This window comes from Callospermophilus lateralis, chromosome X (genome assembly GCF_048772815.1).
Source record: "Callospermophilus lateralis isolate mCalLat2 chromosome X, mCalLat2.hap1, whole genome shotgun sequence".
NCBI classification, from domain to species: domain Eukaryota; kingdom Metazoa; phylum Chordata; class Mammalia; order Rodentia; family Sciuridae; genus Callospermophilus; species Callospermophilus lateralis.
The window spans coordinates 97,080,316-97,224,494 of NC_135325.1; the positions used below are offsets into that span (position 1 = coordinate 97,080,316).

General features: G+C 38.7%; 2 protein-coding genes and 1 non-coding gene across 7 annotated transcripts; 1 reads left to right on the forward strand and 2 right to left on the reverse strand.

The window, feature by feature from the left end:
* Positions 1-29,910: 29,910 nt before the first annotated feature.
* Positions 29,911-39,037, forward strand: Zbtb33 (zinc finger and BTB domain containing 33). 2 transcript variants are annotated; one of them, XM_077107015.1, is made up of 2 exons: positions 29,911-30,263; positions 34,155-39,037. In XM_077107015.1, the coding sequence occupies exon 2, from the start codon at positions 34,157-34,159 to the stop codon at positions 36,173-36,175; it is 2,019 nt and encodes a 672-aa protein (XP_076963130.1). In that variant the 5' UTR covers positions 29,911-30,263; positions 34,155-34,156; the 3' UTR covers positions 36,176-39,037. The 2 variants fall into 2 exon arrangements, with proteins under 2 accessions (XP_076963130.1, XP_076963131.1); XM_077107016.1 differs by lacking the exon at positions 29,911-30,263 and adding an exon at positions 30,426-30,496.
* A 2,678-nt stretch (positions 39,038-41,715) lies between these two features.
* Positions 41,716-97,801, reverse strand: Tmem255a (transmembrane protein 255A). 4 transcript variants are annotated; one of them, XM_077107017.1, is made up of 10 exons: positions 97,718-97,801; positions 91,058-91,200; positions 82,358-82,420; positions 80,068-80,157; positions 74,979-75,047; positions 73,432-73,503; positions 72,958-73,046; positions 58,032-58,194; positions 49,972-50,115; positions 41,716-41,874 (listed from the first exon to the last, which is right to left on the reverse strand). In XM_077107017.1, exons 1-10 carry the CDS (start codon positions 97,773-97,775, stop codon positions 41,716-41,718), a joined length of 1,050 nt encoding a protein of 349 aa, XP_076963132.1. In that variant the 5' UTR covers positions 97,776-97,801. The 4 variants fall into 4 exon arrangements, with proteins under 4 accessions (XP_076963132.1, XP_076963134.1, XP_076963133.1 ...); XM_077107019.1 differs by lacking the exon at positions 74,979-75,047; XM_077107018.1 differs by lacking the exon at positions 73,432-73,503.
* Positions 97,802-115,269: 17,468 nt separating this feature from the next.
* Trnaa-ugc (transfer RNA alanine (anticodon UGC)) lies at positions 115,270-115,342 on the reverse strand. Its single transcript has one exon. It is a non-coding gene; the product is annotated as a tRNA-Ala (tRNA).
* Between the last annotated feature and the right edge of the window lie 28,837 nt (positions 115,343-144,179).

Genomic DNA, 144,179 nt, shown 5'->3' on the forward strand with positions numbered 1-144,179 from the left:
ACTCTATGATGTTGATGTTATTAGCTCAGAGTAGTTTAGTGACTTACTTGCTTCCATATAGCAAACAGACATAAGTGGAAAAGAACCCAGAACTACAGTTCCTAGGTGAATATACATTTAGGAGACTGCTAGCTAGGAGGATGGGAAAAAGAAAGGGGGTATAAAGTGTGGATTGTGCAGGTGAGCAGATTCCAGATCTTTGATTCTCAGGGAGATGATTATCTGGGGGTGGGAGAGTGAGAGTAAGTAAGATACATATTCAATATTTACATTAGTTGAAAAATATCTTTTGTTTTCATAATACAGATTGCTCTCCGACTCTTCTTGCTAGGAAAGATAACAGAAAATGTAACACTTCTTCTCTGAGGGCAGATTTTTCTTTTGGTTTATCTTAAGGAAGCAATTTAAAAGGTGACTGGAAACTGCACTCGGGATTTCTGTGATTTGCCTGAGCAGGGCATAGGGCTGCAGGTGTAGGTGTCATGGGTTGTGCCAGGACCATGCTCACATAGGGAAAAATATGACTTAGTGACATGGCAACCTAGAAGCTGCACATTCCCACCTTGCAGACTGCACAGCCTCCTTCCCCAACTGCTCATGACCCATCATCACACCAGACTTCTCTTTACACACAAATCTGTCTCTACATTACCTGTCAGTCTCCACAAACACCTCATGACAGCTCCCCCAAGCTTCCCTTCACCGCACATCATCCCTAGGCCTCATGAGACCCATGCCACCCGCAAAATGTCAAGAAATGGTCATTTGTTGAAAACAAATATGAAGGACCTGGATTGTGGCTCAGTGGTAGAGCACTTTCCTAGCACGTGTGAGGCACCGGGTTTGATTCTCAGCACCACATAGAAATAAATAATAAAGGTCTATCCGCAGCTGGGGGAAAAAAAAAGAAAATATGGAAGATGTGGCGACAGGGGGAAGAGTTCGTGGCAGCCAGGAAGATCCTTGGGCAGAGGTGGCATTACGACAACTCAACAGCAGAGGGCGCCCGAGGACATCGCCTCTCGTGGCACACAGGGACAGGAGTTCTGGCAGGTGCCGCCTTCCTGTCTGGGTTAATTCTTTTGACAGGTAGTGAGCCAAACCAGTCAGTCACTGTCTTTTTAAAAAGAAACTACTCTTTCTTCTTCATCTCCTCTGCTTGGCCTTGAGTTCATTATACTTGTCTGTGAGAACATTTAAAATGGCCCTATGGACGCCTGTAAAATAAAGGCGAGTCATCTTCATTATTATCATTAATCAAGTATGTAGGTAACAGATGATTTTAAGAATGAAGAAGGGTGGATGGAGACTGAATCGTTAGCTTTTTTTATTTTTTTGTGGGGTATCATGTTTCAACATATTTTATTTGTCCGTTTGTTAATATATCAGGTAGAAATTGTCTTTCGGGGGAAGGGCACTTACTTTTCCAGAGTGATTTGATACGTTTCGGGTGAAACACATTAATTTTCCCTTCTAAAAAGATTGATGGGAAGGGAATAATGGGAACAACAAGTTCATATGCCAAAGAACACAGATAAGACATGAAGAGGCCATTTATCAACATTTAAATCCCCATATGCCATTTATTCTTTTCTTTTAAAACTTCACTACAAATGAGATTCATGAGGTCAAAGAATATTAGAGCTGAAAGGAACCTTTGAAGTTAAATCAACTGCTTGTTATATATGTAGAACTGGAGGCCCAGAGAGGATAAATGACTTGTCAAAGGTCAAAGAGCATTTGAGTGCAGTCAGGGCTGATTTCCAGTCTGCATCTTAAGAGGGAAGCATTTTAAAGATCTTATTCTATTCCTTTCCCCATGATTATTGTGGGAAAAATTGGAAAAAGTTAATGTTTTACATTACCTAGGGTCTCATTACCACAAGATGATAGTTATTAGTATTTTTTTGCTATACAATTTTCCAGACTTTTAATGTACATGAATACTAGAAAATTGAATTTACTAAAATGAGTTGCACAGCCATATTTTTTTGTAATATGATTCCTAACAGATGCATAACAATTCCAGTGAATAGATGTATCAGGTTAATCAATCTCTTATTGATAGACATATAAATTTTACAAATGTTAAAAAATTCGCTGTAATAAACATTCTTATTTATACATCTTTTGTTGAAGCAGCATCCACGTACTGATCAGTGTGAATTTTTGTAGGAATGTAATGCAATGGTATAGGCTGAGTTTGAACTCTGGTTCTGAAACTTACTGTTTGTCTTTATATAAGTCACAACTTTTCTGGGCTCCAATTTCCTTATCTCCAAGTGGAAGTGTCATACTTCCAATCACTTAGGGATGTTGAGAGGATTTAATAAGGTAATACATGTAAAATAATTGTTTAGTGTCTAGCACATAGCAGATTCTAAATATATATTATGTATTATTATTATTGCCACAACCCCTGAAGAACATTGGCTTTTCAAATGAACACCCATAATTATCTATTACTCTTTTAAAATATTTTCCATATTTTTGTCAATGCATTAGAGTTGTACATAGTGGTGGAATTCATTGTTACATATGCATACATGCATAAAACATAACAATATGTATGTAATAATATCATTCTCTATTACTCTTCAAAAGAGAATAACCAAAATTTTATGAAGATGTTTTTAGGTGCAAAATTTTAGTAGCTAAATTAGTATTTCCTTTTTTCTAACAATTTATCTAGAGGAAACATAGTAAATTTAAACTAGGTATAAGCTGTTTAATTACTTACCATGTTCTGGTTATAATTTAGTGACAGTCAAAACAAGAAGAATATAGTATTTCATTGAAGGTTTTTAAGTAAAAATCAACTTTTGGTGATGAAGCCTTTTCTGATTCTTTCCACTTTAGAAAATGCTCAATGAGTTAGGTGCTATGGGACACACCTCTAATCCCAGTGGCTCGGGAGGCTGAGGCAGGAGGATTGTGCATTCAAAACCAGTTTCAACAACTTAGTGAGTCTCTAAGCAACTTAGGGAGACCCTGTCCCTAAATAAAATACAAAAAAGGGCTTGGGGTGTGATTCAGTGGTTAAGCATCCCTGGGTTCAATTCCTGATTAAAAAAAAAAAAAAAAAACAAAAAACAAAAAAACAAAAACCTCAATGCACAGCTTATGCCATAAAATCAGCAAAATATCTTTGCATTCCCCCATCAAGCTTCCTAGTACCTTCAAGATGTTCTCCCATGTTTCTCTTGTGTCCCTGAGACCTATCACTATTTCATATTCCTAATAGGTGTGGCTAGCACAGAGGCAGAGATTTTGACTCTGAAACTTTGCTTTTAATCTAGGAAGATACCAGGCGTCACACTGGGATGAATTTCAGGTTCATATTCCCATCTGAAGCTTTGGAAACTAATTACTGTTCCTACCAAAGCCTATACAGTTAACCCAACTTATGTGTCACTCTTATTTCTCCCAAGGTTGTAAAAACAATAAGGAATACCATCTTCTTTGTAAAGGTGGGTGGAAGGTTCAGCTTTTGATGGCCTATCTCAGAAGTCAGAGGTAAGTGACCAAAGATCATAGTGACCAGAAGCTTCCCCAAATCCTGCTAGTAACTGTCCTATTTTTCTGCTGCTCCACTGAATATTGTGGATATAGTCACTCAGCAGGATTTTGGGGGTGGATATAACTAGTTAAATGGGTCCTTCCTGGACACAGCTTTGGTTGATTTTGAGCACCAAACAATGGGAAGTCTTTGTCTATAACTGATGTACAGAATGACCTGCATGTGTTTTTTGCCATGGTAGGTCATCCTTTCCATCAATAGTGACCAGTTACGTTTTACCATGTCTCACATCTGTTATGGTGGCTTTGCCAACTTAGCTAAACTAGGTGTCTCAAGATTGCCTTCCTTATATAATTCTGAGTTAGGATTGACCAGAAGAATTTGTGCAAGATTTGGGAGGTAGAAGTGAAGAAATGGAGAAACAGACACCTTTGGGGAGGATGCTGGAAATGGAATTCAAAGGTGCTTTACCACTGAGCTATATTCTCAGCCCTTTTTTATTTTTTGAGACAGAATCTCTCTAAGTTGCCCAGGCTGGCCTTGAACTTGTGATCCTCCTGCCTCAGCCTCTGAACTTATGGGATTACAGGAAATGTGCTACTATACCTGACTAGAAATGGGCATTTCTAATATTGGGTGTAAAACTAGGCACTATTACTACTTGTATACAGTGGCACACTTTGGTGATATGGGGCAGCAGTGGGGCCTGCAATAACTTCAACTCCAAGATGTCTTTCCTCAAATTTTCTATGTACTGGGTTGGACATAAGGGCAACTCCATGTCAAAGGACACTGCCAGCTCCTTTGCCAGGCTGGTGGTAGTAAGAGACAGATGCAGGTTCCCATAAGTTTTCATAGATTTTAGCTTGTCCCTTGTGAATCCTCCCAGGTTCTAGATCATCTTTACTTTCCCCCATGTCACATACATCTTTCTTCCCAACCATGGGCCCTAAGTATATCTACAGGGACTTCAGGGACTTCAGGGTACCATCAAATGCAAAGGCACTAGCCTTCCATTGATGTCTTTTCCAGCTCCCACAATTGCACAAGGTCTAATTCCTAGAGTAATCATATTGCTTTTCACTTTCCTTCTCTGATCAACCCTACAGATGAGCTCAGGTGATTCTCATTTTACACCCAAATTTGCAATTCAGATACAAGATTATACATACTATAAAAGAATTTTTTTATTTTGCAAAAACGTCTTGTACATGAAACTTAAGTAACCATTTATTACCCTTGCTTTCTTTTCTTTTTGATGTCAAACTTCTTGTATTAGAAACTTATTGTCAACTTATTTCTCTTCTTCTCATTTTCTCTGAAATCTATTGGATATGACTTCTGCCTTACAAAACACTCTTTCAATTCTTCAGGGACTTAAAAAACACTAAATAGAAGTCTCAGTATACTTTATTATATCTTTGGGAGGTAGGTACTGGAGATGGAACCCAGGAATGCTTTACCTCTGACCTAGTCCTTTTTATTTTTATTTTGAGATAGCGTCTTGCTAAGTTGTTTAGGGCTTTGCTGAGTTGCTGGGGCTGCTTCTGAACTTGTGATCCTCCTGCCTCAGCCTCCCAAGTCACTGGGATTACAGGTGTGCACCACCAGGCCTGGCTATTTCTTCATACTCTTAACATTTTTGCACCCTTCCTCTTTTTTCGAATTTCTCTCTTCTTTTGGTTTCCTGTACTCTTTGAGATTGTCTCCTATCTCTCTGTTCCCTCTCTGTCTGATTTGCCAGCTTCTCTTTTCTCCACCTGCAAAGTATAGAAGTACGTTACCCAAACTTTGTTGCCCCAAATCCAGTTCTTGGCACTTTTGAATCCTCACTCTATTTTCTCTACCTTTATGATTCTCTCTACTCTCATTGATTCAACCACTATCCCTTTACACTAGTGACTTACAGATCTATGCCTTTATCTTTGCTCTCTCTCCTGAATCCCAGGGTCCTATTATAAACAGTTCATTGACTCACACATGATTCTCAAATTCAACATGCATAAACTGAATGATTTGTTTACCACAATGTCCCATGTTCCCTAACTTGGATAATGGCATTACCACTCAGGTATTCACACTCCAAACTTCAGTTATTCAGCACTTTTCCTTATAACCAGTCTCTAGATCCTTGAATTCTCTGTTTTTCCCTTTTTATCAAATTTACATTGCAAGATTGTCATTCAGTTGTATTGCTATTGAACTATTCCAACAAATTCCTACTTGATTCCTAATTTTAGCTTCCACCTCTCTTCTTCCCTACCCCCTGCAGCCAGCATTACCTTCCCAAAATATGAATGGGCTTATGTAACTCCTTTGCTCAAAATATCTCTTGGTTCCCCAGATATACAGTTTTGTACAGCATGGTCATATTTTGATTACCTTTTCAACCTTACTTTCAACTATAATTTCCTTTTCATCACACACACAATCTATGAATCCCTTTTACCCTCCATTTCTTGAATAACTCAATCCTTTCTGCTTGAGCTCTGTACTACACTGAATTCCTAATCAATCCCCCTATCCAGGCTCATTTCTCATTCCTAACTGAAAGATTTAGGTAAGAGTCTCTGACTTAGAGATAATTTCCATCAATAACATGAGAGTAACAATGCATATTATAGCTCATGTGGATCAAGCACTTACTCTGCCAGGCACAGTTAATTAATGACAAAAAATGATTAATATTTTCCAGGATGAAAGAAGCTAAGAGATGATTTGATCAAATTTCCTTGTTCTCCCAAAGCAGGTTTTATGACACAACAAGCCTGGATTCTGTCTATGCACTCTTACCTTTCTATTCCAACTTGCTATGGAAAAGGGGCCATATCCTCTTAAGTTCAGTGAGTGGAACTGTTTCATCCATCAAGGCAAGAAATGACTTGTCTATGAGTGAGGTAGAGCCATTCCACCCTGGTTTAATTTATTTATCATGAGGATGATGACAAGGGTTGTTGTGAAGGTAAAAATAGGATGAATCATGTACAGTGTTAAGAATAGTTCATAGGGTTAGAAATTAATTTCAATATTCAGAAGATTAACACATTCTTGGCATTTTGAGGAAACCCAGTGTTTGAAAACTGGCTACCAAGGGTGGAAAATGGCAAGAGACTGAAGGAAGAGGTGGACGAATCCAGGATAGTGGAGAATACAATTTGGCACAGGACCAAGTGTTGGTCTTGTAGAGCCAGCATGCCAGGCCGCTAACTGTTCCATGGATCATTGTCAGGGCTTTGCTCACTTTCCAGAATGGCCTGGAGGAGATCAAAGATGGCAGAATAGAGGAGGTCATATTCCTGGATGCTCTGTGGCATTAAGCCAAGAAAACAGCTAGGCAGCTTCTCCACAAGTGAGGTACTAGAAATCTTCAGGGACATTATAAGTCTATAGATTCATACTGTTAGATGGGTAGACACACAAACAACATGAAAAAGCAAGGGAACAAAGCACCCCAAGCAAACCAAGAAATTCCAATAAGAAAATCCATCCACACCACAGTGGAAGAAATGTCAGAGAAGGATTTAGAATGTACATAGTTAAACTGATCTGCAATGTAAAGGATAATGTGAGAAAGCAAATATAGGTAGCAAAAGATCACTTCAATAAAGAGATAGAGATTTTGAAAACAAACAAACAAACAGAAATCCTTGAAATGAAGGAAACAATAAACCAAATTAAAAATTCAGTAGAAACCATCACCAACAGACTAGACCTCTTGGAAGACAGAACTTCAGGCAATGAAAATAACATATATACTCTTGAAAATAGAGTTGACCATGGAGAGAAGATTTCAAGAAACCATGAACAGAACTTCCAAGAATTATGGGATAACATGAAAAGACTAAATTTAAGATTTATTGGGATAGATGAAGGCTCAGAGATGCAAACCAAAGGAATGAATGATCTTTTTTTTAAATTAATTTTTTATTATTATTTATTTTTACGTGGTACTGAGGATTGAACCCAGGGCCTCGCCCATGCTAGGCAAGCACTCTACTGGTGAGCCACAACCCCAGCCCTGCATGATCTTTTCAATGAAATAATATCAGAAAATTTCCCAAATCTAAAGAATGAAATGGAAAATCAAATACAAGAGGCTTACAGGACCCCAAATGTGAAAAATTACATCAGATTCACATCTAGACACATTTTGAAAATGCCTATCATACAGAATAAGGATAAAATTTAAAAGGCTGTGAGAGACTATCAGATTACATATAGGGGGAAACCAATTTGGATCTCAGCTGATTTCTCAACCCAGACCCTAAAAGCTAGGAAGTCCTGGAATAACATATACCAAGTTCTGAAAGAAAATGGGTACCAAAAAGGAATCCTATGTCCAGCAAAATTAAGCTTCAGATTGTAAGATGAAATAAAAACCTTCTATGATAAACAAAAATTAAAAGAATTCATGGGCTGGGGTTCTGGCTCAGTGGTAGAGTGCTTGTCTGGCATATGTGAGGCACTGGATTCGATCCTTAGCACCACATATAAATAAATAAAAATAAAAGCTTATTAACAACTTAAAAAATTAAAAAAGAATTCATAACCAGAAAGCCTGCACTTCAGAATATTCTCAACAAACTATTCCATGAAGGTGAAATGAAAAAAAAAGTGAAAACCAGCAAAGGGGGGAACTACACTAAAAGATTAGTCAATCAAAGGAGAAACTAATTCAAATCAAAAGCTAGAAATAAACCAAAATGACTAAGAACACAAATCATATCTCAATAATAATCTTGAACATGAGTGGCCTAAGCTCATCAATCAAAAGACACAAGCTGGCAAATTGGATTAAAAAACAAGATCCTACAATATGCTGTCTCTAGGTGAAAGGATCAGAAAAAATATATCACTCACATGGATTGTGTAAACAAGCAGGGTTTGTTATGTAAGTTATGTAAGCTATAAAATTGTAATTATACAATTGTAACATTACCTTAATACATTTTTAGCGTCTGTATGGTTGTTTTGATAGCTCCCACAGGGAGCTATTGATATTTTTTCTTGATTAGACTTGTTAGATTTTTATTAACTTTTAGCTGTATTATTTCTTTTCTATTTCACATATTTGTGCTCCTACTTTGTTTTTTTTTCCTTGCTCCTAGATATTATATTTGGAAATAATTTGAAAATAATTTGGGCTGGGGATGTGGCTCAAGTGGTAGCACTCTCGCCTGGCATGCGTGCGGCCCGGGTTCGATCCTCAGCACCACATACAAACGAAGATGTTGTGTCCGCCGAGAACTAAAAAATAAATATTAAAATTCTCTCTCTCTTTAAAAAAAAGAAAAGAAAAAGAAAATAATTTAATTGGTAATCTATCTTCTTTCTGATACAAATACTTTAAGTTATAAATATTCATCTGAGTGGCATTTTGTCCCAGAGATTCCGCTATTTTAAGATTTTATTATCACTTAGTTCAAAGCACTTTGTATTTACTTTTCTTGTGCTTTCTTCTTTGATCTGTGAGATATTTATAAGTGTGCCATTTAATTTTGAAGTAGTTGTGATATGGGGGTGGGGTTCTATATATCTTAAGGTAATTGATTGAATTCTTACTTTCTTTTCTTTTTTTTTTTTTTTGGTGCTGGGGATTGAACACAGGGCCTTGTGCATTTGAGGGAAGCACTCTACTAACTGAGCTATATCCCCTAAGGTGATTGATTTATAATCTAAAAAATAATGCAGGAAACAATCTGCATAACTTCAAATTTTAAAAATATCGCAAAGCTTGTTTTATGATAGAATATAGTCTATCCTTATTAATTTTCTACTTGTCATTTTTGTGTATAGTTCTCTATAAATAACAAGTAGGTCAAGGTGGCTGATAATGTTAAGCCTTTTATATCATTACTCCTTCCAGCAAACTGAGGGTGCTTAAAAATCTCCAAAATGATTGTGGATTTGTCTTTCTAGTTTTATTAATTTTTACTTCATGTATGTTGAAATTTTGTTATTAGATACATACACATTTAGGATTGTTATACTTTGTTGAAGAAGTTACCCTATTATGGTTATGAAATATTCCCCTTTATCTTCGAAAGTACTTTTTCTTGAAATTTATTTTAGATTAATAGCTCTACTTCAGATTTCTCATGCTTATTTTCCCCTTCTTTTGCTTTTATTCTATTGGTGTATTGATATTTAAATTGTGACATATGTATACAGCATATAATCATTGTTTGCTTTTTACACATCACATGTTGAACCTTTTAATTACAATATCTGGTTCATTTATGTTTAAATTAATTATTGATATTGTTGAAAAAAAGAGCACCTTCCATGAAGGTCAGTGAAAAATTGGGTAAATGATAGGTTTGATGATGCAGTATTTTGAAAAACAGGTTTAATAGTCTTGCTGTTAGGTTCAGAGAGAAGATTGTTGGAATGCTTTTGTTGCAATTGTTCATTCTCTCATTTATCATATGGTATACAGCAACAGATTTATTTTATTATTTGTTAACACTTTTTATTTTTCAAATAAAAAATAATATGTACATATATGCATATATATGTATGTATGTGTGTGGGTATACACACACACACACACACACACACACACACACACACACACATTACCATAGGAAATCTCTTAGGTATCCCTCATGGATTTAATGTGAAATTCTCTAACAACAAATAATGCTGGGGTATTTTTTCATGTGCTTATTTGCCATTTGATTATCCTCTTCAATGAAATACCTGTTTATGTGTTTTGTTAATTTTTAATTGTATTACTTGCTGATTATCGAGTTTTCCAGTCTTTGTACATTTTGTAAACAAATATGCAAATGTTTATTCACCGACTATGTATTGCTCCTTTATAAATGATTTGTTGACTAAAAATAAAATAATAATTTTAAAAGAGTGCAATTTATTAGGAACTTACACACAGATGCAAGTGTTGAGCAGCAGCAAGACAGGAGGATCCTTGCACCTTGAGGCAGAAAGAAGGGGTTTATAAACTAATGCAGACAAACAAACATGGCCTGCAGCCAAGTGGAATGTATCTGGGCTTTCTCCAATAACAACAACAACAACAAAACAACTTTAATGTCAAATGTCAACTAAGAAGCAATCTGGGTGTTTGTGGCTGGTACAAAATCTTGCCTGTCAAACTTAACTTCACTTTTCCTATAGGAATGTGTGCCAGGGTTACCTGGCAGGCAAAATGGTGGTTATGATCAAGATGGATGTAGTCATGTCAAGTTGTAAAACATGTCTTGTAGAACCTTAGAGCCCTCACCCTAGGAAGATTTGACTGCTGGTACATTTGAATCCCCCTAACGTGAGCTCTACTCATTGGCCTTCTTTAAATTATATATTCATACAAAGGATCTTAAATCCTAAAACAAGAGAGTGAAAGCAAGGAATAAGACAGGGAGAAGAGGTTCATAATGTCACAATTTGCATTTTGGGGACTTCCTAAAAGATTAAATATAATGTAAATCCCATAACTAGGTTGCTAAGTGGACAGTAAAGTCTAATTATGGGGTTCTTTTCTTTTGTTTTTAAGTGTCAGGCATTTAAGGAAAAGCCTTGTCTGTTGTTGATCTTGTACTAAAATGCCTAGTTCCCCTTTCTTCCCTTAGGAATTGGGGATGTGATAAAAGTGGGATCTCCTAGTTGAGGAGTAGTTTGGCAAGATCTAGGGTTCCCTGCCACACTGGGCAATATCAGCTTCTATCCAGAATTCTGAATACAGCTACAAAAGTGATAGCTGACAGTGTCCTAAACCCAGGAAAATTTGGAGCATGTGACATATTAAAGCATGCAGAACTGATAGTGGTATGCCTCTCTCTCTTCAAATCATTGTGCAGAATTTTGAGTTTTAATGAATTTGAATTCAGTTGAAGTACACTTTCCATAGCATTATTGGGTAATATCATGGCAGGATCCAGAGCTTTAGGAACTATTATATCTCAGCAAGACCAGCCATAACCCCCACACTGGCCCCATGGCCAGGCATAAGTCTCAAGAGGATTCAGAGAATAAATTATCCTTTAATTGTGGTTTAAGGAAACCTGTCTAAAAAGTCAACATGCTCACATTGATTAGTTAATTCAGATTAAAGATGGACTTTTCAAATGCAGAGCTTTTTATTTAAAAAAATTTTAGAACCTTTATTTTGTTTATTTAGTTTTTTTATGTGGTGCTGAGGACTGAACCCAGTGCCTCACGTATGCTAGGCAAGTGCTCTAGTACACAACCCCACCCTCTTATTTTTTAAAATTTTTTTTAAAGAGAGAGAAAGAGAGGAGGGAGAGAGAGAGAGAGAGAGAGAGAGAGAGAGAGAGAGAGAGAGAGAATTTTTTAATATTTATTTTTCAGTTTTTGGTGGACACAACATCTTTATTTTATTTTTATGTGGTGCTGAGGATCAAACCCAGTGCCCCACACATGCCAGGCGAGGGCCTTACTGCTTGAGCCACATCCCCAGCCCCTATTTTTAAAAATTTTTTAAAAATATTTTTTAGTTGTAAATGGACACGATACTTTTATTTTATTTTTATTTATTTTTATATGGTGTTAAGGATTGAACCCAATGCCTCATGTGTATTAGACAAGTTGAGCCACAACCCAAGCCCCCCCTTTTAAAAATACTTCTTTTTTAGTTGTAGTTGGACACAAAAAAATACCTTTACTTTATTTATTTATTTATTTTATGTAGTGCTAAGGTTCAAACCCAGGACCTCGAACATGCTAGGTGAGCACCCCACTGCTGAGCCACAACCCGAGCCCCAAATAGGGGACTTTCAAAGGAAAAAAAAATTTTCCACTATTCTCGCAGTTAATACAATAGTCAACATAGAACACTTTAAAACTTTTTTTTAGTTGTCAATGGACCTTTATTTTTATTTATTTGTATGTAGTGTTGTTATGCTCGAATTCGGGACCCCCAAAAGACAACCAGAGACCAAGATCGATGTAAGCAGCAAAGAAGTGTTTATTGCGAGCTAGCTCGGTCCTCCGCACACACACAGCAACTGGTGACACTGAGAGGCCCCGAGCCCAGGGTTTGCACTCTTTGGGGAAGGCAGGGACTTCACATACATCATAGCATTTCTTAGCAAATCATTCCATACCGCGGGAAAGTCAAACAACAACTCTTAACATTGATTAGCACATTCACTGGTGGGAACAAGTTGGGTAGGGGTGATTGGTTACTACAAGAGGGGGATTCCTTTGAACTGATTGGTTTAAGCCACGAAGGGTGTATATGCTAAACTACATGGTTTCCCAACATGTCCCTGTCTCATGCTGATTGGTGGTTGCTAGGGGTTGCTATGGCTCCTCACCTAGCCTGACTAAATCAGGGACACCTGGCGCAGTAGATCTCTCCAGTTATTTGTAGATGAACAACTCAGCAGGGAGGGTATGTGCCTAGGAGCGCTCTGTGGGTCTTTCCAAGGGCAAGGGTCACGCCCCCTTCTTTGGACAGGCTTTGCTCTGAGGTAGAGGCTGGTTTTTCAGTGTTGAGAATCGAACCCAGAGCCTCACACATGCTAGGCATGCGCTCTACTACTGAGCTACAACCCCAGCTCCACAGAGCACTTTTGATACCAGATTCTTCAGCAGACAGTACCAACTGGGAGCCCTATTATTTAATTCAATTCTGACGCTTTCTATCTAGAAATAGCAACAGGTCTCATGGGACTGCTCCACACGTCAGATGCCAGTCACAAGTTCTAGTTTGTCATCTAAACTTCTGATTGACAAGTTATAAATTGGGAGTTCCTACAACCTCCTCCTTGAGTTCAATTAATTTGCTAGAGCAGCTCAGAGGACTTAAGAAAAACAATTTACCAATGTATTATTGCCGGGTTTCTGTTCTTGTGACTAAGAGGCTCAGTCAGGGTTTACTCCAGTTGAACTGGGCTGACTGGGCTGCGCAAAATAACCACACAAGAGACACAAATACCTTTTTCTTCGGGGTCCCTGTGACGGCTCCTCTGACCTTAAGGGTCCGCAGGAAGAGAGAGCGCGAGAGTACGTGCTGACCCCTTTTATTGAGGAGAAGATATTCAAAAGAGGCAAGGGGTCAGATTTCAGGGGGCTGAGTCTATCTTCATGATGTCCACTGTCAGCATCATGGGTAGGCCACATCCAAGGACACAGTGAAAGAAGGGGACACACACAAGGCACTTCCATGGAAGATTCTATCCTAAACAGGGCAAGGGGTTATATTACAAAGGAACAGGTGAGCTTAGCTTCACCCATGGGGCTGTAGCAAGACACACCCATGCACGAGACACCCACCCTAGAACCCAAGAAGGGTGGGGAAAGTTCTGCCACATTTCTGTGGCTGAGTGCCTCAGCACCCAGCCAGGGAGTGTGACTCAGTCAAGTGCAAGGTTGGTCTCCCACATATTATAAAGAATATTATAAGGGATACGGATGAACAGCAAATGGAAGAGGTGCATATGGCCAGATACAGCAGAGGGGGCATGAAGATTATTTGCTTTCTTTAGGAATATCACCTTCCATGCACTTCCATGTGTATAGCCATCTGGAAGCTCATCAAATCTTGTTATTCAAGAATTTTTATAGTTTATTCTCTAGCTTCAGCACCCCCTTTCCTGGAGGTTGATAGGTAAGGTTGAAAGTTCCAATCTTCCAATCCCCTATTGCTTATTCTTTCAGCTGACCAGCCCCATCTTTGGCTATTGAGGGGCCTGGACCTAAGTTGCTTTGTTAGTATAAGCTCAGGTGTGATTAAAAGGGGCTCATTATGAGTAACAAAACATATTCTAATCACTCAGGAAATTCCAAGCATTTTAGGAGTTCTCTGATGAGAATGGGGATGAAAACCAAGTGTTTCTTATTAGACTGCAAGGATATTTCCTTCGATATGACTTTTCATAATGGTCAGCTTCCCCCAAGACCAGAGTAACACTATTCCTAGTAATGAGGAGGTAGAGGAGCTGGACAGCTTATGGTCAGTGTTTTAGTCAGTTTCTGAGTTTCTGTGACCAAAATACCTGACAAGAACAATGTAGAGGAGGAAAAGTTTATTTGGGGCTCACAGTTTCAGAACTCTCAGTCCATAGAGGGCTGACTCTATTGCTCTGGGCCACTTGGCAGCACATCATGGGGGAAAGGCCCAGGAGAGGAAAACTTCTCAGTTCATGGAGGGGGCATCAGGAATCAGAGGGAGGCCTCAGGGAAGACACATCCTTTCAGGGCATGCCTACAGTGACCCACCTCCTCCACCTATGCCCCATATGCATACAACTACCCAGTCCATTCAAACTAGTATGAACTGATTAGGTTACAACTCTCACAATTCAAACATTTTACATTCCTGAATTCATACAGGAATTTTGGCAGGATACCTCATATCCAAACCATAACATTCCACCCCTGTCCCTAAGGCTCATGTCCAACTCATAGTGCAAAATGCATTTAGTCCATCTCTAAGAGTTCCATAGTTTTTACAGTTCTAGGATTGCCCAAGTCCAAGTCCAAAATCTCACCTGATACTCAAGGCAAACTGCTGGCTGTGAGCCCCTATAAAAATAAAAAAGAAAGTTACATATATTCAATATATAGTTGCACATAGTAAACATTCCCATCCCAAAAGGGAGGAATAGGGGAACAGAAAGAAGGGATGGGTCCAAAATGAGACCAAAACCCAGCTAGGCAAACAAGTCCCATAACTTCACATAGAGCATCTAGGACACTTGGCTGTGAGATGTTATTTCCAAAGTGCTTGGGCAGCCTTCCCCTTTGGTCTTGTTGGTTGCAGTGCACATGGGCTCTCTTTCAGCCTGGCTCTCTCTGTAGCCAGCAGTTTTTCTTGTCAGAAAGTTCACATTACTGGCAACTCTCAATTCCTGGGGTCTCCATTCCAGCTTCAGTTTCACCTTCACAGCTTCATGCATTGCCTTCTCAGAGGCAGCCTGCAGGGACTGTGACCCTGCTACACTTTGCCTGTCCTCCCAGGCCTTCCTTTGAAATCTCTGTGGAAGCTTCCATGATCCCTTATCTTGAGCATCCTGTGTTCCTTCAGAACCAGCACCATATGGATGATGCCAAGGTTTGCTGCCAGCTCACTCAACACCTGGGCCTCTTGAAATCACAGCAGTAGAGCTGGGGTTGTGGCTCAGTGGTAGAGCACTTGCCTAGCACAGGTGAGGCACTAGGTTCGGTCTCCAGTACTGTATAAAAAAAAAAACAAAACAATTAAATAAACACAATAAAGGTATTGTGTCCATCTACAACTAAAAGAAACTTTAAAAAAAAAAAAAGAAATCATAGCAGTAGTGGCCTCTGAGTGCCTACACAGCTCAGCATGGTGAAACAACTTCCTTCCCTCCCACCCCCATACAAACAGGGCACCCCCATGATCATCTCTTCTCAAAGGAATTTTCCCTTCTACATTTTGGAGCCTGCAGTGGGTGTGGTTGTACTAATTCCTGAGATGTCCTGGAGGTCTCTTTCCTATTGTCTTTATGTCTCTTTAGGACCTGTAATCTCTTCAATAAGCACATCTTTCTTGGTCCTAGTTTTACATGCACTTCTCTGGCCAAACTGTAAGTTTTTAAATGCTTCAGCATGGATTTCTGCTTCCATTCTCACTATACACCTGGCTAAAAGCTTTCAGCAATATCCCTGTCACTGACTGACTACTGTGTTTCCTTGAAATTTTCTCCACAGATTATTAGTCCATCACCTTTAGATTTAGCTTCACATAAAGTTTTAGGACATGGGCAAAACATGCCCAAGTTCTTTCCCAGAATATAACATGAGTGGCCTCCAGTCCAATTCTCAATAGAGTCCTCATTTCCCTCTGAAACCTCATGAGCATAGTCCACATTTCTATTGGCAACAGACAGCTGACTTGACTGCTCTGAGCCAAAGGTGAGGCAGCATATCATGGAGGAAGGGGCCAGTGGAGGAAAACTCCTCAGTTCATGGTCATATAGGGAGGTAGGAGTAGGGGTTGCAGGAAGAAGAACCCTTCCAGGGCATGGCGCCAGTGATCCATCTCTTCCAGCCATGGTCCATCTGCCCACAGTTTCCACCTATCCATTCAAACTAGGGATGGACTGATTAGATCACAGCTCTCACAATCCAATCATTTCACATTCCTGCATCAATACAGGAGCTTTTGTGGGACACTTCACATCTAAACTATAACAGTCAGCTTTCAGGACACTAACATTTACTTATCCTGTTACCAGGCATGGTATAGACTTCAAGGACATGCACAGTGCAGTTCATTAGCTAGATTTGCATCCAAAGACCTGGGAAAAATGAAAGAATGGGGATGGGGTTATGGCTCAGTGGTAAAGCACTTGCCTAGCATGTGTGAGGCACTGAGTTCGATTCTTAGCACCACATAAAAAAATAAAGAAAATAAAAACATTGATTGTGGCCATCCATAACTAATAAAATATTTAAAAATGAAAGAATGGTGAAAGTGTGAGGATAGAAATAAAGCCATAAGCCTAGTCCAAAGCTGGATAAACAGTTCTTCCTCACTAAGGGTGAGCTAAAGGGGGTTCTGCAGTATTAACTTTCCTAAGATATTTTAACAAAAAAAAAAAAAAAAAGAATAGAAAGAAAAGAAAAAAAATAGCTTCTTCCATAGCTTCCATAGCTTCTTCTGAATAGCTTCATGTGGTTTAAAATTTCAGTAGCATATAAAATTGCATGTTGTATTTTTCTATTAAGAAATTAACTATTCAGGGCTGTGGTTTTGGTTACTGGTAGAGTGCTTGCCTAGCATGTGTGAGGCACTCCATTCGATCCTCAGCACCAAATAAAAATAAATATAAATAAAATGGGGATATTGTGTCTATCTACAATTAAAAATTTTTTAAAAAATAAATGAACTATTCAATATAGTAAACCAATCATTTTTCTCATTGATGGTTTAATTTAAGATCAAGTTGAAGAGTTGTCAGAAGGCTTCAGTTTTCTGAAATATGCAACCCACTGTCATGGGTCATCTTGTTGTCATAATCTTGGATGGGCCCTATAATGCCATCATTTTTCTAGAACTTGATTGTAATTGGGTTCTGGTATACTGTATCCCAGAAATCTAGATTACCCATGCTGTCCTTGCCTTTTCAGTTCTTGCTTTCTCTACCTGTGCCTTCCTTTGCCTTGGCTTTGTTTGGCCTGGCATGGGCCCCTGTCATTGCTGTTCATTTTGTAGACTCCATTTTCTAGGGTCTGCTTTTATGACAATTTTTCCTAAGTGTTTTTCTGCCAGATTCAAATTCTGCATAGCACATCATCAAGAGTAATTTACCAAATATCTGTTAAATGAATAAACAAAAAAGTCAGTTCATTTATTTTATAGGGCACATTTTACATTTTCAATAAAGATGTAAATTTTCTATATATTTGTGTTTTTGTGCCAAATGGGTTATGCATAAAAATTTCTAAGGAAAAGTCATTCAAACAGAATTGCTAGGAAGCCTCATTTCATGAGGTGACATTCCTGAGTCACCATCTCTGCACATCTCAGATACATACATGTGCAAAATGGGACAGCGAAGTACCTTGCAAGAGAATAAAGTATTTCAAGATATGGTCCATCTTCATTTATGCTTAGGAGCTCAAATACAATTCTATAGACTCTAATGGAATCTGATATGAATTCCTATTCATAGGGATATATGAGGAGGTGGTGGCCAAATATCCATCTGGTATGTTCTCACCTCTGTTCATTGTCCTCCCATTTTGTGGAGGACATAGGGGAATAGGAGCAATTCTGGTTCAGAGGTCCTGTTGCTTTAAAGGAAACAGAAGAAACTCCATCAAAACCAGAGTAAGGCTCTTCTTCCTTTTTCCCTCCAGTCCCAGCCCCAGCCCAGGGAAACATATTATTACACCTACAGCCCATCTAAGGAACTGATAATTATACATTCAGATGTATTTTGACTTATTCAACCTCTTTGAGAGGACATTGATGATTAAACACTAAAAAGGAGGATTTTGGTTTAGTGGTACTGAAAACGAGAAGATAATCCCTCAATTAATATTGCAATGATTAATCAATTGTTAAAAAGAAGCTGTCAGTCCTTGGCTTTCTTTACACTGTCTTCCTCATGGGAAACTTCCAGGCTAGAAAACAACAAAAATAGAAAATGAAGTGTGATCAAAACTGAGGAATTTTTAGATATGATAATGGCATGGTGATTATGCTTTCAAAAAAGAATGTCTATCTTGTAGAGAAATATGCTGAATTGTTTAGAAATGAAATAATACATAGAATTAGTTTCAAAGTAATTCGGGGGGAGGGTGGTAACTTCTATGAGTTGATAACTGGGTACTCTGTACATGGGGATCCTTATCCAGTTTCTATTTTTATATACATTTAATTTTTTATAATAAAATTTAAAGAAAAAAAGGCTGGCCATCTGCATTTTTCTTTGCTTTTTCTTGGCTTTCTTCTGTCTTTTTTAAAATCTTCATTTGACATATTTTAATTGAGAAATATTACCCCTAAAACCTAACCTTAAGTAGATTTTTGCTGTCCCATTCATCGTTATAGGGAGATTAATTCATTCAAATATTTATTGCTACTTGTCAAGAACTGTGTTAGGCACTAGGGACATAGAAATGAAAATCACACTAGATATTAGATGATATGGGGAATTATTTAGTGAGTTATGGTATTTAAGTAAGAAAATGTCCTTTCTTAAAGAGATGCATATGAAATATTTAGCACTGAAGTATGATGACATTTGTAATTCACTTTGACTATCCCAGTAAAAAAACATATTTGAAGTAAATATGTCACAATTCTAACAACTCTAGTGATAAGTTTATGTTTTTTTTTTTGTTGTTGTTGTTGTTGTACTTTGGATTGAATCTAGGGGCACTTGGCCACTGGGTTATACCCCAGTTTTTTGGTTTTTTTGTTTTTCCTTCTGAGATAGGGTCTCACTAAGTTGCTGAGGCTATCCTTGTACTTGCCATCCTCCTGCCTCAGCCTCCAAAGTTGTTGAGATTACAGGCAAGTGCCACCATGCATGGCAATTATATAGTATTAATTGCACTATTTTCTTTTCTAAAAAACTGAAACTTTCACAATAAAAAGGAAAAAAAACTGTATGTGGCAGAAGAGGGCAATGGTTTTCTAGGAGCTGAATGTAATGAAGGAGACAGGTAAAGGGATAAATATAATTCAGAGTGACAAAGGGAAGCTTGGGGTACTATGGGCATACAGAGAAGTCTCAAAATTAGACTGATTTTGGGAAGGTGGTTGAAAAATGGTTGACTAGGAAAAGATGATTCTTAAGGTAGTTCTTTTTAAAATCAGTTTATTACAATGGTTGCAATGAGTGAGTGAAGCTAGATGCAGAAACAGACTGGCACTGTAGGCAAAGGGCCTCTCTGTAGTAAATGTCAGAGTCAAGAGAAAGAACATGGGATACTGAGGAGATAGTAGTTCTCAAGCTACAGACAGTGGTGCAAGAGAGGGTGACAGGGCATATGTGACTAGAGAGGGATCAATCAGGGTCTGAACTTTACCCTGAAGGCTAGGGAGATGTACTGAAGGATTTTCAGTAGGAGACTGACATGCTCAGATTTGTGTTTTTAGATAGTTCATGCTGGGCATGGTGGCATATGCCTCTAATCCCAGTGACACTGGAGGTTGAATCAGGAGGATTATAAGTTTGAGGCCAGCTTCAAGAATTTAGTTAAGCCCTGTATCAAAATTTTAAAATGAAATAAAAAGGGCTGGGGATATAACTCAGATATCTCAGTATTAAAGCACCCTTGGGTTTAATTCCTAGTACCAAAAAAAAAAAAAAAAAAAAGACAGTTTGATCTTCCAGCAATGAGGATAAAGAGTGCCAATGGGATAAAGAGTGCCAATGGGGATTAAGAATCCCAGGTGAAAAAAAAAAAAAAGAATCCCAGGTGAAATCAGAGGAAGAGGCACCTTTGTGTAATGTGTCAACCATAAAGGAAGCACCTCTGGTCAATCATCAGCCAGAACAGGGCACAAAAAAAAAAAAAAAAAAAAAAAAAATGGCTTTCTTACCCCTGGAGTCCAATTCAGAATCAGAGTCACTATCATTATCTTCAAAATACTTCTTGTGTTTTAGATGATTTTTTTTCTTTCTCCTTTTCTTGGACCTTCTGAAGGACTAGACTTCTTCTTTTCATCTGTACAAAGTACAAGTAAAAAACAAAAACCCTAACTTCTAAAGAAGTATTTCTGAACATCAATTTTAGTGTATTTATTTGCAATTTGAGGAAAAGCCAAGTCTAATATTTAACTATTTATAAATTTGTTTTTAAATCCTCAGTTAAAAAAGCTTTGTATCTTAAAAATACCTTGTGAACAAGATATTGAAATTGTATTTTTCTTTGGCTCTTCATCCTCTATTGATGCTCGTTCATCAGGAATGACTTTAAATAAAATGGTTGTAAAAATTAGGAAAGTGACAAAATGGACCACAGAGTATTAAAATATGGACTTAAATTTTTTCAGTAACAGCATTGATTGTCCAAGAACCATTAAAAGCAAGCACTGGAACACTTTTGTAAAAATATAATTCAAGAGACTTCTACCTTCATAATAATAGAATACTTTACATTTACATAAAGCTCTAGAGTTTACAAAGAGCTATTCAAACAAAGCAGCATGTAAGATTTATGTTTGCAGAAGAAATCACAAGGCAAAAGCAGAGAAAACAGGAACCATGATGAAAGATGAAAGAAACTGGAGATAAGGCTGAGGGGAAGACTTCATGAATTTATTCCAAGTGCATAAGGACATGTTGTAGAGCAAAAATTGTCCTGTTTTCCAGAGCAAGAAGAACCTAACAAACTACAGTCTAAAAAAGATTTCATTCTGGGCTGGGGCTGTGGCTCAGTGGTACAGCGCTCACCTGGCACATTTGAGGCACTGAGTTCTATCCTCAACACCACATAAAAACAAAATAAAGGTACTGTATCCACCCACAACTAAAAAAAAAAATACTTATTAAAAAAGATTTCATTCTGTTGTAGAGAATTTGAGAAATGAGTATTATTAAAATTCTATAATGATTTAGAAAGGGATTTTCCATATTAAATAATCTTTTTCTTTCAAGATTACATCTGTGATAATTTGGGTATTGCCTCAAAAACCATTTTGAGAATTTCTTCCAACTGTAATTCTATTATTTCAAGCCCCTTGATGATTTTCCAAAGGTATTTACTTATTTAAAAACATTTTTTTAGTTGTACATAGTCACAATATCTTTATTTTGTTTATTTATTTTCATGTGGTGCTAAGGATCAAACCTAGTGCCTCACATGTGTGAGGCAAGCACTCTGCCACTGAGCCACATCCTCAGCCCTCCAAAGGAATTTATAAGAACAAATTTCAGATGATAGTGCTTAATCACCTTGTCATAAGTTACAGGTTTATCTGTCAAGCACATTGTCTCAATTCAACCTAATGTGGACCCAGAAATAGGAGAAGAAAAAGAAACTTATAAAATAACACTGAGAAGAAATAGGCAAAAAAATCAAAATACTAATCTTTTGTTAGTATTGGATGTAGGAAAATTAACTTAAAAAACATACTGTATTTCAAAAAAATCCCTTTGTAATACTATTATCAGATATGCAATCTGCTACTGGGTTACTTAAGACAAAATTTCAAGATATTATAAAAGTACTTTTGGTTTTATCACCAAACCCTTCTATTAACAAGCAGTTAGCACCATACACATTAAAATTTAAAAATAACAGCTGGGCATAGTGGCAGGTTCAGTTAAAAAAGCTCTGTATCTTAAAAATACCTTCTGAACATGATATTGAAATCGTACTTTTCTTTGGCTATTGGGAGGCTGAAGCAGTAGAAATGCCAGCCTCAGCAATTAAGAGAGGCCCTAAAAAAATTTAGTGAGACCCTGTCTCAAAATAATAAAAAGAACTGTGGATGGCTGATGTATCCCCAGTGGTAAAGTGCCCTGGGTTCAATCCCCAGTACCAAAAAAAAAAAAAAAAAAAAAAAAAAAAAAGAAAGAAAGAAAAGAAAAAGAAAACAACCAGCATGCTACAAATGACCAGCACAGCAACGCCCCCTCCACCCTTTGTACTGGGGATTTAGCTCAGAGGTGCTCTACTACTGAACTATATCCTCCACCCTTTTTTGTTTTATTTTGAGACAGGTCTTGTTAAATTGCTGAGGTTGGCCTAGAACTTGGAATCTTCCTGCTTTTGCCTCTGGAGTTGCTGGGATTATGGGCATATACCACCATGCCTGGCCTATGTTTTTAGAATTCAAGGAGCAGAAAAAGAAAGAAAGAAAGAAAAAGAAAACGGAAAAAAAAGTGAAATGTACTTAATTAAAATCCTTCACTTAATAAAAATTGGACTTGGGTGTTACTCACTGGGCTTGGACAGCCCCCCTCCTTCCTTATTTGTCAAAAGATCATCACATTGAAATCCTTTGAAGCCTCCTTGTATAAATAAAGAAAATAGAGGGCTCCTTGCTCTTTCTCCTTCCAGTGTGGAAGCAGGACCCCTAAGGTCACAGAACCATCCCGCCCTTGTTTTTCAAAATTATTTCTATGTCGTGTGATTTTTTTGCCATATTTCTTAGCCAGCACATTTCACGCAAAGGAAACCCAAATTTCATAGCCCGCGCGGGACACAGGAGAGAAGTGTAAGAATCGAGAACAAAAAGATAAAAAAGAGAAAAAATAGGTGCCTGCTATTTCACCAACTACAGTTTAAAAAAATTAAAATAAAGGTATTGTTTCCATCTACAACTAAAAATATTTAAAATTAAAAAAAATGTTTATTTAGTTGTAGATGAACACATAGTACCTTTATTTATATTTATGTGGTGCCGAGGATTGAACTCAGTGCATCACACATATGAGGCAAGCACTTTACCACTGAGCTACAGCCTCAGCCCCTACAACTAAAAATATTTAAAAAATTTTTTTTTAGTTGTAGAGGGACACAACACCTTTGTTGACTTACTTTTAAGTGGTGCTGAAGATTGAACCCAGTATGTCACACATGCTAGGCAAGCACTCTACTGCTGAGCTACAACCCCAGCCCTGCCAATTACAGCTTTAATTGCACTCTAGTCTGCCCTTGCTGTAGATATGATTTGTTGAAATGCTCAGTCACACAATTGCCCCTGCATCTGAATTAGAGTAAACTTCTGCTTCCTGAGACGCTCCTTCAAATTGCCCAAATCCTCTAATAGGTTCTTTCTAACATCCTCCTATTGAGACACTCCACAGTTTCCTGTAGTGTGTGTTTGCCCTCCCTACAAAGAGTTATAAACTCAACCTGTCCACTATGGGTATGGTGTTTAGTTGAAGGGCATTGGAGTGTTCCACTTCCTAGAATGCTCTTTCCCAGATATTTTCCTGGCCCTTTCCCTTAGTTCATATCCTTCTTTGCTCATGCATCATCTTTTCAGAAAGGCTAACCCCTGACCATAATATCACTCTTATCATTCTCCATTCTTTTATTTTTTCCCTGTTTATTTTTTCTTCATGAAACTTATTACTGTCTGATATTATACTGTATAATATATATATAAATTATATATACACATGTATTTAAATTATATATATTGTCTCCCCTATTAGAATGCAATTTTCATGAAGACTGGGATTTTGATATGAGGATGACTTTATACATCCAGTACCCAGCCCAGAGTAGTTATTAAATGATATGTGTTTATATGTATTGAACAAATAAATGGATGGATTTTTATTGTGTCAGGACTTATCCATTGCATTCCATCATGTAGTCATAATCCTGTTGTTTGGTCTTAGTTGTCCTCTGTTATGGTTTGGATATGAGGTGCCCCTCTCAAAAGCTCATATGATAATGCAATAATGTTCAGGGGTGAAATGATTAAATTGTGATCACCATAATCTAATCAGTGAATTAATCCATTTGTTGGGTTAATAATTTGAACTGAGTACTGGGTGGTAACTGTAGGCAGGTGGGGATGAGGTAGGTAACTGGGGGTGTGCCCCTGAGGATTATATATATATATATCTTGTCCTCTCCTCTCTCTTTTTGCTTCCTGGCTGCCATGCCCTTCTGCTATGATATTCTGCTTCACCTCAGGCCCAGAACAATGGAGTCAGCCAACCTCTGAAACCATGAGTCCATAATAAATTTTATTTCTTTAACTTATTCTTGTCAGGTATTTGTTTTAGTTATAGTTGGACACAATACCTTTATTCCATTCATTTATTTTTATGTGGTCTGAGGATTGAGCCAAGGCCCCATGCATGCTAGGCAAGTGCTCTACCATTGAGCCACAATCCCAGCCCTCTTGTCAGATATTTTGTTCACAGCAACAAAAAACTTATTAACAGAGGCTGGGGTTGTGGCTCAGTGGTAGAGTGCTTGCCTAGCATGTGTGAGAAACAGGGTTTGATTCTCAGCACTGCGTGTAAATACATAAAGATCCATTGACAACTAAAATTTTTTTTAAAAAAGCTTACTAACACATCCTTCTTTTAAATATATAGGCTCACTGTAAAATCTCCATTCTTAATTATTTGACTCATTTCTTATTTGACTTGATTATTTGACTGCATACTGCCAAGTAATTTTTCACAAATGACTCCTGGATAGTATATTCCCTCATATTTTCCTATGTTTGTAATAAGATGTCTATTGTTTTTGTAAAGTGCATTATTACTCCCTTTTCCACAGAAGGATTATTTATCTCTATCCAGTTGACTTTAGAATGTTTTTAAGAAGAAAAGAGCAATTAGCAGCATTAAACAGGTAACTTAAAGAGAGATTTGTGGGATTAAGCAGAACAGTGGGTAGTGATGAGAAAGCAAATGTATTCTTAGCACTTGCTTGGGTCCACATACTCACTTGTTCAACATTAAGTAAGCATATCTAGCTACTATTTATTGGGCTAAGGCAGGCTTCACAAATTAATGCCTGAATTTGGTCCTTATGGAGGACCAGGCAGCTGGGTGCACTGGTGCATGCCTGTAATCCCAGTGACTTGGGAATCGGAGGCAGGAGGATCACAAGTACAAAAGCAGCCTCTGAAATTTAGTGAGGTGAGATCCTGTCTCAAAATAAATTAAAAGAAAAAACATAAAGAGGGCTGGGGATATGACTCAGTGGTTAAGCACCCCTGGGTTCAATCCTTGGTACAAAAACAAACAAACAAAAAAACAAAAAACCCCAAACCAAAACCAAACAAACAACAGGTAATTGCCAGACAATAGAAGACGCAAGGTGTAGCTGTGTAGATAAAAGGGGAATGACTAATCCAGGCTCAGGGTTCCAGACACACACTTGGAAGCAGTGAGCAGCATAGCATATTCTGGAAACTGTAAGTAAGCAGTTTGACACTATGCATTGTTAATTCATTTAAACCTCAAAACAGGGCTGGGGATGCAGCTCAGTGGCAAAGCACTTGCCTAGCATGGGTGAGACCATAGATTTGATCCCCAGCACTGCAAATGAAACAAAACAGGAAAAAAGCCCCAAGCCCTCAAAACAATTTTGTGGGGAGGTATTATTATCTGTATTTTACAGATGAAGAATTATACTGAAGATCTTCTTGTGTAATGACCTTACTAAATCTGATTCTAAATATAACTCAGAGGAAGGGCTCTGGGATGGAATGAACATCACTTTTTCGATTTTTTATTGCTATCAATGAATATATATTAATCATCTACAAGATTCTTGGCATTTCAGCAGAGAATAGGATAGGACAGTTACTGCACTCATGAAATTCACAATCAAAGACAAGGCAAATAAACACTGATAATGTGGTTATAAAACCTAAATTGTCCATAATCAACCAATTGAAAACCTTTCTAGAATGTAAAATAATTGATACCTTCATATCCATTTGATACAGGTTCTTCTCTTTAAAATCTCCTGGGTTTGGGCTGGGGTTGTGGATCAGCAGTAGAACCCTTGCCTAGCACATGCGAGGCCCTGGGTTCGATCCTCAGCACCACATAAAAATAAATAAATAAAATAAAGGTATTGTGTCCAAGTACAACTAAAAATAAATATTTTTTAAAAATATTGCTTAGTTGTAGATGAACACAATATCTTTATTTATTTTCATGTGGTGCTTAGGATCAAACCCAGTGCCTCACATGTGTGAGACAAATGCTCCACCACTGAGCTATAGCCCCAGCCCTAAAAAATAAATATTTTTTAAAAAATTCCTTGGTTGTCTGAAGTGGGGTTAAGCTCTCAGATATAAGGAAAGTAAAAGGTGAAATAATACAGAAACAGAAAACTAATGAAATTTCCCAATAAGCTTGCCCTAAAGGCAATTATTTATTTATTAGTTTTCGGGGGACACAACATCTTTGTTTGTATGTGGTGCTGAGGATCGAACCCGGGCCACACACATGCCAGGCAAGCGCGCTTGAGCCACATCCCCAGCTCCCTAAAGACAATTATTAAGGCCAGTAAAGTTTCTTGAACTGCTCTGCTTTCCTACAAACAAAATTCCTTTCCTGATTTTCTTCGATTATAGGTAGCTTTTAAACTTTAGTTCAGTTTTTTTTTCTGGGTAGCAGTTTGAGGGCATGGGCAGAAGGGAAGAGATTTCTTGTGCTTTAGAATGAACAACTTTTTTTTTTGAGAGTCACACCACCAATACCTTAATTTTTTTATTTGTTCTAATTAGTTATACATGACAATAGAATGCATTTTGATACATCATACATAATGGAGTATAACTTGTCATTCTTATGGTTGTACATGATGTAGAGTTACACCAGTTGTGTAATCATATATGCACTTATAGTAATAATGTCCTAATTCATTCTATTATCATTCCTATTCCCATACCTCCTCCCCTCTGTCTAATCCAAAGTACCTCTACTCTTCCGTATCCCCTATTCCCCTTACTGTGAATTAGCATCTGCATATCAGAGAAAACATTGGGTCTTTGGTTCTTTGGAATTGGCTTATTTCACTTAACACAATATTCTCCAGTTTCATCCATTTATCATAGAATGAACAGCTTTTCACCATGCCTCAGTTGGGTCTCAACACTTTGGAAGCCCTTCAAAGAAAGAGACAAGTTTATTCTGTGGTAGCCTTGGTGATGTTAATCTGGTGCAAAAGAAATTATATTGTGCCTTTCAGTTACTGAAAGGTAATCAACAAACATGAAGAGTAGCCTCTACTGCCATTATAATCTGTATTTCAAGGATATATTGCATTTTAGTTTCAATGAATCTAATGAAAGATAAATAGATTTTAAATTACTTTGTCCTATTTCCTAAGGAGTTTTTTTTTTTTTTTTTTTTTTTTTGCTACTACATTTTTGGGGAGTGTAACTCAGAAAAATGGTCATCAATCTGCTAACTAGTTTTTCCAAGTGTTCAATTGCTAGGAAAATATTAATCTATCTTAGTTTATTTTACAACAGCACACTCCTATTTTCTGTGAAATGTGTTTATATTAAACAGTAAAAATTTCATAATTTTAAGTCCTGAAGCAAAAATCAATAATGCAAATAGTAAAGACAGTGGAAAGAATCTGACACAACTTTCCTATGTACATAATATGAATACACCACAGTGAATCCCACCATCATATATATTCACAAGACTGGAACCCTAATTAGGATAAGATATATTCCATGCATGTATAATTTTATTAAAATTGATTCTATTTCATGTATAACTAAAAATAACCAAAAAAAGAAAAGATTAAAAATAAAACATCTGGGGTTAGTATTATTTTTGTTATTCCTGATTAGTGAGTAAAGCCACTAAATCTTCGATTTAATCATACAAATCAAACTAATTAAAAAATAAATAATGCAATGATTTCCACAATACAGAGTCTTGGAGAAGAATTTAAGAAATTTTATATTTTTAAGTGAAAATAAAGCTGTTGCACCACTTCGATGTTTTATTAGTGGCTTTGCTTTATTGAAGAGAATATTGAATACATTAGGGATTAATTTTCCTATTGAAGAAGATTAGATATAGTTAATTCTGTTATCACACTGGAATATCCCAATGTACATTTTCAACAGGATTTTTGTAGAAAGAAGCACAGGAATTCAAACTAAGAGGTAAACAGGCACACATTCAAGCTTTTGGGAACTAGATTGATCATTATCATCCTACACATGTTTTTATTTCATTTGCAGCACTGGGGATTGAACTCAGGGCTTCACACATGTTAGGGAATGCCGCATCACAGGATACGCCATATCACAGGAGCTCTTTAGGAATTCCCTCAGAGCCCAATTGCCACCACCGGCTCTCCCGGCCAGCTTCTCAACGCTCTTGAGTCCGATTGGTTGGGTTGTGTGGGTGGAGCCAAAAGAGTCCCCCAATGAGCAGCTCCATGGTCTGAAAGGGCGGGGAAATAGCCCAATGAGCTTCACTACAGAGGAGCCAATCAGCTGGAAGTTTGCTGGGGTCACAGTGAGCCAATCAGCTGGAAGTTTGCTGGGGCCCCTTCGGCTGAGGCTCTCAACAAGGGAAGAACGTTACCACTGAGGTACATCCCCAGCCTTATCCCATACAGATCTCTAAGAAACAAAATGAAGGTAGTGAATGGCCTTAATTGCCACAGAAAAGTTACTCCTTGTTTCCCTAGTTGAATATGATCAATAATCAGCCTGAAGGGAAATATTTTGCTTTCCAAACACCCATCCTGTTATTTGTTTCATAATGGTTACTTAGGAGGGTATTACCAGAGCATTTTTTAAAATTATGTAATTCACAACTTAATTTATTCATTAAATAATTACTGACTGCTTAATCTGTGTCAGACCCTAAAGGATGAAATGCTACGGAAATAATAATAAATCGACAATACAAATGTTAATATTATTCACCTTTCAAGATACAGCTCAAATGTCAATATTCAGTTGGTTATTCCCTTCTCTGTGCTTCTATACCTTGTACAAATTTTTTCAATGCTTGTGTGCCTATCTACTTTCTCTATCTGAAAAGGTAGAGACCCGTGGCTTTCCTTTTTTTTTTTTTTTTGTATTCCACAGAGCCTTGCACATGCTACAGATCAAAGAGGTGGTCAATAAATGTTAGTCGAAATGAAAAATTTAGCATTAGATTAAGACAGTACCTGTCCAAACGCTAGATTCCTTCCTTAAAAATAGTAACTGTAATTTACTGTTATCCTAAAACTTGTATTATCATGAGTTGATGAATTTTATTTATTCAGATTATATTTCATGGTGGCTCATCAAGATGGTCTATCAGGATAATACAGAATAGAATTCAAACTTGCAAAAGAAAGGAAACCCATATTATAGTCTCTAATGGTTTTTATGCCCTACGAGCTTATACTGAATTTCGACGAATGCGAGTAGCACCCTTTCCGCTCCCCACTGCTAGTGGCAGCGTTACTTGATCTCTCCCTTTCCTTTTCCCACCCTTTTGCCCTCCGGAAAGAGCTTCAAGAACTTCGCAGTCTTCCTCCGCCCCTTTGCGGAAAGAGCCGAAGGCTGAGTAGGGTGCCGAAGCGGAGTCGCGTAGAGCTCGGGGCCTTCCGGAAACCCTCGGGCTGCACTCGGAAGAGGAGGGCGCCTCTGACTTCAGAGCTTCGCCCCCGCGCCGTGCCCTCTGTCGGTGGCGTGGGGCAGCTGTAGCAGCCGTGGCGGCAGGAGGCGGTAGCCGCGTCGACGTCGACCAAGACTGGAGCGACGTTTAAAGAAGCAGCAGAATCGCCCAGGAGTCCGGCTTCTTGTTGTTGGAGGACTCCCACCCTTCCGCGGCCGAGGAGCAGCGGCGGCGCCAGTAAGCAGGTGAGGACCCGGCCCCAATCCGGGAGGGGGCGAAGGAGCGCCTGCCTCCTCGGTCCCTGGGCCGCGCCTGCGTTTGCTTTCGCCTCACTTGAACCAGGAAGCGGCGGAGTCTTAGGCTCTGCTCCTCCGGCTCTTTCTTTGTGTGGGTCGGGGAGCGAAGGAGGGGAAGAATCCGGAGGGCCGCGGCGTGGTCCCTTTCGCCGTCAGGGGCTGAAGGGTTGCCGGTGCCCTAGGTAGGCCCCGGGGCGTGGGGACCCCACCAAAGAAACCCACTTGGCTTTACCTCGCCCCGCTGCCTTCCTTTCTGGGCCTCTTTTTCTCCGCCTAGTCCCTGGTTTGATTTGGAGCTTTCCTGCCTGGCCCATCCTCCCCTTCCGTCCCCTTCCTGGGGCATAACAATGCCGCCTGTTTAGCCTCGCCCCCCCACCCCAACACCGCACCCTACTGTTCGCCACCTTCTACTTTCCCCGGCACCCCTTACTCCTCCCGCCCTCACTCCACTGTTTGTACCTCCATCTATCTGTATTTGCAAGGAGCTGGGTTTCCACGTGAAATGGGGTTAAAAAACCTCAGTTGCAGCTGGTAGGGTGCAAATGGAGAAGAGGGAGGCGGAGGAAAGGAGATGGGGGTTCAGCTGCTGCAGGGAGCCGCGTGTCGGTTTGTTTCACTCCCTCGCGGATGGCTTTTCTCTCTTTTCCGCTTTAACCAGCCCCACTGAACCTGCCCTCGATCAAGGATTTGTCACACAGTGATGTGAAATGGCTTTTCCACAGTCAGTTTGCCAATCTTGGGGGAGGAAGGGTGCAGACCAACTTGTGTTGACCTGGGCCCACCCTGACGGGCAGGAAAGGGCCACAAGTCAAATGAAACCAAGTCCCAGTGTCACCTAGACACGTACATTTGACGCATTCCCACATGGGGAAAATTATTTGCAAGCGACAAAAATCGTGGGAGTGTAGTGAGACAACCCATATCTCCACTTAAAAGTGACTTCTGACGAAATCCCCATATTTCGGAAGCCCTGGTTGTTGGCACTCCAAAGGTCACCCTTTCTGATGAATGCCTTTGGTAACCTAGAATTCCTTGGTACTGTTAACCAGGCAACACCTAACAGATGATGTTTTATATCCTTGATTTTTAGGCTTTTTGTTTTTTTTTTTTTTTGTGTGCTTAAAGCTATAATGTTGAAAAATGAATTTGAGATGTTCTGCCTTTCAAGTGTGTTAACTGTGATAGTGATACTCTGGGTAACTTCAAAGGGAAAGAATATTAACAATAAAAATATATCTTTACTAAAGGTATTTCTCAATAATGGCTGATATCCCCATACACACACACACACACACACACACACACACACACACGTGTGTGTGTTGGGAATTTTTTTATTTTTTACAACTTTGGCATCATTGTTACTGGAGATGTCTTTTGTTAAGTGCCCAAAAAAAAGGTGCTTTGGAGATGGTACACAGCAGTGTGATTTAATGGCATGCCCCATACTCTAATGTCTCCTCTGTTCCAATAAGTTAATGTTTTCTTTTTTTTTGGTGGTGGTGCTGGGGATTGAACTCAGTGCCTCACACTTGCTAGGCAAGCACTTTACCACTGAGCCACATCCCCAGCCCCCAATGTTTTCATTTTTGCTAACTCATTTGGCAAGAAAAAAGTTTTCATACCAGTGCAGGATTTTTTCCCCCAGAGTACTGGGGATTGGAACCAGGGGCAATCTACCACTGAGCCACATTCCCAGCCCTTTATTTATTTATTTACTTATTTATTATTTTGACAGGGTCTTGCAGAGTTGCTGAGGGTCTCATTAAATTACTAAGGCTGGCCTTGAACTTGCCATCCTCCTGTCTCAACATCCTGAGTTACTGGGATTACAGGTGTGCACCACTGTGCGTGGCCAGTGAACATAATATGTTTATTTATTTTTGCAAGTACGGCCTTGTGCATGCTAGGCAAGCACTCTACCACTGAGCTGCACCCCCAGCATGTTTCCTTTTATTTTATTTTGAGACTGGGTCTTGCTAAGTTGCCCAGGCTGGCCTTAAACTTGCAATCCTCCTGCCTCCCCCTCCTGAGTAGCTGGGATTATAGGCGTGTGCACTCACTTCTTAACCAACAAAGTGAAATGTTTCTGTTTTTCATACAAATACAAATAAGCATTAAGAAATGATATGCTTTCCTTTTACATTATCTGTTTGTTTTTTTTCCATGATAGCATTTGTTAATGGACTTCACTCAGCACTCTGTTTTTTGTTTTTTTCTTTTTCTTTTTTTTTTTTTTGGTACCGGGGATTGAACTCGGGGGGACTTGACCACTGAGTCACATCCTAAACCCATTTTTGTATTTTACTTAGAGACAGGGTCTCACTGAGTTGCTAAGCGCCTGGCTTTTGCTAAGGCTAGCTTTGAACTCACAATCCTCCTGTCTCAGCCCTCCGAGCCTCTGGGATTATGGGCATGCTCCACCCCTGTGGAGACAATCTATTTTTAACATTCCACTTCTGGAGATTGTAAAGTAGAGGTGAGGTGGATGGGCAAGGGGATGAAAAAAGAGAAAGGGACAAAAAAGTATTTACTAGTTCATCAAGATGAGGCACCCCAATTTAAATAAGAACAAAAAAGTAATTGAGTTGTGAGATAATAATTGTCAGCCTTTGTAGTGTCCTTGGCTGTGGAGAGTAGCTTTTTAATATAATTCTAAAAATAGTTAAAATTTAGATGTCTAACCGATGTGATTCTGTAATCTGTATACGGGGTAAAAATGGGAGTTCATAACCCACTTGAATCAAATGTATGAAATATGATATGTCAAGAACTATGTAATGTTTTGAACAACTAATAATAAAAATTAAAAAGAAAAAAAATTTGGGAAGAGTATGTATTTCAGACTCAGTATTGAATACTGACACTTAAATCATTCATTACAGATGAAATAACTATTATGCATTTATGGTGAGGATTTTCCTGAAAACAATTTTTTTAAATATTTATTTTTAAGTTGTAAATAAAATAAAATACCTTTATTTTATTTATTTTTATGTGGTGCTGAGGATAGAAACCAGGGCCTCACATGTGCTGGGCGAATGCTCCACTCCACCGCTAAAACCCAGCCCCTCCTTAAAACAATTTTAAGACAGCCAAATTAACCCTTGCCTGGTACGGTGGCTCACACCTGGAACCCCAGCACTTGCAAGGCTGAGAGGCAGGATTACATGTTCTAGGTGAACCTTCATGACTTAGCGACACCATCTCAAAATTTAATTAAAATGGTGAGGTGGGGGGCTGGGGTTGTGGCAAGAGTGCTCGCCTAGCACATGCAAGGCCCTGGGTTCGATCCTCAGCACCACATAAAAATAAATAAATAAAGATATTATGTCCAACTATAACTAAAAAAATAAACATTAAATAAAAGGTGAGGTGGGGGCTGGGGATATCTGTTGCCCAGTGGTAGAGAGCCTCTGGCTTAAATCCCCGGTACTCTTAACAAACAAACAAAAGCAAAAAAATAACCCTCTTAGCTCTTCTTGAGGAGGAAACCCCAAATTGGGACTAAGTAAATGAATTCTAATCTTTAAAAACTCCTAGTGGAGATGCATGTATCAGATTCAAAGGAAGGTGACTATGGAGATTACTGTTCAAATCTGTCTAGCAATTTAAAACTTGCTTGACTCTTTTCAGGAAGAAGTCATGAGATTTGATACATCGTCCAAATGCCGGTCTGTATGAACAGTTTATGAAAAAGCCAAAAAGTTATGCCAAACTTCTGTTAAAACTTGATAAACTATTTAACGATTCCATGGCTTAAATACTGAATGATGAAGTACTTTTGTTTTTTTTCTCCCTAATCCTTCCTTGTCCCCTCCCCCTCCCTTTCACTTATAGGCATGGAGAGTAGAAAACTGATTTCTGCTACTGACATTCAGTACTCTGGCAGTCTGCTGAACTCCTTGAATGAGCAACGAGGCCATGGACTCTTTTGTGACGTTACTGTTATTGTGGAAGACCGAAAATTCCGGGCCCACAGGAATATTCTTTCAGCTTCTAGTACATACTTCCATCAGCTCTTCTCAGTTGCTGGGCAAGTTGTTGAACTGAGCTTTATAAGAGCAGAGATCTTTGCAGAAATCCTCAATTATATCTATAGTTCTAAAATTGTCCGTGTTAGAGCAGATTTACTTGATGAGTTAATTAAATCAGGGCAGTTATTGGGAGTGAAATTTATAGCAGAGCTTGGTGTCCCATTATCACAGGTTAAAAGCATCTCAGGTACACCTCAGGATGGTAGTGCTGAAACCTTGCCTCCTGATTCTAGTGACAAAAACCTTGTAATACAAAAATCAAAAGATGAAACCCAAGATAATGGGGCGACTATAATGCCTATCATAACAGAGTCATTTTCATTATCTGCTGAAGATTATGAAATGAAAAAGATCATTGTTACTGATTCTGATGATGATGATGATGATGATGTCATTTTCTGCTCTGAGATTTTGCCTGCAAAGGAGAGTTTGCCAAATAACAATGCAGTGACACAGGTCCAGCCTAACACAGGCCCTGTTGCTATTTCAGATGTTGCACCTTGTGCTAGCAATAACTCTCCCCCTTTAACAAATATCACACCTACTCAGAAACTTCCTATTCCTGTGAATCAGGCAACTCTGAGCCAGACACAAGGAAGTGAAAAATTGCTGGTATCTTCGGCTCCAACACATCTGACTCCCAATATTATTTTGTTAAATCAGGCACCACTTACTACACCACCAAATGTCAGTTCTTCACTTCCAAATCATATGTCTTCTTCAATCAATTTACTTATGCAGAATCAGCAGACACCAAATAGTGCTGTTTTAACAGGAAACAAAGCCAGTGAAGAGGAGGAGGAGGAAATTATAGATGATGATGATGACACTATTAGCTCCAGTCCAGACTCGGCAGTCAGTAATACATCTTTGGTCCCACAGGCTGATACGTCCCAAAATACCACTTTTGATGGATCATTGATACAGAAGATGCAGATTCCTACACTTCTGCAAGAACCACTTTCCAGTTCTTTAAAAATTTCAGATATAATTACTAGAAACACTAATGATCCAGGTTTAGGATCAAAACACCTAATGGAGGGTCAGAAGATCATTACTTTAGACACAGCTACTGAAATTGAAGGCTTGTCGACTGGTTGCAAGGTTTATGCAAATATCGGTGAAGATACTTATGACATAGTGATCCCTGTCAAAGATGACCCTGATGAAGGGGAAGCCAGACTTGAGAATGAAATACCAAAAACGTCTGGCAATGAGTCGGCAAGCAAACGCATGAAAGTAAAACATGATGATCACTATGAGTTAATAGTAGATGGAAGGGTCTATTATATCTGCATTGTATGCAAAAGGTCATATGTCTGTCTGACAAGCTTGCGGAGACATTTTAACATTCATTCTTGGGAGAAGAAGTATCCATGCCGTTACTGCGAGAAGGTATTTCCTCTTGCAGAATATCGTACAAAGCATGAAATTCATCACACAGGGGAGCGAAGGTATCAATGTTTGGCATGTGGCAAATCTTTCATCAACTATCAGTTTATGTCTTCACATATAAAGTCGGTTCATAGTCAAGATCCTTCTGGGGACTCGAAGCTTTACCGTTTACATCCATGCAAATCTTTACAGATCAGACAATATGCATACCTTTCTGATAGGTCAAGCACTGTGCCTGTAATGAAGGATGATGGTATTGGGTATAAGGTTGATGCTGGAAAGGAACCTCCAGTAGGGACCACATCTACTCAGAACAAGCCAATGACCTGGGAAGATATCTTTATTCAACAGGAAAATGATTCAATTTTTAAACAGAATGTAACAGATGGCAGTACCGAGTTTGAGTTTATAATACCAGAATCTTACTGAACTCCTTCGAAATATCAGGAAGTTTCGGTTTGGGTTAAGGGACAGGGATTTCAGAAGACCTGTAAAACCAATTAAGGTGAAAATAAGTTAATTTGATCTGCCATATCATCTGAAAGTAGTCTAGTTGGATTATTGTTGATGAATTTTAGAAGCAAATTTCTCTTAAAAAGTTTCAGTAGAGGTTGAGAAGTTCCCCTCTCAGTATGTTTATATAGTTAGCTTTCAGCTCATTTAAAAGAGGCAAGAATGAAAAAGCATGGAGGGATAGTTTTCTGACTAGAATTTGAAGCAGTCTGAATGTTTTTTGAAAATAACTGGAGTTACTAGCATACCCTAGTACATCATACAACCTTCCCCTTCCATGTTAGCACTTTACTGCTGAATTCTCGGTTTTCTTACATTGAGACTAAATGTGTGTTGTCTTGTATATGACATAAAAAACTTCTGAAACTGGTCTAGAATATTTCATAACAAGTCTCCACTTGATTGTGTATTCTGCTAGTCCAAATGGATAGCAACCTCCTGCCTCCCCTTATGAAAATAGCCATGCAGATGAGTCTTGTATGAAGAATGACTTAGTTTTTAGTTAATTAGAATTAATCCTTACCTTTATTGCCATTGTCTATGAAAGATTTTGGGGGCTAGGCCATACTCTCTACCTTTGTAATGTGATCTGTTTAGGCAGAAAACTAGTGGAAAAACAAATCTTCATAATGCAGACAGGAGACACAAAAGTTCTGTCACACTTTTTTAAATTCTCTGCTCTTACATAAGAGAGAATGGAATCAAGTGTAGATTTCCTTTTTGTTCGATATGGTTAATATTCTCATAAAATGTTAGAAATTTTGAATCTGAAAGCCACCAAATTAATTTTTATGCATAATCTAATTATGTATAAATCTTTGTAAATGATAGATTTCATAGATGAAACTCATGTATTTTGGGCGGAGGCTATTGGCATATATTTTTAAATATTCATATTTCTTAGATCCTCTATAGGAAGTTTTCATTTGAAATAGTTGAAGCTGTGATCTAGTATGTTCCTTTCAGCAAGATCTTACTTTTACCCCTTCTAAAGTAAGTGCCATTCCATCTGCAAATTACCACAATATAGCAATCAGAAACTACACGTGGAATGGTATATAGGTTTGTCAATTCCCATTAATCTTGACAACAATAAATACCAGCTTTCTTCCTTTTAAAATGACATATTTAAACAGTTAGAAAGTAAAGTTAAAACTTAAGTGCTAGTAATAAAAGGAAGTGGGTTGGCACAAATATATAGCCTAGCATTTATAACAATTAACTTGTTGAACTGTAAATGGTTTTGTTTTTTTTTTTGCAAAGGAAAAAAATAATAGATACTGAAAAAGATTGTTGTGCATAGTTATTAGTCATTCATAAACTTGCTTAAGTATTTCTTAGTTCAACATAGATATTTTCTTTCTCCTTACCATGTATTTAAAAAAAATAGTCTATTTCTTAACTTTGAACTTAAAGCTTTAATCATAACTTCTCATATATACATCATTCAGTGTATCTTAAGTTGGTAACTGAGGGTATTTGGCATCAGTATTTGCAATAATACAAGGAAAAGGAAGAATTATCCTTTGTTTACCAAGTGGTGGAGTGATGTGCATTTATCTGTTTTCTGTTCTGTGAGTCTAGGCCTTCAAACCATTTTATCAACTAAACCTAGAAAATTTGAAATCATCTTATAACTTAAGACTCTGATCTCTGAAATCACCATATCTGTTTCTTTTCTTTGTAGATATAACATTACTCTCTGATTATAAAGTGTTCTCAGTGGAAATTTGAGTTTCATTAATGTTATTTCAGCAGTTAGTCATAATTACTTATGCCATTGTAAATGATACTGATGCCAGCAGAGCTTCCAGGTCTTTCGGACTCAACTGTAGATAAATTAGTTTGTCATAATAAAACTTGGTCATTTCTACAAGCCTATTATGACAAACCAGGAATTAATTCTATAATTGAAAACTATCAGTTCTGAGTAATATTGGTATAATTATTTGCTGCTGCTGTGCTAATTCTGAATATGAAAATTTAAAAATCTGTGCATTCTTAAAGGTATCTTCTGGAGTTTTTTGGGAGGTGGAAAACTGGAAAATTAAATTTCAATTTTGCCAGAAAACTCTTGCATGTGTCTCAGGATCTTCAGTTTTTCTAGAAGTTTCCTTCTTCAAAGTTCAAGAGTTCATGTAGAATACTCCTTTTGGACAAAAACTCTTCACTCCCAGTCTTTACTGTATTGGAAATTTATAGCAAGCTGCTGTTTAAAACTTACTATGGGTTTTTTCTATTTTATACTTGGCTTTACGGCTATTGAACTTCCTTTATTCTTTCAGGCAGGCATCAAATTTGTTCTTATGTGAAATTACCTGTAAATATTCTGGACAGTAACTATTCAAAGTAGAAATTTGTTACTCAAATGCTCAGACTAAGCAGAGATTTTAAAATGCTTTAACAGTCTTGCAGGATTAAACATTGTAATTGATTATTATCATCTGGGTGGTAATGATCCCCTATGTACAACCACTATGAGGGAATAATGCCACATTTTTTCCACTGTACTAAGAAGATAAAACAATCGGTAGACATTGATCAAGGCATTTTGTATCGTCAAGGCATGCATATTCTAAGTAATTAAGTGCTAATTCAGCAGCACTGGCTTCTTCACCTTTGTCAGTCATATGAAACCCTGTTCATTTCCCCTAATACTGTAATGTTCATACTTGTACAATCCTCCCTGTCATGACTTTAAGTTCTACTTTTCATTAACCATCACCTGATATTAGTTCATAGAGCTTCTTATGGCAAAATAAAATGTTTTAATTCTAACTTCTGAGTGTGTTTCTTATTAAGAGTATATATAAGAAATTATATAGGAGTTTATATTCTATTGTTTTTCAATTTTTGTAGCAGGGAACTGGAGCTGTGTTTCTGATGACCGCATGGCAAAATATTACATTAGTTTTTTATTTTGTTTTATTTTATTATTACTTATTATTATTATTTGGTACCAGGGATTGAACCCAGAGGGGCCTAACCACTGGGTCACATCCCCAGCCCATTTTTTTTTTGAATTTTTTTATTTTGAGACAGGGTCTCACTAAGTTGCTTAGGGCCTCAGCCTCCGAAGTTGCTGAGATTTCAGGCGTGCGCCACCACACTTGGACCCATTAGATTTTATATATTGGTTAATCATGTTTCATTGTTTCTTGAACCATAATAGTCCAAATGAGTTAGTTACTTTAGAGCATTTGCTAAACTTTTATAGATACCATAAGGACACCTGTAAATGGATAAGGAGGAGGATAGTTTTATTAATTTGAATCATCACAAAAGCAGTCTGGGTTTTCAACATGGCAGTGATACAGATCTTAAGCAACATCCAGTTTATACAGGTTCTGGATTAGTATTTAATGTTTCATGCCCCGTTCAATACTCTAAAGCAGAATTAGGAATAAAGCGGTAAATATTACAAAATGCAGTCAAGATACATATTGGAAATACAAATTCCTTCATTACAGCAAATGTTTTGCAAAAGAGTAAAGCAGCAAATATTTTTCTAAGGTAACATGCACTTTATATAATTCAATGTAATAAAAAAGAAGCTGCTGAAATTAAGTGTTACAAAATCTATACTGTTTCAAGTTATTTTGTAAAGTAAGAAAAATACATAGAAATGAGTCATAGAATCTTAACACTTTAAGAAATGTAGGATATACTATGTAATGGTGCCTTTAAAAATATACACGTTCACTAAAGCAAAAGGTAAAGTGTAAATGGCAAAAAATTCATTTTGAGTATTACAAGTTGACATTTGTATAGTAAGTCAATTGGTTATTAGTCCCTTTTTGAAATCCAATAGAGTTTTAATCCGCTCAGAACTGTAAAAAATAATAGGGATTTTGTATAACGCATAGGATTATAGATTTTTAGATTTGAAATCTGGATAAGACATGACGCTAAAAATTAAATGATATTTTGCAAACATTTACTGTGAACAATGAGTGCACTAGTTGTGCCTTGATGATTCTTAATGGTCAGGTGTCTACAAGGTAGATGGGAGCACCAGCATTTGTCTGCTACCTCTAATCCATCAAGTCAGGAGGTAGCAAAATTGGCTGGAAAATTTTCCAGTATATGTTCCATGTTTGCAGAACTGTCTAATTAGGTACCCTCCTGTAGCCCTGTATTTTTACATTATACAAGTGTAGGATTAACAATCTGTCTTTAAACCAATCAATTCTCAGGTTAACACAAGATCCCAATGAAAGTGTTCATTCTGAAGTGAAGGCATGGATGCCAAAGTGTCTTAAACTCATCAGGTTGATGGTTTAAAGCTATGTATAATTAAAAGAACTGTACAAATACCACAATGTGCCAGATGGATTTTAAATCTACCGTAACACTTAAGAATTTTTCAAGTTGGCTACATTTGAGGTTTTGCAGACTTAAAGCGGCATTGTAACACTCATAATCTTGAATTGAATGCTGTCATGATTGGTCTCAACAGAAAAAGGACCAATAAGAGCAGTGGCATTAAAATACAGATGATTCTTTTAGGGTGGGGTGCAGGATACGTGCGGTTTGCTGGGGTTGAAGCACAATATTTGAAGATTAAATAGTCACAAAGATTAGTAACAATTCATATTACAACCCAACCTAATCTAGCATTTTTAAACTCTGAATTTCAACTGTAAGATTTGTATCTCCTGTAGCAAATGCATTTTGCAATGATGCAACATGTAGTAAAACCACAGTCTCCTAAATTATCAGATGTATTACCGAGATCTACTTAGAACAGCTTACATGTTGCTCTGTATTTCAGTGCTTCCAGATCAATCCTGTTTCCCACTACTCGAGAAGAGGGAATATTGCACTTTTCCCTTTAGGAGGTACCAATAACAAAAGCTGAGCTAAATGATCACAACAGCCACTTTTACAATACAGAGAAGAAAGGAGTGAGATATGGGCAGCATTTTTCAACATCCAAATGAGCAAACAAAATCTTAGCCAGAACTCTTTGTATTGGAACTACTGTGTAGCTCCATCAGCTGGGAAATTTCCTTAAGGACTGACAGTAGTAGTAGGGAAAGATAGGGCCTATAAGCTGGGCGCTTCAACCAGGGTGCTAGGGTGGCAATCTGCCAAGAGCCTGAAGACAACACTCCTTTACATAAAGTGAAACAGATGGCAACCATGCTTTTGCTGAATACAGAGGTGGAGCATAGGGTAATGCAGGTCCAAACATGACAAGCTTCTTGCTGGGTTGGTTCCCCAGCCTCACTTAAAAGTGTGAGCTGCCCTTCTTGGGAGTGCTGGGTTCAGCTTAGCCACCCCTGCTCTGCACTGATAACAAATAAGCTTCATCCCTATCTCTCCCTAGCCTGGCAGGGTATGGCAAAACTTTATGCATAAGAGTCACACTTAAAATTTTGTACCCTACACACTTCCACTAAAGCAGAAATACAAAAGCCACAAAAATCTCAATAGCCAGCAGGCATTCATCTTTAGGGACTGTAAGGTGGTGGCTTTTCAAAAGGTGGATAGTAGGGTGGAGAGTAACGGGGTGGTGCACTCGAGGACCACATGTAGCTGGGCGAGGGAGAAGCAGACTGGGGCTCATCAGAGAGTCCAGAGGGAGGGGAGGATGGAAAGACACTGGAATGCTGTGTAATGAAAAGAAAACATCAGCTTAGTGAGTTTGAGTTTGTAATTTCATGAATAATCATTACTACATAAAAATAAATATGCAGATTTATTTCAAAGAGCTTCTAAACCTTACAAAGTTGATGAGGGTTGTGAAACAGGTGGTCCCATGTTCTCTTACTCATTCAGGCTGCAAGCCTCACGTGATCCTCTGCTCCTTGCCCTTGAACCCTGCATCTAGTCATCCACTGGATCCTGTTGCTTCTAATGTGTTGTCTCTGAATACACCTCTCCCTTTATTGCATCTAAAACCCAGGCCGTCAGACTTATTGTCTCCCTTGAGCTATGCAACTACATCTCAACTAGTCTTAAAAAAAGGTGTTTTGGGCCTTAAGAATGTTTAATGAGGTAAAGTTATTAGTCCCTGGGAAAGTTTTCGCTCCACGAATCTATCGCAGAGAAGTAGTACAGTGGTCAGGAGCCCATCTCATAGACAAAAACAAACAAACAAAAACAAAGCCAGAGAAATTAAATGGCTTTCTTGGCTCTGGAATCTTCCAACTCTGAGTCCATCATTTTCTATTCCATCTGAACTACCACTGCATCAACCCCCAGGTTTAGGGTAGGTTGGAAAGCAAAGAGTAACACAGGCTTGGTGGTGAGAATACCAATGGTAAGAAGGAGGAGCAGTATGTCAGGTTGTAGAGACCAAGGATTCAATTTTACTTTGTGTTGTCTATCTTTGGGAAAGGAGCAGATCCAAATTCTAAAAATATCCAGTGAACTGGCAGGTTAAGAGTCATTTCCCCTCTCTTTCCCTGGCCCATGTCCATGCTTAATCCTAATGCTCTTTGTGCTCAAGGAGAGTTGACTTGTTTTGCTCAGTGCCATATCCTCCAGAGTTCAGAACAGTGCTTGCTAAGTAGTAGGTGTTCAATAAGTCCTGAATGAGTGAATATATCTTCACGTGTATAGAAGATGAGCTTGGCATGCTTTTAAAAAATAAAATCTATTTTCAAAGAATACTGTCACAGCTTGGGGGTAGTGTTTTCTTGTTCCAGTGGTAGAACAAGACTGGAGTGAGGTCTGAAGACTGGAGGGAACTATGGGGATGGTGAGAGGCAGGAAAAACAGTTTTGGGGTCTCAGGAAGAGCAAACATAAATTGACAAACAGAATGGAAGAACTGCAAATATTCTGTTCTGTCTTAGCTCTAGGAATATATCTATATATTTATCTATCTATATATATTGATATCACTATGTATCTATAGATATATAGATATGCATTGATATATATAATCTTTGATATTTATATGTGCATTTGTGCACGTGTGTGTGTATGTGTGTGTGTGTGTGTGTGTATGTTTTGTTTTGGTACAAGGGATTGAACCTAGGAGCACTTCAACACTGAGCCACATCCCCAGCCCTTTTTATTTTTTTTATTTTGAGTTCTATTATATTTTCAGACAGGGTCTTGCTAGTTTGCATACAACCTCACTAATTTGCTGCGAGTGGCTTCAAACCTATGATCCTCCTGCCTCAGCCTCCCCAGCCACTGGGTTTATGGGTGTGTGCTACTGCACCTGGCTGGTACATATTTTTTTGTGGGGGTACTAGGAATTAAACTCAGGGGCACTTGATCACTGAGTCATATCTCTAGTCCTATTTTATATTTTATTTAGAGGCAGGGTCTCACTGAGTTGCTTAGCACCTCTCTAAATTGCTGAGGTTGGCTTTGAACTCAAGATCCTCCTGCCTCAGCCTCCCGAGCTACTGGGATTACAAGCATGCGCCACCGTGCCCGGCATGGCTTGTACATATTTTTAAAAGCTACTTATACCAAATTTTCTGAAGAGTTTAAATGCTATTGGGAGAGGGTGTGAAGCGGTCACTGTGACTTTATGCTGCTAACCAGAGTTTGAGTGGATCATGTCAATTTTCTAGGCCTATAGCAATCTAAGGTCCACCTTGATATGAGGTGTCTGGAGCCTCTGACCAGCTGTCTTATTCTCTGTATACCCAGTCCTAACCTCTGCATTCTTGGGAATGAGGTATTCAGGTTTCTGGGTCTTGCTTAAGATACTGAAATATCTGTCCTTTACTACATAATGGGTAATGATAATAGGACTGAGAAGAGACTGTAGCTGCCATCCTCCTTGTCCTCCTCTATTCCATCCATAATTTCACTGAGTAAAGGAATGACAGAGTCACCGAACCTGGAGAGCCTTTAAAGGCAGAACAGTTTGAGGCACTGGACTCATGATAAGCCAAATTCCTTCCTAAAAACTCAGTCTTTCTCCTCCCTCCTCCTAAAATACCCTTTGTTAAAACCTCAGTACAGGGATGTGTCACTCAGCATCAGGAGTATGTTCAGAGAAATGCATCATTAGGCAATTTCATCACTGTGCAAACAGAGTCTATTTGTACAAACTAAGATGGCTATAATGTTACTAGGTGATATAATTTTATGAGACCACTGCTGTATGTGCATTCTGTCATTGACAAAAACATTATGGAGCACATGACTATATTGTGATTTCCTAATTTTCCACTCTGCATTCCATCACATTCTTCCTTTCTCTTTCTTTCCTCAATTAAGAACTCTCTCCTCCTAACCAGAGAGGAAAGCAATGCCCCTAGGGGCCAAGAAACCCAGTGTCCAGGCATGTGGCACTCTGCCCTTCTAAATCCCTTTAGAGGGATGGGGAAAGGCAACAGGCCAGTTTTAGGTGTTCCCAACCACAGAAGGGAGGAACAAGTTTCCTGCAGTACAGCTAAAGAGAGTTCTGTTCTGAGAGGTATTAAAAGGCTTCTGTGGGCAGCAGCTGCCATGGGTGGCAGTTGTACACGTTGATAATAAATGGGGGGTAGAACAACGGCCCTTGGGTTTTCATTTCTCAGTTTCATGGTTGGGAAGTATTATGGGAGAAACCAGGGGAGGTGATTCTCACTTCCCTTTGAAGATAAAATTGGGAGTCTTAAGGATAAAATTGAAGGGTTTCTGGCAAAGCTAGAGAGCTAACTGGCTATGGTCCACACACCCTTGAGGTTCGGGGGGGGGGCACAGTACCAGTGAGTAGTTTCCTAGCAACAGGCAGGCACCTTGGGAAAGAGCTGGCTTTGTTGTAGCTAGGGAGCTGGCCTGGCGTTTTGGTTCCTGCCTGAGAGTCTGACATTAGAGCTTTGAATCCTCACACACCATGGAACATGAGGAGCATCTAAGTAGCTCACTGCTGGGCAGTCACCTCTAGCTTTCTAAGTCACCTCTAGCTTTCTCAGTCACTTCTTGGAAGCCTGGATGACCTATAGGCTGATGGTGCTAAGAGAGTGTCCCCTTCAGGGACATGCATGGCTCTCCTCTCCCACCTCTTCCACCATAGCCTGCCTCCTCTCTGCTCAATGGCTGGCCCATGTTTTTCAGGATCAATGTACATTTCTGTCAAGGCATGTGTCTCTCTTTAGGAGCAAAATAGAGCTGTGACTCCAAAAAGAGCCCTGGAGCTGGCCGGTGACAATCACTAGCGAGGGAAGTTGCCCCAAGGATAAAATCCAGGATTCATTAGTTCTTTACATCCCCTCTCTGTTTTGCCCCAGAAAGCAAAGCTGGGGAGATAGAGAGAAGGGTGGATGAAAGGAAGGTGAAGCAAATGGAGGAGAAGAGCAAGGGAAAAAGAGAAGAAGAAAGGAAAATCTTGGCAGGGAGGGGGAAAATGAAAAAGGTGAGTGACAGTATCAACAGCCTTCTGAGGCACTCAGCAACCTGTGCCATAAACTGCCTCCCCCAGGATTAAAGCAATCCTTTTATTAAATGGGCCCAATTTATAATGAGTCATTTTGAGTGGTTTAGGTGAAACATAATGTACCTGCATGTGCTTAATAAAGAGCTTAAATAGAGGCTCTTGCATTCTGCATAGGCTAGCTTTTAAGTTTCAACTTGCCAACTCATCAAATGGAAGGGACTAGTCCATGGTTAATGTCAGGGAACTGGTCCAGTATGCCAGACTGGAAAGTATGACTGGGAACTTGCAGGGGTTTATATAAAGTCACACTGGGTTTAATTTCCCAGAGGAAATAGAAACTGATGCTTAATACACTATACATACATTGGACTACCTGACTAAAGCTGAAGGGATAGTGGGGAAATGAGTGCCAGGGAAATGAGCAGGGAGGTAAAAGTAGTCTCAGCTTATGTCCTTCTTGCTTTGGAGTAAGGGGAGTTCATGAGAAGCAAGGACACTGTGGAGTACAATGGAAATGGAAATGGAAAAGTTCCATTTCTCCATACTCAGTACTTGAAACTGCTTCAGGGTCAGCTGATCAAAACCAAGTCTTTGCTCAGGTCTGACCACAAGAAATGTTTCCCAAGCTCCCTAACTGGACAGCTATGCAATAAGGGCATGACTTTCCTCATCCTTCTACTGGCCTCAGAGTAAAAAGGAAATAGAAATCATCAAACCCAAAGTCACAGAAATAGTTCTATTTGGAAATTTCAAAAATGGGGAAGTCATTCAGAATAAAATCGAGGAAGATCAATTTTCTGGCAAGATCTTGGGTCATTTTTCAATCAGAGAAGAACATGGGGGAGCTCTGGACTTTTGAGGGCAAGTTTGTGTTTCTGGTGGTTTTATCATCAGAGCTGGGGTGCATTTGCTGACTGCTTTTTATTAATCTGAGAACATAAGCAGATGTTCCCTGGCATGTTTGCTTTCTTAGATAAAAGCTGGCCTTTCCTCCCATGAACTTATAATATAATGGACCTTGATGAGCAAAAGAAACTTCTACTCAAATACTAAGTTCTAAAAGGGAGACAAATTACTTAAAAGCATTTCCCTTGGAGGAAATGCAGAATGAATTTTAAGAACACTATATGCATGTATAAATATACCATAGGGGATTTCATCTTTATGTATAAATAGAACCAATCAAAAATAAATAAATGATCAAAAAGAAGATCAGTAGAGTGAAGGAAACAGAATGCTGGGAGGGAGGAGAGGAGGGAAGAGGAGGGACATGAACTGAAATTGAATTGCATGCATACATGACTTTGTTGAGAAAAACACAACTACTATAACTCTAATACTCTAAAAAACATCCTTGGGGGATAGGAAAGGCAGTAAAATGAATAGGACATAACTTTCCTATGTTCGTATTTGAATACACAACCAGCAAAACTCCACATCATGTACAATTGCAAGAATGGTATCCTAATTAGAATAAGTTATATTCCATGTATGTATAATATGTCAAAATACACTTGATTGTCATGTGTATCTAAAAAGAACAAATAGAGCTGGGGTTTTAGCTCAGTGGTAGAGTGCTTGCCTAGCATGTGTGAGGTGCTGGGTTCAATTCTCAGCACCACATTTAAATAAATAAAATAAAGGTCCATCAACAACAACAAATCCCCCTCAAGACCAACACCATATAACTATAAAGTCTCCAAAGAGAAAATACAAAAGACAGCTTGAGCTTAGGGCAAGAATTGGAAGTTGGGGAATGCATGAAGGAAGGGAACCCCTTTTCAGCGGAGACCAATTTAATGATTTAATAAGGAAGAGTCAAGAGACCCTTTCTGGGATCATAAATGACATGCAGTCATCGCATCATGCGATGACATATATTAAATTCTTAAATATAATGCTTGGAACATAGTAAATGCTCAAAGAATAGTAGCTGTTACTAAAAAGTAGAGGCTTCGGGCTGGGGTTGTGGCTCAGCAGTAGAGCGCTTGCCTAGCATGCGTGAGGCACTGGGTCTGATCCTCAGCACCACATAAAAATAAAATAAAGGTATTGTGTCTACCTACAATTAAAAAATAAATGCTTTAAAAAAAGTAGAGGTTTCTACAGTCCCTTTAGTTCCTGTTATAAACCCAGAGTGTAGGTTTGTACTAGGTGGCTAAATCTGGATCCCTTCTCTGGATTAGGTACCCTGTTTCTATAGCATTTTGAGTAATAATTTATTTATTTTTTAGTCACCACTGCTATCCCCACTCCCAAGTCCCTAGACAGATCTCTTAATGCAGGGACTGTTATTCAACCATCATATCCACAGCTCCTAGCATGGTTCCCGGTACATGGGAACATAGAGTAAGTGTTGATCGAACTGCAACCCAATGCCAAAGTCATTGTTGACACTGTCAATCTCATTTCATTCCTGGGATAGGGTTTGAGTGACAAATGACTGATGGAGTCATGGCTCTATACCCCAAAGAGGTTTTTCCTATCTTGGAGCTTCTGAGAACCATCACTAGAGATATTACTGTCCCTACTTAAGGGGCTCATTATAAAGTGTAAATCCCTAAAAATCAATGTGATTTACTTTGATATAAAATGAAAGTGGCCCCCAATCCCCAAATGGTTTCATTATAGGGACCCCAAGAGAATGGTGATCCTCCTTGTGTTAGCCTAATATGCCTGAGTTTTTTAAAGGATAACTTCCTGCATCTATCAGTACTGAACTTATCTGTTCCTTCTTGAGCATATTTGCATTTTCCAGCCTATATTTGGATAACAAGATACCTGAGGTTTCTATCTCAGTATATAGTAGGCTTTAAAACAAATTCTAACATCATTTTTCTAAGCTTTAATAGATACCTTCTTGTACTAATACTATCTTTTATAGGAGTGAACAAGTCCATGTTCATACTTATATGTATTATTATTGCATTATAAGGCCTCAGACCTCTCCAAACAGTGTCTAAATCAAATGCAATCATACTTTATTCTACTGAATAGGTTCTTTAAGTTTTAATTATTTTGTTCAACTGAATCTGAAATTAGGTTGCCCAAGGGCTTTGTATTGCCAAATTGGCTCATTAACTGGACGTACCCCCCAAACAATCATGTTTTTATGTCACCATGGAGCATTCATGGGCTCTTACTCAACAGAAGCAAATTCATTATTTCTTTCCCTTAAAAGGTTTTTCCTATGGTCCTTGAATTTTGAATTAACCAGATTTTAGTATAACCCCACTTTTCTATGGTTGAAAGCTTATAATTTCTGCTCTGATTTGGAAGGGTCTCCCAAAGCCCGTGTATTGAAGACTTGGTTCCCAGCCTGTGGTGCTCCTGGGATATGGTGGAAAACTTAGGAGATGGGGCCTAGTGGAAGGAAGTTAGGTAAGTGGGACAGTTGTGGGACCCTGGCCCCTTCCTGTCTCTCTATTTGCTTCTTGGTCACCATGAGATAAATAGGCCTCTTTCATCACACAATCTTGCCATGATGTTTGGTGCTGCCAGAGACCCAAAGCAACAGGGCCAAATGGCCATGGATTGTAACCTCTGAAATTGTGAATCAAAAGAAACTTTTTCTCCTCTTATGTTGTTTACCTCAGCTATTTTTTCATAGTGAAGGAAAGCTGACTAACACAGTCTCTGGACATGTCTAAAGGACCACTTCATTTGTTTCCATAAAGTGCCCAGTTCAGTGCTCTGCACACAATTAATCCTTTTAATTAAGTGCCTTTTGGGGGTTGTTTTTCTGCACTTAGTCTCACTCAAAAGGAAAAAGGGAAAGTGCAAATTTAGTACACTATTTCTGACCTATGTGATAATACAGCAGTAAAGGGGAGGGGTGTTATAAAAATATTTTCTCTATGTTGTCTTAGGAAGTCTGAAGATAAAGGGACTTCCTCATTGCAGGTTTGATTCAAATGCTTGTGTGTCTCAGAGGGTCCTTGTGCTAAAGAGCAGGGATAGGCCTTTTCCCATGGCAAATGAATGGAAAAAAAGCCACTGCTGTATAGGGGTCCTTGATAATGTACTAATGAGCTGCCATTTTCCAGTCAATTTATCTTCTTGTTGGTATAGTTCAAGACAATTTGGGACACCTTGGTCCTATCCTCTTTCTCTTCCTTTTTCTTCCATCTCTGTTTCTTCCCCTCTTGTGCTACTTCCACCCTCTCATCTCTGCCATTTCTCATTTCCTGCCCACTAGTCCTTATCCTAGTCACTGGTACCCATAGGATGCTAAAGGCAATAAGGATAGAGAGCCTGGCTACCTCGTATATGTTATGAAGACAATGGGAAGGTTCTATAAATGAATTGAGGGAAAGAACAAGATAGCTTGAGCAAGAACAAGGGAAATAGAGAGTTACTTTTCTCTCCAAACATACCTGAAAGTCATAAGCAGAATAAGGTGGCAGGTGGGGAGGGCTATGGTAGTAGGTATTGTATGATGCCACCTGGGGACGAGCATAGTAAGAAACAGTCGGATGGGCATTTTCAACAGAACAGTTCAGTGCTGGGAGAGTAGGATTCTGTAGAAAAACAAATTAGAAACAACATAAATGTTCATCATCAGGAAAATGGTTAAATAAACTGTGATACATCTATACCATGGAATTCCATGTAACTCTTGATAGACAATGAGACCTATATTTAGTGACAGAGAAAAATTTCCAAAGCATATTGTTGATTTTTAATGCCACTATGATACATTAATATAGAATGATTCCAGTTTATGTTTAAAAAGGTTGAAATAATTGTATATGTATGCATATTTATTAATGCAAAGAAACCTGGAAAGCTTCACAACAAACCATTGATTCTCTGGGGAGGGGACTAATATTAGGAGAATAGGGGCTCTTAACTTTCCACCAATGCCAATGTTTTTACAACTAATATGTACTGTGTCATTTTCCCCAAAACATTTTTTTTGCAGTGCTGGGTATCAAACTCAGGGCTTCCCACGTGCTAGATAAGCACTCTACTGCTGAGCTACATCCCCAACCCTTTCCTGCAACTTTTTTGAAATTTTCATGCCTATATAAATATTGAAATTATTTATGTCATTTTTAAAAACAAGGACTAAAAAAGAAAAAAAAAGACTCAAAATGCTAAATGTCAAATGGACAAGTCTGAACAGGCTACTGCTCTTGGTATAACAGAATGCATTCAATCATAAAGAGCTTGTATAAGTTGCAAAGATTCTTGTAAATTCCAACCTTACTAAGGAGCTCTCCTGTAGACATGAAGGGTATTAATTTCTCTTCAGTACTGCATGGCTAGCAGTGCACAGAAGCTATGAAAGTCCAAGCAGAGTATATTGATCCTTTTTTTTTTTGCAAACAAAACAGCACAGAAAAAAAATTATCATTTTTACAAGCTGATGGTATATGTAGCACTTCAAGTCTTCAAGGGTTTAAACTAAAGATGTCTAACATGGAGTTCCTGCTCTCAATAGGGCCACAGAATGTCTAAAGGAAGTTACTACTGCTCATTATTTTCCAGGTACATCTGTGCTTTGTACCACATGGGTCAAGATGTGGGGTAAATGATTTTTCTCTTTTCTCCACCATTGACTCCTTCTCCATTTATGTGGATAATCGAGAGTTATCTCAAAAGATCAATGTGTCTTCTTTCTGGAATATGTCTACAACACTTTAGCAGAAAGCAGAAGCTTCCATTCAAGTAGTGAAAATATGTGGGTAGGCTTTGGCAGTGGCACAGGCAACTGTGAGGGTGTTGGCAGGGGAAACTCCCTTAGAGCAAGTTTCAACACAGCTCTACTGCTCTCTTCCTCCCAGTGAGTTACTGTTTACATCTCTAGGAGGTCTGAAGAGCTGCAAACCTCAGTCATTACAATGCAGCTCACAGACAACCTGAGAAATGTTTGTCAGACTCTTTAGTGTGTGTGATCTTGACCATTTCAAGGGTTGGCTTGCTTTTTACAGAAAGAGCCCTTAGAAATGCCCTTACCTCTCCACCAGAATTCTAAGAAGAAAATTCTACCCATGGGGAAGTACCAGAAAACATGTTCCCTTGATCTTCTGTCTGTTATAAACACCCTATCTCTTATAGAATGAAACCAGCTCTTTTATCCAAATAAACTAAGCCCAACTATGGAAAAACAATCCCACAACATCAGCTATATCTATAAAAGTGTTTGTGTGTTCAGTGAGGCTAAGGGTCAAGACCATATTTGAAAGGACACTTACAGAGAAAGAAATACAAAAGGAAAATGGAACAAGCATTGGAAAGCTACTTAGAGAAAAGAGTCAGGGATAGAAGATGCAGAGAAAATGGACAGGGTAACAAGAGAGAAAGAAGAGGGAGTGAGACGAAGGGGGACATGAAGAATTGGGCAGGTATGAGGCAAAAGAGATGGTCCAAAATAACAGTTTGGCTATATTTTAAATCAGTAATTTTGATTTTACAGCAGATTTAGGCTCTGTCTCTATTTGTGTGCACATAAGAACCTCTGTGAGTGTGTGCGCATTTGTTAAAATTCTTGGGCTTAAGTTGTGAGACCCCCATTTTGAGCTCCAGTAAAACAAAAGGTTACTAGGTAGCACAGGGAATGGTGAAAGCAATCTTGCCTAGACAAAACTGAGTCAATTCTGAGACAATTATTGTGGACTTTGGAAAGACTGCTACTTTTATTCATCTTTAGTTTACTCCAAACCAGAGACACCAGTTAGGAGAAAAATGGCAATATATATTCACTTTTTAAAGATTCATCTTAAGTCTGCAGATATTTAGTCAACTTATACTTCATCAAACATTTGTTTGTGATCCTTTTCACCAAGCACCTCTGGTCAGGGAATGAAGACATCCTTTTTCTTTTCAGGATCCCACAATTCTGGAAATGGTGGCTCCTAGCAGCTTCTATTGAAGGCTGCCAGCTCACAGACTTTGGCTTCTGTCCTCACTCCCTGGAAATGACTTCCATCATCCAGCACCTCTGGACCTCCTTGGAGACCCCAGGGCACTCTAGTCAGGGAGGAGACACAGTCACTAATGACATTGGGACCTAGGCCAAGGATTTTATTTAGGCTCACCTGATTAGTGTTCCAGGACTTTGTACCTCATGCTTTTGTTTTAATAAAGTGATCTAAGTCCCTCCTCGGTAACCCCATCTCACATGCTCATGTTGTGGATCAAGTATCGTCTCCCCTGATATTTACCTTCACCTTTCATTGTCCATACTGGTCCTTGACAGAGTTTGTAGGTTTGACATTTGATAGGTACTTGGTATTTCCCTCCCTCTCTACCCTTACTGTTAAAGAAGCTCCCAACAGTTGGAAAAAAAACTCACTTTATTTTTTTTAAAATTAAAGCAACTAAACAAAGGAGGTAATGTCTGTTACAACACTTGTAGAACCAGAAAGGACTAACCAAATGTTAGGGGCAGCGGGAATGGAGTAGAAAGTGCAAAGTCTCTGGCATTTGAAAGATCTGGGCTCCAGTCCCAGTTCTGCTATTTAGCTCTGGGAAAGTGATTTGACCCTTCTTGGAACATTTCCTCAACTGTTAAATGGGGACAGTAATACTTACCTCATGAGAGTAATAATGAAGATCAAAAAAAGTAAATGTGCAAGTATGCTTTTAGAAAGTTTAGAGCTACTACTGCATTTATCAGGATGGACTATCAACAAACTTATTTTTCCTCTCTAGGTCAAAGATAACAGTGAAATTAAGAATTTGGTGATGAACCTATATATCTGAGATTAACTGCTTTTTGACAAGGGGGCTAAGACCTAAAATGGGGGAAAGAACAGTCTTTTGAACAAATGTGCTGGGACAACTGGATATCCACATGCAAGAGAATGAAATTGAACCCCTTACCTCATACCAGATACAAAAAATAAATTAAAAAAATCTACATGTAACTCATACATTGCTGGTGGGACTGCAAATTGGTGCAACCACTCTGGAAAGCAGTATGGAGATTCCTCAGAAAACTTGAAATGGAACCACCATTTGACTCAGCTATCCCACTCCTTGGTCTATACTCAAAGGACTTGAAATCAGCATACTACAGTGATGAAGCCACATCAATGTTTATAGCAGCTCAATTCACAATAGCTAAACTATGGAACCAACCTAGGTGCCCTTCAACAGATGAATGGGTAAAGAAATTGTGGTACATATACACAATGGAATATTACCCAGCCATAAAGAATAATGAAATTATGGCATTTGCTGGTAAATGGATGGAACTGGAGACTATCAAACTAAGTGGAATAACCCAATCCAAAAAAAAAAAAAAAAAAAAAAACCAAAGGCTGAATGTTCTTGCTGATATGTGGATGCTAAAACACAATAAGGGGGCAGGAGAGAGGGAAGAATAGAAGTTCATTGCATTAGACAAAGGGGACTGAAGGGAAGGGGGGTTAGGATTAAGAAAGACAGTAGAATGAATTGGACAGAACTTTCTCATGTTCATATATGAATACATGACCAGTGTAACTCCACATCATGTATAATCACAAGAATGGGCTCCTAATTAGAATAAGTTATACTCCTTGTATGTATACTATGTCAAAATATACTCTACTGTTATGCACATCTAAAAAGAATAAAAAAATTTAAAAATCTACATGTAAGCGCTAACGCTATAAAATTCATAGAAGAAAACAGGAAATTCTTCTTGTTCTTGGATTTTAAAATGGATTCTTACATATGACAACAAAAGCACAAGCAACAACAAAAATAGATAAAATTTAAAAATGTTTGAGCATCAAAGGACATTACTGATAAAATGAAAAGAGAACCCTTAGAATGGGAGAACATATTTTAAAATCACATATCTAAAGAGTTCTAATATCCACAATATACAAAGAACTTTTACAACTCAATAACAAAAAGACAAATGCTCAATTTAAAAAATGGGCAAATAACTTAAATAGGTATTTCTCCAAAGAAGGTTTCAAATTGCCCACAAACACATAGGATACCCAACATCATTGGCCATTAGGGAAAAGCAAATCAAATCTACAATGAGGTACCACTTTGCACTCACCAGAATGGCTACAATTAAGAAGAAAGTATCAGTGAGGATGTGGAGAAATTGGAACCCTTATACACTGTAGGTAGGAATATAAAATGATACAGCTGCTGAGGGAAACAGTTTGGCTGTTCCTCTAAAAGTTAAATATAAACTTACTGTACAATCAAGCAGTTCCAGCTCTAGGTTTATGCCAAAAAGAACTGGAAACATATATTCCAACCAACACTTTTATATGAATGTTAATAACGGCATATTCCCAATAGCCAAAAGGTAGAAACAATCCAAATGTCCAACAACAGATAAAAAGAAACAAAATGTGGTATACCCATAAATGGAATTATCATTCAATCATAAAAAGAAATGAAACACTGATATATGCTGCAAGGTAGATGAATTTTAAAAATTATAAGTGAATGGAGCCAGACACAGAAATTCACACATTTTATGACTCAATATTTATGAAACACAGAGAATAGGGCTGGGCATGGTGGCATATGCCTGTAATTCCAGCGACTCAGGAGACTGAGACAAGAAGATCACAAGTTGTGTTGGCCTGGGCAACTTAGTGAGACCCTGTCTCAAGAAAATAAAAAAGGGCAGGGAATGTAGTTTAGTGGTAGAATGCTTGGCTAGCATGTGTGAGGCCCGCAGTTTAATCCCTAGTACCATACACACAAAAAAAAGAAAGATAGATCCAGAATAGGTGAATCCCTAGGCACAGAAAGCAGATTCGTAGTATCTGGGTCTCAGGAAAAAGGAAATAGGGAGTAACTGTTTAATGGATACAGGTTTCAGGTAATGAAAAAGTTCTGGAACTAAACAGATGTGACAATTGCATGACATGACATTACATTGTGAATATACTGCCACTAAATTATACTTCAAAATGGTTGACTTTATGTTTGTAACTTCCTCCTGCATTTTAAGGGGGCACAATAAGGAAAAACAGGTCTGAAGGACAAAAGCTAGGCAGAGCTATATTTTTTATTGCACCACCTTCTCAATCCTTTCTTCTTTCTAACTTCCAGAAATTTCTTGAAGAAAAGATGTCTTCCCCAGGTACCCTTTGCCTTCAAATTGCAACCCCTTCTATCACCATGGAAAAGGATTTTATCCAATATTTCACACAGAAAGGGTAGTAGCACAAGCTATTAACATGTCTGTGGCATATTAGCCTTTTTCCTTTTTAAAATATATGCATTTTGAAAGTGGACAAGGAGAAAGAGGACAATGCCCATCTTCCAAAAATGGTGGAATTTTCAGCACTATTACTTTTAAAGTGTAAAACTGGAAAGAGGGGACATCTTGCAGGAACACTATAGAGCCTACCAAGTAGCCACCACCTACTCCATTTGTGCATCAAGATGGCTCTGCCACCCACACCAGAAAGCATTAGGAACAATCAGGGAACTCCTACCAGTCCTGAGGTCCTTATCTCCTCAACAACCAACTAGGAAGCTTATTTTCCAGTCCTTCCATTTGCCCATGGGAGAAAGTCTCCATGAACAAAGGGAATTCTTTTTCTCTAAAGAAGCCCCAATCCAGAAAGAGATTTCCTGCAGCTCTCTCACCTGAAAGCTCCCTCACAAGAAATCCTTTTCCATCCTAAGGCCCCACCTATGTTAGTGCTTCCCCTACTCCTTAGAGCTTCAGATTTCTGTAGGGAGGAGATAAGGTGAATAAGAAATGTGTATATAAGAGAGGGAAAAAAGAGAAAGACTGAGGGTGGGCAGAGATTGATTTCTTTTGACATAGGATCACCAGCAGGGATGCTCAGTATTTCCTGTCAGTCCAGTTCTGCTGGGGACTTGCTGTTCAAACGTAGAGGTTTTTTCCCCCTTATCCAACCCCACCTTTCATTTTCCATCACCCATCCTTTTGACAGTCTGGGATCAAGTTACAAACTGCCTTTCAAGTTCCAGTTCCTTGGGGAACCTGAAACAGGGCCAAAAAACAGGCACAGGCCTAGCTCTGCTATAAGGTCCTTGTTTAGCATCTGGACAGCCATCTTAAGTGAAAGACCATTTTAAGAAAAATTTCACTTTCCTGCCCAAGGACGTATCACTACTCCCCCATACCAACCACACCTGTAACCACCCGCATTAGGACCCATCCGGCTCTAATCCCTGAGCCTGCCCCATAAAAGTCCCGAACCTCAAGCCTATGTTGCTTTCTCCATAGGGAGAGATGGCCTTTATTTGTCAGTTCTTACAAATAAACTCTCCTGTGTATCTCTGCCTGGTCTATTGTCTTTCATTTCTCCTTTGCCTGATTCCTGATTCTTCACTTTCGTTTCACTGCCTATTCTCCTTTCTGGGGCCAAAGCAAACCCCTTTTAGGCACAAAATAATTCTCTAAGCACATTCCTTTGAAGAAGTGGTGCTCAACCATGGCTACAGATCAGAATTACCTGGGGAGCTTTTAAAACAATCATTGATGCCTAGGCTTCAGTGTAAACCAGTTAAATCATAATCTCTGGAGAAGTGGCCCAGGCATCTGGGCTTTTCTGTTTGAGGTTTTTCTTTTTATGCACATTGGGTGATTCTAATATAAAGCCAGGTTGATAATTGTAGCTCAAAATTATCATCCCCATAATTAAAGATGAAAGCTTATCAAATTAGCAAATAAATGCTTAGAAGTGCTTTAAAAGCAAAGAAAGGAAGAAACCTACTGTTAAAGAGTGCATACTATGTGCTGAATCCTGGCATACCTTTGCAGACACACACAAATATATGGAGAAGATTTGGAAGAGAGAAAAGGGAATGTGGGTAGGCTGAGGTTGAGGTTGAGGTTAAGACTGAAAGTAAGACCTGGCAAGCATCGTAGCCTGGGGCGGGCTCTTCAAATGCAAAAAGAAAAGAGCCTAGATGCTTTTTCTGGAGAAATTCCAGGGTGAAATTCCTGGAGAGGGGGAGACTAGTATTAATCCTTCTTTCCTTCCTTCTCTACTAAAAGCTTTTAAGGGAAAAAGTAACCAAGCTTTCTATTGAAAATGTCAGGGAGAGGTATGACAGACTGTTTACATAACTTGTATAAATGGGAGAACAGAAAACACCCCACCCTCCTCCCGTCCCATCCTCAAGATATGCCTCAAGAGCACAGGTAATTCATTTTAACAAGAAATATTTGCAGACTGATGACACTGCTTCAACTTGAGATGTTTGAAGGCAGCTACACCCTTGAAACAATTACTTCTGATTGCTCCCTTCAAAATATGGGTCTCAGGCTGGGGTCATGGCTTAGTGGTTAGCACATGTGAGGCACTGGGTTCAATCCTCAGCACTTCATAAAAATGAATAAATAAAATAAAGGTATTGTGTTCATCTACAACTAAAAAATACACATTAAAAAAAATGGGTCTCCATTTCCTCCAGTTACCTAGCCTTGCTCCCTACACCCAACAGGAACCACTGGGAAATGGAAAGTCACTTCCTTCCTTACCATGTCCTTAAAGCCTCCGAGGACCGCAGCAGTGATGATGCCTAGGAACAAGCCGACAATATTGAGGATGGTGGCAGACCAGAGCAGGTGGTAGAGGTGGATGATATCCTGGCAGCTGCTGACATCGATGTATTCATAGTACCCACCAGTGATCTCCACCCTGCTACAAAGGGAGGAACACATTATAGTTAGTATTCTGGAGACAGGCTAACCCCCCAGGGATTTGGCTACCATGTAGCTCAGCAAAGATACAAGTGGGCAGGTAGGGAGCTGTTGTAAGGGTCATCATAGTAGTGTATTTGGGGAGCAAGACACTACAATAAATAAAGTATGATTGCTGTTTATCTAAACAATCAAGCAAAAACAAAACAAAAACAAACCAAAAAAAAACCCTCTTATCTGCCAGAGAAATACTTGTAACCATCACTAACAGTATCCTAGACGGCATTTATTGATACTTGCTATATACAAGGTACAGTGTTGTTTTACATGTGTGGATTAATTAAATTTGTGTTTTCCAATATTGTAGCCACTAGCCACATGTGTCTATTTAAATGCAAATTAAGTCAAATTTAGAGTTCAGTTGCTCAGTCTCATTAGCTACGTTTCAAATACTCCATAGCCACATGTGGCTAGTGGTTCCTGTACTGGAGAGAACAGATTTCAGAACATTTCCATCATCACAGAAAGGTCTATTAGACAGTGCTGCAAATCCTTATGGTATTCTGCGAGGTAGGTACTGTTACCCTTCCCATTTTGTGGATGAAGAATATGAAGCATACAGAGGTTAAGGAATTTGCCCAAGTCATAAGTGGTAAAGCTGGGATTCAACTGAGGCTTCAAAGACTCCAGTGTCTCCCTTCTCAAAACAAAACAACAATAGAAGTCCCACCAAACAAACAAAACAATGTTCCAGCAAAGAACCAAAAATGAGTTGCTGTACCAAACCCTGAATATCACCTCCTTGGAAAGGCTTCCCCTATCTACTCTTTCCAAAGACACCCCATCATCCACCCCTCTCTTGTTTACATTGCCTGCTATGGACCAAATTCATATGTTGAAGCCCTTGCATTAAGTATGACTGTACAGTTAATATAGGTCCTGCATGTGCAGATTCAACCAACCACAGATTGAAATATTTTAAAATGGGGATCTGGAGCAAGATGGCTGCTGAATAAGATCCCCCTGTGATCTCTCTCCATAGACAAGTCAAGCAGCTATTCATGCACTACACTTCCAGCACAAGAGATATAGAAATCAGGTGAAAGATCATAGTGCCTGCTTTTAGTATGACAAAAAGAGAAGATGCATGGAAGAAGACAGGAAGGGAAGAGGTGCCTGTATCATCCCTCCCCAACTCCAATCCCCCAGCATGGGGAGACATACCTGTGACCACAAAAGCCACCAAGCTTTATCACACCGTGAGCCTACAGGCCACCAAGACCAACAACACTTGTGTGGGACCAAGTTCCACACTTCCATGGATTGCCTATTGCTATAGCAACCAGCCAAAGGTGATACTGGCTGGAATAGAATTTCAGTAATTTAGGGCCACGTGTCTTCCCCTGATACTGGAGTTTTTCCAGAGGCTCCATCCACAGGCAGAGATGGGGATGGGACCATTAGTATCTTCTCAGTGTTAGGTTTTACCTGCTTAGTAGAAAATTCCAGGGCAAAGTCATGTGCTTAGTACTGTGTCCTGTCCTGGGAAAATGAGGTCTTGAACCACACTATGCTGCCTGAGGTTATGGTAGTGTTGATGAAAGCAGGCCCTTGGGTGAGGGTCATCACCTGAGGTGATGCTAAGTTGGGGTGTGCCTGAGTCTTATAGCTGCAAGGATCTTCACAGTCTCAGGGGTACACTGAAGGCCACACTAAAGATGGCAGTGATGCAGGCTAAAACAGAAATATGTCCCACTAGGGCATAGGTCTCTGCCTGGTGCCAGGGCAATTCTAGAGCCTCATCTGTGAGCACTGGCCTGGCAATAGTTGTGTTGCCTGAGGTTGGGGGATGGGTGTCGGAGACAGACTTTTGGCCACTAAGGCTTGTGTTAAGCTGGGCCAAACCTGACTCTCAGCCACAGAGGTCTGCATAGTCTTGTGAGGAGGGAGGTGTTCCTCAAGCCCACTCTAAGGGTGGAACTGAGGCAACAGAAACTTGGGTCTGTCCAGCTAGTGCACAGGTCTCTGCCAGATGACAGAGCTGAACTACAGCTCCTTGTCTGGGTTCTGGCCTGTGATCTGTGGCCTGCATAAGGGGCCTTCAGTTTCTATTGGGTGCTTGTCTTATCCCAGTGGGTCTAACAAAGGGCTGTGAGACAAATTCCTTAACTAGCTTTTGTGCCCTATTCCCCAGAGGGTAAAATTCTGCTCTCTGGTGTGTCTCCCATGGTTAGGAAAGGGATGATGGAGGCAGTTCCTGCTACCTGGCTTAACACAAATCCAAAGCCTCAGTTCATGAGTATTGGCTTGGCAGTAGGGGGTCGTGGGGCTGCTCCATCCATGGTAACTGCCTAGATCTGAGCAGAATACTACAGTGTCTGACCACAGGCAACTTCTCTGGGTAAGGCATCTGGGCCTACTATGGCACCAGGGAGAGGTTTGCGGGGATGGACTACTCTCTCTAGGTACTCTTCTATTTCTTTCTGAACAATAAACCCATCGAATATTTGGGACAAACCTGGGCTTGGACTGACCTTTAGTATTGAAACAGTGACAATGCACCAATAGTGGACCTGGAATATCTGGACTTGGGTATAATGTAGTGTTGAAATGGTGAAAATAACTACAAGCTCAAAGAAAAGCAGTCTGCCCTAGAATTTCTCAAAAGAGAGGCACAAACTGGATTGTGAAAATTGAAGTAAATACCTGATGATGAAACATGCATTTTTAAGCATCAAGAGCTGTTAGGAAACCATGACCTCACTTATGACTCAAAAATAAAGTGCCAGAAACTTTCCAGGCAGTAATCAGTATAGAGACAGTCTCAAGAGAATTTTAAACAGCTGTTTTAATGAAACTCAATGAGCTTGAAGAAAACAGAGAAACTGAGCAAAAAGATGGACTCAATTAAAAATTTCAAATAGAAATTCTTTTTCTAAAAAATATTTTTAGTTGTAGATGACAAAATACTTATTTATTTTTTAAATTTTTATCTGGTGCTAAGGATCGAATCCAGTGTCTCAGACATGTTAGGGAAGGACTCTCCCACTGAGCCACAACTCCAGCCCTCAAGCAGAAATTCTTGATCTGAAAAATATACTCAGCAAAATTAAAAATACAATAGAAGACAATGAAGCAGGATAGATCAAACAGAAGAAAGAATTAGCGAGCTCAAAGGCAGGCTATTTGAAAATACACAGCTGGAGGAGAAAAAAGAATGAAGAGAAATGAAGAAAGCTTATGGGAACTTTGGGACAATATTAAAAGAGAAAATATTCAAGTTACTGGAGTTCAAGAATGACTTGAGAAGTCCAAAGGGGTAGAAAGGTTATTCAAAGAAATAATACAGGGGCTGGGATGTAGCTCAGTGGTAGAGTGCTTGCCTAGTATGCATATGGCTCTGGGTAGCACTGCAAAGAATGAAAAAAAAATAATGGAAAAATTCCCTAACCTAAAAAGGAGACAAATATCCAGGCATCTAGGTTCAAGAAGATCAAAGGTCACCAGTCAAATCTAATTCAATCATATCTAGACACCTGAAAATTAAGGTCCTCTCACAGGTGAAAGGTAAAGAGAACATTCTCAAAGCTGTTAGAGAGAGAGAGAACAACAACAACAACAACAAAAAAAAAAAAACAACAACAAAAAACAGGGTGCCACAACTCTCCTGACTGCAAACTGCTCAGCCAAAACCTTAAAGGCCAGAAGAGAGTGGTATGAGATTTTTTTCACAGTGCTGAAGAAAAAAACTATCAACCAAGAACAATGTACTCAGTGAAGCTATCCTTTAGAAAGAAAGGAGGGTTTTATAAAGACTTTCCCAGAAAACAAAAGCTGAGAAAATATATCTCCACCAGACCTGTCCTACAAGAAATGCTAAAGGAAGTTCTTCAATCTTAAAGAGACATTAATGATTAAGAAGAAAACATAGGAATGTATAAAACTTATGGTAAGAGTAAGTATACAAATTCAGAATGCTCTAATATTTTAAGCATGGTACATAAGATATGTTTAACATGTATACTAAAAACTAAAACAATTAAAATGATAATTACATTAATATGTTAAGTGATAGACAATATAGACAGAAGTAAAATGGGATATCAAAAATTCAAAATGTGGGGAGGAATGAAACAAAACTGGAGTTTTCTTATGAGTACATTTTATCTTTTTTGTTCACTTATTTGATTCTGTTCTTATCCTTAAGTTGCTAACATTTCAAAATAGCTTATTATAAGCAAAGATGTTTTTGTCTCATGATAACCACAAAACAAAATTCTATTGTAGACAAATTAAAAATCATAAGCAAGAAATTAAAACACACTACTATAGTAATTTACTTAACCACTAAGAAAGACTGTAAGGGAGAGAGAATAAGAGGAACTAAAATAAAACTATAAAATACGTTACATAATGGCTATGTTAAGCCCTTACATATCAATAATTACCCTGAATATAAATGGATTAATTCTCCAATTAAAAGACACAGAATGAATGGATAAAAAAACAAGCTATAACTTTATGTTGCTTATAAGAAACTCACTTCACCTCTAAGGACACTCATAGACTGAAAAGTGAAGGGATGGAACAAGATATTCCATACAAATGAAAACCAAAAGAAAGCAAGAATAACCATACTAACATCAGATAAAGTAGACCTTAAATTAAACTTTGTGAAAACAGACAAGAAACATCATTATATTAATGACAAAGGGATCCATTTGGCAAGAGGAAATATCACACACACATGCACACACACACACACACACACACACAGACAAGCAGAAACACATGCATGCGAGCACACATGCCTAATATTGGAGCACCCAAATATATAAAACAAGTATCAAAATAAACACCCCACTTTCAGTAATGGATATATCATCCAGATAGAAGATCAACAGCAGAGTTAAATGGCACCTTATACCAAATAGATCTAATAGACACCTGTGAACGTTCTACACAACAGCTGCTGAATACACACTTTTTTTCATCAGCATGTGGTACATTCTCCAGCACTGATTATATGATAGGCCACAAAACAAGTCTTAATAATTTTAAAAAATTGAAATAATGTTGTTTTTTCTGAACATAATACAATAATGCCAGAAACTGATAATAAAAAGAGTTTTAAAAAATATACAAGTACACAGAAATTAAACAACCTTCTTTTGAACAACCAATGGATCAAGGAAGAAATCAAAAAGGAAATTTTAAAATTTCTTGAAACAAATGAGAATGAAAACACAACATGCCAAAACCTGTTGAATATAGCAAAAACAGTACTAAGAGGGAAGTTCATAGCAATCAATGCCTACATCAAAAAAGTAGAAAATTCTCAGATGAACAATCTTCTACTGCATCTCAAAGAACTTAAAAACAAGAACACACATGGGGCTGGGGTTGTGGCTCACAGGTAGAGTGCTCGCCTAGCATGTGTGAGGCACTGGGTTCGATCATCAGCACCACATAAAAATAAAGATATTGTATCCACCTATATATAATTAAAAAATAAATTTAAAAAAAACAAGAACACACAACACAAACTAAACCAAAATTAGTAAAAGGAAATAAATAATACAGATCAGAGAAGAGATAAATGAAATGTCTAGAAAAGTAATGAAACAAACAGCTGGTTCTTCCAAAAGATACACAAACCTTTAGCTAGACTAACAAAAGGAGAGAGATTACTAAAATAAAATCGATGAAATGGGAGACATTACAACTAACACCACAAAAATACAAAAAGATCATTGGAGATTATTATGAACAACTATATACCAACAAATTTGATGATTTAGAAAAATGGACAAATTCCTAGACACATACACTTTACCAAGACAGAATTAGGAAGAAATAGCAAACCCCAAAAGACCAATCACAAACAACAATATTGAATCAGTAATAAAAAGCCTTCCATCAAAGAAAAGCCCCAAATCAGATGATTTTACTGCTGAATTCTACCAAACATTTAAAGAACTAATACCAATTGTCCTTAAACTATTCCAATAAAAAAAAATAGAAGAGAAAGAAATTCTTCCAGATACATTCTATGAACTCAGTATTATCCTCATACCAAAACCAAACAAGGACACAACAAAATATAAAGAAACTATAGACCAATATCCTTGATGAACATAGACATATCTGTAACAAAATACTAGCAAACCAAATCAAATAGTATATTAAAAAGATTATTCATTGCTTGGGGATGTAACTTATATGAAACCACAAAAAATATTTTTTAGGGGGCTGGGGTTGTGGCTCAGTGGCAGAGAGCTTGCCTCTCACATGTGAGGCACCAGGTTTGAATCCTCAGCACCACATAAAAATAAATAAACAAAATAAATATTAAAAATATTTTTTTTAGAAATGCCAAAGCCAAATTGGCCAAAAAGAACAAAGCAAGAGATATTTATGCTATCTGACTTCAAAACATACTACAAAGCTGTAATAATCAAAACAAGATGGTATTGATATAAAAACAGACACATAAACTAATGGAACAGAATAGAGAGCCTAGAAGCAAATCCACACATCTACAGCCAAGTGATTTTCAACAAAGGCACTTAGAACATGTACTTGAAAAAAGACAATCTTTTCAATAAATGGTGCTGGGAAAATTTGATATCTGAATGCAGAAGAATGAAGCTAGACCCCTATCAACTCAAAATGTATCAAAGACTTAAGTGTAACACCTAAAACTATGAAAGTTCTAGAAGAAAACATAGGAGAACTTCTTCAGGACTTGGAATGTGCAAGGATTATTTTTTTTTGGGGGGACAAGACCTCAAAATCACAGGAATTGAAAGCAAAAATAGACAATTGTGATAACAACAAAGTAAAAAGTTTCTGCACAACTAAGAAAACAATTGACGAGTGAAAATACAATGCATGAATGGGAGAAAATATTTGCAATGTATACATCTGGAAAGGGTTCATATCCAGAATATATAAGAAACTCCAAAAACTCAAACTACAAAATAACCCCATTTAAAATGGGCAATAGATCTAAATAAACATTTCTCAAAAAAGACATACACATGGCCAATGGGCACATGGAAAAGAACTCAACATCATTGATCATTGGGGAAATGTGAATCAAAACCACAATCAGGGCTGGGGATGTGGCTCAAGTGGTAGCACGTTCAGCTGGCATGCACGGGGCACTGGGTTCGATCCTCAGCACCACATAAAAATAAAATAAAGATGTTGTGTCCACTGAAAACTGAAAAATAAATATTAAAAAATTATCTCTCTCTCGTTAAAAACCACAATCAGATACCACCTTACCATATTTAAAATGGCTAATATCAAAAAGATTCAAGATAACAAGTGCTAGTGAGGATGTGGAGAAAAAGGAACCCTTGCACACTGCTGATAGGATATGGAGGTTCCTCAAAAAATTAAAAATAAAACTACCATATGATCCAACAACTCCACTGCTGTGTATATATTGAAAGGAAATGAAATCAGTATGTCAAAGACACATTGCACTCCTGTGCTCATCTTAGCACTAGTCACAATAGCCAAGAAATGGAAATGACCTACGTGTCCATCAACTGATAAATGGATCAAAGAAAATATGGTTCATATACGTAATGTAATCATATTCAGCCTCAAAAGAGCAAAATCTCTTGTCATTTACAGCAAAATGGGTAGAACTAGAGAACATAAAGACAGAAAGACAAGTACCTCATGATGTCACTCACATGTAGAATCTAAAATAAGTTGAGTGCTGCAATAAACATGGGAGTGAACATGTCTCTTCAATCCATACTGATGATTTAGTTTATTATAAGTAATGTAGAGATGATTTAAAGTATACAGAGGGCTTTTTTGCAAATATTATACCATTTTATATAAGGTACTTCAGCATCTACTGATTTTTGGTAACAGGAAGGGGAAGGGGGATAGAACAAATCCTCCCTCAATACCAAGGGTACTGAAAATGAATCTGAAACATGTAGTTTTTAAAATCAAACTCACAACCAAATGACCCAGCATCAAGATGGCTACTGCATGTGACTTTCCTAATATAAGAATACCAAAAATGAGAAAAAATAAAACTCCAAGTTTAATCTCAAAAATGAACCAGGGAGAAATTATTCATATAAGAAATGTTTTAAACTTTATAGATGAATTTATATTAATATTCTTTAAAATCAGCTTCTCTGATGAAGTGAAATCAGTGTGGATACAGGACAGACTACATCAGAATCATCAGTGTTTGTGCCCATGCATATCTGCTTGTGTGTGTCAGTGTGTTATTTGTACATGCCTATGACAGTCTGTGTATGTAAATGTGCTTGTGTGCATATGTCTTGTAGAGAGACATGGTTAACCATGCAGATTCCTAGGCCCAGCCCCTGTCCTACTGCATCTGGAAGAACTTCTGACAGTAGAGCTGTGTTAGCAAGCCCATCAATGTTGGAGACCCACTGTTTTCAAGTTATGAGCTTCCACAGAACTTTAAGGGTGTTGTGATTCATCAGAATTTGAATTGGATTCCAATATTTTCAGGAACGTGTCTCAAGAGCCCATTCATAAACGTAACTTGAGTGTTTCCTGTAAGTTAGCACTGTACTCAGACTTCGGAATGGGATCAGGTGGGTATACAGATTACTTATTGTCCCCAAAGGCACAGCTAAACAAGGACTATCCCCTGAAATGAGCAGGCATATGTATAAAGGTAAGTGTGGAATTGTAGAGGTTAGGGGTCAGCTTTTGACATCCTTCAAATTTTCTTTGCCTGTCTCCTCAAACACAAAGTGTGGGCTGGTAGTATACATAGACAGGCAGTATGCCACCAAAAACTCTGGAATCGGGCTGAATTTGAATCCCTATTTATTGTCTGACCTTGGGCAACTTTCTTAACCTCTCTGAGCCTGGGGGATTTAATGAAAACATGCATGAAAGCAGTACTGCAGCACATAATAAGAGACCCCACAAAAACACATGGTTACATTTTGTCCCTTCTAAGAGCCACCCTCTGGCAACACAATTCAAATCTTTGGATGCTGTGCCTAAAGTCATTAATGCTTTAAAAGCACAGATATGAACATGAACACAGTTGAGGAGTTAGTTCATTTTAAAGTATTCAGTAATTTGGGGCTGGGGATGTGGTTCAGTTATAAAGCACTTGCCTAACATGCACAAGGCCCTGGGTTTGATCTCCAGCATCACAGAAAAAAGTAGTCAATAATTTTATAGAAGATATGTTTGGTTTCAATTAAGTGAGTTCAACAACTTTTTAAAATTTTAAACTGAACCATGAAGTGAAATAATAAAAATACCTAGATGTGGTTCAGGTTTTGGAAAATTAATGTGGTTTGCTTCTGTTTTGAGATTTGTGATTCCATCTGGTCCAGTCTCTGAGCAGAGCTTCCTCTGGAATTGCACATTTTCCATTGCCACTGCCTCTACCCTCATGCCTCCAAGACTGTAAGCCCCTCCTACTGGTTCCTATGTTGCCTGATTGCTCATCCTAAAACACTTTTTAAACTATGTCATTTGCTTAATCAAAACCTTTTCGGGCTGGGACTGTGGCTCTGAGGAAGAGCATTCGACTTGCATGCGTAAGGCACCAGGTTCAATTCTCAGCACCACATAAAGATAAAAAAATAAAGATATTGTGTCCACCTATAATTAAAAATAAATTTTAAAAAAAACCTTTTCATAGCTCCCCATTACCTTCAGAAAAAGTGTCCAAATTCCTCAGTCTGCCACAGTCTGGCCCCAAAATGGTGACCACATTCCAGTTAGGCTGAAGTTCTCCAAAACTCCAAACTGGCTATGCTGGATATTTATTCAAACCTTTACTCAGATTTCTCCTCTTCCATGGGAGATACTGCCTTCTGTTCTCTACCTGTTGTAATCTCTCCCACTGCTCAAAACTTCAAAATAGTGCCCTTCTTTGAGGACTTCAGAGCCCATTCCTTATCTTTTCTCCTGGACTCTCACAGCCTCAAATTGTCTATTCCTTTTAGTTTAGATGAATTGTTCAGTTATTCATCTAATCCAAAATATATCGAGACCCAACTCAGTACTGAATACTGTACTACAACAAAGTTTGAGGTTACCATGGTGACTGTTGAAATCGTAACCTCTTGAGGGCAAGGGTCATCTCTTACACTTCTTTGTGTCTCCCTCACTACCTATCACAGTGGTAGAAATGTGACAGATTATGGTTAAATACTTGGTGAATGAGTAACTGTGCGACTGATCACTGCACTTATCATGAGATTGACTATCCCCATATAAGTGACTTGCTCCCACTTGCTCTCAAATTGCTGGGTGGGTCTGGAAACAGATTACCTCTCTGTATTTCAGTCTTCACTTAACAAAGGAGAAGGGATTATATCTTGGATAAGGCAGGAGGGCATCCTTCTGCTCTTCAACAGGGATCTGAAACCACTCAGCAATTGTGGGTGGGCAGGCAGTGGCAAGGCATTGCCTCTGTGCATCTCTGTCTCTGCATGTATTATATACATTCTTTAAGTCTCCTTCCCTACAACCCCCCTGGTAAAGTCAGTTCCTTAAAGGCAATACCATGCCTTGATACCTATTTTTTGGGAGCGGTACCCAGGAGTGAACCCAGGGGGGCTTAACCATTAAGCCAGCCACATCCCCAGCCCTTTTTTTAAAAAATATTGCACTTAGTGATGAGTCTCGTCTTGCTGTGTTGCTTACTGCCTAAGTTTCTGAGTCTGGCTTTGAACTTGCGATCCTCCTGCCTCAGCCTCCCAAGCCACTGGGATTACAGGCCTGAGCCACTGTACCCGGCTTGATACCTATTCTTATAGAACATTATATGGCACATAGTAGGAGCTCCATAAAAGTCTGTCAAAGGAAGTAATGAATAGAAGTAAGCTATCTTCTTTCATTTTATTGCCAGCTGAAGCAATTCACGAACCACTCCATTTCCTTTCATTTCCTTTGGGTTACACACTGAAAACCAGTGATATTGACTTGACCTCTCCAAAGATAGGTGAGTAGATGAAAACCAGAGGTTCTCTGAAAGGCAGCTGCTGAGGAGCTGTGTCCTAGAGAAAGCCACCTCCTGCACAAGGCTAAATGGAATAATCTATGTTTGGTATTAAAACCTCACCACCCCTGACGTCAAAGAAGGTCTGTGGGTTCGAGGGGACAGTAGAATTTCTGTTTCTGTAGCACTGTACAAATGACTGCCTGATGTTTTTGTTCCCACTTTTTTTTTCTTGGCCTCCTTTCCAGGAAATGGACTGGAGGAGCTGGCAATTGATTAAAAATAGGCTTCGTGTAAGGAAAACAAATACGCATTGGGCAAAATTAAAATCTCCAAGCCTCAGAACGCTTGTTTGCTAGCTATATTTAGGCTTTGAGTTTAGGTCTCATTGGTTTTGGCTGAAAAAAGCCCTGGGTCAAAAAAAATTTTTCCCTCAACGTTGGGACCATCCCCTCTTCAGTCTCATGGCCTAGATTTATGACCTGATGAAAAGTTAAGCATGTCCTTTTCTACTGGCTTTGCCCCTGAAATCTTGGCATTATGACCTTGGAAAAGGGCATTGCAAGATGCCTGGGACTCACCTCTGGGCACCAAGTAGATAAAAATCATTTCCAGGCTTGAAGATCTTTAGGACTAGTGCTCCCATGACCCCTGTCAGTTGCCTAATCTAATATTTTATGTTCCTGTTGAAAAGGAAATTCTTTTGTTCCTTTTCAGCAAATGTCACTTGCTTTTCATCAGCTCTTTACTTATATCCCTCCCTGTGCTGAAGTCAGGGGATAATGAGATTAAGTCATGTCCCTTGCCCTTTGGGAGCCCACAATTTAACATAGCTCCTCATAAAGTTCCTTGATTAAGGACAACACTAGTATAACTTGCTTTAAGAAACTAAGTCAGTTATTACGTTCAGATTGACAGGAAGATAAATTACATTTGAGCCTTCAGTTTCAAAAAAAAAAAAAAGAATAGAAAATATTCACCTGAGGGCTCAGCTAAATGGAATTTAAAAGACAGATTTTATGTATTCAATCTTTTTTCAGAAACACCCATTTCAGAAAGAAAGGTGTGTCTGCAAGAAATCATTTCTCAGCCCTCTCTGTGGGCCTCTCCTTCTCCAGATCTCAAGCCCAGTTCCAGCCAGCTCCCAGCCCCCACCTCAGGAGGCCATGAAATGGAAAAGGAGAGAGAGTCAGGCCAGAGGAGAACAGTGAAAAGGAGAAGGGAGGTGGTAAGAGGAGGGACAGAGAAGGGAGGAGGTAAAAAACAGGCAAAGATGGAGCACAAGAGGGAGGTGTAAGGAGAGGCAAGAGAAGATAAAAAAACAACCTCAATTTCTTTAAGACCTCTTTTATATTCCTTTGATCATTTTTGGAAGGATGGGCTCAGGAAGTGTAATTATAGTCAGCTCTCAATCATTGCTGCTAAGGAGGGAAGTCCTTTACAAGTGTTAGCTATTATTACTATATGAATAATTGAACCCTCCAGATAATCCCTAAGCTTCATCTGAATGTCTTCCTCTTCTGCCAGAGCTTTCAACAAAATGAGACTGATTTTAGCAAAGTAGGTAAAGGGCTGATGTTGAGTTCTCCTTTTCCTTCCTACTTCCAGCCTGTCAGGTTTTAATCCTCAAACCAGAGAAAAGGACCCTCTATACCAAGAGTGGGGAATGTGCATGATGAGGAGGTTGCATCTCTCTGAAGCCTCTGGATCTACTTCTTTCCAGTTCCTATCTGCCAGTTCTTCCTTTACTCCCTCCCCTCGCCCTCACCTCCCCTGCACTAAGTCTGAAAAAACATGTGTGCATGGGCAGGCATTGGCCGAAAACACCTTGCATGGAGAGGTGTCCGCTCATGTTCCATCACCTATTCTGCCTTTCTGTCTATTACACCTTCTAGATTGCTCTTAAAACTATATCCTGCTTTCTATTATCCCCAAGCCAACTTAACCTGGGCTTCATTCTCTGTAGCCTGCATTATTACAAAGGTCTCGTAGCTGCCTCCATTCCACCATTCAAGTGTATCTTCCATACTGAACTCTTCAGTAGCTCCCAGTTGCCCATATTGTCAAGTCCAAAGTCATTCTTAAAGCCAATGAACTCTCTGCCATCTGACTTCTGGCGACAGCCCTGCCCTCACCTCCTATCAGGCCTTCTGTAACTTCCTCTACTCCTTGCCTCCTGAAGACTGTCAGAAATACCCTCTCCAATTCTATGGCCTTTTTGGTTTGTCTTCTAACTTTCTACTTACCCTTTAAGTCTCAGGTCCCACATTACCTCCTCTTTGATACTAACATCCCTCTGAAAACTCTGATTTTCATTCATTTAGGTCACCAGAGTCCCTATTATATCTTTGGACCCCCACAGCACTTTTACTACATTGCAATCGATTACTCACATCTGTCTGTGGGTTCCCCAATGGCAATTTATAATCTTATCACCTATATATGTTTTAAAAGAAAGAATAAGTGATATTGTGGCAATTAGAAGGCAGAGAGCCAGAGCAGTTACAGCAGAACTAGCACCAACTCTGCTTCCACATCAGGGCCTTTGCACTTGCTGTTCCCTCTGAAATACTCTTTCTGTCTGCTTCAAGTGCCTTCTCATTTCATTCAAGTCTCTGCACAGATGTCACTGTTATGGTTGGGATATGAGGTGTCCCCCAAAAGCTCCTGCTAATGCAGGAATATTCAGAGATGAAATGATTGAATTGTGAGTGCTGTAACCTAACCAGTCCATTCTAGTTTGAATGGACTGACTGTATAGTAACCGTAGGCAGGTGGGGTGTGGCTGGAGGAGGTGGGTCACTGGGTGGGGAGGTTGTGCCCTCAAAGGATGTGGCTCCTCCCTCCCTCCCTTTGACACTAACATCCCCCTGTATCTTCCATGCTGTACTCTTCGATAGCTCCCAGTTGCTCCCAGTTGGGGATCTGGTTCCAGATCCCCAAAGACCTGAACAGCTTTCCTCCACTGGGCCTTCTCCCATATGTGCTGCCTTACCTCAGATCCAGGGCCATGAAGTTGGCCATTTGTGGACTGGGACCCCTGAAACCATGAGCCCCAACTAAACTTTCCCTCCTGTTAAATAGTTTTTGTCATGTATTTTGATCACAGTGACACAAAGGCTGACTAAAATACTTTTTCAAAGAGGCCTTCTCTGGCTATTCTAACATAGCATGTGTGCATGCATGCACACACATGTGCACACACACATGCGTCATCAAGACCTTTCTACCTCTCCTACTTTATTTTTCTTTGGAGCTGATCACCAAACTTGCATTATATCACATATTTGTATGATTATTGACTGTCTCCCCACCAGAATAGAAGCTCCATGGGGCAAGGACTTTTGCTTTGTTTGCTGCTGAATCTTCAGTGTCCAGAACAAGTCCAGACACAATGAAGGTGCTTAACTATTTGTTGAATGGTGTTGAACTTGGACACAGACAGAGTTGGATTCAACTCCTACTTCTATAGTTTTCAATTTTGTTGTGAACTTGGGCTAGTTGTTGCTTTCCTCTAAGCTTTGCAGGGCATGTGCCTTCCCCAACAGCAAAATGGAGACAATTCTACATAACTCATGGGTAAGAATTAAATGAGGTCAAGTACATGAAAATACCTAACACAATGCTTGGCACAGAGAAGACCGTTAGCTGAAACCTTTTGACAGACCAATGTCTTCTACTTCTCTGATCCCTACCACACACCCATTGCCACCCTTGGCTTTTCTAGTGCCTATTTAGATCAAACTGTTATTCATGTGCTGGAGGCTCAACACTTACTTGCCACAGTTGTAGAGGTCACAGCAGAAGCAGGTGTTACCCCGAATGCGAGGTGTGCAGAATCCACGGCTGAGGTGAGGGCAGTTCACCTGAGGATACATAGCAATGAAGACATGAGCTAGCATTGCACAAGAAGAAGGACCCTCTGAGATTGGAAATGCAAATTAGTGACTGATGGAGATGGTAAGGATGACTGTGAAATGAACACACCCACGCATGAGAGGGATGGGGTTGGGTGGGGAGGTGGCTAGACTTGTGCATGAAGCAAGTCACTTGTAGCTGGGCTTGTGCTCAACCTCATCCATAGCCCTCAGTGCCCCATCCCTGAATGTCATGGAGAGGAGAAAGGATGGATGGAAGGACAGACAGAGGAATGGACAGGAGGGAAGGGAAAATTAGGGTATTGGAGGAAAGAGGACCATGTGGGAAAGAAGACAGAGGGGCCATCACATGCACTCTGAAGTACAATAGTACCTCTCTAGCTGCCTGGGTAAGGTTCCTCATAACCCTCGCGGAAGGAGAATTTTTGGTTGAGGAACTTATGACCTTACATAGGAAAAATAGGGTTAGGGGGACCAGGGTTACAAGTGAACCTATGGAAGTCATTATTAATATTTTTACAGTTACCAAAGTAACACAAGAAAGCCATTACAGTGAAATCAAGAAAATAGCAAAGACATTGCATACATTTTGAGTTTGCAAAACATTTTTTTGAAACTGAAAAATGTATTTTCCTTTACCACCTCTTGTTTGCAAGAAAATTTCCAGATTCTCTCTTTTTATAGAGGCAATGAAGTACCTGTAAATTTGTTTTTCTTTGTTATGGAAAATATTCACAGTAAATAGGCACTCTTTTCTATAGTGGGTCTCTCATCCAACATCTCACTGCCTTTCTGAGAAACTATTAGCACATACACATTTCTATTCCTCCCTTCTAACCCAAGAATAGTTAGAAAACAATGATAAATTTGTGGTTGGTAAAAGAAAAAGGAGGTAAGTGGATGGCAGAATCATAATAAAAATATTTGCCATGATGTCTTGGAGACAGGTCTGTCACTCTGCCTAACTTCCAGGGCACCATTTACATTGTTTTTTTTTTTTTTTATGTAAAATGGCTTTCCCTGAATTTGTGCAATCCAGTAGCCATTTTGCCTTCACTTGCCTCCCTCTTCTCTTCCCAATCACTAATTTATCATTTTTATAAGTATTCTTTGAGGGACTGGCTTTCAAGTTGAGTATAATAGAGTACCAAACTGTCAACAGTCCTGAAAACATAAGTAGAATTTCATACAAAGCGATCCCTGAGTTGGAGAGGGATTATGGTGTACTGAAATGAAAGCTCTCCAAAAATGACCTGTGGCTACCACCATTGCCTATAGTTCTGTGTGAGGCGTCATGGAATACAAGGAGGGATTCATGATGCAGGAGAGATGCTCTCATGTGCCTACTCAAGCATTTTGAGAGTCTCTTGGGGGTGTTATGAGAGGGATCAGGCTAATAGTCTGGACCTCTCTAGAGACTCAAGATAAACCATGTTGCTCAGTTACCACTACTTGGCCTCCAGGCCTTTTCTATGTGTAAGGCTCAGGCTCTGCCTGCTTAGTCCAGGCCTTGTGCTTTGGTGGGATTCCTGCCTTTCTTCCAGCTGGGCACCAAATCCAGGTAACTGAATCATCATTCACAGAGACCGGGGAGGAGCATGCTCTGTGGCCTCATCTGTCTCATGTGTACTCATCTGTGCCTCTTGGGATCAAAGCCACATACTGACAGGCTGATGGCTGGGGTCATAGGGGCAGCCTGTGGCCACAGAACAAAGTAAATCTGATTAGGCCTCATAAGGTTCCAACCTATAACCATGACCATGGCCTCATTAGCACTGTGCTCTGACCAACTGATCGAATTAGCAAAAGACACCTAGCAGGACACCGTAGGCCTGTGAAAATGAGTTAAAGAGAGGGGGTTTCAGGCAAAATAGAAGACTTTCCCAGGAAGTAAAGACACACATCCTCATTCTGGCTCACCTCCTCAGCTTCCTTCTGGGATGTCTTGGGGACATAGTGGCACCGGTTAGCGTAGAGTGGTTTCAGATCCTGGAAAGGGAAACAGCAAACCAAAGGGGTTTTGGCTTTGGAAAATAAAAAATCAGGAGTTCTGCTTGGTAATAAAAGATTTACAAACACACACACACACACAAACACACACACACACACACACACACACAGAGACACACACACACCATAGGAGGCAGTTGATTGCGTTAATTACTGAAATCTCCCATCTAGGGAGTCTGAGAATGTAAGGGTCAGACAAAAATGTTCTAATAACTGCTTGCTATTGGGGTACTTGGTTAATGAGAAATTAGGAAATTGATTGAGAAATGAGTTTCTTGAAATTTCCTCTCTGGTTTTCTGTTATTAGTCTTTGTCTTTTTGGAGGCAATCCCCAGGGAACAAGATTCAAAACTCCAGGTTACTGCGACATACACTCCCATACTGAGAGAGCACAGCTCCGACAATGAGGTCTCATTATCACCTGCAGATGGGTCTAGGGCTGGCTGACTTGTACTACCTGCTGTCATTTCCACAGCTTTTTCAGAAGGAAGAGCTTAGGAAAGCAAGCCCCTGAAGGATGGGCAGCTACTGAGACTGCTGTAGATTTTAACTCAACTGAACTCTGAACCATTTTTCACTCACCTACACAGATTAAATAAAGCCAGTTAACTTCAAAAATACTGCTAAAGCTCAGAAAACTAACAAGGGGCTCAAGGACAGTTGATTTAACTGCTGGCCTGGCCAGCTTCCTGGTGTGGGAGCTCTCAGGTGTTGGGGGTAGGGAAGAACACACATATCCAGGGCTGTCTGGAACCCTGCAGCCTTGGGATGCTGTTCACCAACATCCCTGAGCAGTAGAGGGCTTCTGCCAAAGGCAGGTTAGGACAGGATAATAGTTTACGCAAACTGACCCTAGAGGTATTGTCCAAGTGCCCAGGGAGAGGGAATTTATCTTTTGTCATTCTCCCTTCTGCCCCCACTTCTCTTGCCATTTCCAATCTGGTGGCTGCTTATTCCCACACACATGATTTAGAATCTTCTATTCGAGGTACCCAGTGCCTCCTGCCTCCTAGCCAGCACCCTCATGAAAGAGCTAGGGCTTTCCACCAGCTGATTCTAAATGAATATCCTGGCCATTCAGTGCTCTGAAAGTACATTGCCCTAGCTCAGCCTGGAGTCAGGCTGGAAAGAAATAAGGGTTCTCATGTTCATAGCTGTCAGGGTTTATTTTCCATGTTTGGGTAATGGCAAAATCATTATGATTATGCTGCAAAAGAGGCTTAATATACTGGTCATAACCTCCCTGACCTTCTGGTTTTGTGCATTCAGCCACCAAGGGCCTTAAATGAAAACAGGTATGCATGGCCACTACCCATTTGCTGACTCTGGCTGCTATTCTTTGAATCGAGGCCTCAGGAGAAAAACAAGAACAGGCAATTAGGAGGTGAGAAAAGGTCACTCAGCCAGGGCTTGCAAACTCTGTAACCTGCAGGTCTAGCAACTTAGGCAGGAAAGCATGGAAAGGGAAATTGCTTTATGTTGAATGTCTACTCTATGCCAGAATCTTTTAGGGAATATTCACACTCATTGCTTACTTTCATCCTTGTGCTCACCCTGAAAGGAAGGCTACCATTATATAAATTTGGAAGAGAAAGAAACTGTGATACAGGAAAGTAAAGCAACTTTCCCAGCGAGTTAATGGCCATAGCAGGGAGATGGAAAAGGAAGGAAATATGAGACCAGAGAGAGAAGTCACAGGGGGATTGTGAGAAGGTATGCCTTGAGAGGATGTTCAGATTCACCCAAGCCAAAGGAATAGGGCAAGATGAGGCTAAACGGCTTCAATAACAGGACACACTGACTCTAACCCACCTAAGCTGTGCTAGGGTCCAATGCCTTTCATTTAAGTTGGCTGAAATATTACCATAGATTAATAAAGACTCCTATCTCAAAACTCTTGGATGTCAATAAGGACTCCCAGATGTCTTAGGGCAGGTGCAGTGTAAATAGAAACATTTTCTTATCTAGCCTTATCCAAAATCTCTGAATCAAATGCAAAAGTACAATTCACTAACTGCAGGATGTACAGAGGGCCTAGACTCAGAGGCAAGTAGTTGATCATTACAGGAAACTTCCAATAGATAGAATTTGGATTTTTACCTATTGCCTTTCACTGAAGTCAACAGTCAAAAGCATTTAGGCGTATCAGGGAAATACAAATCAAAATGATAATGAGATACTGTTTCATACTCACTAGGACAGTTAGAATCCAAAAGTCAGATAATAATGAGAGTAGGCGAGGATTTAGAGAATTTAAGAATCCTCATAGACTGCTGGTGAGAATGTCAAATATTGCAGCCACTTTGGAAATCAGTCTGGCATTTCCTCGAACTATTAAACATAGTTATCATATTACCTAACAATTCCACTCCTAGGTGGAAAGGAAATCAAAACAAAACATACGCCAATGCAGAAACTTGTACATAAATGTTTATATTAGCATTAACACAAATGTTTATAGCAGCATCATCCACAATAGCAAAAAAGATGGAAACAATCCAAATATCCATCAGTTGGTGACTGAATAGATAAAATGTAGTACATCCATACAATGGAACATTATTAGGTCATAAAAAGACATGAAGCACTGATACTTGCTATAAGTTGGATGGACCCTGAAAACTACTAAGTGAAAGAAGTCAATCACAAAAGGCCACATATTATAGGATTCCATTAATATGAAAGGTGTAGAATACGGATGTATATATAGAAAAAGAAAGTGGATTGTTGGTTACTTAGGGACAGGGAGGAATGTAGGGATAAGAAGGAGACAGATAAAAGGCATGTGGTTTCTTTTTTAGATAATAAAAATCCTTTTAAATTGACTGTAGTGATGATTATACATAACCATGGATATACTAAAAACCATTGAATTATACTCTCTTTAAATGGGTAAGTTACACAGAATATGAACTATCTCTCAATAGAGCTGTTTAAAAAAATTAGGAATGAAAGAAGGTGGGAAAAGAAGGAAGCCATTTTAACTCATGATGCCATCAAAATCTACTGCAGGCTTCCTAGCTTCTAGGCCTGTGTTGCCATGGAGACTGCCTCAGAGTGAATACTGCTTGTCAAATGGGGATAATAATGCCTGCCCTACATATCTCACAGGATTGCTGTGGGTCTCAAATGAGATAATAGATGTGAAGGCACATTGAAAAGCTAAATGCACTACACAAAAACAAGGAATTAGTGTTATTAAGATGGCTTCTGTTGAATACAAAATAGCATGCATGCTATGATTGACTGAAACCATGCTACAAAAATAGGTATATATATTCAGATGGTAAAATGCAAAAACAATAAGAATTACTACACTGTGGTGGTAGAATTATGGATGTTAAGAGTTACTGATGTGTCATTTGTCTTTTTAAGAGGAAAAATAAAGAAAAAGATGACTGTTCCTAGCTAAAATCTGAAGGGATGGGTCTGATAGAGGTGCTTGTATTATATTCCTGGCCTTGAAAGAAAATCAGGCTGAGGTTGTTCTCTCTCATCCCATATTTCCCTCCTTCTCAGAAATTATGTCCTGAGATGCCATTTCAGAGACTGCTTGGTAACAGAATTGACCATATAAATTTCTTTAATCTTGACAAATGAGGGGCTGACTCTTCTGTCTGAGAGAAGGGTCCAAGAAGAAGTTGGAGTTGAAATGGTGATGTCTCAAATTGTCTTAACCCAGACCTAAACATACACATGACACTCCCTCAGATGACCTGAACAATTATCCAGTCACTAAAAATGGAATTTTAAAAATTCTGATAGTATAATTTTGCTCTGATTCAATTGTTTTAGAAAACATAATTTTCAATAGTTCATGTGATATTTTCATTTTCAATGTTGATTTAGTTGGGAAAAAAAGGACTCTGAGTTTGTTGTGAGGGCTCAGTAAGTTGCTGTGGCTCACACTTGGTTTTGGTTTGTGACATACTTTATGATTTCCTAAGGCTTAGGTCCTTTTGCCTTTTTGAGCTCCTTTCTCCATTAAAATATTTAAAAATCATATTTTCCTTGTTAAAAATGTGCTACATTTTATGACTGCATTGGTACAAAAACAAATATATGTAAAAAATATATATGAAAAATATAATATATATATATATATATAAAAGTTCATCATTTTTCTTTTTATTTGAAATGAAATAACAATATTTTTGTGGGACTCTTAAAGTACTATGGGTCCTAAGCCCTGTGCTTACTCTGCTTAATGGAGAAACTTTCCTTGTGCCAGAAATCTGCTATATTGTGAAGCAGAAAGTACTGAAAGAGGGGCAAGGACTCTGATAGAAAGCTAAATGGGAATATCCTTAGAGCCAGACCTCTCCAGAGAAGAAGCACAGGTTTGGGACTCAGGAGTAAAATGGTTCTTACTCAAGGCAAAGCTTCTCCAGAGCAGGAAGCGTTTGGCACCTGAACTGTGGTACTGGGATCTGACTGGAGGCTTTTGGCTCTGGGCTTTCTCCAGATCCCCAATTACATCACCACTCTCTGACCACTGTTGTAGGAACATCAGAGTTCAAGTGCCTGAGAAAAGATGACTGTGTCCTCATCATCTGCTCTTGCTATTACAAGGGAGGCCATCCATGAAAACTTTCAATGCTTTCAGGAAGTTTTGTAGTTTCCCGCTTTCTCTTCCTACCCACAATACTAGTTTCCAAGCCATTCCTCCAACCCCAAGCCCCATGTGTCTTCCTTTCCAAATCATACAGTCAAAGGTCTAGATCTAGCCCTACTACTACTGGGCAGCCTTCCCTAACAGTCCAAGATAAGCCACTGTGGCTTTCGGAGTTTATACCCCTGGCTAAGACCTGATTCTCTAGAGGCTTATGTGTCCTTTGGTGTTCTCATCCTAATTGTCAGCTCTTGAGGAAAGAGACCCTGCCTTCTACGTCATGTGTACTCTTCAAAGCACTTAGCACAGCACTCAATGTCCAGCATACATTCAACGGAACCTTGCTGTACTACACATTCACTTCAACACAGGACTAATAATACTCACAATGTGTCTGGCAGCAAAGACCCCATCAACTATGGCACAACAAAAAGCTGCAATCACACCAAAGCTGATAAACACGATAGAAGCCACCAGCTGCAAGGGGGGAACAAAACAAAAGTATCTGTTAGCCTTCTACAGTTGCTGTTTCTGGAGATGGGGTGATCCCCAAGAGACTGCCAGCCAAAGCACAACTCTAGCCTGCCACCCCATGGAGATGCTCTTTTTTGTCATGCAGGGTGAATGGGAGAGGGGCTAAGTGGGGAGAGAGAGAGAAGGGGCAAATGAAGCACTTTTTTTTTTTATATTTTCAGGGAAAGGTAAGAGATTCACTCTCTGAGCACCAAATGGAGAGGAGGTTTGCTGGTATCAAGCATGCTGTCCTTGGAGGAATTTGACTTGTGAAACCCTTCCATCCTCAGACTCAGAAAAATGTTGGACCACTGACATCATGTCTTCTAACCCTCTATTTTATTTATGTGGAAATGAAGGCACAGTGAGGCAAGTGGTGTGCCCATGGTCTCCACGTAGTCTATGGATAAACCTGGTGTCTACCAATTCCTACTGCATTGCTATCTGTACCCCCTCACACTGCTACTGGACAGCATAGTGAATCCTGATGAACACAAAGGTGATTCTGAGGTCCTGCACAGCCCTACGTGCCCTTCTCCTTCACTGAAGAAAAACAACATTCAACTTACTAAAAATTAAATGTCAGGGACATTTTACAAAGGCTGAAGTCTCTGAAACTGAACAATTCTGTGTGTTATATATGGAAACGTTCAAATAAGAAAAAATGTTTGCTCAAACCAGACTGCCCTATTCTCTAATGATGTTAGGTAACACAAATTTTCCTAATAACTGTGTTCTATTATAAAGATAATACTACAACCCAATATGTCAGTACAGAGGTGTTTGAAGGTGTTTCCAGGGGCAGGTCTTTCCTACATGCTACCTAGGTCTACCATCTGCCTTTGTTGACTCTCAGAACTAGATAAAATCCTCATTTTTTTCTTTCTTGAGGTTTTTGAGGGTAAAGATAAGGAAATAGCATGGCATCAAGCTACTCTCCAAGGAGAAGGAAAAAAATCAAAGTCAAGGCCACCTTAGGGTTCTCCCTACTTCAACAGGCTAGAAGGAAATACTTATCTCCTTTGGGAGTTGTTGAGAAACCTCTCTCCATAAATCTCAATTCACAGCACTACAGAGAATTGGTAAATAATGGATGAACAATGTCATGAAATTGGCATTATTAGCTGTGCCATGATCAGCTATACAATTAAAACTTGCCCATTATTTTGAATAATTTAAAACCAAAGTGCAAACACAACTGGATGGGGGAGAGTCCAGTAAAATGGAAAAAAGAAAACTATTAGAACTCCCCCAAGGGTGATTCTCCATATTGCTAGGGGAAAACATATGGTTAGAGTTCTGTGTCCCTGGAGCCATTACATTATCTGATTAAACTTGCTGTTAAATAGACCCCATTATCAAAATTTCAATGCCACAGAGACTTGTGCAGGGGGAGTCTCATCAGTCCAACCTCTGACCACTCACTAAGTTCTTTGATTTACAAGTCTATAAAACAGCAATATACTTTCAATTCACTCTGTATCTTCTTTTCTTGTCCTGGAGAAAGCTTTCTTACACTGAACCAGGGAACAACAGCTTGCACTTAGGGGTTAGTATTAGGGTATTAGGACCTTAAACTTTCCAAGCTTCACCTTCTGTTATATACTCATCCTTCCTTTCCACCTTATGACATACTTTGAACTATGGGTAATGGAGATGTTTGGGTTGGCTTCACAATTTTAGTTTGTCTTTTTTGTGCACCAAGTACACTAGTTTTCTTAATCAGAGTAATCTCCTAAAAGTCAGGAACCCTCTGTGAAAACTTTCCCAAAAGATTATGTGTCAGAAAAGAAGATGTGAGGGTCACTAATAATTCAGGCAGAAATCACAAAAGCAAAGGTATTTCAGGCAAGGATGACAGCCTGACTGGACAGGCTGGAGCACTCCTTTGAGAGTGAGGAGGAAAGCAAAGGACAGGATCCAGAATATTCTATCCCCATGGCTTAAGGAGACTACTAGCTAGGCCACTGAGGAAGCATTAGGCAAAATGAGAACAAGTCCCATACCACAGGCTCACTGTAAAACAAATTCCCTAGAGGCTTAGGAAAAAAGACGAAGTAGTAATTTCTTTTGTGGCCAAATTTGTGCCAACTTAAGAGATATGTTACTTATCCACATAAATGTTGAACCTTTTCAGAAGAATTCTATAGGGATAAAAACTTACCATCTGCCGCTTGTTCTCAACAAGGTTTGATCCGATGATTCCGAGGAATGATCCAAAGCCGAGCTGAAAAGCAACATGGTATACATAGTCTGTGGGAAGACAGCTTCACCACACAGTCATGCTGGCTCCTGGATATGATTCAGGATGATGGAAAAAAAACTGGAGTGTAACTGCTAAAGCCACATGCAGTTACTTACACAAATAAAGCATGTGCAATAAAAGTATTTTCTCTCCTACCATTTGTCAATTTTCCCTTGTCACAATGAATCACACCTAAAAAGAACTTATGTGCCCCCAACTAAAAGTAAAGGTCAACTATAGCTTTTCAGAGCCTGCCTATTTCAATTTCAATATCCATTACCTAGCATGTGACTGGTGAGTCAGTATGAGACATATAATGATGAAAAGCACACATTACATTCTGATCTTTATCTGTTTTTGAAAAGGACCTTCCACTTTGATGCACGGGTTATAGTATAAAGGTTTGCAATAGCAATTTTTGATGCATCTGGCATACTAATCAAACTCAGGAAGTACTTTAAAAATCAGCAAGCACCTTAACCCACACTAAAAAAATAAAAATAAAAAAGAATTTTTTTTGAAAGCCTATATTTGTGGTTGACCCACTGCAATTTATGTTAGCACTTATTCACCTCTTCTTCCATCTCTGCTTCATTTATGGATAGAAAGCATTCATTAAAGGGTGAATAGAAATGGCAGTGTAAAACCCTGAAAAACAATTTCCCTGTCTAAGTGGCTTGGATTATGGCTCAGTGAAGCAGATCCCACTGCCCTCTCAGCTTTGCCATTAGTGGACTGAGTCTGCCAGTACCAGCCGAAAATGATCACTAACCAATAGCTATTGATGAAGATGAAAATGGAAGAAGTAAAAAGTGGTGAGAATGGACCAATAAATCTTAACACAAATTCAGCAATGTAGTTACATTTCTCTTTAGCCTCACTAATGGTCTGGGTTTCCATCTGCAGCTTCACCTTGGCTCACAGGAGCATCTATTTCAGTCTGAGGCCCTGAAGCCTTACACTGATGCCTGGAAACTTAATGAACCCAAGGGCTGGGCTTGGTGGGGTGCTGCAGGGGAACTAAGTGGTTGTCTCAGGACCCTGAGAACAAAAGAAAATGAAGGGCAAGAATGGATGCAAATTTCCAAGGACTCCTGTTGAGTCACTCAGTGAGCAATCATTTTTTTTTTCTTTTTGGTACTGCAGGATTGAATCCAGGAATACTCAACCAGTGAGCCACACACCCCAGGCCCTTTTAATTTTTTTATTATTTTTTATTTTGAGATAGGGCCTTGCTAAGTTGCTGAGGCTGGCATCCAACTTGTGATCCTCAAGCCTCAGCATCCCAAGCAAGCAATCACTCTTAGAAAACAGAAGCTGAAGGGTATAAAGGCATTTTCCATGCCACCCAAGACTCTACTGAGAAGATTCTCATTCAGCACTTAATCTATGCCTGTCTCCCACCTAGTCTTGTTTCAAATACAATTAAAATGTGCTGTCATAAAGCATACTAATTAAAACCTGGATATGACATTAGCCTGGCTTGCCACTCGAGCTCTTCTACTTAGACCCGCACAACCACTAGCAAACTGATTAACCTCTCTAAACCTGTTTCCTTATCTGTAAAATAGGAACCATAATAAGTGGCTACCTCATAGGGACTGTGTGAGGATTAACCAAAATGACACATTCAAAGAACTTTGCATAGTGCCTGGCACCACAGTAAATACCAAGTAAATATTATTTTGCTCTAGAGGTTATTATTACTATTTTTAAAGTCCTTTAACTTTTGAGCCACTCTAACCTGATATGAGCTGGAAAATCCTATCATTATTTGCTTTATTTCATGATAAGAGACTTTCCCTGTTCTATCTTATCTTCCCCTCCAATATGTTCCACAGCTTTTATTTTTTTAGAAGAAATTCCATGGATAGTCTGTGCTTGTGGCACTCTGGATCACTTGTGGAGATGGAAAGAAATTTGGATGCAGCTTCTTACAGGAAACATAAGTCCTTTTCCCAAACAGTTCATCAGCTTCTACAGATATTCATAAAATGTCTCCTGAACCTCAAAAACAATCTTTTGCCTAAGAGAGGAAGCAAATAAACTGATTATTCCTGAAACTCAAAAAACTCTCCAATGGCAGTGACCAGAAGAAGTGGGCCCAGTCCTTGAGGAACCGACTAGACACTTCAGAACTGGAAATCCTCAGCCAGCCAGTCATTTCATCTAGTTCCCCGACCTCCTTTATATTCCATTCTATTCCACTCCAAACCATTCAGTCTTCTAACATTTACTGAGTACCTCTGAATCAAATGTGTAAGAAGGCATGGTCCCTGTCTTTTAAGAGGGCACAGTCTTGTAAGGAACAGACAAACAATGGGTTAAGGACCACAGGGGAGGTAAAAAGAAAGATCTATAGGAACAGAGAAGAATTCTGTATTTTATCCCTGGCTCTGCTATTTGTAAACTGTGTGACCTTGTGCCAGTCCCTTAACTACCCTGTGCTTTGGTTTCCTCATCTATAAAATGGGAATCATAATAGTATCTACCACACAGGGATTAACTAAGATAACATATGTAACATACTTGCATAAGTTAGGCTACTAAATAAATGGTAGCTCTAAGATTTCACAGAGAAGGAGACATTTTATATGGGTTCAAAGTATAGACAGAGTTCGGTAGGCAGAATTAATAACCTACTGAGTCATGTCTGGAAGAATTCACTTACCTGGAATGATAGGTTGAGGAAATCATCAATGTCACTAAAAAGACCTTACATTTAAAGCATTTTAAGTTAAAAAAAGGACTTACCCTTTATTTTGGTCACAGGAATGCTATGGAGTTTGGCAGAGCTGGTATCATTCCCATTTGACAGATGAGAAAATGGAGGACTAGAGAACAGTGAGAACTTGTCTACTCTTAGAGCAAGTTAACAACAGGCCTAGGATTAGTCATCTGGTCCCTGACTAACATCCAATGTTCTTTTTGCCACAACTTGCTGGATTTGTGACCAGTGTTAGTAGAATAGTGACCTCCAAGTAACAAGGGACTCTTTGTTGCCCCCTAGGGAGGAAGTTCTCTGATAAGAAGGAGTGAGAAGTCTTATTTGAGGAAAAGTTGGAGAGCTGAAAATAAAGAACTGAGCAAGCATAGTTGTGCACACCTGTAACCCTAGCTACTCATAAGGCTGAGGCAGGAAGATTGCAAGTCTGAGGCTACTACCTTCAGCAACTTAGTGAGATGAGACCCTGTCTCAAAATATTTTTTAATAAGGACTCGGGATGTAGCTCAGTGGTAAAGTACTTGCCTAGCATGTACAGGCCCCGTGTTCCATCCCCAGTGCTGGAAAGAAGAAGGAGAAGGAGAAGATGAAGGGGAAGAAGAAGAACAACAACAACAAAACTGAATCAACAGAGTTTCCTGAAAATGGGCAGCTACTTCTAATAAAGTGCTTGCTCTCTTCAGACCTCAGAAAGGTAAGCTGTGTGGTCCCCCATCAAGAGCTTCATGGAATCATGTAATGTTCAGACCTTTGGACCTCCATCTTGATTCCCCACTACCTGAACAAATAATTAGTTTGTTTTGTTTTTGGCTGCCCTCCATATTTGGAAGAAAAAAGATAAATCATTAGAAATCAAAGTCAGAATCAAGGGCTCTGTTTGGACTACACCTCCTCACCTATGCCTATTCCCATCCACTGCCCCAGACACAGAGGGTTGAGGCTCAGAAGGATTAGTCATTTAGTAAATATTATTGGAAATCTACTCTGTAGCAAGCACTGTGTTTGATCTGTGATTTAAAAGTTAGGAGTTGGGAAGGGGTACAATACCCAGACCAATGAAATTCAGGCTTAAGGAGCTCAAACTATAGTTAGGTAAACCAGTGCACAATCCCTTTCTGTAATCTTGAAATCCACAAAGCTCTTAAAACAAAAAGGGTTCTCTGGTAACTAACTTGGTAGCAAAGTCTGACCTTGAGCTAATATGAGATTATTTTATAATCTTTATCCCACTAAATGTAAAAATTCCTATGTTGTTATAGAAATGTGAAGACATTTGATTATGGTACTTGATACTTCTCAAAGCCTTGCTGGAGTGCTAGGTAATATATGGCACTTGCACTGTATAATTTTTCTAAAATAAAAAATAGTCTAAATTTGGAATCACACCTGGCTGAAGTGTTCAGATAAGAAATAATGGACTCATATAAATAAACCTAATAAAATATAGCCCAACAGATGCCACAGAGCAACATATGAGTATTTTCCAGGAATCACAAGTAGGAGGAATCCATAGTAGAGTTTAAAGATGGTAGATACCACTGTGGACTCCAATAACTGAGAAATGTTCCTGCTATGTCTATAAGTTGGGACGGGACAGAACATTTAGATAGATAGCAGAGAGGACATTTGGGGAAAATGTGAGCAACTGCACCAAGGCAGAAAGATCCAAATCTTGTTCATGGGACTATGACAATCTTGGCAAAAGAGAAGTAATGGGAGACTAGGCTGAGAGCATCTGTGGAAAGCTTCAAATGGAATGTGAAGGAGGCAAAAGACAGTCAATGAATTGTGCCATTATAAAACTCTTATCCAGAAAAATCAGGATTTAAGTCTCATTTTAAAATATACTTCCAATTAGGGATTTATATTTTAGAATAAACTTAGATTTTAGAAACATTTTCAATAAAAGATGGAAAAAGTTTCTGCCTAATTCACACTAAACCACAAAAACTAATATCCAGAGCTTCTTATATTTCCTGAGTATTCAAGTTAATTTAAAAAATTGGTATTGTCAAAAGAATCTTCACAAGTGAAGCTGAAGTCACATTGGTCTACAAGTTTTAGACTACTGGCTGTTTTGAATGATTCCTGTTGTCCCTGTCTCCTAATACTTCACTGTAACTCTGATGTGATTGTCAATCAACTGACCCCCACCTTCCAGGAAATGGAGCAGAAACACCTGTTTTTTTCTCCTGAAAGAAAACAGGAAAGTAGGGACCTAATAGTACAACAACTGGAGAGAAGTTACCGAAATGAAAGCCTTTCCCTACTGCTCAGTGGGCCGACTCCATGTTGTGGGTTGCTTGAGAAACATATTGAGAAACTTCATTCTCTTGGATCTGAGGTAAAAGGATTAGAGGGAAGGAGAGACCTCTCTCACCTGCTGTTTTCTGCTAGAACCCAATCAAGGGTCTTCAATTTTTAGGTCTTCAAAGTAGAAAGCTCACCAGAACTCTTCTGGAATGAAATATGTCTTCAAAACATTCAAAAAAAGTGAAAGCCTTAGTTAGCCAGTTTATCTTTGCCAATTTTAAAACCTTACTGTTCATCCTGTAAGGTTGTGTCTTTAAATGTGTTTAAAATGTGTTTATGTGTCTTAGAACAATGATACTACTTTCCAGCTCAGGTAGAGAAGCTAACACACTGTTATAATGTACCTCACCATACAGTGGCATCTGGTTGGCAAAATGAAAATGCCCCTGAATAGTCTGACATGACTTGACAATTATGTAAATTGAATTATATTTTAAATGCCAGAGATATCAATATTTAAATGAACTGTATGCTGTATGGTAAGTTTCTTTTAATCTAATAATTTTTCCCTAATTTGTCTGTTTTGAAATTTTAAATTCTCATATATTGTTAACACATTTAACCAGACTCCAAAATAGCCTGGTTCAGAGTTACTTGACATTTTCAAAAAATTCTATACAATGGTGATTTATATTAAAAGTAACCAATTTGACAGTGCAGAATCTTAAAATGTCATATTATACTTCTGGTTTTCTTGCTAAGCACATTTTATTATGTTCTATTTCTCCATGTGGTTGCTGGTCCACCAAAATTAGACTCCCCTGGGGTGCTCATTAAAATGTAGATTAAACATGCATTACTTTTTCAATCAAAGGTTAGCTTATGAAAAGCTCCTGAAATGCACGTTTGTAGGCCCCACCCAGAATCAGAATCTCTTGTGGGAGGGAGGAAAGATCTTTATTTTTCACAGTTTCACCAGTTTTGTGGGTGGGGAAAACCACTGATCTAGGGTTTACATAGTAACTCCCCCTAATAACTAAAATATTCAATTAGTGAAAGCTTCTCATTCCCAGACGAATCTGGATTCTCAGGTGTTTACTGTTTTAGAGGTAGGAGTCCTGATTTGTATTTGTTATAACATGATCTGACTTATAAACTCAAATGGATTTTTTGATTTTTCAAGCTGTTATCTTCTCCCCTTCATTTTAATTTTCTGTAATGAAAACCCATTTTAAAGGAACAATCTACAGGAACTATGAGAGCAAAATTTTAAAGGTTAAAACGTGGGGACACACTGTCCAGTAGGATGGCTCTTGTATTAACACTTCCACGTTAACTTTTAGTGAAACCCACACCTACACAGACACTTGCCCCCACTGCTTCAACTTGCAATTTTAGCTGAACATCAGGTACTTGAATAACAACAATCACGTTCCCTCCTTCCTTTGTTAATATATTCCAACCTAGCCACCCACAGTCAGATATTCTACAGGGAAGGTTTATAGCCTCTGTTCATGAATAGTAGTTTGTACTCTTAAATGACAGGGAAAATACCTTCCCCTCACCCACCGTGACTGTGAATCTTGGCTTGAGCATTTGCTCATCAGTCAGAAATATTTTACTAATGCAGCTACCTGAAACACACAAAGTCACACAGACCCTATAAATTGCTTTTCCAAGCCACCAAAATGCTCTCTTACCCCCTCCTTTCCTCCCCCTCACTTTGCTTGTGTTTAAAAATAAAACCCAATTCTGCTGACGACTGCTTTTCTTGCTTCACCACAGGAAGTAGACTGGGTGAGTTCTCACATCATGTGTTTAACAGAGGGTACAGAACACCAACCAGTGTCTGTTAGACACCTGCCCTCTGCTGGGGCTGGGGGTAGCCCTGCCTGCCCCAAAGCTTCAAAGGAACTTTCCCTGGCAGCCTTTAGCTGGAGGGAGATGCAGCTCACATCAGGCCCCACATCAGGCCCCAGCCTCACAAGGACTATTGAGGAAGCTGACTGTGGGATGGAATCGGTGACCTAGGCAACAGGCTCCAGGCTTGGTCAGTCACAGCACTGGCTTGTCAAAGGCATCATCTTTAATCCTTTCTCCACCCTTTGCTTCTCTCTCCACAGGGGGTGAAGTGGGGTGCAAAGAGATACATGTGTGTGCCCACATGTGTGCATGAGGACAACTAACAACAACAACAAAACATATCTGACCTCTTTGTCTTCCTAAAATAAAAATAAACTGTCCTAAAGTTCTTTCTTGTTCTCTAGCAATTACAATCAGGGAGCTATTTGATATTTAAAATATGATCCAACCTCCAGAGTTAGGTTTTTGGGTTCAACAGCAGTGTCCACAGAGCTGAATGAAGATTTTTTGTTTTTATATTTGAGACAGGGTCTTCCTACATTGCCCAGGCTGGCAAATGAAAATTTTTAAGTGCAATGAATTTGACTTTCTTCAAAGTGGATTGGATGTCCTTTGAATGTGGGTAAAACAATCCACTGGAATACGGAAAGTAACCATTAGAACTCCTGTTTCCTATTTATTATTTGTCTAAAATAAGAAGAAAGAAATTAAGTGTTACTAATAGTCAATAAATGGACTGTCACTGGCACCGTCCATAGGTGTGAATGTCAGATGATCAGGTGAGCCATCCTTCTCAAAGAGGGCAAGTTCCAAGCAGCAAAAGGTTGATGGTGGGGTGATTTATGTATCCCAGATTGTATTATCTAGTTTTAGTTAAGGTAATTCCAACAAGATGGACAAGAAATTTGGAAAGACTGTTGAGAAATCACAAATTGAAGATGATCCTAATAATATAAGCACAAATGAGCAACAAGAAAATGGCAGAGTTGATATTTCTAATTCCCAGGGAGAGTTCTTCGTCAGCCACATTGTGAGGTCAATAAAAATCAGTGACCTAATAAGATTAGGGTTAATCATACCTGATAAGAAGTCAGTCAAAAACATCTACAATTATCTAGCAGGGTTATTTGAAATAAGGATTTATAGCCACTATCTTTACTGACAAACTTCACACTAAGCACATATTTATCCTGTGACATTTTAGTTAATGTTTATATGAAGATATTAAAAATCATTTATTTCATTTTCATCTAATTTTTGAATTTCCATGTTTGTATAACTTTAATGAACATGTACATACCTTATAAGTGAATAAACACACATACAACTCCTGCATCTTTTTCCTGATAGGAGTTCAGGGTCATTTTGAAGAATAGTGCTGTTGGTCATAGTGTGTCAAGTTGCCAAGGTCTTCAGATTTCTGGTAAGGTCAGATGACCTCTAATATATATAGGAAAGCAGATGTCCAGAGAAAGGATCTTAGCTAAAGGTTAACACTGCTAATTAGGAACATTTCCTAAACTAGAAAACAGAGGTCTTAAAAAGTAAGGTGATCTGCTCAGGATCACACTCATAGTTAGGGATAGCACTGGGATTCTTCCGAGTTTTAGTCTACAGCTTTTAACAGGGTTAGAGTTGCCTCTCTGTATACAGAAGGATATAAAGAGAAAATCTGAACAAACACTAGAAACTCAAACAGAATTGAAAACCATCAAAGTAGAGTAGGAATCTCTGTAGCCAGCAAGCTATGGAGACCTACCTATGCTTTCTATACTTACAATGACTCCTGGGTAATAACCTCCAACGGTCACATTCTGGGTCCTGGTGGTTGCAGCAAGGCCCACCGTAAGAATTAACACGGATACTATAAGCAAAGTCACGGTGACATAGATGGAGTTTCGTTTCCTCCGATTGAAGGCTCCTGAAAACATATAGAGAAACTGAAATTGCTCATTTCAGCCAGGAAAAGGAGTGACTTAAAGAAAAAATTTACTAGTTTTTTTCATACTCCTACTGGTAACTGGGGTTATCTCTGGGGAGTGGGATTATGGGGAAGAGATGGAGCTTTCGTTTTTGTGGTCATTGGGTGCCACTTTATAATAAAAAAATACATTTCCAGCTTGGAAATAAACAACAGAAGAAAATTCACCAGTTACATAAAAACAAAACAAATTTTGTACTTTTGGCATTCTATAGAAGATGTGTCATACCCACTTAGCAGAGTGTTTTTTTAGGCCAAATTATAAGGCATATGATGAATGAGAAGTGTTTGTGTGGAGATATTAAATGAAAATATTTTAAAGCCAATATGAAACTAAGGAGGTTTTTTTTATAAGCTAGAGATATGAAATTTCATTTTCAGTGTAAATATCAGAACCAAGCCAGGTACTGGGATTCTTTTTCATTTATTTCTGACATTTGCCACCTCATGTATAAACTTTAAAATGGTGTGTTCGCAAGATTTGTCACATAACAAATGTGTGTAATAAAGTAAGTGTTTGGAGGCTATTAGTCCACAAAGATATCTATTGGGGGGAGGTAGATGGGAAGGATTATAACTTATACACATTTAGGCTTATGTGAGGATGACATAAATATAAATGATGAGAAACCCATTCTCCTAGTCAGGGCTTATCAGACCTGATAGCACAAACCAATATATTTTTTTTTCAAGAACAGGCTTATTAAGTCAGATAGAAAAATGGTATCTAGGCTCAATTTTCAATTTAATTTTTTTTAAAGGAACCAAGCATTGCTTCACACTTTGCAGGTATTTCTCTGGCATGGAAAGGAGGTCCTCAAAAGGAATTGCCAGGGGGGAGTTACTATATAGGAGTTGGGGGTGGCTGTAATAATCAAATGGGAATGCTAAATGCTGAGAGTCTGGTTATCTAATGGAAGCATGGAAGGTAGGGAGAATGAAGCAGTGGTGAGTCTTATGATGGGGTTGCCTGCCCCAGGTGGCTTAAGTGTCATTTGAAGCCTGAAAGAAATCCCTGGGACAGCTCCTAAGACCCGGTCATTCTGGGAAGCCTCACTGCAGCCTCTAGAAGCAGTGATAGAGAGATGCTGCCTAGACTGCACCATAAGGAGGGAGGAGAGAGAAAAGGGGGAAGGGGAAAGAAAAATCAGGAGGGCCTTGGTGGTGAAAGCGGGGGGTGGGTGCCGTGTTGGGCCTTGCAGCCTCCTGCACACATCCTTCCACCCCCAGTATGGAAGAAAAGCCTCAGTAGTGCCACCCTGGGTTAGCCCCACCATCTATCTTGTCTTCCCTGTGCAAGCCACCGGAGGTGGGAGGGGCTGGCAGTCTCCCCTGACGTCAGCCTCAAAAGTGAGGGATGTGACTCATCAGGGTCATTTTTGATATAGTACTGTGCTTTGACCATTTTACATCAAAATTTAGAAGTGGTTTGAGCCTTTATAAGCACCCATATAGTAATGTGCCAATCACACCCTGGGAAGAGAGGTTACAATTGGGAAATGTGGTTCCTCTCCAGTGAGACCTGAATCCAGGAAAAACATAAAGGCCCAGAGACACCTGTAACATCAGGGGTTTTTGTGTGAGATGGCTATTAGGGATGCAAATGGCAAACTGATGAGCAGTAAGCATGATGAGCAAAGTAAGCCATTCAGACAGCCTGGTGCTGGGAAGAAAATAGAAGAGGGGCGGGGTGGGTGGGATGAATAGGATTTATTTCTTCTGTTTATCTGAAGATTAGTTATCCTTCCTCTCTAAAGCAAGGCCACTAAGTCTATTTGATGATAGATACTTAGTGAGTCTATAAGTTGGTTCTAGGGAAGGACTGTAATGTAAACTTAGCAACCCCACCTCCCATTCTTGTAAGCCTTCCATTCTCCTTTGTCACCCCCACAGGATCTCTAGCCCCCCCCCCCTCAAATTGGCAAAAGAGAGTTAAGGGAACATCTGGATAGATACAAGGTATCTTACACGGAAATCATGTAACCTTACAGATAAACTGGAGGAGTGTGTGTGTATGCATGGTCTTGCTAATTTGTTTGTTTCACCAGCCTGTCCCTTCTCCAACTGACCTTTAATTTTCACGGCTCCTGAGTCTTCTTTGCAAATATCACTCTAACTCTTAAAAGCACAGGAGCCAGGTCAGAAAAGTGACTCAGCAAACCACATGGTGTCATTCGAAAATCTATTTCCCCCCTCTGCTTTAGAATTGAAAATTCAGTCAGTTGAGAAACCCAAAGATACTACAACCCCACAGGGTTCTTACCTCCAGATAGGATTTGCTTTGGATAAAATTGCTAAGAAAATGCTCCCCTCGTTATGCTGGATTATCTGTTCTTGGTCCCTCCCTGCTCCCCCATCAACCCTTATTTTACACTATAAGGACCACAGTCGTGTAAAATTATTTTTTTTCTAGTTGCACTGGGGGAGTTGACTACTTGGTGAAGCTCCTGGGTGAATCTTTTCAAAATGAAGAATCACCCCTCAATTAAACTTCACTGTCAATTTGACTTAATACAATCGACATCTACTTACAGCAAGACATGTGGATAGTATGTTCTATGAAGATGTGGCCAGGGATCTTAAAAGGTGGCTTATTATGTTTGCTTAAAACATTTTCCTGGTGATTGTTTAATTTTAGAAGGAAAAGAATCTTATTCTAATTAAGGTACAATTTGGGGTTTGCCTTCAATTTTTTTTTCTGTGAACCTAGCATTGTTTTGTTCCTGTTTTGCTTAGTAAACTAGCACATCATAAACTAAGACACTATGAGCTAATTAAAAACAGCAGCAGGTACTTGAAAACAGTGCCTATCACAGTGTTTAGTATCTAGTGAGCAGTCGGTACTTGTTGAATAAACAAGGGGCAACATCTCAAAATTATCTCCCTTCTAATTAAAAAGGCTTGGGAAGAATTGTGTAAATAAATATTGGTTAGGTTCATAGAACTGATTTTTTAAAAATAGGGTACAACTGAGGGCTCCCCAGAACTGAAGGCCTTCTGGACATCTGTGTCACAATACCAGTATCTCCCACTAACCCATCCCTTTGGTGCCCAGTATATTTATGCTTAAACAACAACTGCTAAAACCAACAGCAGCAAGAGTCTGAAATCTCCTCACCGGCATTGCCTCCCCCCACCCAGCAGCCTCCCTGCAGAACTACTGCAGCCCTCCCTCTCTGCAGTGCCCCACCTCCATCCCAGAATCCCAAGGACAGGATGCTCAGCTCTAGAGGCACCCAATTATTTGCTATCTCCACTCTTCCAAATACAGCCAGCTTCTCCCTCCTCTGGGTTTTCCTCCTGATCAGAGCCCCCACCTGCATTGCGGTCTTTGATTCCCAGTCCCTCCCTTCATTTGAAACCTGCTCAAAATTCACCTCCTCCAACTTTTTCTTGATCAAGCTCTTTCTGCTCCATTCACTCATTATTTCCTGTCCCTAAATTCCTAGAGACCATACTCAGTATTTTAACTGGAACTGCTACAATTACAATTGTAACTGTGGGTCTGGTCCACAGCCCACCAGTTCCAGGACTATGTATCTGACATGAGACAAGGTGTGGGCTGCTTAAAGCACAGGATGTTGTCTCTGTCAACTTGTGTTTTACCTTGTACATGTTCTTGATTACCCCCTCCCAAGAAAGTAGATAAGGTGTGTAATCTTTATTGGAGCGCAGCAAAGATGGAGGCTCAGTATCCTGTCCTGTATGCTGTGATATTGACGATTGGCTTATTCTCAGGGCTGATCTTTTGAAACGAACCCATTAGGATTTGCTTACCTGAATCTGCTTTGCCACACAGGTCATGGATGGATCCCAGGAAGTCCCCCGCTTTGAGAGTCCGTGCAAACAGGTGGCTGCCCACACAAGAGCTTCAAAGCTCTGCCAGCCTCCCAAACATATCTTTAAAGGTGCTGAAATCCACCACCTCTACCCTCTTAGTCAATTCTTTGAAAGGAAACAGCCAAGGCCTCCCGGTGAATTATAAATGTGTTATTTGGGAAGGAAGGAATGCCCTGCTGTAATAGAGATGCCTTAGCGCCTGGGGGCAGTGTTGCCAAAATGGAGAAGGGGGTTTCTAGAAGGAATGGAGGGGCGCAGGAGTCAAATTACCGGCTTTATAATTTTCAAGCGCATGCTCCGCTCTGAGTCTTGCTCATCCCCAGGCAGCCAGCAAACATAGAGTGCAGGCACCTTGATGCACTGTGTGTCTGTGTGTTTAAATTTTTATTGTTTTGGCTGCGGTTGTGTCTTGACTGTAAAGGGACTCCCCTCAGAAATGCTGCCCATAGAGGCTGAAACACTAACCCACCCACTCACTCCCGCTCCCCTCCTGCAAGGCAAGTGTGGCATTGCCAGAGCTAAGTGGGAGTAGCTCCTAAGTAGCCTAGACGCTGATTCAGGCCTGGACTGTGTGGGACCAGTGCCAGGGGACTCCGGGGAGACTCCCATGTTCAAAACTGTTGGAAACCCAGGGTTACCACTCAGCTCAGGAATTTGCTCATGCCGTAGGTCTGCGGACTTTAAAAAGCGGAATGCGTGGCACCGGTTCCGCGTCCGTATGAAATCTATTCTTTTCCCACAGTGTTGAGAATGGGCAAAGCCCACTTAAGTTTCTTGTTGTGCAGACCTTCTGAGAAACACAACACGGGCTGAGGGCCCTTGGGAGTCCAAGAAAGAACTTTCTTAGTCTTCTTCCCCCAACCCACAATGCAGTGTGTTAAGTAGCAACCCTTTATGCCTTGATCTTCCAATATGCCCACTGAGTCAGATGCGCCAGGGCGATGAGGCTTGATTTGCAGGTGGTTGCCCGCTGCGGGAATGGTCGCTGAGGAACCCTTGCCCTCCTCCACCCAACCCTTCCTGGAGCAACAGCTAGGCGTCGGGGAACCAGGGCTGTGCTGGCGCCACAGCTGGCCAAGGTAAGGAGTACATTCTGTGTGCGTGCGTGTGCGTGTGTGTGTGTGCGTGCATGCTGGAGAAACAGCAAGAGAACCCTGGGGTTAAGGCGGGGGCGGGGGAGTCTGGTACTGCTGGGCTCTAGATTCGACTCTGGTCTCCTTTGTGCCCCGTTGCAAAACAACTACGTCCTAAAAAATGAAAAGAGCAAATTCTTATGCTGAATATGCAAAACCATTGAAAATATGGATCTTTCTCCTATCCCGTAGATAACAGTTTCTGGGGACCCTTCTGTGAACGAATTTTGTTGAGATGGTGTCTTTTGCAGGCAGTAGGGAGTTGGCATAAGAGATTCAATCTTCTCCCCGCCCCCTCCCCTTGAGATGTTCCAGCAAATTCATCATAGAAAACCTGAGCAGAGTGAACAGCAGGAATCCGGGTCGGAGGGATTTTGCAGGGTATAAAGTAAGTTGGAAAGAGCGAATTCGATTTGGTTGAAGTGTATCCGCGGCGAATTTTAAGATTAGGTGGGATCAGGGTTTGACAATCCCCTCCTGCTCTCCTGGGCTCCAAATTAATTTCTCCGCCCAGTGAAATCATAGGGCTTGGGAAGGTGTCTAACAGTTGAGGGGGCTGGGTTTGTTTTTGTTGTTGTTGTTTGTTTGTAACTACCAAATAACAGCTTTGAGGACAGCCAAGTTGGTGCCCAAAGGTAGCGGTTCCCCAGTTTCCAGGAGAAAAGGTGTTGAAAGGGGCCCCTCCCCCTCCAACCACCGTGAGAGGAAAAGCGCGACTTCAGAAGATGCGCGGGCTCGCGCTTGGTCTTCTTTCTCGCACTCTCACTTGTCCACCCCACCCCCTTCCCGTGTTTTTCACACTCACGCACATTCCGTGCATTTGGAACAGAATAGGAATCAAATTCAAGGAATGTTGATCCTGCGCTGCAGACGGCAGGGCTGGGCTGTCTTGAGTGATTCCTTAGGAATTCCCCTCCCGCCAGTCCCCCCTCCTCCTCCCCCCGCCCATCCCCCAGGGTTGCGCAAACCCGGGTTAGAGAGGTGCAAATCAGCACCCCCCATCATCTCTGCAGCTCTGAATTTTAAGGCAGCTTCAAGAGAGTTGGGAGGGGGCGAAGATCCTGCTTCTTCTAATTATCCTTAGTCGTGAGCTCTTAGAAGTGACGAGGACTTTGCAAAGAGGGAGCGTCGAATGGAAAGCGAAGGCGCAGGTTGAAGGGAAATGTTTTGATCCCCAGACAGCTGGGATTTACCTCTGGCTGCAAGTCTGTAGACACACGCACACAAACACGCACACACCCGCACTCCTGGGCAGGGATACTCCGCCTCAAGCTTGGCGCTCCAATCTCCGCGCGTCGCCCCCCGCCACAACCGGGCCGCTTCCCTGGGGTTCTGGTCGGCCACCCTGACTCTGGGGCTTGTGGACCCCCCCTAGTCCCGCTTCCCGCTCTCTGGCTCTCAGGGCGACTAGGGCGCTCGCAGTCCAGAGGGCAGCGCACTCACCCCTTACTGCCGCCTCCCGGAGATAGGGAGGCTAGACTTACCCATGGAATCGGGCAGGGACATGTCGCTGGACCGCTGCTGAGTCAGGGACTGATGCATGGTGAAAGCTGCCCGGTTGCCCCAGTGCCCGAAGCTGCTTCAAGCGCCCCCAGCTCAGGGCGCCCCGCAGAGCATCCTACTCCGAAGCTGCCTCTGCTGGTCCCTCGGAGAGCTGAGAGAGACTGCCTCTGGTTGAGAGCTGCAGCCCAAGTGCCGCCTCCCCCCCTCCCTTCCCCTCTTCTCCCTCCCTCCTCTTCTGCCTCCCTCTGCTCTGGGAGGCAGCAGCATTGTCGGTCCGTGCAGCGGTGTGCGCTTGCGCAAGACCCCCCCTCCCTCCCCCTCGGCCTCCCCATCCTAGTTATCCACCTCCCAGCCTCCCAAGCCAGACAGGGAGCCGTTTTAGCCCCTTGGGGCCAGGGCTGCGCAGAGAAAGGGACGGAGGCTTCAGCCTGAGGCCAACCTACCTTCTCTGTAGTTTGGAGAGAGGGTCTTGGGTAATCATATTGTTTTAGGACTTATAATTGGGGAGGGGGACAGAGTCAGAGGTTTAGTGGAGAGAACACACACACACACACACACACACACACACACACGCACAATTTGTGCAGGTCTGGTCTTAGTGCTTCCAGAATGACATAATGGAGCTGGAGATGGTCCAGAGAAGGGCCACTCTATAATCAAGAGGATGGTGAGGGGAGGCTGCCATATGAAGATAGATTAAACAAATGCAGACTCTTTAGTCTAGAACGATGAAGGCTGGGAAGGGATGTGACCAGAGTGTATAAAATTATGGAGAGAGAGACAGAGAGAGAGAGAGAGAGAGAGAGAGAGAGAATGAACGAACACAGCCTCATTCACCAGATCTGAGAATTCTAGAACCAAGAGCCCCCTAAAAGCTACAAGGAGATTAAGCCAAAGCAAGTATGACTTTGCATCAGCACCCCAGTTTACATTTTTATTCAAGTGCTTTTATATCAAAGATCTCATTTTTTCATCATAGCAGACATGTAAGGGAGGAAGAAAAATTATCACTAACCCCATTTTATAAATGAGGAGACTGAGTCTCAAGTGAAATTTTCCTGTGGTTACTCAGCTCTTAGTGGGATAAGTGGAATTCGAACCTAAATCTGTTGGACTCCTGGATCAATGCTCTTCTTGCTACCACAGCTGCCTCCATACCCACATTTCTCCCCAGAGAAATCCAAACCAGATTAAGTACAAAATTCTCCTGAAAACCAATGGGATGTAAGATAGTATTTGGTTCTTTCCAAATCTGCCTTTGCTAATCTACTGTGAGGCTTTGTTTCCTTATCCAGGAAATGGAACCAAAGGCCCTTACTCATTTTTACTTTCCAAAGGTTTTTGAAAAGTTCCTGAAGGTTAAAAAGGGAGACCTTTGTGAAGTACTCAGGCCCCCCAGGGGCCAGGTTGAATGCTGTGTCAGGTATTATTAGCAGCCCTACACTATAGATTTGGTTTAGAAATCTGTGATATATGTCCTACATAGAGACAAGATGCCCACTATTGTAGGGGGTGTGTGTCTTAAGAATGCTATGTGTTTTGAATCAGAGTCTCCATAATCTCCACAAATGCAGAGAGGAAATCCCAGATTTATACTATTGCAATGATTTTTTTTTTCAGTCCTGTTTACTTATCTTTTCCTCTTCCCACTCTAAATATCTCATATTTAACATGGAGACCTCAGGCAACCAGCACTGATTTCTCAGGAGTACTTCATCATTATTTTGCTTCTGTAAAAGTAGCCTTGAGGAAAAGAGGTTTTTAAACAGGCTAGAAAAGATTGTTTAACACCTTATTTAGAGATGCTTGGCTCCCCTATAGCAGCCATACAGCTAGAGGTCCCCAAAGAAAGCAAATGGAATCTTGTTACTGTACCATGCTGGTTTCAATGGATAGAATGAAGCTGTTTCACTTTAGATAGTAAAACACTACCCATCAAATGACACAGAGGGCATATGTAGCTTGACCTTTAATACAAGCCACAAACTAGTGAGGTACCCTTAATGGGGATGAGCTTTGCTTTTGCAACATCTGTATTCCTGTATCCTGTGTGAACACTGAATATTATTTTAAAAGTACTAGAGGAGCTAGCTGTTTAATAGAACTGCATACTGTATATATTTTGTACTGTCTCTTTTGGGTGCCTTATGGGACTTGGAACACAGCAGGCACTCAGTCAAGTTAAAAATGACTTTGAGACCAGTAGCAGTGATAATAGCAGCAGCTGCAGCAGCTCAGAGAGTAGTAGCAGCCGTCTCCCCAGAGATGGTGTGCTTGTTTGGATCTGGGAAAAGGGGAGGGACTAGATTGAAAACTAGGGGAAAAAAAAAACATATTTTAATCTAAACCTCTTTTCCATCAAAAAAAAAAAAAAGGTTTATTTGGGGGCTGGGGTTGTGGCTCAGTGGTAGAGCACTTGCCTAGCATGTGTGAGGCACTGGGTTCAATTCTCAGCACCACATATAAATAAATAAAATAAAAGTCCATTGACAACTAAAAAAAAAGTTTATTTTAATTCAGAGTGAGCTGGACAGTTAAAACATAGAAGACAATCTTTCCTGGGCTCTATTCTAATTTTCTTCATGTCAAAATACATGTGGATTTTATACATAAATAGGCTCATGATAAAAATTACCAATAGACACGTCATCTAGATAAAGGAATATGTCTTTCATGCAAGTCGGGACTACTATAAAACTGCTTGGTTAGCTTCTGATAAAAAGAGATTATTAAAATGGCTTAAAATAAATCCTTTTTATTGCAAGCTTAATCAAGCATACAGTGTTGTCTTAGGTCGCAAACTATTTTATAGCGTAAGGAAACGTTTGCCAATGGGGCTGCAGCCTACTTCTCTCGGTCTTCTTCAAGCCAATGATGAGGGCCCTCGCCAGAAGCCTTCAGACCACTATAAAAATGCCAGATGGTGCTCTGTCTCTAAAACATTCACCCTGGGAATAGGCATAACACTCCATCACCTCCTTATTTTGACGATCAGTCTGACTAGTTTAAATACCATTGTACCTTCCAGATTCCAAATCTGGGAATGTGGGCTAGAGAGGATCATGTTTACAAGTATACACATATGTACCTGCACATGTGCATATTTAAAATGGTAGCCATACAAGTATTCACAAATGCACATTCATATACATATTTCAGCCTTTATCTTTACACCTGCTTCTCAGTTCCCAGACTTAGGTTGACCAAGAACAGATAGGAGCTTCAGAATAATAGAGCCTCCCAAAGAGTCCAGACATCCCTAATTGAGGTCAGAGTTGTACCCACCAAACTACCTTAGGTCAATGCTGAGTATTCAGTGCCTGCACCACACCTCTGAATCTTCATTGAGGAAGACCATGGTAAGGTGTTATTTCACCATAAAGTTCGACTGGTTCCCATTGTCAGCTCATCATTTACTTTGGGTACCTGGAAAATAACCACATCAGAGAATAGCACTGGTACTTGTCTTTACTTTGTTATTGTTTTCTATTTTGTGATCTGCTTTAGTTACCAAATACTGTGTTTTCCAATATCAATAAAAATATTTGACAATATGATGTTAAGTGAATGCGACATACTTTAGTTACCACTCCACTGTTATTGGATATTTTAGAGGTCTCCAGTTTTCAACACTGTAAATAACACAATGAGCTAAATCTTTGTATCTTTTTCATCACAAGGTACTATACTACAGTGGAATTATTGATTCAAAAATTCCTAACACATATTACTAATTAAATTTTATCAATATGTTACATTCAGATGAGTTTTCATATATATACATATATAGATACAGATGGACAGATAGATACCTTCTTGAAGCCACCACCACCCAGATCAAGATATCAAAATTTTCCAACATTTCAAATGACTCCTTTGAGCTCCTTTCCCAGTTTCCCTCCCAGAGGTTACCACTGTTTTGATATTTATCATAAAGCCCAGTATTTTTAAAGCTTTGAATCTGTGTTCCTAAATCGTCCTCCAAAATATTTGTAGCAAAGCACATTTCCACTGCCAGCATGAGAAAGCATCTGGGTCCCACATCCTCTTTGTTTTCCTTTGAAAAGGAGATGTTTTAACACTGAAGACACACCCAGTTACAGTCAGCAATACATAGAATCAGTCAAGAAGCCAGATTGGAGTTCAGCTGGACATGAAGCATCCAGTGGGAACCACAGATCCAAGAGCCAGAGACTGAGGATAGTCCCAGCAGGCAGAAAACACTGTGTCACAGTCCACAAATACCTTAGAATCCTCCAGCTGCTCGTATGTTTTCATTGTTGTATTCATTATTGCTCTTAGTTGCACGTATCCAAAGTCTTCCTTATATTTAGATTTCAAATTTCTGTAATAATCTCTTAGTTATGCCTGGTACAGAGTTGGCATTTAAATACTTGTTGAACATGTGACATTTTTGTTTTCTACTTTTTTTCTGCTTACTGAAATAAGGTATGTGATGCAGCATATTACTCCTTCCCCACAGTTCTACTCCCTAAAGGTAACAAGTATACAGATTGGATTACATTTTTCCAGAACTTTTCTTCATACACATTTTTACCTTCATTTTGAGAATTAAATACTACTTTCAAAAAAACAAAATAGCATTTTTTATTAAACACTGTAAGTTATATTTAAAGCTTTCAAATACAGCACATTAAAGTCCATCTTCAATAAATCAAACCAAATAGTAGTTCACTCTTACACAGTGAAACTCCATCCAACTTATATTTTGATAACTATTTAGCTATTACAGAAAATATGAAGCTAAATATTAAGAAATTATTGGGGATGGGGCTATGGCTCAGTGATAAAATGCTTGCCTAGCATGTGTGAGGTACTGGGTTTGGTTTTCAGCACCATGTACAAATAAATAAAATAAAGGTTCATCGACTACTAAATATAAAAAGGGAAAAAGAAATTATTATTATTATTATTATTATTATTATTATTATTATTATCATTATTATCATTATCATTATTCTGCAGTACTGTGGATGGAACTCAAGTCCTCATTCGTGCTAGGCAAGTGCTCTACCACTGGGATATATCCCCAGCCCCTAAAGAAATTACTTTTATTTCAAAATACATTGCTTGTAAATGTTAACACAACATTAAAATGATACAGGTATACACCTTTTACTAAATTCTTGATAGGAAACTCTGAAGAGCAAGTAATATGTTTCCTACTATAGAAATCAGGTAGTTTCTTTTTAAAGTTTAAGTCTTTTTTTTCCATAGAACTTTACATTTCCCTAATTTGAAGGCATAAAACAGCATCAAAGAATAATAATGCATGAAACAATGAATACACAAGTGACAGTGTGATATTAGAAAGCTAGATAATACTTTTTGAGAATTTTAGAATGTAACAGGTTAATAATCACAAAATGTTAAGGTTAGAGTGAAATACAATAAACTATTTATTAAGGGAAAACATCATACAGAAAAAAAAACCCACCATACTTTCTCATCAAGAAAAAGGGCAGGAGATGGGGGTGTGGCCTTAAGCCCACACCAACTAGGATGGGGAATCATTTGGGGTATCTCACAATTTAGATACCCTGGTTTACCTGCCAGAGATGGCAGTTGGTGGGGTTAGTAGAATAGGATTCAGTTAAGCTGTAACAGCCCTGTTTCCTTCCTCTAATTAATTACAGAGCTCAGTACATCCTTTCCCCTTATCCCCATCAAAAACATTCATTAAACACCTAATTAGATGTGGCATTGTTGCAGGCAGTAGTGTGTGTGTATCCAACTGCTTAGTTCAGGTTTGGACTGGGGAGGATTTCTGTGTTCACTAGTTTCTGGGAATCAATAGATTTGCTACCAGTTCAAACTGCTCCACAGAGCCTTTAAAAATGTTTACACTCTGTGACCCAGTAATTCTACTTCTGGGAATCTGTACTAAAGAAAGAGAAATCTAGATTAAGATTTATGTGCAAGGATGTCCATGGCAATGTTATTTATAAGTAAAAAAATTGGGGGAAAAAAACCCCTGAAATGGCCCAAACTTTGGGAATGATTAACTAAATGTTACCACAACCATATGATGCATATGTTATATAGCTATTAAAATCATGTTTCAAAATATTGAAGAACATGGAAATATACATGATAATGAGTAAAACAAGTAGGCAAAATTGATCCCAATTTTGTTTAAAATTGCATAAGCATACAGAGAAAAATGACTAGAAGAAAACTCAAACATATTTACTGTGGTTGTCTTTGAGTAGTGAGATTACAGGAGACTGCTTCACTTTTTATACTTTTCTACATTTATCAAATATATTACAGAAAATATATTATGAAAATTAGCATTAACACCCCCTCAAATCTGTTTAATACATGAACTAAATAAGCAGGTGAATGTTTCATAATTGCATTATATCCTTCCTACAGTGTGTGCCTAGGGTTGCTCAGGATGCACCTTTTTTAGTTTGGGGTCTCTCAGACACATTTGTGAGCGTGCGTGCGCGGGCACACACACACACACACACACACACACACACATGCAGAGACACGGGTGCACACATACCCCTCCATTATCAGTCTTCCTTGCAAGTTTCAGACAATGTGTCACGTCTCTCAAAGGAATTTGTACTTCCCAATTGTGTAAGTAAGGCTCTTTGGTGTTAGCAGGTGGGCAAGAACTTTTTTTGGTCTGGCTCCGTCCATGCCCTTGAAATTACACCGGTAGAGGGCTGTCTACTCTGTGGATTGCCTGGAAGGAACAGCTTTCTGGGAAACTGACTTGCCTGAGGAGATAAAAGGAACTATGCCACGGGGGAGGGGAGGAAGACATTTGGGGACAGGACAGAATAGAGAAAGGGATAAAATCAACAACTGTGTTTATTAGAGAGGATTCTTTGTTAAGGTTTTATTTTAGTATGTTTTGGTTTAAAAGAAATACTGCTGAACCAGTGCTATTAGAGATGAAATGCACCTAAACCCATGCCTGCCTCCTAGCTTTGCTCAGGAACCTAGGTTCCCAAGGAGAGAGTTGTTCAGTAAAGGCTGTCATCGTTTATCAAACAGCCAGCAATTACAAAAGTAAAACACATGCATAGATTTCAAATAATACAGAATTGCATAAATTCCTTCCCTCCCCAATCTCACTCCAGAGGTAACCTCTATTAAAAATCTGATATACTTCTTCCAAACTTTTCTACTTTCCCTCTACATTCTCAACAAGTATATGCACATAAACCAATTAAAATCGTAGTGAACAAAGATTTATACAAACTATAAATATTATTCTGTAACTTACTTAAAAAAACCTAATACTGTTTCATGGACCTATTTTAAATGTTACTTTGCTTCACTTGTATACATTCCATCATGGGAATGTTCCAGATTTATTTAACCAACCCCCCATGATTGGACATTTAATTTAGTTCCAGTTTTTCATAGTTACAAGCAATGTTGCAATAAATATCCCTGCACATATACCATAGAATCAATTTAAGGAAAAATCTTCCTTCCATCAGCTGTGCATTACCTAACCATTTGCAATTAGTTTCCCAGGCTCTGGAGAACAGTTTTTAATGGCTATGCCAAATGTTCTGTAGCATCCCGAATGGTCCAAGGCATCCTTTCCAATTAAGTTGCAGTCTACTACACATTGAATTTTAAATTACATCATGCTTTAAGGACAGGACTCTGTCTTATATTATTGATACAGTGTTATAATGTTCTATCTCAGTATTAATATCCTGGACTTGAATGAGCACCACCTGAGGAGAGTGGACAGCCAGAGGCTGCTGATTCATGTCATCAAGGGCAGCCCAACCCAGGGTAGCACAAACATGTGATCATCCTCCTCCATTTACATCCAACATCTCTGTACCACTTCTGGAAGGAAGGCTCAACTACAGGAAAAGCATTTTATTTGCCACCAAATGGTTTGGGGGAAACATGGGGGAGTGTGCCTATATTAACATCTAAATTGGTGAAGGAGACCAGGATGCTTTCAGTCCCTACATGCCCTTTCTTTGATATCATAATTGGAGATGACCTCCTTAGTCATTGCCTACCCCCTTCCCATCAAAACACATTGCTTTTTAGAACTCTCAGCTGCCAGTATTTATTTATGTTAGCATGACAGAAAGTGCTTAAGGCTTGGCATTAAAAGACCATTTTTTAACCCTAGGCCTTTGGCCGGATCAATGAATCTCTCTGAGCCTCCATTTTGACATCTATAAAATGGGGATTATTGTAATATCTTTGTCATAAGGTTGATGTAAAGATGAAGTCAAGGGGCTGGGGCTGTAGATCAGTGGCAGAGTGCTTGTCTACCATGTGTTAGGCACCAGGTTTGATTCTTAGCACCACATAAAAATAAACAAATACAACAAAGGCACGCTGTTCATACACAACTACCAAAAATGTTTTTTTTTAAAAAAAAAAGATGAAATCAAATAATATTGGGGAAAGTACATTGAATGCAAGGAAAAGTGCTCTGATTGTAAGATGTCATGATTATTTTTGAATTATTTCTTCTAGATAAACCAGTTTTATTCTGTTTCATTTAAATCAGGTTTCTGAAGACTACAATGTGATAGGAGTGCTTATTATTGTGAAAATGTCAGACAGTAGAACAGGTCAGTGGGAAAGCTCTTTTAGAGATGGGGAAACCTTTCCAGGCTTTCAAATCCACATATGTAGGGGGTTGATAATATAACTAAGATAGAAGGTTGACCAGGGTCCCACAGGCAAAAATGTCAGAAAGGTCTGTTGCTCTTTGCTATCTCCAGGGAAAAGGATGATCAGCTGGAAGGGGGCGGGATAGCACAGTGTCTGTGGGCTGGCCTGAGGATCTGTCCTCCCTGGGGAGATGTGTTCTAGCAACTGTTTGGTGTATTTTTAAAGGTCAGAGAGGCTTTGGCTCTATAGGATGGAGTGGCTGTGACACCTGATTAATGTCTGTGCCGTACTTTCCAGAATGAAATTTAATCAGCAGAATGATTGCAGCAAGCAGCTGCCTGGAGGAAAATGATCCTGTTCTAATGGTGGCTTGTTTGATGTGTTGGCATTGTAGTAGGGCACGTACATTATTAGTCCAGCCCAAGGGGCCCCAACTAGGACACTGGATCAACTAGTAAGGAAATGCTGCAAACAGCAGCAGCCCCTCCATGGCTCTGCGTAGGGTCATCATTGTCAGATTGTCAGTTCCTCCCCACTCCAAGGACCTTTACTGTCAGCCTCCCTCCCACCCCCAGGGTCCTCCTTGTCAGCTATTTTAACCCCCTCCTATCATTATCCTTTCCCTCAGTCCCCACGGATCAATCACTCTTAGTGCTATCCCCCCAGGCCAGCTTCAAGGCTTTCACTGACAGCTCCCTCCCAACACTCGCCCATACAGGCATGCATATCTCCCTCCCTCCCCTGCTTAGGTGTTCTAAGGCTTAAATGAAATGAAAAATGGCCTCTCCTCACAAAATGACGGGAGTCTCCTGGTCTAATTAACCCTTCTTGCCCTATTTTTCCATTAAAAATACAGAGGTTATCATACTGACTTGCAGAAATTCTGTAGGCCGTATTATACTCCCTAACATATAGGAAATGCAGCAGAGAACTACGTGACTGATATGGTTCTTCCACTGGAGTAAGTAACATCAGTTGCTGGTCATGAAAACTGACTATGCTGAACTCCCTCACTAGGATCTGTGGTATGTTTTCCCTGTAGTAGAGATAGGATGGATGAACTGCTCATAATTTCTTGCTGGCCTTTGTTTCCCTAGTTTGAAAAATTTCCACTGAATCCCTCCAGAAGGTACCCCAGAATCACCACAGAGATCTAACTCAGGATCCAGTGAATATTTGCAGGGGTGGGGTGTGGCTCAGTGGTAGAGCACCTGCCCAGCATGCCTGAGGCCATAGGTTCAAACCCCAGCACCACAACAAATAAATTATTTAAAATAAGGTCAGTGCTTAGAACTATAAAGTCCAGTTTACAGTGGAAAGGGTAATCTTTTGAGATCAAAATGAATAGAGTTGTAACAACCTTCCCTAAACTGAAAAGACTGAGCAGTCTTTTGTTCTGATGATACTTCTGAAAAATACTTCAAGATTCCTAAGCTTTGCCTGAGGTACAACCCCAGGGTCATATGTATGAAACAAATCTGGAATCCAGTAAAAACTGGACAAGTGTTCCTCACCATATTAAGTTGTGTTTGTGATGGGTGTAGGGATCTAGAGGTGGAATTGGATCTAAGGGGGTAGAGATTGTATTCAAAGCTAAGAAACACCATGGCTGGTATAGAACAAACCATCATTGAGCACTTGCTTTGTTCCAGGGTCTAGAAATGAGTCCAGATGCTGCTCTCAAGGAGTTCACAGTGAAGTGGAGGAGAAAGATTTATCAAAAGATAATTTTAGCACACAAAAAATAAATTCAATGATAAAGATGTGTGCTGGCTACTGAGAGAAGACTAAGAAGTTCCCAGGAAGGAGGGATAGGGGAAGTGGTACCTGCTTCAAGTGTTAACCCATTAAAGTACCAAGTTTACAATTCTGTGAATAGTTCAATCAATCAAATTGACAAAGATGCATTAAAATAGATTGAAAATCATAATCTGGAGCTTACATATATTATTATATAACATGTACTATATGTATACATAATTATATGTATTATATGTATAGTATGATATATTGTATGTATTCATTTACAAGTACTTTTATATTATATGTAGTATTTTATTATTATATAATTATATTCTATATTTAAATTTTCACATGTGTTCTATGTCTGGGATGATGGGACAAAACAGGTTAAAATATTTAATTATACATTCATTCTATAGGATGTAATTCCCATGAGGTCAGTCAGGTACTTGCTTTATTTGTTGTTGCATATCTAAAGTCTAAAAGAGTACCATGAATATTGTAGGAGCTAAACAAATACTCATTGGATAAATAAATACATGCTTATTGTATTCCAAGCACTGTGCTAACCATTTGGGGTACATGGGGGAGAGGTGATAGAACTGGAAGAATCAAGGAGGATTTTTAGATATCTTGCTGGAGCAACAAAGTGGACCATGGTGCCAATGCCTGAGATATACAGATGCCTAAAGATGGGGAAGAGTAGAAATTTGGGGGTGGAAATCATCAAAGAGTTCTATTTGGAGCATGTTAAGTTTAAGATGTTTGTAGGTCATAGTTATGGAAAAGTCAAGCAGGCATTTGGATTTGGGGGTCTGGACTTTAGAGAAAACATCTGGCCTACATATATAGATTTGGGAATCAACAACATAAGTAAAATATTTAAATATACAGGATTAGATGAGATTACCTAAGGAAAGTGGATAAAAGATAGGAAAGAGGACCCATGGCCAAATCCTGAGGAACAGCATCATTTAGAGGTGAGGTACAAGAGAGTGCAAAGAAGACTGAGAAGGTAATGATGTATAAGGCATTGTAGAAGACAAGAGAGTGCCTCAAAAAAGAATGAATTGTCAACTAGATTGAATGGTCCTGAGAGGTCAAGTTACATAAGGACTATAACATGTTCACCCAATTTGATAATGGAGATAATTTGTGACCTTGACATGAGCAGTTTCAGTGGGAAGTGAAAAGCCTAATTTTAGTGGGGAAAAGAGTAAATGTAAATTGGGAGATGGAAATACATGTACAAAAATTTTCAACAAGGTTGACCATGAAGGAAAGCAGTGACATGTAATGGTAGGAATTATTCAGGGAATAAGGAACACAGAGAGAGATGCCATCCCAAGCAGAAAACATGTCATCAAAGACACATAGGCCAAAAACTATTTGGAGGGTTTAGGAAACTATGGAAGTCTCAGTATTGGACTAGGGATGTAGCTGAGCCATAGAGCACTCATCTAGCACGCATAAAGCCCTGAGTTTGATCCCTAGCATCACAAAAAAAGAAAGAAAGAAAGAGAAAGAAAAGAGAGAAAGAAAATCTCAGTATTGGTAGAGTACAGAGATCAATATTGAAAAACGAAGCTGGAGAATAAGGATTATGCAGGGTCGTGTATGCCAAGGTAAGGCACTTGGACCACACCCTAAAAGCAACAGAGAGCCATTAGAGTTTTAAGAAAAGGAGTGGCATCTTTTAGAAAAATCAGTCTGGGAACCAGGTGAAAAATGAATTAAAGTAGGGGGTAAGAGGACAAGATATAAGTTTGGAGACTGTTGCAATTATCTAGATAAGAAATGAAGGTATTCTGGACTAGTTCAATGGTAGCAGGAATATAAATGAGAAAATATATAGGGACATCTTCAGGACTTGGTGTTGGATATAAGGGAAGAAGAATGCTTATCTCAGAATTCAGCATGAATAATTCTTTGAATGACAGTACTGCTCACTGATACCAGGAATATAAGGAGAGGAACAATTTTTGATGGCATGAAGCAATAATGAGTTAATTAATTTTAGGCTATTTGAAAGTTATCTTTTCATATATAATTTTTATTGAGATGTAACTTGTATACTGTGCCATTAAATTCATTTTAAAACTATACAAGTCAGTGGACTTTAGTAACAAAGTTGTACAAATATCACCACTATTTAATTTCAGAATATTTTCTTTACCTGAAAAAAAAATACTATACCCGTTAGCAGTCATTCCCCATTACCATCCCTACCCCACACACAGCTCCTGGCAACTACTAATTTACTTTCTGTTTCTATGAATTTGTCTACTATGAATATTTCAACTAAATGGAATTCTACAATATGTGGCCTTTTATGTTTGGCTTCTTTTCTCAGTTCATCCATGCTGCATGTGTCAGTACTTATTTCACTTTTTTAGGGGGATACCAGGGATTGAACCCAGGGGCACTCAACCACTGTGTCACATCTCCAGCCCTATTTCATATTTTATTTAGAGACAGGGGCTCACTGAGTTGCTTAGCACCTCGCTTTTGCTGAGGCTGGCTTCGGACTCCCAATCCTCTTGCCTTGGCCTCCCAAGCTGCTGGAATTACAGGTGTGTGCCACTGTGCCTGGCACTTATTTCATTGTAATAGCTGAATAATTGTTTGATGTATGGATATACCACATTTTGCTTATCTTCATCAGTTGGTGAACATTTAAGTTGCTTCCATTTTTCAATTATTATGAATAATGCTACCATGAATATTCATTTATGTTTTTGAGTAGACATACATTTTAAATTCTCTTGGGTATATATACCTACGAGTGGAATAGCTATGAAATATGATAACTTCATAATGGACATTTTGAGGAACTACCAAACTGTTTAGCAAAGTGGCTTTACCATTATACATTCGAATCAGACATATATGAGGATTCTAATTTCTCCACATCCTCTTTTATTATTATCTATCTTTCTTATATTCATCTGAGTGTGAGTAGTCTTTTATTGTGGTATTAATTTGCATTTCCCTAGTGTGATGTTTAATTTTTATGTGTCAACTTAATTGGGCTAAGAATGCTCAGATATCTGGTAAAACATTATATCTGAGTATGTGCTTTTCAGAGTGTTTCTGGAAGAAATTAGGATTTGAATTAGTGGCGAGAGTAAAGAAGATCCACCCTTACTAGTATCAGGAACATTATTCATTGAGGGTCCAAATCAAACAAAAATTTGAACACAGGGCCAACTTGCTGTCTTCCTGTGTGAAGGGACATCCATCTTCTCCTACCTGGGCATTGGCATTTCCTGTTTCTTAGACCTTTGGACTCCAGCTTTCAGATGGCAAATTTTGGGAATTCTCAGCCTGCCTAGTCATGTGAGCCAATTCCATACTCATTGTCTCAATAGATAGATAAGTAGATAAAGTCAGATATATGATTTTCAAAAATTGTTTCCCATCCTGTGGGACATAAGTGTTTTTTTTTTTTTAACTGATGGTAGGTATCCTTTCAACTATACCAGTTTTTAAATTTGAGGAAATGCAAATTATTTATTTTTTCTTCTATCATTGAATTTTTTGGTGTCATATCTAAAAATCCATTGCTTAATTCAAGGACCCAAATATTTATGCCTATGTTCTCTTCTAATAATTTTATAGTTTTTAAAAAAATTCTTATACTTATGTCTTTGTTCCATTTTGAGTTAATTTGGGTGGGGATCCAACTTCATTCTTTTGATGTAGATATCCATTTGTTGAAAACACCATTCTTGCCACACACACACACTGAATGGTCTTGGCATACTTGTCAAAATCAGTTGATTGTAAATGTGAATTTAATTTCTGGTTTCCCAAATATATTCCATTGAACTATATATCTTTGCTTATATATCTGGTCTTATATTTGTTCTTACAGTAATCAAGTGTATAGGAATATAGTCTTGATTATTGTTTCTTTCTGGTAAATTTTGAAATTGGTTAAGTGTGAGGACTCCACCTTTGTTCTTTCTTAAGATTTTTTTTTAAGAGAGAGAGAGAGAGGGAGAGAGAGAGAATTTAATATTTATTTTTTAGTTTTCGGTGGACACAACATCTTTATTTTATTTTTATGTAGTGCTGAGGATCGAACCCAGCGCCCCGCGCATGCCAGGCGAGCGCACTACTGCTTGAGCCACTTCCCCAGCCCCTCAAGATTGTTTTGACAATTCTGGGTCCCTTGCATTTCCATATGAATTTTAGGATTGGCATGCCAATTTCTTTTTTACTGTGGGTACCAGAGATTGAACTCAAGGACACTCAACCACTGAGCCACATCCCCAGCCCTATTTTGTATTTTATTTAGAGACAGGATCTCACTGAGTTGCTTAGCACCTCACCATTGCTGAGGCTGGCTTTGAACACATGATCCTCCTGCCTGAGCTGCTGGGATTATAGGCCAATCTGGCATGTCAATTACTGAGACAAGGGCAGCTGTGATTTTGACAGGGTTTGCACTGAATCTATAGATCTGTTTGGGGAGTATTGCCATCTTAGTGATTTGTTTTCCAGTACATGAACGTGGGATTACTTTCCATTTATTTAGGTCTTTATTTTCTTTCAATAATGTTATATGGTTGTCAGTGTACAAGTATCGCAATCCTTTTGTTAAATTTATTCCTAAATACTTAACTCTTTTTCAATACTATTATTAATGTAATTATTTTCTTAATTTTATTTTCAGAGGGTTCATTGCAAGTGCATAGGGACACAGTTGATTTCTGCCTATTTATCTTTTATCCTCTGACTATGCTGACCTCAATTATTAGATATAATAGTTGCTTTGTGGTTTCTATAGTATTTTCTACATCCAAGGTCATGCCACTCATGGGAAGGGGAATGAGAGAGAGAGAAGAGCAAGAAGGAGAAGAAGGCAAGGTAGACATAATTAAGGCATGTTACATGCATGTATTTACAGTGAAATCCATTAATTGGCACAATTAATATGTTTAATACTTGTAATAATAGGAAGAAAGATATAAGAGTTTTAAAACAAAACAAAAAGATCATGCCACCCGTAAAAGAGATAGCTTTGGGTTTTTTTTTTTTTTTAGTTGTAGTTGGACACAGTATCTTTATTTAATTTATGTGGTGCTGAGGATCGAACCCAGGGTCTCACATGTGCTAGGCAAGCACTCTACTGCTGAGCCACAACCCCAGCCCCTAAAAGAGATAGTTTTACTTCTTTCATTCCAATATGGATATCTTTTATTTATTTTTCTTGCCTAATTACCCTGGCAAGGACATCCTGAATAGAAGTGATTAGAGTGGACATCCTTGTCTTGTTCTTGATATTAAGGAGAAAGTTTGCAGTCTTTCACCATTAAATATGATGCTAAGTGTGAGTTTTCTGTAGATGCCCTTTATCAGGTTAAGGGTTTATTGAGTGTATTTATCTTGAAATAATGTTGAGTTTTGTCAAATGCTTGTTTTTCATCTATTCAGATGATCATGTTATTTTTCCTTTATTCTGTTTATATGTTGTATTATACTGATTGGGTTTTGTATCTGAACCAACTTTGCATTTCCTGTGATAAATACCATTCAATGATGGGTTATAAACAATTTTATATTTTATATTATAAATATAAATTTTATATTATTGCTTTTGTTTGCTAGTATTTTGTTGAGTATTTTGGTGAACAAATTAAAATGCATATTGGTCTCTATTCCTATTTTCATGACTTCTTTCATTTTAGTATCAGGGTAATTGTGGTCTCATAGAACAAATTTGGAAGTGTTTTTTCATCTTATAATTTTTCAAAGTGTTTGTAAAAGATTGGTATCCAGCCAAATGCTATTTCTTCTCAGCAGCTTATGGAACGTTCTCTAAAATAGAGCATATTTTAGGCCACTCTTAGCAAATACAAAAAATACAAAACATTGATATAATTCTTTGTATCTTATCTGATCATAATGGAATGAAATTAAAGTTCAACAACAAAAATACCTACAGAAACTACATAAACACAGAGATTGAACAATATACATTTTTAAAAATTTTTATTTGTTTTTTTTAGTTATACCTGACAATAGAATGTATTCTAATATATCATACATACAGGAGTATAACTTCCCATTTTTGTGGTTGTACGTGATGTGGAGTTACAATGGTCGTGTATTCATATATGAACATAGGAAAGTTATATCTGATTCATTCTACTGTCTTTCCTATTCCCATTCCCCCTTTGTTCCCTTCATTCCTCTTTGTATAATCCAGTGAACTTCTATTCTTCCCTCCCCTCAGCTTATTATGAGTTAGCATCTGTATATCAGGGAGAATATTTGGCCTTTGGTTTTTGGGGTTTGGCTTATTTTACTTAATATGAAAGTATCCATTTCCATTCATTTACTGGCAAATGCCATGATTTCTTTCTTCTTTATGGCTGAGTAATATTTCATTGTATATGTGTACCACATTTTCTTTATCCATTCATCTGTTGAAGGGCATCTAGTTTGGTTGGATAGCTTAGCTATTTGTATTGAGCTGCTATAAACATCGATGTGTCCATGTCCCTATAGTATGCTGGTTTGAAGTCTTTTGGGTATATGCCAAGGAATGGGATAACTGGGTCCAATGGTGGTTTCATTCCAAATTTTCTGAAGAATCTCCATACTGCTTTCCAGAGTGGTTGCACTAATTTGTAGTCCCACCAGCAATGTATGAGTGTACCCTTTCCCCTACATCCCTGCCAACATTTATTGTTACTTGTATTCTTAATAATCACCATTCTGAATGTAGTGAGATGAAATCTCAATGTAGTTTTGATTTGCATTTCTCTAATTGCTAGAGATGTTGAACATTTTCTCATATTTGTTGATTAATTGTATATCATCTTCTGAGAAGTATCTGTTCATTTTCTGTTGATTTGGTTATTTGGTTTTTTTTTTTTTTGGTGTTAAGTTTTTTGAGTTTGCTATATATCCTAGAGATTAGTGCTCTATCTGATGTGCATGTGGTAAAAATTTGCTCCCATTCTGTAGGCTCTTTCTTCACTTCACTGATTGTTTCTTTTGCTGAGAAGAAGCTTTTCAGTTTGAATCTATCCTATTTATTCATTCCTGATTTTATTCCTTGCTCTATAGAAGATCCAACATGATGGAGATTTGGGCCTACTTTTTCTTCTTTTTTTATTATTATCTTTTTTTGGGGGGGTGCTGGGGATTGAACCCAGGGCCTTGTGCATGCAAGGCAAGCACTCTACCAACTGAGCTATATCCCCAGCCCCTACTTTTCCTTCTATTAGGTGCAGGTCTCTGTTCTAATTCCTAGGTCCTTGATCAACTTTGAGTTGAGTTTTGTGCAGGTGAGAGATAGAGGTCTAATTTCATTTTGCTACATATGGATTTCCAGTTTTGCCAGCACCATTTGTTGAAGAGGCTATCTTTTCTCCAATGTATGTTTTATTGTGCTTTTGAACAATACACTTTTGAATGATGAACAGGTGATAGAAGAAATCAGGGTAGTAATCTAAAAATTCCTCCAATTAAACAAGAATAGGGAAACAACATACCAGAATCTCTGAGACACTATGAAGGCATTTCTATGAGGAAGGTTTATAGCTCTGAGTACTTACGTTAAAAAAAATCAAATAAACAACCTAATGATACATCTCATGGTTCTTGAAAAACAAGAAGAAACCAATTCCAAAATAAGTAGAAGAAAATAATTAAGATCAAAGCCAAAGTCAATGAAATTGATAATAAAAAACAATACAAAGGATAAATGAAACGGAAAGTAGATTCTTTGAAAAGACAAACAAGATTGATAAGCCCTTAGCCAAACTAATAAAAAATAGAGATAAGACCCAAATTAATAAAATTAGAGATGAAAAAGGAGAAATCAACACAGACATGACCGAAATCCAGAGGATCATTAGGGACTATTTTAAAAACTTTTACTCCAATAAATTGGAAAACCTAGAACAAATCAATATATTTCTAGACACATTTGACCTGCCAAAATTGAATCAAAAGGGCACAACAAACTTAAAACAGACCAATAACTGGCAATGAGATAGAAGCAGTAATAAAAAGTCTTCCAGTTGGGACAGGGGTTGTGGCTCAGTGGTAGAGCGCTTGCCTAGCATGTGTGAGGCACTGGGTTCGATTCTCAGCACCACATAAAACAAATAGAGGTGCATTGACAACTAAAAATATTTAAAAAGGTCTTCCAGTTCACCAAATTATATTTTTACATTGTATACACATATGAATGTGTAACAAAAACTTACATCATTATATACAACTATAAGATACCAATAAAAAATGTGGGGGAAAAAAGAAAAAAAAAAGATTTCCAACAAAGAAAAATCCAGGACCAGATGAATTCTAAACTGCATTCTACCAGACCTTTAAGGGAGACCTAATGCTAATCCTCCTCAAATTATTCTATGAAATAGAAAGGGATGGAACATTTCAACATGCATTCTATGAAGCCAGCATAAATCTCATACCAAAATAAATAAGGACATATCAAGGAAAGAAAATTATAAACCAATATCTCTGATGAACTTAGATGCAAAAATTCTTAATAAAATATGAGCAAACCATATTTAACAACATATAACATATTAAGAAGATTGTACATCATGACCATGTTAGTTTTATTCCAGGTATGCAAGGATGATTTAGCAAATGCAAATCAATAAATGGAATTCACCACATAAATGAAATTAAGGGTAAAAATCACAGTCATCTCAATACGTACAGAGAAAGCTTTTGACAAAATTCAGCACTAATTCATGATAAAAATGCTGTAGAAATCAGGGATAGAAGGAACCTACTTCAACATCATAAAGGCTGTCAATGAACCACCCAAACCCAACCTCATAGTAAATTGGAAAAACTGAAAGCATTTCCTTTAATTTCTGTGGCAAGACAAGGATGTCCATTCTCACCACTCCTATTCAGTACAGTAGTATAAATTTTACTCAGAGCAATTAGGCAAGAGAAGGAAATAAAAAGGATAAAAAGAGGAAAGGAAAAAAGTTAATTTTCACTGTTTGCAGATGATATGATCCTATATTTAGAAGATTCAAAAAGCTCCACCAGAAGACTGCTAGAGTTAATAAACAAATTCAGCAAGGTAGAAGGTTACAAGATCAACATACAAAAGTCAGTAGCTTTCCTATACAATAATAATGAATCTTCTAAGAAAGAAATCAAGAAAACAATCCTACTCACTATAGCCTTTAAAAAAATCATAGGAATATACCTGACCAAGGAAGTGGAAGACCTCTACAGTGAAAACTATAGAACACTGAATAAAGTAATAGAAGAAGACACAAGAAAATAGAAAAACCTCTCATGTATATGGATAGTTAGAATTAATATTGTTAAAATGGCCATACTGCCAAATCAATATACAGATTCAATGCAATCACCATCAGAATACCAGTGACATTCTCTACAGAACTGGAAAAAACAGTTCTAAAATTCATTTGGAAGAATAAAAGACCCACAATATTCAAAACAATTCTAAGCCCTCCAAGAAAGCAATACAGAAGACATCACAATGCCTGACTTCAAATTATACTACAGAGCTATAGTAATAAAAACTGCTTGGTAGTGGCATAAAAATAGACACACAGACTAATAGTACAAAATAGAAGACACAGAGACAAACCTACACAGATACAGTCATCTGATCCTTGACAAAGATGCCAAAAATTCATTAGAGAAAAGACAGTCTTTTTAAGAAATGATGCTGGGAAAACTGGTTATCATATATAGAAAAGTGAAACTATATCCTCATCTCTCACCCTGCACAAAAGTCAACTCAAAATGGATCAAAGACAGGGCTCAGGTTGTAGCTCAGTGGTAGAACGCTTGCTTGGCATGTGTGAGGCCCTGGGTTCAATCCTCAGCACCACATAAAAATAAATAAATAAAAATAAAGATATTGTGAACATCTAAAAAAATGGATCAAAGACCTAGGAATTAGACCAGAAATGATGCAACTCCCAGAAGAATTTAACCTAAGGTTAACATAAGGTTAACACTCCAACATATAGGCACAGGCAACAACTTTCTTAATAGGACACCTAAAGCTCAGGAAATAATTCCAAGAATTAATAGATGAAATGGCATCAAATTACAAAGCTTCTGCACAGCAAAGAAAGCAATCAAGCATGTGAAGAAAGAACCTAAAGAATGGGAGAAAATATTTTCTGGCTACTCCACTGAAAGAGAATTAATATCCAGGATATATAAAGAATTCAACTATCATTTTTCTTCTTTTGAGCCTGTATCCAATATTTGACATATTGGATATTGTTTGCCTAATTTTATAGATTTTTCTGGTCCTTCTATCTCTGAATTTACTTTTTATTCCTATTGTTATTTCTTACCTACTATTCACTCCTATATTCTTTCTAATTTTGCTTTCATTTGAACTCTTCTCTCTCTTTTATCTTGCTATCTTAACCCAGAGATTTTAGACTGCTTTTCTCTGATCTTGTTAAAAAATGATGATCGATTTTGTCTGATCTTTTTATTGTGATCACTGCATGATTTTTAAAAAAATTTAATGGTAAAATATTAAAAGACAAGACAATTTGTGCTGTAGAAAAAAAGAACTCAAAAAACTAACACACACACACACACACACACACACACAAAATCCCACAAATAATCCAATTAATAAATGGGCAATTAATAAATGTACATACCAAGCAGACAGTTCTCAAAAGAAAAAATACAACAAATTCATGAAAAGAATCTTCAACATCATTAGCAATTAAGGAAGTGCAAATCAGAACTACACTGAGATTTCATCTCACTCCAGTTAGAATGGCAGCTATCAAGAAGACAAACAATAATAAATGCTAGAGAGGATGTGGAGAAAAAATAACACTTTTACACTGTTGGTGGGATTGTAAATTATTACAACCACCATAGAAATCAATATGGAGGTTCCTCGAAAGACTAGGAATAGAACCACCATATGACCCAGTTATACGACTCCTGGGTATTTATCCTAAAGAATTAATGTCTGTATACTACAGTGATATGTGCATATACATGTTTATAGCAGCACAGTACATAATAGCTGAACTATGGAACAAGTCCAGATGTTTGTCAGTGGATAAATGGATAAAGAAAATGTGGACTATGTATACAATGGAGTTCTATGCAGCTATAAAGAAAAATGAAATTATGTCATTTACAGGAAGTGAATGGAATTTGAAAACAAATGGAAAATAAGCCAAACCCAGAAAGTCAAGGCTGTATGTTTTCTCTCATATGTTGAGGCTGGAGAGGATAAAGAAAAAGAAAGGTAGGGGTGGATCTCATGAAAATGGAAGGGAGATTAGTAGAATAGAGGAAAGGAACTGGGGGAGGGAGGAGGGAAGGGAAAGGGGAAATACTGGGGAATGATATCACTGTTTGCTTTGGGTTTAGTTTGCTCTTTTTACTCCTGCTTTTTCTTTATTTATTTTCTTGCAATACTTAGGATTAAACTCAGGGCCAGTTTAGCACTGAACTAAAACCCCAGTGCTTTTTATGTTGAGGCAGGGTCTCAACAAATTGTCCAGACTAGTCTCCAATCTTTAATCCTTCTGCTTCAGCTTTTCCTTGGCATTACAGACAGGCATGTGCCACCATGCCCGGCTCCAGTTTTGTAAGGTTTAAGTTTGGGTAATTTATTTGAGATTGTTCTTCATTTTAATGTAGGCATTTATAACCATAAACTTCCTTATAAGCAGTGCTTTGGCTGCATCTCATAAGTTTAGTTTGTCATGGTTGGTTTGTTTTTTAAATTCACCTCAAACTATTGTCCAATTTTCCTTCTGATTTCTTCTCTGATCCATTAGTTATTTAGGAGTTTGTGGTTTGATTTGTACATATTTGTGAATATGGAAAAGATCTTTCTGTTAATGATTTCTAATTTCATTCTAGAATATACGGTGTATGATTTTAGCCTCCTTAAATATATTGAGACTTGATTTATGGCTTTGCACATGTTATATTTTGGAGAATGCTTCATTTGTATTTGAGAAGGACATGTATTTTGCTCCTGTGGGATTGAAATATTCTATAGATGTCTGTTATTTCTAGATGGTTTATGTTTTTGTTCAAGCCTTCTCTTTCCTTGTTGATGTACTAATTGTTTTATCTGTTTTTAGAGGAAAGGAATTGGGGGAGGTCTTCAACTATTATTGCTGAATTGTCTTTGCAGTTCTGACAGTTTTTGCTTCTTATGTATTAAGGGGTTTGTTTTTAGGTGTGTATATGTTTGTATTATTATACGTTCCTGAATTATTGAAAGTTTTATAATCATAAAATGTCCTTTGTATCTAGTAACAATTTTTGTATTAAAGTCTATTTTATCTGATGGTATGCCCACTCCAAATCCCTTTTGTCTATTGTTTGCATGGCATAACTTTCTCCATATTTCAACATAATCGTGTCTTTGAACATAAATCATGTCTCTTGTAAATGGATCATATTGTTAATTTATTCTTTTATCTCTATCTTTCAATAATGGTGCTTAATCTATTTATTTAAATTTAAGTAATTAGCAAAAGGTAGAATTTATGTCTGCTGGGTTTTTTGTTTTGTATGTTTGGATTTTTTCTTTTTTCTTTTCTTTTCTTTTTCTTTTTTTTTTTTTTTTGTACTGGGAATTGAACTCAGGGCTACTTGATCACTGAACTACATTCCCAGCCCCATTTTATTTTTTTTTATTTTGAGTCAGGATCTCACTAAGTTGGTTAGGCCTCACTAATTTGCTGAGGCTGGCCTTGAAGTTGCAGTCCTCCTGCCTCAGCCTCCAGTGTCACTGAAATTACAGGTATGAACTACCACACCAGGCTTTTCTCTGCTGTTTTGTTAGTTGTTTTCTATGTTGTATCCTTTTTGTTCCCCAACTTCTTCATTACTGCTTCACTTTTTGTTAAATGGATAGATTTTGTTAAATGGATAGATACTTTGTTATTTATTTTGCTATATTTTGAGTTATTTTTTAGTGGCTTCCCTGAGAATTACAATTAACATATTAACTTACAAAAATCTATTTGAAATTAATACCTACCAGTTTCATTTCAATATTATACAAGAACATTGTTCCAAGTACAGTTTAATTCTTCTCCCCTCCTTGTTATTGTTGTCATACAAATTACATCTTTACACATTGTATGTATATCAACACAGATTTGTCATTATTGCTTTATGCTATTGTATTTTTATTTATTTTTTAAGTGCTGATAATTGATTTATTAAAATAGTTGATTTAGGCATCTGCAATGGTCTCTTCAACCCCTACCCCTGGCTGAATGCTAATATAATAAATTGCTTAACAATCTAGGACTGTGCAAGTTGCTCTCAGGAAGTGCATTTGTCTTTAAATCAGAAACAACAACAACAACAAAAAAAAAAAAGGAATGTGGTATGAGACCTAAAATCAATATTATGTACTCCCTTGACATGGTGAAATTGGCCTAACTGCAATTCCCTTTCCTCTCTACTTCCCTAGATAGATAACGTCCTTTAACAAAATAATTATCCTTATGAGGACCAGGCACAGCTTGGTCCTCATAAGGATAATTATTTTGTTAAACGTATCCTGCTTATCCCTGAGTAGTAACAAAGATTCTCTCACTGACTGAACTCTACTTAGGGTTTCCAGAACTTACTTTCAACTAGACTGATGTTTTGATTTCCATGTTCTTCTTCAATTTTAACAAGAATCCTGCTAAGTCATCTTAGCCAGAACCTCCCACCCTCTTATCCCTTATATCAGATCACTCTCCATATCTAATAGGGTTCCTCATTTGCCACCTTCCCCCTATCCTGTCTTCAGCAAGAATTTTGCTAGGGCAGTTTAGCCAGAATTTCCCCTTACCCCTGCTGTTTCCCCTTACCCCTGCTGTTACTGCTGTTTAGCAATTTTTTAAAATATTTATTTTCTAGTTCTCGGTGGACACAACATCTTTGTTTTTTGTATGTGGTGCTGACGATCGAACCCGGGCTGCACGCATGCCAGGCGAGCACGCTACCACTTGAGCCACATCCCCAGCTCCATTTAGTAATTTTTTTTATCCACTAACCCTCACTCTGATTCTTAGCTACAAATTCCCATTTTCCCATGTTGTAGTCATAGTTAAGCCCAATCTCATTTCTACACTGCAAGACCTCATTGCAGTAGCTCATACAACTATCATGATGGTCCTGAGTAAAGTCTGCCTTAGCATCTACCACTTGGCACCTGAATCCAACCAATAGTGGTACTAGTGTTCTCTGGTCACTGTGTCTAGCGTGGTTTCTATTACTGGCTGTTTGGGCCAGGATGGCCTGGGAACAGCCCTTTGTAAGATTCATGGGAAAGGAGACCACCACCCTGGGGATAATTAAGTATGGCACCCTAATAGTTGTAAAGTAGTCATGGTTGTGCTGGCAAGAAGCAACTTTGCTTCTCTCCCAGAATGCTGCTTCCCTTGCTGCTTTTATGTGTGCTCTCTCAACTCCCCAAAGTATTGACTCTGAAAGATATTGAGGTACATATTGATGGTGGCTCATGGCCCACACACTGATCATTTTTAAAAATGGAAATGAGAATTTTGTATTCAATTGTTCTCCCAATACTTAACTCCTAGCCAAAGTGCTAGAATTTGCCTTCCACTACTCTTACCAACACACCAAAGGGCTGATCTTGTAACAACAGGGATTGATGGATTCATCAAGGCCAAAGACAAAATTATTTTACAAGATATGAACCTTGACCCTGGGAAGTTGCCCACGCCCTAGAGGAAGCAGGTACATGTGAGGCAGTCTGCAGGGTCCCATACCCCTGAGAAACTAAAAACAAAGACTTCACAAAATAGAAATCTAAATTAGTATGAGGGAATTTTAGAGAAAAAAGAGGAAACAGGAAGGCCATGTGGAAAAAAAGAGTAGGGCCATGGTAGAATTATGGGCCTAAAGCTTTTCTGCTGTATCACTCTATTAATTATGCTTCCATTGCAATAAAAGGAATGTTATGTCCAATTCATTCTACTGTCTAATCTGATGAGCTTCTATCCCCCCACCATCATTCAGGGTTAAAGGGAAAAAGTTAAATTGAAACAGAGGTATATAATTTGACACAATTGGAAATCCAAATTTTACTAAAGTAATTTATACAGCAAAAAGACAAAGCAGCACTGATTAGCTTTTGTGCCTCTACACCATAGGTTCTGAATTAACATTAACATTTCTGAAATGCACCAATTAGCAAAACTTCCACAGACTTAATCAGTACTTGGGTCAAGTTACAGTTTTATCTGGAGACCCATTAAATTTAAACAAGGTACCCCTATAACCTTAAGGGAATTACTGGCTATAAAATAGAGGATGAATAGGTATGTCTTTCTTTTACCATCAGAATTTGCCTAAATTTCTCATGGTCATACCACTTATTACCCTAAAATATCCTATAATGAGCATGAACATTCAGATCCAATAAGTAATAAATTAAAGTTAAATGAATTTTTGATGCTTACAAGTTGGCTCCACCTAATATGATATCATATATCCCCCAGTTAAATAGTTAATATGGCCTAACATAACTTAAAACAAGTCCTTCAAGGATTAAAATATATTATATAAGACCTAATTAGTGAAGGGGTGATCATTCCCACTGCTCTTCCATTTAACACCCCAGTTTTGCCTGTTCTTAACAGAATGAATGGCGCCTCACAGTAGCTAACTGTAACCTCAGTGGTGGTCTTATCCATTAAGGTCCTCATCCCAATACTCACTTAAGTGGAATTACTGACTCCATCCAATCAGCAACTGGTAAATGTTTTGCAATTGCACGTTTGGATAGTATGTTATGTTCAATGTATATATCAACAACTCCCAGTTGCGGTTTGTCTTTATCCCCTAGAGGACACAATATTGCCTTTACTAGACCTTGCCATTGCACAGGATCTTTGTAGGCAAGATTCTAACTGCACCCGTCTTTCTCTAAGGACACATGATATTATATTGATGACATCCTCCTCCAAAGAGATTCATTCAACACATTTATTAAGGATATAAAAATGCAAAGGATCTCACAAGTAAGGGATAGACTATTACTTCACATATAGTGCAAGCCCTCACCACCTGTGATAAATTCCTGAAAAATTATTTGGTAAATCAAGGGCTACTTCATTCCAAATACTGTTAAGAAACAGCCAGTGAAGCTAAGCTGTGGAATCAAGCTAGGTGCCCTTTGACAGATGAATGGATACAGAAAATGTGTATGTATACACAATGGAATATTACTCAGCCATAAAAAAACAATAAAAGTATGGCATTTGCCAGTAAATGGATGGAACTGGAGATTATTGGGCTAAGTGAAGTAGGTCAATCTCAGAAAACCAAAGGCTAAATGTTCTCTTTGATAGGTGGATACTAACACACAATGATGGTGGGGGGATAGAAGCTCATCAGATTAGACAGTAGAATGAATTGGACATAACATTCCTATGTTCACGATCAGTGAAACTCCACATCATGTACAACCACAAGAATGGGAAGTCATACTCCATTTACATATAACATACACACTCTATTATCATGTATACCTAAAAAGAATTTTTAAAAAAGAAAGTTATTTATCACCATCTATCCAATCTAGCAACTTATGCTGGGTTCACAAAATCTGACTACTTCAATAACTTAAGAAAATGGTGAAGAAAGCACACAAGCACACAGAAGTACCCTTTCAAAATCCAGGGAAGGCTCTGCAACCTTAGGGGTCCGTGGAAAGAGAGAGAGTCACTGGAATTCTTTTTCTTATATAGGGGACACACAAGAGGAGGTTCCATGGAACATTCTATCCAAAGAAGGGCAAAGGGTAGGATTACAAAGGAACAACGAGGCAGCCCCCTCCAGTTGCGCAACACCCACTCCCAGAGCTACACCTTTCTATCTGAGCAGAGGCAAGTCCACTTGCATTGCAACAGGGGCAATATCAGTCCAGAACCTCTTTACTCAGGACTTAAAGGTATGTACATAGCTCCTGTCCAGGGCAGCTCCCAACATCTATTGATCCTTTAATCACCCACATCATTAGTATAATCATGTCTTTTAGTTCATTTTAGATCCTGGAAGCAACATATTCCTTATTTATAAGTGTTACTTAACTTCACTGATGCTGTTACTTGCAAATCACCCACCTCAAATGGCACCTTCTCCAACAAAACTCTCTCTAAATTGAAATCAATAGACACTCCTATTTTTGCCCTCAGAGACTCCTTTATCATAGAAGCTTTAGCAGCCTCCTCTTAGGCATCATGGGCTTTCTGGATCACCTAGAATGACCATAAGTTGTCCACAGTTTTCGTGTGTGTGTGTGTGTGTGTGTGTGTGTGTGTGTGATTGTGTGTGATTGTGTGTATGTGTGTGTGTGTGTGTGTGTGTGTGATTGTGTGTGTGTGTGTGTGGTGCTAGGGATGGACCCAGGGCCTCACATATTCTAGGAAAGTGCTCTACCACCGAGCTGTAGATCCAGGTTCCCTCCTACTTTTTCTATTTAATTTTTTCTATTTAATTTTGAGACAAGGTCTTGCTAAATTGCCCATATTGGCATCTAACTTGCAATCCTCCTGCCTCAGCCTCCCAAGTAGCTGGGATTACAGGCCTGTGCCACCACACCTGACTTCCATAGGCTTTTGATGCAAGAAGCTTACCTTACCTTCCCAGCTTGTACCATACACCATTAGGGCAGCAATTACTGGCTACATATTGACCTCTCCTGCAAATCAAGGCTTTTTATAGTCCCTGTACCTGCAACCCTGTATACCCCATTGCCCATTATGCCTTGGGTCATGGAAGCATCACCCCACAAACACAGCATAGATATTGATACCTCCTTGCTTCAGAAGAGAGCCAAACCTAGGACCTGTAGTAGAACCCCCACCTATAGGAGGCATTGGCCTCTTTATCCTCAGTCACTTACCAGATACCATAATGCTGGAGGGAGTCAACCCTCTCCTAATCCCTTGGTTACCTGGGGACCCCCTCAGGATCAACTAAATGATCAATAATGGGAATTCATACACTTTATGAATGGCATCCACCATCACATGAGACGTTCAGTGAAATGTTGCTACTTTTCATCCCTTAACCAGAAATGTGCTTGAAAAGAATGTAACCAAACGTCAGCACAATTGGCTGCACTTCAGGCAGTCATCTTAATATTGAATGCCCTGGCTTACAAACAGTTCTCCTTGCACATTTTTATACTCTCTTGGATCATTGCCTTAAAGTTGCCTCCTTTGGGATAAAGAGCCCTAGTAATCTCTTACCTCATAGATACTCAAAATATAAATCGAGGCCACATATGCCTCTACAAATTCTAAGACCATAATACATGGCCTCACCAGAACACTTCTTATCCCTTTTGTAGTCCCAAACATTGCTGATAGTGGCGAAGGTACTCATTTCACTTTTTGGAGTACAAAATGCTAAGCTATTGAAGAAGACATTAAATGGAACTTCTATCCCCATCCCAGACCCCCCAGGTTTAATTGAAAGCATAATACTCTCAGGGAATGCTTATTTAGGCTGCAAAGTAGCAAATGAACTCCCATCGAGTCCATAGGTATTGATAAGTCTAAGTTCATGGCCCCTGGAGACACGTACCCCCCAAAACAATGCCAAACCTGTCCCTCAAATGTTTTTACTGGCAATAAAGTGGGGCTTCTCTAATGTTCATGTTTTTTGATGACCATCTCTCCCTGTGGCCCTCTTCCTCTTGGTCAGATGCCTGTTTCACTTCCTAGAAAGGCACTTCTGCTCTCCAATAGTCTCAGTCACCACCAGGGTTTAAATTCATGTCAAAATATTAAGTGGTCAATTGTGATGAAAGTCCTAAAATTAATATTAAGTACTTCCTTGACGTGGAAAAACCAGGAGGGCCTCAAATAGCCTAACCACAAGCTCCCTTCCCCGACTCTGCTCCTGTAGATAATGTCCCTTAGACAAAAACAAACCAAAAAATCCTCCTTATCATGGGAACCACAGTTATCCCTAGGTAACAGGTGTCACTCCCTGTCAATGCATGGAATTACTCAAACAAGCCAATCACATCCTTCTGTGGGGACCAATGGTCACTTAAAACCTCTTGATATCACAACATCTGCCTCCCATAGATGCTGTTTTTTCATTAATTTCTCATGTACAACTCCCTTGTGGTCCTGCATGACACATGGGGACCTCCTCCCCTGGACTACAAGTATATATGACCAATAAACTGCCAACAATCTCATCTGTCCAGTGTCACATGTCATGTGTTCAGTCATCTCCATAACCATAAGTTAGGGATTGATCCCTCACCAATAGGGTGGAGAGGCAATGATCAAGGAGTAACAAAAAACAAATATACATATCACTTGTTATATTTTACCTAAGTAGTTAAATTTACTGTTTCACTCATTTATGTTGATTTGAGTTTTCTATCTAGTGACCTTTCATTTCAGTCCGAAAATTCCCATTATAATATTTCTTGTAGGGCATGTCTGCCCCCAATGAATGTTCTCAGTTGGTTTGTGTTTTGTTGTTGTTGTTGTTGTTGGGGGGATACCAGGAATTGAATATAGGGGCACTTAACCACTGAGCCACATCCCCAACCCTTTTTATTTTTTATTTTGAGACTCACCAATTTACTGAGGCTGGCTTTATATTTGCAATCCTCCTGCCTCAGCCTCCTGAACCACTAGGATTACAGGTGTGTGCCACTGTGCCTGGTTCTTTTATTTTCAAGTTTAATTTTGCTGGATATAGAATTCTTATTTGGTAATCTTTATTTTAGCACTTTTTAAAAATTTTAATTGTTGATGAACCTTTATTTTATTTGTTTATATGTGGTGCTGAGAATCAAACCCAGTGCGTCACACATGCAAGGCAAGCACTCTACCACTGAGCCACTACCCCAGTCCCATATTTTAGCACTTTTGATATATCATCTTACTACCTTCTGGTCTCTATAATTTCTGATAGAAATCAGCTGTAAATTTAGTTGAATAATCCTTGTATAAAGAGTCACTTTTCTCTGGCTCCTTTCAAAATTCTTTGTCTTTTATAGTTGGATTATGATGTATTTAGGTATGGAACTCTGAATCTATACTATTTGGAGTTCATTTCATTTCTTGGATGTGTAGATCAATTCATGATTTTTTTACATTTCTTCAGATCTACTCCCCCCATTCTTTCTTTCCTTTCCTTCTTGATCTTTCATTATGCCTATGTTGGTATGCTTGGTCATGTCCAATAAGTCTCTGAGTCTGTTCATTTTCCTTTCTGCCCCTTATATTTATTTTTAGCATATTTAAGATAAAACATTTAAAATTTTAGTGTAGTGAGTCCAGTGTCTGGGCTTTTTCAAGAACAGTTTATATTGACTATCTTCCCCATGCTACACTAAGCTACATCCCTAGCTCCTTTTCAATTTTTATTTTGAGACAGGGTCTCACATAAGCGCCAAGATTGGCCTCAAAATTGCAATCCTCCTGTCTCAGTCTCCTGAGTCACTATGATTAAACGTGTGTGCCACCATGCTTGACACAGGGTTTTTATTGCTATTTTTTGTTATTGCTATTATTTGTTTGTTTAATGACTTTACTAAAGCAATTCTGTAAACTTTGTCTTTTTTGTCATCTGTGACTACTGAAATCTTTGCTTAGCTATCTTGGTGGTCAAGAAGAATTAGAAAGAAATGTTTTTAAGTGCCTGAAGTTAATCAGTCTTGTGGGCTTTATTGAGGAGCTCTGTGTTCATTTGGAGGCATTCGACACTCATCTAGACAATTTGAAACTCTCTCTTAATCTTCATCTCCTGCTTATGTAAAGCCTCAGAGTCAGCTTGAGGAGAGAGCTTTGATACTTCATTTTTTCCTAAGCCCTCATACACAGTCCTTTGTACGTGCATACGCTTCTAGGTTCCCAGGAGTCCATCAGAATTTGTCAAGGCCCATAGGGACCTTTCATTTCCTCACTTTTCATCTTAAGTCTTTATATCAGCCTCTACTGTTTGCCCCAATTTTTATCCACTTCCCCAGTTAGCTAAAATTTTAGACAATTGCCCCTTACTATTTTCAACAAACACCCTTAATGAAGAGGCAAATTCTTAGGTCAAATGGAGTCTTCCAGGAAACCATCATACAGGTCAAATAATGACAATTATGTGGCTATAGCACTTTGAAGGAACTCTAACCCCATCCTACCTCCTCAAGTAGTTGCCAGGCTCCTGATCTGTTATGTCAGTTTTCAAGGCTACTGCAGAGACAAGGGGGCAGGCATATAGCAAGTTGAAACACCATAGAGCTTGTTGTTCTTGTCATAATTTAGCTATTTTTCTTCAATAAACACTCCCTGATTCCTCTAAGCCTGTGGTTAATTTCTCTATGTAAAATACAAAGTTGATACTGGCCAGTTTATCACTTTTCTCATTGATTATGTAGAATTTTTCTTCCTTGACACACCATTATTTCTGGCATCACTGTAATACAATTTTGAATATTTCAAGTTAGGGATATCAGTAGCATATCTATGTACTGATATTCTCTGGGAAGTTGGTGTTAAAATCCAAAGCTAGGGGGGTGGGTAATCTAGTATAAAGAGAAAAATGTGCAAGATGTCACAACAGTTTAAAAAACAGTGGAGTGGATTAGATTACAGGGGCGATTTTGTAGGATATGAAAAAAGAGGTCTAAGGACACAGGCCTAAGGAACAGCAATATTTAAGAGTCATTTAGAGAAACAGTAGGTAGAGAAGGCATAATTAGAAAGGTAAGAAAAACTTGGATTTCAAAATGGATTTGTCCTTGACTATAGCCCATGGTTTGAAATACAGTGTAGTTTCCATCTTTCTTCTTGCTGTTATAGGATACCCAATGTGTCTACTTAACCTAAGTGCAGCAGGGTGCCATAGGCCAACTATTCCTCATTTCAGAAAGAAGACTTCAGATCATGTATCAGGTTTGTTAGCCTTCAGTTTGTCTATTTAACTAATTTTTTTCAGCTGTTGCTGAAATCCTGTCTTCTGTATGGAGCCTTCTGACATGAAATAAAACAGAAGCAACATGCATTCTTAATGCTAGCCCCCTGAAGCTATTTTTATTTTTTCCATCATTATCAGTATATCTAAATTCACATCTGTATCTTGTTTTTTTTTTTCTGAATTCTATGGTTTGGATAAACCCCTTTAAAAATTCAGGTGTTGCCAATGTGATAGTATTAAGAGCTGGGGCCAGGTGCAGTGGTGCACACCTGTAATCCCAGTGGATGGGGAGGCTGAGGCAGGAGGATCATAAATTCAAGACTGGCCTTGCTACCTAGTGAGTCCCTAAGCAACTTAGCAAGATTCTGTCTCCAAAAAAAAAAAAAAAAAGGCTGTGGATGTGGTTCAGTGGTTAAGCACCCCTGGGTTGAATCCCTGGAGAGAGAGAGTTGGGGGGACATGCACTGGGCCTTTTAAGAGATAATTAGGACATGGAGGCTGCTCCCTCATTAATGGGATTAGGCCCTTATAAAAGAGGCTGCACACAGTATTCAGCTAGCTGCTTTTCTGCTCTTCTTTTATGTGAGGACACAGCATTCAACCCCTCTTGCCCTTCCACCTTCCACCAAGTAAGGATATATCAAGAAGGCACCAACCAGATGCTAGGGCCTTATTCTTTAAGAGTGAGAAATACATTTTTGTTCTTTATAAGTTACCTAGTTTCAGATATTCTGTTATAATAGCACAGATGGAACTAAGACATTGATCTTGTGGGAGAATAACTCATTCTTTCACCATAAATTATGATGTTAGCTATAGTTTCTTTGTCATTTCCTTTAAGTTAAGAAAGTTCTCTCAGTTTCCTGAGAGATTTTATCATGAATGTATGATAGATTTTACCACATCTTTTAATGCATTTAATCTGTTAATATGAGGACTTACAGTGATTTGTTTTCAAATGTTAAATCAAATTTTGCTTCTGGAATAAATATTAATTTTAAGATTGTGATTCAACTCTTTTTTTTTTTAAGAGAGAGTGAAAGAGGGGAGAGAGAGAGAGAGAGAGAGAGAGAGAGTGTTTTAATATTTATTTTTTAGTTATCGGCGGACACAACATCTTTGTTTGTACGTGGTGCTGAGAATCGAACCCGGGCCGCACGCATGCCAGGCGAGCGTGCTACCACTTGAGCCACATCCCCAGCCCGTGATTCAACTCTTATTTCTAAAATTCTTGAAATTTTTGTTTTTATTCTTGAAGGACAATTAACCTCCTTCTGATGTCTTTATATGATTATGATGTTGAGTAATATTAGAATAGAATTGGGAAGTTATTCAGAATACAGTATAGAGAGACAAGGAAATGATAAATATGAAAGGAGTTAAGAGATTTAAAATTAGTAAAAATGTTCAATATATATCTTAGATATTTAAATGAGTTGAGAAGAGACAATATTTGAAGAGATAATGGCTGCAAATTTTCCAAACTGATGAAATACCTGATTTCACAGGTGTAGAAAACATTGTATACCAAGAAAAATAACTAAAAAATAACTCCACACCTAGTCACACTGTAAATACAGAAGAACAAAATTAAAAGATCTTAAAAGTAACCAAAGGCATTTACTCCAGAGAAATTAAAAATTTATGTTCACACAAAAACCTGTTCATGATTGCTCATATTTTTTTTTTGGCAAAGACTGGTATCATCCAGATGTCCTTCAATCAGAGAATGGTTAAACAAAGTATCATGGATACACAATTAATAACCCAAAGTCAGTTACAGGCAGCTTATAAATCTAAATTTGAAGGGAAAATTATGCTTTTAAAATATAAACAATTATATCTACAACCCTTAGATAGTAAAAAAAAGCTATTAAACAATACACAAAACCATTAACCATAAAGGAAAAAACAATTAAATTTGACCACATTAAAATAAAATAGTTGGTCATAGTGGAACATGCCTGTAATCCCTGCAATTTGGGAGCCTGAGGCAGGAGGATCACAGCTTTGAGGTCATTCTCAGCAACTTAATGAGACCCTGTCACACAATTTAAAAAATAATAAAAAGGGCTGGGGATGTAGCTAAGTGGTAAAGAATTCCTGTTTTAAATCCCTAGGACCCCACCCCCAAAAATATTAAAGTCAATTCACCAAAAGACAATCATTAAAAGCATGGAAAATTGAGCCATAAAGTAGCAGAGGATATGAAAGAGAGAAAGGAGAAAGATTTCAAAGTTCTAGGACCTGGAACATACCCAGAACTGCTGGAAAATGATTTTAATTATTTAAGTCATTTAAAAAGATTTTTAAAATAACAAAAACTCATAAACAGTTACTTCTCAAGAGTAGAAATCCAAATGTCCAACAAACATATGAAACTATCCTCAACTTTATTAAATAAATAAAATTAACACCATAAAGAGATATGACCACATATCTACTAGAATGGCTAAAATTTTTTAAAACATCCATATAATTCCAACTATTGGTAGGGATGTGGAGCAAAAGGAACTCTAATACACTGCTAATGGAGATGTGATTTAACTACTTTGAAAAAATTGGCATTATCAAATAAATTTGAAGCTAACTTTTATATGACCCAGCAATTTCACTTCTAGGTATATATCCAACATATATTCATCCAAAGCCATGTACAAAAATCTTAACAGCATTTTTTTGAATTTTTTAATATTTATTTTTTAGTTTTTGGCGGACACAACATCTTTGTTTGTATGTGGTGCTGAGGATCGAACCTGGGCCGCACGCATGCCAGGCGATCGCGCTACCACTTGAGCCACATCCCCAGCCCCCTTCACAGCATTTTTAATAGCCCTTAAACTAGAATAAACAAAACATTGGTCAGCACTAGAAAGTATAAAAAGTTGTGAATATTCACACAATGGAATACTACATAGCAACAAAAATGAATGAAAAACAGCCACATGCAACAACGCAAATGAATGAAACTTACAAACATAATATTGATGAACACAAAAAGATACAAAATATTACATGCTGTATGACTCCCTGTATATAACGTTGAAATCAGGCAAAACTAAACTATATTGTTTTGGGACTCATATATAGGTGATAGAACTATAAAAGAAAGCAAGTACTTTTTTTTTTTTTTTTTTTTTTTTTTTTGAGGTGGTGGGCATTGAACCCAGGAGCAGTCTACTACTGAGCTGCATCCCCAGCTCTCTTTATTTTTTTATTTTTTGAGGCAGGGTCTTGCTAAGTTGCTGAGGCTGGACTCCAGCTTACAATCCTCTTCCCTCTGCCTCCAGAGTCACTGGGATTACAGCCCTGCACCACCATGCCTAGCTATTAGGCAAGTACATTATTAACACAAAGTTCAAGGTGTTAATTACTTCTTGGGAGAGGAAAGATGGAAATGATCAGGAAGGGATACATGGGAGAGATTATTTTATATTGTCCAATTCCTTAGTTACAGGAAAAATTTGAGTGATAAATTTAACTCTCATGTATCCTCCAGTTAAAGTAACAATTGCCAATATTTTGGTATTTTGGTTTACATCTCTTCCATATATATACATAAATTCATTTTGACAGCTTTAATGAAATATAATTTGCATCCCATACTTTTCACCCATTTAAAGTGTGCAAGTCAATGGTTTTTAGTATATTCACAGATATGAGCAACCATAAGCTATTGACTCTCTCTCCCCTCCAGACTTAAAAAAGCACTAATATACTTTCTAACTCTGTAGATTTGTCCATACTGGACATTTCATATAAGTGGAATCATATAATGTGTGGCTTTTGTAATAGGCTTCTTCCACTTAATACTTTCAAGGTTAATACATATTGTAGCATGTATCAATTCTTATTTTAGTCTTCTTGGGCCACTGTAACAGAATATCCACAGACTGGGTTGATTAAACAACATAAGTTTATTTTCTCAGAGTTTTGGAGACTTGAAGTCCAAGATTAATGTATTAGCAGGGTTGCTTTCTGTTAAGGCATCTTGAGTTACAGATGGCCACCTTCTCACTGTGTTTTCACATGCCCTTTCCTCTGAGTGCCTGCAGAGAGAGAGCTATAGTGTCTCTTCCTCTTTTTATAAAGACACCTGTCCTATCAGATGAGGGCTCTACCCTTATGACCTCATTAAATCTTAATTATCTTCTTAAGTTCCCTGCCTCCAAACACAGTCAAATTGGGGGTTAGGGCTTCAATGCATGAATTTTAGGGGGTATAAAACTCCATCCATAACATTACTTTATTCCTGTGTATGGTTGAAAAAATCTTCTGTTATGTATATCACATTTTTTTCATGGACATTTGGGTTGTTTCCACATTTTTCCTATTATAAATAATGTTGCTATAAACAGTCATGTAGAAGGTTTTATATGGACATGTATAATCATTTCTCATGGGTAGATATCTAGAAGTTGAATTTCTGGCTTATTTCTCTTTCAATTCTCAGTTGGATTGCTGGGTCATGTGGTAATTTTATGTTTAACCATTAGAGGAATTGCCAAATTGACTGCACCATCTTACATTCTCACCAGCATGTATGAGGGTCTCAATTTTATTTATGTACTTGTCAATGCTTGTTATTATCTGACTTTTTTTTCAGTATTGGGGATTGAACCCAGGGGTGCTCTTCCACTGAATCACATCTCCAGCCTTTTTTATTCAGGGTATCACTAAGTTGCTGAGGCTGGTCTCAAATTTATAGTCCTCCTGCCTTAGTCTCCTTGAGTAGCTGGGAGTGTACCACAGTGCCCTATCTGACTTTTTATATAAGCATCTTTGGCATCTCATTGTGATTTTGATTTGCATTTCCTCCAATCACTCATGACATTGCTCATCTTTTCATGAGCTTTTGACTATTTGTATTTCTTTTTTTTTTTTTTTTGGAGAAATATCTATTCCAATCCATTTCCCCCATTTAAATTGTGTTGTTCCTCTTTGTATAATTCAGTTGTAAGAGTTCTTTATATATTCTAACTTCAAGTCCCTAATCAGATATATGATTTGCAAATTGTTTTCCCTCATTCTAGGGTCTGTCCACTTTCTTGTGTCCTTTGAAGCACAAAAGGTTTTAACTTTGTGTATGTGTGTGTATGGTACTAGGGATTGAACCCAACTGCACTGTACTACTGAGCTACCTCCCCAGTTCCCCAGACCTTTTATTTTTATTTATTTTTTGGTACTGAGGATTGATCCCAGGGTTGCATAATCATTGAGCCAAATCCCCATCCCTTTTTATTTTTTATCTTGAGACAGCATCTGTCTAAGTGCTTAGGGCCTTGCTAAGTTGCTGAGGCTCGCCTGGAACTTGCAATCCCCCTGCTTCAGCCTCCCAAATTGCTGGGATTACAGGAGTGCCACCATGCCTGGCAATTTTTAATTTTATGGAGTCAAATTGGTCTAGTTTTGCTTTTATTGATTGCACTTTGGGTGTCATCTCTTAGTATCCATTGCCAAATCTGAGATAACAATGATTTACCCCTTAAATTTTCTTCTAAGAATGTTTAGTTCTTACATATTGGTCTTTGATCCATTGTGTGTTAATTTTTGTATATATGAAGTGGCACCCCCTTTCTCCACAGAAAAATCTTAACTGCACTTCTCCAGAAATATTCACCATGGCTAATTTTAGGACTGTCAGCAAAAGATCTCTACAAAGAGTTCAATGTATATAAACTTCCTATTTTCGTGTTGCCCTATCTTACTTGGCCATTGGCCAGGAAGAAATCAGCAATCCAGGTGCTGGACACCCTCTTACTAGTTTTTCACAAATGTATCCAGTATAGTAGTTTGTAGAAATGTGCAAACAAGTCCTCTGGCCTTGAGCTGTCCCTACAACATATGATGTGATGTCAGGGGCTTATTTTTTTCATGTGGCTATCTAGTTTTTCTGGCACTATTTATAGAAAAGATTATTCTTTTACAATTAAATTGTCTTCGCACCCTTACTGAAAATCAGTTGATCATAGAGACATGGATTTATTTCTGGACTCTCAATTTTATTCCATTGATCCTATATTAATCCTTTTACCAGCACCAAATGGTCTTGATTACTGTTGATGTATAGTAAATTTGAAATCAGGAAGTGTGTCTTTTATTTGTTCTTGCTTTTCAAAGATTGTTTTGTCTATTTTGAGTCTTCTGTATTATCTTGTCAATTTCCACAAAGAATCCAATTGGTATTCTAACCGGGAATACCTTGAAATCTGTAGATCAATTTGGGAAGTACTTAAAGTCTTCTAACCCATGACCATGGTTCTTTCCATTTATTTAAGTCTTTAATTTCTTTAAAAAATGTTTTGTAGTTTTCAATTTAGAAGTCTTATACTTCCTTGTTTAAATTGTTCTTAAATATGTTATTGTTTTTGATGATATTGTAAATAGAATTATTTTCTTAATGTCATTTTCAGAGTGTTCATTGTTAATATACAAATACAACTGATTTTGACTTAATCTTATATGCTGCAAAGTTTTGCTGAATTTGCTTATTAGCTCTAATAGTTTTCTGTGAGTTCTTTGAGACTTTGTGGATTCTTCACTCAAAATTGTGTTATATGTGAATAATCTTCCTTTGCAATCTGGATACATTTCATTTCCTCCCTCCCTCCCTCCCTCTCTCCTTCCCTCCCTCCCTCTCTCCCTCCCTCCCTTCCTACCTTACCTTACCTTACTTTCCCTCCTTTTTAAAATTTCTTTTCCCAATGATGTTGAATAGAACAGGTAAGTATGGAAATCCTTGCTTTTGACCTTGGGGGGAAACCATTCAGTCTTCAGGCACAATATTACCTGTGTATATTTTGTAGATAGGTTCAAGAAGCTTCTGCTATTTCTAGTTTGTTGAATGTTTTTATTATTTAATCATGAAAAGGAGCTGGATTTTATCAAATACTCTTCTGCATCTATTGAGTTATCATGTGGCTTTTCTGATCTATTTATTTATTCATATTTTTACTATTACTATTTTGGGGGGTACCAAGGATTGAACTTAGGGGTGCTTAACAACTGAGCCACATCCCCCAGCCCTTTTTCTTATATTTTATTTAGAGACAGGGTCTCCCTAAGTTGCTTATAGGACCTCACTAAGTTGCTGAGGCTGATCTAGAACTTGTGATCTTCCTGCCTCAGCCTCCCGAGTCTCTGGGATTACAGGCATACACAACTGTGCCCCGCCTAGTATACAGTTTTCTTGTGATTTATTTGTCTAGTTGTGGTATTAGGGTGATACTAGCCTCACAGAATGACTTGAAAAATATTCTCTTCTCTTCAATTTTTTTGCCAAGTATTGTGAAAACTGATGTTAATTCTTCTTTAAATGTTTGGTAGAATTAACCAGGGAAACTAGCTGGTCTTGGGCTTTTCTTTGTGAGAATTTTTTGATTGTTAATTTATTGCCTTTACTTGTTATAGGCCTATTTGGATTGCATGTTTCTTTTTGAATCAGTGTCAGTAGTTTGTGTCTTCCTAGAAATTTATCCATTTATCCATATTATTTAATATGTTAACATACACTTGTTCATAACATTCCTTAATAATCATATCTTTTGGCTGCGTGTGGTGGCGCATGCCTGTAATCCCAGCAGCTCCGTGGGTGAGACAGGAGGATCATGAATTCAAAGCCGGCCTCAGCAGTGGTGAGGTGCTAAGCAACTCAGTGAGACCCTGTCTCTAAATAAAATACAAAATAGGGCTGGGGATGGGGCTCAGTGGTGGAGTGCTTCTGGGTTCAATCCCCAGTACAGAAAAAAATCATATCTTTTGTATAAGATCAATAGTAATGTCCCCTCTTGTGATTTTAGTAATTTGACTCTTCTTTCTTTCTCTTGGTCAGTATAGTAAAGGTTTGTCAGTGTTGTTGATCTTTTCAAAGAACAAAGTTTTGGGTCTATTGATTTTTTTCTATTGCTGTCTTTAAACTCTGTTTTCTTGATTTCCACTCTAATCTTTATTATTATTTATATCCTTTTAAATGTACTAATACTTGGGCTGGGGATATAGCTCAGTTGGTAGAGTGCTTGCCTTACATGCACAAGACCCTGGGTTTGATCCCCAGCACCAAAATAAATAAATAAATAAATGTATGTACTAATACTTGATTTTTGACCTAACATATGGTTTATCCCAGAGAGTGCTGTAATGTGCACTTGAGATTAATATTTTTCTGGTGAGGGATAGAGTGTTTACAGATGTCTGTTAGATCTGTTTGGATTATATTTTTGATAAGTCTTCCATTTTCTTGCTGATTTTATGTCTAGTTATCTATCTATTTTTGAAAGCCATGTATTGAAGTCTCCTTTATGATTGTGCTTTTGTCTATTTCTCCCTTTAATGTGTCACTTTACTTCATGTATTGTAATGCACCGTTGTTAGGTACATATATATATTTATAGTTGTTATGTCTTCCTGGCGAATTGACTTTTTATCATTATAAAATGTCTCTCCAATTTCTAGTAATATTTTTTGTCCTAAAGTTGAATTTGTCTGATGTTATAGCCACTCCAGCTTTCCTGTGGTTGCTGTTTGCATCTTTTTCCTCCCTTTTTCTTTCAATCTATTTTTTTCCCTCTGTATCTGGGAATTAACCCAGGGGCACTTCACTACTGATCCACATCCCCAGCCCTTTTTATATTTTATTTTGAGAGGGTCTCACTAAGTTGCTGAGGCTGGTTTTGAATTTGCGATCCTCCTGCCTCGGCCTCATAAGTCACGGGGGTTATAGGCATGCACCACTGTGACCAGCACAATCTAATTATATTTTCAAATGTAAAATGTGTTCCAAAAGTATACAGTATATATTGTATTTTAAAAATATCTTTTAAGTTATAGATGGACACAATACCTTTATTAATTTATTTTTATGTAGTGCTGAGAATTGAACCCAGTGCCTCACATGTGCTAGCCAAGTGCTCTATCACTGAGCTACAACTACAGCCCTGTATTGTATTTTAAAAATCCATCCTTGCAACCTCTGCCTATTGGATGGATTACTTACCACATTCACATTCAGTGTCATTATTGATGTAGTATGTCTGCAGCTTTACTTTTGGTTTACTATACATATCCCATGTCTTTTTGTTTCTGTAGTTCTCCTTTACTTCTTTTGAGCATTAAAATAATTTTAAATGTAGCATCTTAACATTTTTATGATCTTTGTGTGTTTTTAAATTATTTTCTTAGTGCTTGTTCTAGGCCTTACCACATATATCTTATCAGACTCATTTTCAGATTTATACTAACTTATCTCCAGTGAAGTATAGGATACTACTCCTGTATAGACTACAGAAATATGGCTGCAAAAATTCTTTAGTATACGAATAAACATTCATTTTTATATTGCTAAATGAGAAAAGACAATCTAAAATGGAACTTTATAGTTCCAACTATACAATATTCTGGAACAGGTAAAACTATAGAGACATAAAAAGATCAGCAGTTGTCAGGGGTTAGGAGGGAAGAAGGGCTGAATAGGTGGAGCACAGAGGATTTGGGGGGCAGTAAAACTATTCTGTGTGATTCTATAATATTGGATACATGTCATTATACACTTTTTAAAAGCCCTTAGAATGTACCCCACAGAGAGAACCCTAATGTAAACTGTCAACTTTGGATGATAATGATGTGTCACTGCAGGTCATTAATTGTAATAAATCTACCATTCTGATGGAGGATATTGATAGAGATGGAGGGGAACAAGGAGTATATGAGAATTATCTGTACTTCCTGCTCAATTCTTCTGTTAACCTAAAACTGCTCTAAATAAAGTATATTAAAATTTTTGTTAGAGGACTGGAGATATGCTCAGTGGTAGACTGCTTGCTAGCAGGTGTGAGACTCTGAGTTTGATCACTAACACTGCAAAAAAAAAGTTATGAGACAGTCATGGTGGCACATTCCTGTAATTATAGCTTCTCAGGAGGCTGAGGTAGAAGGGTGGTACGTTCCAAACCTACCTGGGCAACTCACTGAGACCCTGATTTAAAACTAAATATGAAAAAGGGATGGGAATGTAGTTCCATGCTAGAGTGCACAAGAACCTGGGTTCAATGCCTAGGACCCCATAAAAATTGTTATGTACTTTTCAGAATTTTTTCAAAGGGAGACATGTCTGGAGAAAAGTGATTGTAGTTACAGTGCTCTAAGTTTTCTTTCTTTCTTTCTTTCTTTCTTTTTTTTTCCAGTAGATGTGTCACTAGGTTAACTTTAGACTGGGTTAAATATATTGGGCTGTCAAAGTCCAAATTCTGTTTTTACCAACACACTATCCTTATTCTCTAGAGACAAGATAGGCATTATTTACTTTCCAAACGCTCCTAAGTTCAGTTCTGACAAGTGAATAGCCATATTCAGTGCCTGGGATGATTTTTATCGTTGTTATAGCTTTTTCCTCTTCCATACTTATAAGGGCGTCCTTGTTGCCACATTTAAAAGTTCCTTCCAATCTTGCTCTCTCCAAAAACTGGATTTCTCCTCTTGATCCCCAAGTTACAATAGTTGAGAGGTAATACCTCTTCTTCCACTCTTCCCCAGAAGTTAATCACCCCCTGCCCCTTTCCCCAGAGAGGAACAGTGGTAGAAGCTTTGCCGTTATACTTGGAAAGATTCCTAACTCATGATCAAGGGGATTAGGCTAAGAAAGAAGACAAGCTAATGATTAAAGTGAGAGTTGGAGATAATGTTTCCTTGCTTCTATTCCTAGCAGTGCTGTATTAGCATGCAATTGGTCCACATTAACACTTGACTTTCTATCTGTGAAACTAAGGAGACGGATCTCTTCAGGCTCAGGAGTTGGGAAAAAAATTGTTTCTGTTGATACCATCAGGGTGACTGACCAAAGGAGTCTGGGAATTTTTATAATTAAAATAACCATGAATCTGCTTGTAAACACCATGCCATTCTGCAGCATCATTTCCTTTTTTAGGTAATTATTTTTTAAAGAACAGATTGTTTGTATCATTGAACAGATGCAGGCTTTTCTGGAAATGGAAGGAATGGATGTGAGTTATAAGAGACATGTAAGGTACAGGTCTCATCTTCAATTGGAGATAGGAAATACCTAAGAGGAAGAAGGATAAAAACAAACCAGTGAAATATCCCACTAGTTTGGAGTGTGTGATCTTTTCTTTATATCCATAGGTGAGGCTGACCTTTGAAGAAGGGGAGGAAGTTTTGTGTAGCTAATTAATGTTGAAAAATGAAGATAGCATGCAGATTCTTTAAGAGTGAAGACCAACAGATTTGCTTTCAAACACCCTTGAGGCAGGCTATATTTTCTCTTAAAGAATGGCTCTGCTAATGCCAACTGTGATCTCTTCTTTCAAGTCTTCAGTAGATTTTAGAAGCCTTATTTCTCTGACCCTCCTTTCTATCACCAGAGTTGCTGCCTGTCTTGGAAAGTAATAGGACTCCGCTCCTTGGACCATGTTCTACATCCTAGCTGGTCCACAAGTTTAGATTGACCTTTTACCTAGTTAGAGCCCAGGAGTGAAGTTTGACTCCATCAAGGAAGTGGTGAGAGATATGGTCCTATGTCTTAACTCTCAGTAGGGCAGCACAGATCAAATTAATAAAATGGGGGATAGTTCTGTCTACCAGATGTTATGCTTTCCTGGTAACCAATAATTTTATGTGATTTGTTTTTTACTTTCCATCTCCCCAACTAAAGGGCAAACTCTGAGAGTGGTGATCATGTCTTTTTCATTCTCTGCCATATCCTCATCATCTAGCATGGTATCTGACATCATAACTGTTATATAACTGTTGGTTAAATGAATTAATATGTTAATTAATTAATTGAGACTCAAATCCTGAGAGAATATGGATGGCAACTAACAAATGAGTAAGTAAAGATTGTGAGGAATAAACTGAGGGATTTTTTGGGAGCCAGGGAATGACTATAGGAACTGAAAAGAAATGTGGCCTTCTAGTAATAGTGCTGAAAAAGTGAGAATGGGAATGAAATTAACATCTGCTATGTGCCTGTACTTTAACAGGTATGAATTTATGTAATCTTCACAATTAGAGAAGTAGATACTATTATGGTGTACATTTTACAGATGAAGAAATTGAGATGCAAAAAAGTTAGATAATTTGCTAATGACTACCATTGTGTGATATTATCCCACGAGTCTCTCGTATTTCTGCACATCTTATGAGCAGAGACAATGACTGACATATTTTCCTGATTACTTTCCCAGGGTATCTGTAGAGTGAACAGCTTTGAAAGTTAGAGTGCCTCACTCTATCTCCCCCAAATCAGACATACTTACTGCCCATCACAATAGATTACAATTTATTAAGCTTACCATTGCTCTTCTATAATACAATCCAGAGCATGTGCAGATATTTCCTGGCCCTCTTTGAGTATCTTCTATAGAACTTATGAGCAAGAGATACCAATATAAGATAATGTTATATTCTGGCTAATATTATTGCTTTGAGAAATAAAGTCTCTTATCTCTGATCTAGGGGTCTCATGTCTTCTGTCAGCATTCATGAAATTGTTGCAGGTTAACTTATTAGCTTGCAGGTAAGATAAAATCTCAGTATCTTCTCACAGCCTGATAGTGACATAGTTGAAAAGTATCAGAATTCAGAATTGCATTTACGGCTCTTTTACTCTGGAATTCACACTCCTTTCCCAGGATGGTGTTGCTTCTTGAGTTGTACTCAAATAGTTGCTACGTCATATACCTGCTCTTCCCCCGTACCCATGTGACACTAGACCTGAACACATTTTTCAAGTTTGATAGGTATCTATCCCATTAGGCAAAAAAGAGAAGAGGTTTAAAGTATCTAATTATCTTTCTTTATTTTTTAATATTTATTTTTTAGTTGTAGTTGGATACAATATCTTTATTTTATTTATTTATTTTTATGTGTTGCTGAGGATTGAACCCAGGGCCTCGCCTGTGCTAGGCAAATGCTCTACCACTGAGTCACAACCCCAGCCCCTAATTGTCTTTCTTTCTGTCTCCTAAATTAATGGTAGTGCTTAATCTATGGTCCTATTTTCTTAGTCATGTTATTTTCTCAGGGCTATGGTTCTTGCAATAGTCAGGATTTTACCAGGCAGATGCATATTAATTGAAGGAATTCCCTGAGGAGACAGTTGGAACACCTTAAACACTTCATAAATAACCAGCTAGTTTTAGCTTTTTGTGGGCTATTTGCCAGTCTCTACATTAAAAGACACTAACCTCCTATATTTCTACTGAACCACCTGGGTAATAGGTAGTTCAGGTGGTGTACAATGATGGGATCCCAAGATCACATTTTCCACGTATTTCTAAACCTCAAATTAACTGTATAAAGCAGTTTCACTGGAGGTTTTTAACTTGGGAGGCCCAAATATCCCTTTTGTTTATTTAGGTCTTTTGCTTTCATTGTCTGCAAACTCCTTTTATCCCCAACAATGTTGGGTTATTGAACAATCTTTCTCTTTGTTTACTAAAGCTAAAGAAACTGCCAGCATGGGGTTGGAGAGAGGAGAAACAGGAAGCTATGGAGAAATGAAGACATTCTCACTTACCATGTCTCCAGAGGATGGCTCTACTAGAAGGCCTGATTATTTGTATAGCACTTTTACCAAAATGATCACATGCCATCCTCACAACAATACTTTGAGGACACTGAGGTCCAAGAAGACTAAGTAACTTGTCCAATATCACATTGTGAATTTGATTATAATTCCTTTCCCTACTATGGATATTTAGTAAGTTTAGAGAATAGTTTCAAGGAGGTAAAAGCATAGAACATTAGAATGAAGATTCATTTATTCTGGCAGATTCTGGTCATCTTTCCCAGAAGACAAAACTTAGGAGGCAAAGAACAGGGTAAAGTCAATTCCAAGCCATGTTTCCTTCCACAAAAACAGGATAGAAGGATTATTTAGGTGGCTTAAATATTGGTATACTGCAAAGACATGGGACTGTGGACCTCACCAAAACTTTCTACCATCTCTTCCTCAAACCCCTCCAGCAGCTGTTGCTCTTATCTAAACAAAGAATCATTGTTTAACTTCATTTCTGGGCATAGATTTACTAAACTGAGCTCTACTTGGGTTGGAGTCAGAGTGGGGGAAAGAAAACA

What these genes read in the sequence shown, in the direction of transcription:
- Zbtb33 (XM_077107015.1), top strand. Translation starts at nt 34,157, where the DNA reads ATGGAGAGTAGAAAACTGATTTCTGCTACTGACATTCAGTACTCTGGC.
- Tmem255a (XM_077107017.1), bottom strand. Translation starts at nt 97,775, where the DNA reads ATGCATCAGTCCCTGACTCAGCAGCGGTCCAGCGACATGTCCCTGCCC. An exon ending in TCTTTGCTGCCAGACACATT is followed by an intron (nt 75,048 to 80,067) that starts GTGAGTATTATT and finishes TTCCCTTTCCAG; the next exon opens with GATCTGAAACCACTCTACGC. An exon ending in ATTCTGCTTATGACTTTCAG is followed by an intron (nt 41,875 to 49,971) that starts GTATGTTTGGAG and finishes TTCATTACACAG; the next exon opens with CATTCCAGTGTCTTTCCATC.